This window comes from Anolis carolinensis, chromosome 3 (genome assembly GCF_035594765.1).
Source record: "Anolis carolinensis isolate JA03-04 chromosome 3, rAnoCar3.1.pri, whole genome shotgun sequence".
Lineage (NCBI taxonomy): Eukaryota > Metazoa > Chordata > Lepidosauria > Squamata > Dactyloidae > Anolis > Anolis carolinensis.
Genome location: NC_085843.1, coordinates 7,064,747 through 7,208,925, shown reverse-complemented (window position 1 = coordinate 7,208,925; position 144,179 = coordinate 7,064,747). Strand labels below are relative to the sequence as shown.

Below are 144,179 nucleotides of genomic sequence, written 5' to 3'. Positions count from 1 at the left end.
ATGGGTGGCACCTGGCATGGAAAATGTCACTGGGAAAGGGATCCAGGAATCTGAATCTACCACAAGCCAAACATGAGTCAACAGTGTGATGCGGCAGCTAAAAAGGCCAATGTCGCACCTCAGGTTAGCTTCACCTTGCTAAAGACACCAGGCTGCACACAGATCGTAGTCTTTTGTGGTTTATTAGGAAATAGGGAAAAAATAGTTCATAAAAGGTAAAAGTTCAGTTCCAAAAGATAGTTACAAAATCAAGGCTGTAGAGTAAATCCATGGAAACATTAGGCATGAAACAAGGTCCTTAAAATGAAACCAAAGTCCCAGAAACGAGAATACATCCAGAATGCAAGATAATACAGGAGAGCTGTTAGGTTTTACAATGTATTGAGTCATGCACTGCTAATGGGCTTCTATTGGGAAATCATTTGTGGAATGTGTTTGAGCTTACTCCAGGTGATTGTCAATGATGCAATCCTGAGTTTGGGTTGGGTCAATTAGTTGGTAACCAATCAAGGATTACTATGTGTAATTGTATTGTATATAAGGAACCATGTTCAGTGTATTTTAATAATAATAATAATAATAATAATAATAATAATAATAATAATAATAAACTTTATTTATAAATAAATAAATAAATTTATACCCCACCACCATCTCCCCAACGGGGACTCGGGGCGGCTTACATGGGGCCATGCCCAGAACCATACAATATAACAAAATATAAAACAACACATCATAACACAATACAAATATTGTATTGTTAAATAAATAATAACATACATTACAACCCAAAATTCAGAAAAAGCAATAAAAACCAGCAATAAATTCCCCCCCCCCGCCTTCCTCCTTTTTTGATGTTATGAAGTCTATATACAATTAAACCTGTCTACTAGGACAAGATACTACGTTCTGTGGTGAAACTGTAATATCATCAAGACTAGGGGAAAGACAGTAGTAAAAACTGACAATGGCCGGGCATGTGCTCAAGTGTCTACTATGGAAGCAGACTGGAAGACTGAAAGTACTGAGCAGGTGTAAGCTACTGGAAGGCGCTGAGACTCTGCAAGTATAAAGTTAAATCTTAACAAGAGCAGACTTGGTTCTTGATTCAAACAAGGAAATTGCTTTGACCAAGATTTCCCTCTCAGCAGACTTTTTTTAATAGCATAACATGAAGGCATTTCTTTGCTCTTTGACCTCTCTCTTATTTGCTATTCTGAGACTTCTGCGCAACCCCCAAAATTCCAAACAACTAGCCCGATCAAGAGAAGTGGCCTCATCGCTTTTGCTTTCAAAGCCACAGGGCTCGTTAGTGTTATCAAACTGAGGCTGGGAACCGCTCTCCATTCCTGCTTCTTGCACCTGAAAACCATCATCATTAACAACGTCATTTCTTCCCATGGGAAAGCCTCCCTGCTCCTCATCTCCCACCACAGGAACACTTGGCACCTGAATCTCATAATTCCCATCAGAGTCATCTTGAAATTCATCCTGAACCTGAATCCCATCATCCTGAAAATGCATCCCAGAATCCTCATCAGAGTCACACAAAGGCTGAGTCACAACAGCCAATGCGATTCTAGGAGACTAGTGTCTAGATCAAGGGAAGTAATAGCACTGTTTTTGCAGAATGAGTTTGGACTGGATGGCACTTGGGGTCTCTTCTGGCTCTGTGATTCCATGAAGGAACAATAAGGGGGGGAATTGCACAAACAGATAAGAAGCCATGTTGGAGCACCAAATAATTGTGATTTAGGACTGGTTTAGAGATGAAAGGCGCAAGAGTCCTCCATATGGAGGAGGTTGGGTGGACGCTGGGTGAGAGAAGACGTGGTGGGGAAAGAGGCCCCGCCAAGGTTGAGCGCCAAGTATTCTGCGATAACCCCAACCTGCCCAGATGGGTTTCAGCAAAACAGCGAAACAGAAGTTTAACATTATGAGCCATATTTCTATATTAAATCCCTCTCCCTCATCCCCGTACAATAGCTTGGTTCAGGGATAATTCAACCCATAAATCCTATCTCCGCTGACCTCCGTTTTCAGCTGGCTTTGGGGCTTTTCCTCTAAAGCCCTTCCACATCTGGTAGAAATCGACGCTTGGGCTCACAGCTGCCGGAGGGACGGCTCCAAAACTCAGAGAAGAAGCCAGAAAGTCTCGAGTTGAGCTGAGATGGAGCAAGACATAGTTGTGCAAACTCCATCTCTCTGGATGTGATGGGCTGATCAAACTGGAAGCGATCCCAAAGGACACCTAGTCCACCCCTCTGAGGCTGCTAAGTGTGTGTCTGCACTGTAGAAAGAGTCCAGTTTGACCCCACCTGAACTGCTGGGGTTCAGTGCTATGGAAACATGGGAGATTACAGGATCTTTAGCCTTCTTTGCCAAAGAGTGCTGGTGTTTAACCAAACTATCGCTCCCCTGCTTCTATTGTATGGAGCCATGGCAGTTCAAGTGGTTTCAAACTGAATTCATTCAACAGTGTAGATGCACCCTGAATTTTACTTGAGAGTCGGTAACTGTCGCATCTCAGGTTAGCTTCACCGTGCTAAAGACACCAGGCTTTAAGCTGTTTCAAACTCCTTAAGTAAACAGTGAGCTGGGCTTGATGGTTGAGTGCTCACCCCGACTGTCACACCTCAGGATAGCTTCACCTTACTAAAGACACCAGGCCGCACAAAGAACGTAGTATTTTGTAGTTTATTAGAAAATAGGGAAAAGATAGTTCATAAAAGGTAAAAGTTAAGTTCCAAAAGATCGTGACAAAAACAAGGCTGTAAGCAACGAATCCATAGGAACATTAGGCATGAAACATGGTCCTTTCCAAAGAAGCCAAAGTCCCAGCAACGAGAATACATCCAGGCTACAAGAAAATACAGGAAAGCAGACTTAGTACAGAAAAGCAGACTTGGTTCTTGATTCAAGCGAGGAAAATTGCTTTGACAAAGATTTCCCTCTCAGCAGACTTTTTTAATAGCATAACATGAAGGCATTTCTTTGCCCTTTGACCTCCCTCTTATTTGCTATTCTGAGACTTCTGCGCAACCCTTGAAATTCCAAACGACTAGCCCGATCAAGAGAAGCGGCCTCATCGCTTTCGCTTTCAAGGCCACAGGGCTCGTTAGTGTTATCTGGCTGAGGCTGGAAGCTACTGTCCCTTTCTGCTTCTTGCACCTGAAAACCATCATCAGTAACAACATCATTTCTTCCCATGGGAAAGACTCCCTGCTCCTCATCTCCCACAGCAGGAACACTCTGCACCTGAATCCCATAATTCCCATCAGAGTCATCCTGAAACTCATCCTGAACCTGAATCCCATCATCTTGAAACTGCATCCCAGAATCCTCATCAGAGTCTCACAAAGGCTGAGTCACAACACTAACAGATTTCCAACTTTGGCGTCTTCAATCAAAACGATTCCATTCCACTGTGGAACAGTTCTTGCTCTCAGGAGACATTCTTAACGTATAATCAGAATCTCCTTTCTCAATGTTTAAACCCATCTGTTCAAATCCTGTCCTCTGGAACAGCAGAAAGCATCTTCTCCATCTTCGACATACCATCTCTTTGGATATTTTAAGATGACTAAGTTATCCTCCTTTCATTGTACAAAGATTGGAAAAGCATTGGAACAACAGATTGGCAAGTGGCTGTGCTGGCTAGTGGAATTATTGATTGATTTATTTACAGTATTTATATTCCGCCCTTCTCACCGCAAAGGGGACTCAGAGAGGATCACAGAACACATATACGGCAAATATTCAATGCCAATTATAACAATGACAATACAGACAACAGATAGAGGTATATATAGGCTTTCCTATCTTTCGGCATCTTTGGAGACTGTGCTCGGTTCCGGACACCGGCGGGTGGTGTCGCTCCATCTTCCTGCTAAAACTTTCTTTGTTCGTAAACGTCCTCCTTTTTTTCTGATCAAAACACCAAGCCTAAATACCTCCCCACTTTAATGCGGTTCCTATTTATCTATTTACATTTGTTGTTGAACTGCTAGGTAGACAGAAGCTGGGCTAAAGGTCAGGAGCTCACCCTGACCCGGTGTCCTGATTAGTCTCTCAAGAACAGCCTTAAAACAATGTGATAAATAACTGAAAACTACTTTACTTCAGCAACATAAAGAACAGTACACTCAGTTGGATAATGCAAAGAAGCCTTAATGCAAACACAGTTCTTAAGTCTCTGATAAATTCCCCAAATCAGGCAGCAGTCTTACTTCAGACAAAGAAGCAGCAATAATTCCTTAGGAGCAGTTTTCCAAACACAGACTTGAAGCAGGCACAAGGGGAGTGAAGGCTTAGGCACTAGAGTCAGTTTGTTACCAGGAAAAGGTGACTCCACTTGCTTCTGATTTATAGCTCTGAGTTCCCCCACTCAGCAGCTGCTGGGCGGTGTCTCTGCTCTGTTTCCTTTTGCCTTTCCTGAAATGTGGGTACTTGCAAAACCTCCTCCTCTGATTCCAACTCCCCCTCTAATTCCTAAACACTTTCCTGCTCCTCTTGGGCTTCAAACTATCAATCTTCCAGTTAGGAAGAGCTGGACTTTAGCACAGCAGGTTGGTGATTAACATGCTGTGCTAAAGACCAGCTCCAAATTCTGGAAAGTTATGCAAAACTTTTTCAGTCTCTGCTCTCTGGCCATTTTGGCAATGGCTGCAATTTGGCAACCAGTGCAGATGGTTGCCATTGTCATTCCATTCATTTTTTACAAGAGTGTGATGTGACAACTAAAAAAGCCAATGTGATTTCAGACTGCATTAATTGGTGTCTAGTGTCTAGTGTCTAGATCAGGCATGGACAAACTTAGGCCCTCCAGGTGTTTTGGACTACCTAACAGCTGGTAAGATAGCTGGGATTTATGAGAGTTGAAATCCAAAACATCTGGAGGGCCAAAGTTTGCCCGTGCTTGGTCTAGATCAAGAGAAGTCATAGTCCCACTCTCTTCTGCTTTGGTCAGACCTCAGCTGGGATAGCCCTGTGTCCATTCTGGACACCACTGTTGTGGTTCAGTCTGATGATGATGAAAGGGGATTTGGGGAACAGCAGCTTGTTCTGGGAAATGTGGAGCCACAATTTGTCCCAGGGAATGTTGTTGACTCAGAAAGGCAGGTGGATTCGGGAGCTGAGGATGGCTTGGGAAAACAGATGGAAAACAGACGGAAGGGAATGTGGAAAGTTCTCAGTTGAGTAAAGATAAGGATGACCTTCTACAGGAGTCTGAGAATTGTCATAGAACTCAGATGGTAGTGAGGGGGATGAATGCTTGTTAAACAGAGATTCCAGATTAAAGTTGAGATCAGGCCTCCGTCGCTCTGTGAGAATTGCAGGCAGACGCGGAGAAACAAGAGTGCACAGGAATGTGTTTATGTCTTGCAAGGAGGGTTAAAAGAGATGTAATTTGTGAAAGATTCGAGTCAGAGCAACCTCGCCATTGGAGAATCATCTCTTGCCATGCTTTTGGTTCAAGCCTCGTCTCATGCCTAGAATCTGTGTTTGGATTACTTTTGAAGCTCGTGCATGCATGTTATCTTGGATCTATTGTGTTATTTTTGGGACTTTGGACTAATAACTACGAAATCATTGATCAGCATTTAAGGATTGCACTTGCAATTGGATTTTACTTTCTTTACTGCTTTTTATTACGTTTTGCTATCTTTCTTCAATAAACTAAAACCCCCAAGCCTGCTGTAGTAGAGTTTGTGTGTTCGAGCAAAGTGAACCAGTGCTGAGGTGCGACAACCACAATTCACAAAGGAGATGGATAAATGGGAAGATGTGTTGGATTATGGTTGTATGTGTATGAAATGTAAATCAAGTGTTTCTGCTGTTTTGCAACAGTGTGTGTTTCAGCAATGAAACAATTAACAGCAGGCTAGTTTGACTGACAGCCTGTTGTGACTGCTATGACCTATCAGGCATGATTTCCGGCCTTGGAGACCGGGAACTTCCTTCGGACTGAGGAATGTGTTTTCTTATCTCTCTGTGTGTTGAGCTGTGCTTGCCGAGGCGAGAGGCAATAGAGAAATGCCAGCTCAGAGCGATGGCTTTTGCTGTGCTTTGTAAATATGTATTATAGATATTGAATAAATGTTTGGACTTCAGACTACAGATGTGTTTGAGTCTGACATTGAACAGAGGAATTGGTGTGGCAGACGATTGCAACCAATTCATCAGGGTGCTGGAGAAGATGATTGACGGAGTTTGAAGAAACCCACCTGGCTGGCACCCTGACACCCACGATGACAAGATGTCCAAGAGAAAAGCAACCAAAAGGTTTGGAAACCGTGGATCAGTAGGAGAAGCAGCTTAGGGAGCCTGGGATGTTTAGTCTGAAAAAGAGAAGGTTAACAGAGGACATGAGTGCCAGGTTTTAATATTTGAGAGAATGTCGCAATGAGAAGGAGTAGTGTTCAGCTGCTCCAGAGACCAGGACATACAGGAGCAATGGATTCAAACTAAACTTTAGAAAGAGTTTCCTAACTGTACTTACTTAGGCGATCCCTCGTAGCTCGAGGACGATTGTCTTCCATCTTGGGTGTGTGTTCTTATGTGGCTGAAGAGACCTATTCTTGACCCACATATTCTCCCGCAGTGAGGACATCGGTTTCCAGGTGGAAGGCGGTCCCGGTCGGGGTTAGCTTGATGCTCCTTCCTCTTGGCACGTTTCTCCCTTAAGCCCTCCATTCGTGCCTCTTCGAACTCCGCAGCACTACTGGTCACAGCTGACCTCCAATTAGAGTGCTCAAGGGCCAGGGCTTCCCAGTTCTCAGTGTCTATGCCACAGTTTTTAAGGTTGGCTTTGAGCCCATCTTTAAATCTCTTTTCCTGCCCACCAACATTACGTTTCCCGTTCTTGAGTTCGGAGTAGAGTAACTGCTTTGGGAGACGGTGATCGGGCATTCGGACAACGTGGCCAGTCCAGCAGAGTTGATGGCGTAGGAGCATCGCTTCAATGCTGGTAGTCTTTGCTTCCTCAAGCACGCTGACATTTGTCCGCCTGTCTTCCCGAGAGATTTGCAGGATTTTCCTGAAGCAACACTGATGGAAATGCTCCAGGAGTTTGGTGTGACGTCTGTAGACAGTCCACGTTTCACAGGCGTAGAGCAGGGTTGGGAGGACAATGGCTTTATAAACAAGCACCTTGGTCTACGGATGTCCCGGTCATCAAACACTCTCTGCTTCATACGGAAAAATGCTGCACTCGCAGAGCTCAGGCGGTGTTGTATTTCAGTGTCGATGTTGACTTTTGTGGAGAGGTGGCTGCCAAGGTAGCAGAAATGGTCAACATTTTCTAATGTTACACCGTTAAGCTGTATTCCTGGCTTTGCAGAGGGATGAGCTGGTGCCTGTTGGAAGAGCACTTTGGTTTCCTCAATGTTCAATGAGAGGCTGAGCTTCTCATATGCTTCTGCGAAGGTGTTTAGAGTGGCTTCTAGGTCTTATTCTGAATGTGCACAGACTACGTTGTCATCAGCATATTGGAGTTCTATAACAGATGTTGTGGTGACCTTGGTTTTGGCTTTCAGTCTGCTGAGGTTAAACAGCTTGCCATCTGTCCGATAGATGATTTCCACTCCTAACTGTAAGAGCTGTTTGATGATAGAAGATGTTGCCTGGGAGTCCAGCAAGTCTCCTTCTCTGGAGCCTTTTCAACAGAGGCTGGATGGCCATCTGTTTGGGGTGCTTGGATTGTATCTTCCTGCCTGACAGAATGGGATTGGACTGGATGACCATTGTGGGTCTCTTCCAACTCTGTTATTCTATGTTTCAGCCTTTCCATCAATTGTATGAAGAAAATGTGCAAAGATAAGATGGAAAGATATTGCAAATTGGAGCTCGGTCCATTCCTGACATCCTAGGTTGTGCTGCTTGAACTTGGGCTTTCGTCCATGCACGTTCCTTGTCCCGAAAAGCAAATAAAAAATTAAATTAAAAGGCAGCCATGTGACTGACAGAGCAGGTAAAATTCCGGTGGGATATCTGTGTGTGCTCCGTCCTGCCTGAGTGCCTTTTGGCAAGGGAAGGGCCTCACACCCCATTAATTATTTCAGCACCTGACTCGACTTGCGGGCTTTTGAAAGAGGCGATAATAGGCCCCAATTAAAAGGCCATATATTGGTTTTTCCTCCGCCAGTTTTCCTCAGGTAGCCTTCCTCGGAGCGGCCGCAGCCCCACAGATCTCCGGCTCGGCGGATTGTTATTTCATGAAGAAATATCCCCCGGAAACCCCATGCTCGAGGCCAAACATATAAACCCAGAGGAAGGAAAACCTGTCTCCCTTTGCTCTTAAGAAGAGCAAACACACCCAGATGGTAGGATTCAAATACACCGTATTTCTTGGATTCTGACATGCACCTTTTCCGCATATTAACATCTCTAAAAAGTGGGATGTGCTTTAAAATAATAGCTGATATAGATATAGATATAATTTCGGCGCCCACAGAAACACAGAGGGCTAACTTGCTGAGCTGCTGGACTTCCTGACCAAATTCAAATTTTGGGAGCGGAGTGAGCTCCCGCTGTTAGCCCCAGCTTCTGCCAACATAGCAGTTCGAAAACATGCAAATGTGAGTAGTTCGATAGGTACCACTCCAGCAGGAATGTAACAGCACTCCATGCAGTCATACAAATGTGAGTAGATCAATAGGTACTGCTTCGGGGAGAAGGTAATGGCACTCCATGCAGTCATGACATTGGCCACATGACCTTGGAGATGTCTATGGACAATACCGGCTCTTTGGCTTAGAAATGGAAATGAGCACCAACCCGCAGAGCTGGACACGGGGAAAACCTTTAACCTTTATACATATTTCAGTTGGTAGTACTGAAATTTTTGTGCATCTTACAATCAGTGACATCTGTGAATAGAAGAAACACTGTAAGTTTGGGTTCATTCACCTGCACTTTGTCAGCTCAACCCCTTTCTTTGTGGTTTTATCCAGGGAAAAAACAAGGCTTGAATGAAATAAAAAAAAAAAAACACAGGTGAGAAACCTTCAGTTTCACGGGCTGGCCTCGAACTCATGACCTCTTGGTCAGAGTGATTTATTGCAGCTGGCTGCTAACCAGCCTGCGCCACAGCCCAGCCCAAAAACCAATAAATCAATATGAAAGGGTTCCTTCCAGAGTTCCATTGCATGAAGCTATGGCAGGTCAATTGGGGCCAAACTGTGTTCATTCTGCAGTGTGGGTCGTCATGAAAAGTAGAATATATTATTAACATTATTAATATCATCAAACTACATGAATTCTACAGCCAAAAGCAAGTGGAGGATTGGACATTCAACCCACTTGTTTTTGGCTGTAGACGAAACCCTCTATGGAGGCGGTCATGGTCTCCGTCCAACCATCCCCAGCATCCCCTTGAGCAAGGCAGATCAATCGTCTCCAAAATCAACATCCCAAGGAAACAGTGTGTTTTTCTGCCTTTTGATACAAGCAGCCTGGACCACCTCTCTCCTTTTAACACAAGCCCATATTCCCTCTCGCAGTCTTTCATCGCGGCAGGTTTCGCAGTTTTCTGGGCTTTGCATGACCCTGTCCCTAATCTCATTAAGCCCAAAGCCGTTTGGATTGAAGCCGAACCAAAAGCAACCGATTGGCTTCCGGCCAGGCATCTTTGGCTTTCTCCGGGCCAGGGACCAACCTGTCTGAGCCGGGGAAAGTCACAACCTCCTAAATCCCCCACTTCCCCTCTCTGCCCCAGCCACGAACGGCTGCCTGGGAAACCTCCAGGCAAGACCGGAACCGGAGAAAAACTCATAAATCATTTTCCAAGTGAAGAGTTATGTGTTTCCTCAGACAAACACAACTCATGGCTGGGTGTTCCCGGCATGGGCATGAGGCCACCGCACATTTTGGCACACCAGGATGCCGGGAAGGGGAGGCCAGAGCATTTCAACCATTCTGGAGATCAAGACCTCGTGATTTAGTCTCGATCAAAGAGCTTGAAAAGTTCGTAGAATTATAGAATCATAGAGCTGGAAGAGACACCAGTCCAACCCCTTTCCACTATGCAGGAACACAGAGATTTTCCTGCTTCTTATTATTTATTTATTTACAGCATTTATATTCCGCCCTTCTCACCCCGAAGGGGACTCAGGGCGGATCACATTATACACACATAGGGCAAACATTCAATGCCCATAAACACATCAAACAGAGACCAAGACAGACAGACGCAGAGGCAATTTAACCTTCTTTTTGAGGGGATGTTCGATTCTGGCCACAGGGGGGAGCAGCTGCTTTATCATCCACTCTGATGGCACTTCCTCATTCCAGGTCGTAAATTAGTTAAACTTGCCTCCCCACTTTTTATAAGTGGTATCTTATTTCCTACTTGATAGATGCAAGTATCTATCAGCAACGGTCAGCAACGATCAGGGGCTATTTTTTTGCTTCTTGCAGGGGGTTGGACTGGATGGCCCGTGAGGTCTCTTCCAACTCTATGATTCTATGAATCAAAGTACTCCCTGTTGTGGTAATCTCTGAGCAGTTAGACTCAATTTAACCCTCTCTGGGGGAGATTCCACCAAAATCAGCAGAGTAGCAAAAGCAAAGTTTTCAAATGCAGCAGTTACTTACACGCGGGCGAGCAAGAGAAGCCTTTGTCTATTTAGGATTGCAATGGACTGCAGAGTCTCAATAAAAGTTCAAAAAGTATTTATTCAGGTAAAAAGAACTCCATTGTAGATAGAAAGGCTTGGGAGCTGTCTAGTCTACTCTAGACTGGTTTCTAAGGAAAAATAAGAAAGGGAAAATAACAAACATCTAAATAGTTACATCTTGCCAGGAGAGATGGAAGGATGCTTCTTGTTAGCTTGAAGAACAAAGGGAGAAGAGCGAACCAAAATGGTTCCAACCTCATGGTCCAGTTTATTGGGGCCATAAAAGACATTCTGACCAATGGGAAGTCAGTGTCCCTAAAGATTCACATTTCTACTAACTTCAAAGTAAGGGATGTGACGTACACAGGATAGAGTGAAACACAGTAAAGCCTGTCTAGGCATGCTTTGGAAACAGGGAAAGGATTCCCTCAATCTAACTCTATGTGATGACTCATGGGCCTTGTAGTCCTGTTCCTAGTACTATTGTGGCAGACGAAGAGGAAAACATGGGATTTTCGCCGGTTCAGCCAGAGCCGGAGCCTCTCCACCTGGAGGATGTTTGCCCTCAAGAATTCAGCCAAACAGGCCTTGGGCAGAACTCCCCCCCGTTTTCCCGGAGGGACAATTATACTAGAGATAGAGGAGTCAGAGAGGCTAATCGCCGGAGCCTGAGAATCGCTGCCAAACAACTAGCTGATTAGGTCTGCTTCCCTTGGGAAATTCTAAGGAGTCACACATCTGGACAGAGTTGGGTTTCGCTTCTCGTTCTCTAGGGAAAGTGTTCTGTTGGCGGGAAAACGAGACCCAATATAGGTGTTTGTCGCAAGGGGAACTTTGCGGAGTCAATTGATCAGCTTGAGGAGAGAGATCGTGTGTGGACTTCGTAATCCCAGTTCCTTGCTTCCCGGATCAAGTTTCAAGCCTTGCCTTGTTTCACGTTTTGCCACGGACTTTGTTTCATGCTTCATGTTTGCCTCGTTTCAAGTCTTGGATCAAGTCAAGAATCAAGTTTAATTCCAGCCTTGTTGTCAAGCTTCATTGGACTATAAAGACTCTGTTATTTCCCCACACTATTGCTTGGCAAAGTGTGTGTTTCGGTCAAGTGGATTAAAACTTTGAACTCTAATATCTTATATTGGACAATACATTCCTGGACTATATTTGACCTCATCTGAAAGGTCTGCTTCTGAACTATATTCTTCACTTGTTTTTATTGTTTTTATATATTTCTTTAATAAAGATATTAGATAGAGTCTGGCCTCTGTGCATGGTTATTGGTGTTCTGCAGCCTGGGTCCTGACACTCTATCATCTATCTGACTACATCTAGACTTGAGTAGTCCAGGATGATTCCCAACACTCCCGACAGATGGCCATACAGTCTCTGCTTAAAAACCTCCAGAGAAGAAAACTCTGCCAAACTCCAATTTCTTACTTAGGCGATCCCTCGTTGTCCGAGTATGATGGCCTTGCAAGTTGAGTGTCTTGGTGGTGGGTATGTAGGTTACTGTAGATCCCTATTCTTGATCCTCATGTTTTCCACAATGAGGACATCGGTTTCCAGGTGGAAGGCGGTACAGGTCAAAAAATTGGATGCCTTGACAAATTTATGAACATCCTGCATCTCCTCCACGATGACATGATGGCAACAGTCTTGGGCAGCAATGGCTCTCACAATGACCCATTTAAGGTGAATTCAGGTGTCAAACAGGGATGCGTCATTGCCCCAACTTTATTTTCCATCTTCACCACTATCTTGTTGATGGAAATCATCTATCAGACACATGGCAAGCTATTTAACCTCAGCAGATTGAAAGCCAAAACCAAGGTCACAACAACATCTGTTACAGAACTCCAATATGCCGATGATAACGTAGTCTGTGCATATTCAGAAGAAGACCTACAAGCCACTCTAAACGCCTTTACAGAAGCATATGAGAAGCTTGGCCTCTCACTGAGAAAACCAAAGTGCTCTTCCAAAGTGCCAGAAACACAGCTTAAAGGTGTAACATTAGAAAATGTTGACCATTTCCGCTACCTTGGCAGCCACCTCTCCATAAAAGTCAACATCGACACTGAAATACGAGCTCTGCGAGTGCAGCATTCTTCCTAATGAAGCAGAGAGTGTTTGATGACCGGAACATCCGTAGGGACACCAAGGTGCTTGTTTATAAAGCTTCTGTCTTCCCAACCCTGCTCTACGCCTGCGAAAAGTGGACGGTCTATAGACATCACACTCAACTCCTGGAGTGATTCCATCAGCGTTGCCTCTAAAAGATCCTGCAAATCTCTTGGGAAGACAGGTGGACAAATGTCACCATGCTGGAAGAAGCAAAGACCTCCGGCACTGAAGCAATGCTCCTACGCCATCAACTCTGCTGGACTGGCCACGTTGTCCGAATGCCCAATCTTCATCTCCCAAAGTTACTATACTCCCAATTCAAGAATGGAAAAAGGAATGTTGGTGGGCAGGAAAAGAGATTTAAAGATGGGCTTAAAACTAACCTTAAAAACTGTGGCATAGACACCGAGAACTGGGAAGCCCTGGCCCTTGAGGGCTCTAGCTGGAGGTCAGCTGTGACCAACAGTACTGTGGAATTTGAAGAGGCACGAAGGGAGGGAGAAACACGCCAAGAGGAAATGCATTCCACTGTCAAACAGCTCTTATTGTCAGGACGTTCTTCCTAATGTTTTTCTTTTATAAATTTTTATTTTAATATAAAATAATTAAGTACAACGAAAGAGTGAGAACAATGTTTGGTAACAGAAAGTGAAGAAAAGAAAGAGAAAAAAGGAGAGAGCTGAAAAGACTATATTGAGAAAAAAATGAAAAAGAAAAAATGTGGGAATGGGGAAAAGAAATAAAAAGGAAAAATACCAAAAGGGGAGAAAGAAGAAGAATAAAAAAAAAAACAAAAAAAACCAACTATGAGTACATATAAAAATGACTTTCATCTTCGCCTTGGCGTTTCCCATTCTATATATAAAAAGAGGACAAGGAAAAAAAACAATAATAAATCTGCCTCTTTTTCTATAATAATAAGGACAAACACTAAAAAAAGAAGATATTGTTCTTTGTGTTGGCTAAATCACTGATTCTTTGCTTTTCATAAAACAATACGATGAGAGACACCAAAAGAACTGTCCTTCTATTCTTAGGACGTTCTTCCTAATGTTCAGGTGGAATCTCTTTTCCTGCAACATCCATTGCGCCATGTCTCTACAACAGCAGAAACAATGTTGCTTAATACGACATCCTTTTTAATATTTAAACATGGCCATCAGGTCCCTCTCAACCTTTTCTTCTGAAAGCTAGACATATCCATATTCATAAGCCACTCCTCATAGGGCATAGCTTGCAAACCTTGGATTATTTCAACTGTGAAATTACCTTCCCCATTTCGGCCCATTTCGGCACATGTTGCACTTTGCCTGGGTTCTATGAATTAGTCTCCAGTGTTAATATTGTATGTTTTATGTTGATTTTAACGATTGTTTTTACTGTAATTGATGTTTTTATTGGATAGCTGTTTTATTGCTGTGTTTTGATATTTGATTGTTTTATCGGGCAAGGCCCCATGTAAGCCACCCCGAGTCCCTTCGGGGAGATGGGGCGGGGTATAAAAATAAAGTTGTATGACACAGCAAACAAGATAGACATGCTGGATTTCGTTTCACAAAACCACAAGTCGAACACTTCCCAAGTGTCTAGGACTGTGTGATGTATTTTCGGATGATGCGTGCAGATCCCAGCAGGGTGGCCTTTTGCAGTTGGCAGATCGTAATTTTGTCAATGTCTATTGTTTCCAAATGTCGGCTGAGATCTTTTGGCACGGCACCCAATGTGCCCATCACCACCGGGACCACCTGCACTGGTTTCTGCCAGAGTCTTTGAAGTTCAATCTTGAGGTCCTGATAGCGGCTGAGTTTTTCCTGTTGTTTTTCATCAATGCGACTGTCACCTGGGATGGCGACATCAATTATCCAAACCTTGTTCTTTTCCACAACTGTGATATCTGGTGTGTTGTGTTCCAGAACTTTGTCAGTCTGGATTCGGAAGTCCCACAGTATCTTTGCGTGTTCATTTTCCACGACCTTTGCTGGTTTGTGATCCCACCAGTTCTTTGCTGCTGGGAGGTGGTGCTTGAGGCATAAGTTCCAATGGATCATTTGGGCCACACAGTTGTGCCTCTGTTTGTAGTCTGTCTGTGCAATTTTCTTACAGCAGCTGAGGAGATGATCAATGGTTTCGTCAGCTTCCTTGCACAGTCTGCATTTTGGGTCATCAGCTGATTTTTCAATCTTGGCCTTAATTGCATTTGTTCTGATGGCTTGCTCCTGGGCTGCAAGGATCAGGCCTTCTGTCTCCTTCTTCAGGGTCCCATTCGTGAGCCAGAGCCAGGTCTTCTCCTTGTCAGCTTTTCCTTCAATTTTGTCAAGGAACTTTCCATGCAATGTTTTGTTGTGCCAGCTGTCAGCTCTAGTTTGTAGTGTGGCTTTCTTGTACTGGTTTTTTGTCTGCTGTGCTTTGAGGAGTTTCTGATTTTTGACTTCAATCAAAGCAGGTTCTTCACTTTGCTTGACATATTCTGCCAGGGCATGTTCTTCTTCTTTGACTGCTTGTTTGATTTGTAAGAGTCCTCTGCCCCCTGATCTTCTAGGCAGATATAGCCGGTCAACATCACTGCGAGGGTGCAGTGAGTGATGAATGGTCATGAGTTTTCTTGTTTTTCTGTCCAAATTGTCCAGTTCCATCTGTGTCCAGTTTATAATGCCAGCAGTATATCTTATGACAGGCATGGCCCAGGTGTTTATGGCCTTGATGGTGTTGCCTCCATTGAGCTTGCTTTTGAGAATTTTTCTGACCCTTTGTGTGTATTCTTTACTGACCACAGTCTTCACATGTTCATGCTTGATGTTGTCCAGCTGTAATATGCCCAGATATTTATAGGCCTCTGGCTGGTGACACTTTATTGTTTGGCCATTAGGCATATTTATGCCCTCACTTTCAATGATTTTCCCCTTCTTCAATGCCATTGTCGAACATTTGTCCAAACCAAACTCCATGTTGATATCAGTGCTAAAAATTCGGACAGTGTTAGTCAGAGACTGGATTTCAGTTTTCGTTTTTCCATACAGCTTCAGGTCATCCATGTACATCAGATGCGAAATTTTGTGAGAATTCTTAGATGTTTGGTAGCCGAGATTTGTTTTTTGTAAGATTGTTGACAGAGGGATCATGGCAATAATGAAAAGCAGAGGGGACAATGAGTCTCCCTGGAAAATTCCTCTCCTGATGTTGACAAGTCCATAGCTTTCATTTCCAACAAACAGTTCAGTTTTCCAGTGCTCCATCATGTTTTCAATGAAGGTGCCAACGTTTTTACTAATCCCGATGGCGTCCAGGCACTTGATGATCCAGCTGTGTGGGAGTGAGTCAAAGGCCTTTTTGTAGTCAATCCACGTCATGTGAAGATTAGCTTTTCGGCTTTTACAGTTCTCCAGAATCATTTTGTCAATCAATAACTGGTCTTTTGTGCCCCTGCTTTTCCGTTTGTTGCCTTTCTGTTCATCTGGCAAGATGTTTTTTTCTTCAAGATAGTCTTGAATTCTGTCAGCTATCATGCCAGTCAGTAGTTTAAACATAGTGGGCAGACACGTTATTGGCCTGTAGTTTCCTGGTGCTGCTCCTTTTGCTGGATCCTTTTGTATCAAGTATGTTCTTCCAGTTGTTAGCCATTCATGATACTTCCTTTCTGCAGCATCTCATTGAATTGTTGGGCCATTTTTCCATGTAAACTAATCAGATGTTTGAGCCAAAATCCATGAAGTTGATCACTACCAGGCGATGTCCAGTTCTTGACTTTTTGCACTCGTTTGCTGATCATTTCAGTTGTTATTTCCATCTGTTCCATTTTGTTCTGTGAGAATTTTCCTTCAAACTCCTTTATCCACCCAGCGTTTTTGTTGTAGTTCTTATTATTTTCCCAAAGCTCTTTCCAGAACTTCGTTGTTGCAGTTTTCTCTGGCTTTATGGTTACTGTGTCTGTTGTTTGGTTCAGACTCTGGTAGAACCGTCTTTGTTCTGATTGAAACAGTTGATTTTGTCTGTACTGGATGATTCTGGCTTCATATCTTTCAATTTTTCTGGCTGTTGCTGTAATTTGTTCTTTCACAATTTCCAAAGCTTCTTCAATTTTTCTAGTGTTCAGCCAGTACTTTCGGATCAGGTATTGCTTGATTTTGTCATTCTTCAGTTTCTTCTCTTTCATATTTTTCAGGTTACTTGCATCTGATCTAAGCTTTTTGATTTTCAACTCTAGCCTGACCTTCCACTTTGGTTTTCCAGTCGATTTTCTTTGGGGCTGCCTTGGTTGTAGGAGCCCAAGTTCTTCTGTTACTATCACTGCTGCACTGTAGGCATACTGGTTTGTTTGTTCAATTGATGTTATTTGGACAGTGGAGAGTGCTGCATTCACATCTTTCATGAGAGGCGCCAGGTGTCTCTTGGGCACTGTTTTTAGAGTTGGGAGCCGCTGTCTTATTGCATTTGCTGCAGCATGAGCCATGATCTTATCCTTGAGCTCTTGTTGTCTTGCTGTCAAGGTTCCTGGTGGTTCAGCAGATGTTTCAAGTGTTGGTTCATCAAATTCTTGCAAAAGCTCCACACTTTCTTCTGATTCAATCTGTTCCACCATTCCAAGTGTTGCTGGAGTCTCTGCTGCTGTCTGTGCTGTGGTCTGATGGTAATTTGCTTTGCAGATTTTCTGGATTTCTTCGAGTTCAACTTCACTGAACACTTTGTTTCTGATTATGAATCTTCGTTGGTCAGCCAGTCGGGGTTCTGTTATCTGTGAGTCAGGGTACTCTTGTTTCCATAGCTGATGCATCCTTTTTTGGTAGCCGCGCTTTTCAGGTTCAGAGTTGTAATAGCATTTCATGACTGTGCGGTTTTCTGGCATTGTATATTTCTGCCGCTTCTGTGACTGTTCATTTGGGTTTTGATGATTCCGTAGCCCACTTGTCGATGGATGTCCAGAATCAGCAGCATCCACCGCGGTCCTTTTTATCCTGGGCGACGACCGAGCCAGTATAGACTTCGTTTTGGTTTGATTCTCCATATGCTAATGGGTTAGGTGCACTTGGTTGCATTCCTCTGCTGAGGCCTCTCTGGCTTGGTTGGACCTGCCGGTAGTTACACTACCGCCAGCACAGCCCTCAGCATCCTCGGAATGGCTAAGCCCCCCCACCAAAGTTGTTGTTATTATTATTATTATTATTATTATTATTATTATTATGGTTGCTTTTCTCTGGACACCTTCCGGCTTGTCCATATCCTCCTTGGATTGTGATGTCCAGAACTGGACACTGTCTTATTCCATGTGAGGTCTGACCAAAGCAGAAGAGAGTAGAACTATGACTTCTTTCAATCGAGAGACACTAGATTCCTATTGATGCAGCCTGGAATTGCATTGGCTTTTTTTAGTTGTGCATCACACTGTTGACTCATGTTCACCTTCTGATCTACTAAAACTCTTAAATCCCTTCCACATGTATTGTTTTCAAGGCAGTTGTCTCCCATCCCATATTTGTGCATTCAATTTTTCTGGCTAAGTGAAGTACCTTACATTTTTCCCTGTCGAAATTCATTGTGTTAGTTTTGGCCCAGCTCTCTGAGGCAGTATATTCCACTGTCTAATGGTCACAAATGGGTGTTTGCATAGTTGTTCATTTTAATTTATGGCTCCTTACGAATGAGAAACCTCCAAGTCTCCCAGTCAGCTCTGCTCAGGTATTGCAAACTCAAGGCAGCTGTGGCTTCCTTGATGGCATCTATCCACCCGTAATGTACCGTATATACTTGAGTATAAGCCGACCCGAATATAAGCCGAGGCACCTAATTTTACCACCAAAAACTGGGAAAACATTGATTCCAGTATAAGCCGAGGGTGGTAAATTTCAGAAATAAAAATAGATACCAATAAAATGACATTAATTGAGGCATCCGTAGGTTAAATGTTTTTGAATATTTACATCAAGCTCAAATTTAAGATAAGACTGTCCAACTCTGATCCAATCATTATTTTCATCTTCTTCACTGTAAATATGCTTCTGTATCCTTTTAATAATAATAGAGTAAAATAATGCATGTAATAATAATAATAATAATAATAATAATAATAATAATAATAATTAATACAGGAAAATAATACATGTAATAATAAATAGAGTAAAATAATACAGTAGAGTCTCACTTATCCAAGCCGGCAGAACGGGCCGGCAGAAGCTTGGATAAGCGAATATGCTGGATAATAAGGAGGGATTAAGGAAAAGCCTATTAAACATCAAATTAGGTTATGATTTTACAAATTAAGCACCAAAACATCATGTTTTACAACAAATTTGACAGAAAAAGTAGTTCAACATGCAGTAATGTTATGTTGTAATTACTGTATTTATGAATTTAGCACCAAAATATCACGATGTATTGAAAACATTGACTACAAAAATGGCTTGGATAATCCAGAAACTTGGATAAGCGAGGCTTGGATAAGTGAGACTCTACTGTAAATGCAATAATAATAATAATATCAGCGTTAAATCATAAATGTATTAATAATAATAAAAATAGAGTAAAATAAATGTAATAGTAGCAACAATAGTAGAGAAAAATAATAAATGTAGTAATACCAATAATAATAGAGAAAAATAATAAATGTACCATATATTCTCGAGTATAAGCTGACCCAAATATAAGCCCACCAGGACCCTCACCCGAGTATAAGCCGAGGGGGGCTTTTTTAGTCCTAAAAAAAAGGGCTGAAAAACTAGGCTTATACTCAAGTATATACCGTAGTTTTTAGCTCTTTTCCTCTTAACAAGCCTATTCAGTGGTCCCAAACATGGGTCATCTCTGTATTTTGGACTTCAATGCCCAGAAGCCCCAGCTAACAGCTTGGCCAAGAGTCAGGAATTCTAGAAGTTTACATCTCAAACATCTGATGGACTAAAATTTGGGAACCACTTGTGTGCTCTAATGAGTCATGACCTCTTGATATGGTCCAAAGCAGAGGTCCTCAAACTTTTAAAGTGGAGGGCCGGTTCATGGTCACTCAAACTGTTGAGGGGCCGAATTGTCATTTGAAATAAATATGAACAAATTCCTATGCACACTGCACATGTCTTATTTGTAGTGCAAAAAAACCCCAACAACATTTTATTTATTTATTTACTACATTTATCCCCCACCCTCTCTCACCCCAAAGGAGACTCAGAGCAACTTACAAGTTATATGTACATACAATATATTATATAATTAGCACAGCAAAAAATTAGCATTATATATTACTATATTGTACTATACCACTGTACTGTAATGTTATTAGTAATATTACATTTAATATATAATTAATATTATTATATTGTATTATTATTAGTATTATATTACATTATAATATTGTTATCAATATTATGTGTATACACAATATATTATACTAGCTGTGCCCGGCCACGTGTTGCTGTGGCTTATGGTAATCATTTGTTGGCCAGATGGAATAGCAGTGAATAGCCTTGCAGCCTCAAAGCCTAGCTGTTTTCTTCTTATGCAAATCCTTGTTTGGTGAGCTGGAATACAATGGAATAGGTTTGCTGCTTGGAAGGCTGGGTACTTGTGAGCCTAAGTCTAAAACTGATGTCAAGGGCCAGGTAAATGGCCTTGGAGGGCCGCATCCGGCCCCCGGGCCTTAGTTTGGGGATCCCTGGTCCAAAGTATAGCAGTCTTGGCTTAGTTATTCTGGCTTCTAGGAAGGGTTGAGGCTTTATTTATTCTCAGACCCCCTCAATTATCATGCATAGAACTCTTTTCCAGCATGACCCTTCAAACGAGTTCCCCTTCTTCCTTTGAGCTGTCTTCTCGATCCAGCTTTTACGCATAGAAGTCATAAGTGCTATGACCTCGAAGACTCTGACTTTGATATTCATTTTGGTGCCAAAATGGCATGAAATTGTACTTACCGTATATACTCGAGTATAAGCCGGCCCGAATATAAGCCGAGGCACCTAAGTTTGCCACCAAAAAACTGGGAAAACATTGACTCCAGTATAAGCCGATACCAATAAAATTACAGTAGAGTCTCACTTATCCAAGACTCACTTATCCAAGGTTCTGGATTATCCAAGGCATTTTTGTAGTCAATGTTTTCAATATATCGTGATATTTGGGTGCTAAATTCATAAATACAGTAATTACAACATAACATTACTGCGTATTGAACTACTTTTTCTGTCAAATTTGTTGTATAACATGATGTTTTGGTGCTGAACTTGTAAAATCATTACCTAATTTGATGCTTAATAGGCTTTTCATTAATGTCTCCTTATTATCCAACATATTCACTTATCCAACGTTCTGCCAGCCCATTTAGCTTGGATAAGTTAGACTTTACTGTACATTAATTGAGGCATCAGTAGTTTAAATGTTTTTGAATCTTTACATCAAACTGTAATTTAAGATATGACTGTTCAACTCTAATTAAATCATTATTTTCATCTTCTTCAATGCAAATGTGCTTATGTATCCTTTTAATAATAATAGAGTGAAATAATAAATGTAATAATAATAATAATAATAAATGCAGTAAAATAATAAATGTAATAATAAATAGAGTAAAATAATAAATGTATTAATACAGAAGAGTCTCGCTTATCCAACATAAACGGGCCGGCAGAACATTGGATAAGCGAATATGTTGGATAATAAGGAGGGATTAAGGAAAAGCCTATTAAACATCAAATTAGGTTATGATTTTACAAATTAAGCACCAAGACATCATGTTATACAACAAATTTGACAGAAAAAGTAGTTCAATACACAGTGATGCTATGTAGTAATTACTGTATTTACGAATTTAGCACCAAAATATCACAATATATTGAAAACATTGACTACAAAAATGTGTTGGATAATCCAGAATGTTGGATAAGTAAGTCTTGGATACTCTACTCTTGGAGACTCTACTGTAATAATAAAAATAGAGTAAAATAAATGTACAAGTAACAACAATAATAGAGTAAAATAATAAATGTAATAATAATAATTAATAGAGTAAAATAATAAATGTAACAATACCAATAATAATAGAGGAAAAATAATAAATATACCATATGTACTTGAGTATAAGCCAACCTGAATATAAGCCCACCAGGACCCTCACTCGAGTATAAGCCAAGGAGGGTTTTTTTTCAGTCCTAAAAAAGGGCTGAAAAACTAGGTTTATACTCGAGTATATACAGTAAATGTCACAGTCACATAAAAAAAACCTTAATTGATCACAAGCTGAACATAAGCCAACAGTATGATGCAGCAGCTCAAAAGGCCAATGTGATTCAGGCTGCACAAGTAGGAGTAGAGTGTCTAGATTGAGGGAAGTCATAGTCCAACTCTATTCTGCTTTGGTCAGACTTCACTTAAAATACAAGGACTGGGCTGTGGTGCAGCTGGTTAGTAGCCAGCTGCAATAAATCATTACTGACTGAGAGGTCATGAGTTCGAATCCAGCCCAGGTTGAAATGAGTTCCCAACCATTTAATAGTCTAGCTCGCTGTTTATTTATTTATTTACAGTATTGACCTATGCAGCCCGAATGGCAGTTTCATCTGTCGAGTAGGAAATTTAGGTACTGCTTTATGCAGGAAGGCTAAGTTAACTAATTTATGAAACCATAAAACCTTCCAGCAGTGTGTGGAAGAATGAGGAAGTCCTCCATCAAGGACTTGGTGTCACAAGTGGACGGTAAAGCAGCAGCTCCCCCTGTGGCCGGAAGCAAGCATATCCTCATGAAGTCGGAAGCTGGAATGTTAAATTGCCTCTGTGTCTGCCTATATATGTCATATTGTCTAATGGCATTGAATATTTGCCATGTATATGTGCATTGTGATTCTCGCCCTTTGGGGTAAGAAGGGCGGAATATAAATACTGTAAATAAATAAAATAAATAAATACAGTGTCCAGTTCTGAGCACAGCAATTCAAGATTGGTAAGGACAGCTGGAACATGACCAAAAAGCTCAAGCTATGTGTATAGAAAGTCTTTTTAACATTAAAAACAAGATGCATGGTCCCCCCAACCTGATGCATATGTATTTATGAATCAGCCTATCTATCTATCTATCTATCTATCTATCTATCTATCTATCTATTTCAGTTTGCAACAGTGGAATTAAGTTGAAGAATTCCAACCTGCTAACACTCTAGCCATTCATATAGAATAACTGAGGTTATTCTGCCACCTAATGGTCTGAGAAGTGAAAAACAACATTCATAAGTTCTGTTCAAATCGTTTTTGGTGTATCTACATTCCTTCGACTGTGTGGATCATAACAAACTATGGCGTGTACTTGGTGGTCTGGGGAGATCAAGCCACCTTGTCTGTCTCCTGAGAAATCTGTACAAAGACCAAGTAGCCACAGTCAGAACAGACCACGGAACAGGAGACTGGTTCCAGATTGGGAAAGGAGTGCGGACATCAGGGCTGCATCCTCTCACCCTCCCTATTCAACTTGTACGCAGAACACATCATGCGACATATGTGCGGGGCATGATGAATCCAAGGCTGGAGTTAAAATTTCTGGAAGAAACATGAACAACCTTAGATATGCAGATGATACCACTCTGATGGCTGAAAGTGAGGAGGAGCTGAGGAGCCTCATCACCAAGGGAAAGAAAGAAGAAAGGACAAAAGCTGGGTTGCAGTTAAACATCAAGAAAACCAAGATCATGGCAACTACACCTATTGATAACTGGCAAATAGGAGAAAACGTGGAGGCAGCGACAGACTTTATATTTCTAGGCGCGAAGATGACTGCAGATAGAGTTACGAGTTGGGTCGATACAGGGAATGCTGTGGATGTCGCGTACCTGGATTTGAGTAAGGCCTTCGACAAAGTCCCCCACGACCTTCTGGCAAATAAACTAGTAAAATGTGGGCTAGACAAAACTACGGTTAGGTGGATCTGTAATTGGCTAAGCAAACGAACCCAAAGGGTGCTCACCAATGCGTCGTCTTCATCATGGAAAGAAGTGACAAGTGGAGTGCCGCAGGGCTCCGTCCTGGGCCCGGTTCTGTTCAACATCTTTATTAACGACTTAGACGAAGGGTTAGAAGGCACGATCATCAAGTTTGCAGACGACACAAAACTGGGAGGGAGAGCCAACACTCCAGAAGACAGGAGCAGAATTCAAAACGATCTTGACAGACTAGAGAGATGGGCCAAAACTAACAAAATGAAGTTCAACAGGGACAAATGCAAGATACTTCACTTCGGCAGAAAAAATGGAAATCAAAGATACAGAATGGGGGACGCCTGGCTTGATAGCAGTGTGTGCGAAAAAGACCTTGGAGTCCTCGTGGGGAGGAAGGTGAACATGAGCCAACAATGTGATGCGGCTGCTAAAAAAGCCAACGGGATTCTGTCCTGCATCAATAGGGGAATAGCGTCTAGATCCAGGGAAGTCCTGCTCCCCCTTATTCTATTCTGCCTTGGTCAGACCACACCTGGAATCACACTGTGTCCAATTTTGGGCACCACAGTTGAAGGGAGATGTTGACAAGCTGGAAAGCGTCCAGAGGAGGGCGACTAAAATGATTAAGGGTCTGGAGAACAAGCCCTATGAGGAGCGGCTTAAAGAGCTGGGCATGTTTAGCCTGCAGAAGAGAAGGCTGAGAGGAGACATGATAGCCATGTACAAATATGTGAAGGGAAGTCATAGGGAAGAGGGAGCAAGCTTGTTTTCTGCTGCCCTGCAGACTAGGACACGGAACAATGGCTTCAAACTACAGGAAAGGAGATTCCACTTGAACATCAGGAAGAACTTCCTCACAGTGAGGGCTGTTCGACAGTGGAACTCTCTCCCCGGGGCCGTGGTGGAGGCTCCTTCCTTGGAGGCTTTTAAGCAGAGGCTGGATGGCCATCTGTCGGGGGTGCTTTGAATGCGATTTCCTGCTTCTTAGCAGGGGGTTGGACTGGATGGCCCATGAGGTCTCTTCCAACTCTACTATTCTATGATTCTATGATTCTATGATTCTAGATGCAGACTGCAGCCAGGAAATCAGAAGATGTTTCCTTCTTGGGAGGAGAGCAATGGCCAACCTGGACAAAATAGTGAAGAGCAGAGACATCACACTGGCAACGAAGGTCCACATAGTGAAAGCAATGGTATTCCCCAGAGTAACCTATGGATGCGAGAGATGGACCATAAGGAAGGCTGAGCGAAGGAAGAGAGAGGCTTTTGAACTCTGGTGCTGGAGGAAAATCCTGAGCGTGCCTTGGACCTTGGCAAGAAGATCCAACCAGTCCATCCTCCAGGAAATAATACCCAATGGCTGCTCACTGGAGGGAAGGATATTGGAGGCAAAGCTGAAATATTTTGGCCACATCATGAGGAGACAGGAAAGCTTGGAAAAGATCACGATGCTGGGGAAAATGAAAGGAATAAGGAAGAGGGGCCAAACAAGGGCGAGATGGATGGATGGTATCCTTGAAGTGACTGGGTTGACCTTGAAGGAATTGGTGGCGGTGGACAGGGAGCTCTGGAGTGGACTGGTCCATAAGGTCACGAAGAGTCAGAAACAACTGAATGAATAAACAACGAACACTGTAGAATGAATGCCCTTTAACTGCCCTTTTGATGCCCTTTAACTGCCATTGCTCAATGCTCAGCAATCCTGAGAGTTGTCGTTTCATTAGGTCTTTCGATGAAGGTGCCAATGCTTCACCAACTACAAATCCTAGGATTCTAAAGCATTGAGCCATGGCCATTCAAGAGCTATCAAACTACATATGTTCTACATTGTAGATTCACCCTCAGACATATTTTCTTTTCAATGTGATTTTTAACTGAATTTTTAAAATAATGATAATACTACCTCTGAGGATGCCTGCCATAGATGTGGGCGAAACATCAGGCGAGAATGCTTCTGGAACATGGCCATACAGCCCGGAAAACACACAACGACCCAATATTTATTCTGTTTTAATATTTATTTTTTCTAGGTTTCTAAATTGTACCTTTTTTTAAGGTTATGAAATGCTTTTGGTCTCAGTTCCTGAAATAAAAGCAGGGTATAAATATACTACAGTAGAGTCTCGCTTATCCAAGGTTCTGGATTATCCAAGGCATTTTTGTAGTCAATGTTTTCAATATATCATGATATTTTGGTGCTAAATTCATAAATACAGTAATTACAACATAACATTGCTGCGCATTGAACTACTTTTTCTGTCAAATTTGTTGTATAACAGGATGTTTTGGTGCTTAATTTGTAAAATCATAACCTAATTTGATGTTTAATAGGCTTTTGCTTAATCCCTCCTTATTATCTAACATATTTGCTTATCCAAGGTTCTGCCGGCCCATTTAGCTTGGATAAGTGAGAGTCTACTGTACTACTACTACTGCTACTACTTCTACTACTACTACTACTACTACTAATAATAATAATAATAATAATAATAATAATAATAATAATAATACTCTAATTTGCATTCCCTCTTCCTCGAGAACTTTGGGAATTGACCCCAATGGTAGGGACCTTCTAGATGCCCTCAAGGTTGGAATATTAAGTAATTTCCATCCTCAAATCACAGTCATTCACTTTATCCTCTGTTGCTACCACAGATACTGTGTCTGAGCCCATCTTGATATACACAGGAAAACCAAAATGCTCCAAAATGGAAAAAAAATGCCCACATGGGTGGCTGAGATAGTGACGCTTTTGCTTTCCAATGGTTCAATGTACACATACTTGAATTCATGTACCAAATATTATTAAAATGTTGTATAATATTACTTTCAGGCTATACGTGTAGGGTGCCTATGAAACATCAATGAACTTCGTCTTTGGTAGGGAAGGCTAAAGCGTTTGTAGGACTGGGTTGCTGTGTGTTTTCCGGGCTGTATGGCCATGTTCCATTTTATACTTTGCAATGTCTGAGGATGCCTGCCATAGAAGTGGGCGAAACGTCAGGAGAGAATGCTTCTGGAACATGGCCATACAGCAAAACTCACAGCAACCGCCATGAAAGCCTTCGACAACAGTTTGTAGAATTACAACTCCGATGGTCCCATAACACAGTGCCCTGGCAGTTAAAGGGGTGTCAAACTGCATTAATTCTACAGTGTAGATGCACCCATTGAGGATTTCCTACTGCTTTGCCTGGAAGCACCCTCAGATGATCCCTAGCGGTGTTGGTTCAATGAGGCCAGCAAGTATAAAAGTATAGCAAGTATAAATTTCACAGCCTACACCAACTGCAAGGAAAACAATGGTCAGCCATGAGACTTGAAGCCTGGAAACCTAAGCTGTGGGAAACTGCAAAAGCAGATTGCATGGCAGGTGATGGAGCATGTGACAGGTGAGTTTCCCTGTGTTTAGAAAGATGGAGGAGGTTTTATTATTGTACCCAATGCCAACGAAAGCCAGGTGTTGGAGGCTGTTATTTCAGAGGAACGAACTGGCAAAGCCACCTCTGAGGATTCCTTGCCTTAGAGAATCCTGTGAAATAATGGCCTCGCCATAAATTGACACGTAACTGAAAGGCATATAGACACGTGAAAATGTACCATATTTCGCTCAGCCATCCATCAACATGGAAATTGGAGATAAGAAACCAGAAGACAAGGGGTGCCTCTACACCAATGATGGGCAAGCTTTTGTGCTTGTGTGTAAAATTCACCAAAAAACCTAGCATGACTTGGGTGGTGTGTCACTTCGAGAGAAAAAACCATAATTTCACAATATGTATAGTTTAAATAACAAAAATGTATAATTGTAATAAATAACTGTATTTAATCAATCAAAAACTATTTACTACCCTATGTACAACAATCTATGGTACCTCTTGTAGTTTCCACGCTGATTTCTCTCTATTCTAGTTCCAATGTAATCATGAATAATGAATAATATAATAGTAATAATATGATAATATACTACAATAATAATAGAATAATAGAATAATAATAGAATGATGTGAGATATATATGTGTGTGTGTGTGTGTGTAATGTGCATAATTCCCATGGAGTAAACAACAAAACCACTGGACCAAATCACACCAAATTTGGCCACAAAAGATATAGTCATCCAATCAATCGACATGCAGCAGCGTGTCAGCAAAAATGGCTAGGCGTGTCAGTGATGACACATGTGTCATACGTTGGCCATCACTGCTCTACACTGTAGAATTACCACAGTTGGACAGCACTTTCATACTCAATACCAAGGAAACCTGGGAGTTGGGGTTTTACAAGATCTTTTGCCTTCTCAGTCTTCTCAGCCAAACTACAAATCCCAGGATGCCATAGCATTGAGCCATGGCAATCAAGGTGGCATCAAACTGCATTAAATCTTGGAGTTCTCTCATTCATAGGATTGGCATAAATTGAAGGCAGGTGAAAATAATAATTTAGATGATGATGATGATGATGATGATGATGATGATGATGATGATGATGATGCTTCAGTGAGTTAAGTATCTGCCTCTCTTTTCCACCCGCTCATATTATTCTTACAACAACCCTATAAGGTGGGCCAGGGAAGATGATAATATTACTAGCCTAATGCTGGTAATTAGAGGTGCAGCGGGTTAAACCGCTAAGCTGCTGAACTTGCGGACTGAAAGGTTGGCGGTTTGAATCAGGGGAGCAGAGTAAGCTCTCGCTATTAGCCCCAGCTTCTGCCAACCTAGCAGTTCGAAAACATGCAAATGTGAGTAGATCAATAGGTACTGCTCCGGTGGGAAGGTAACAGCGCTCCATGCAGTCATGCTGGCCACATGACCTTGGAGGTGTCTATGGACAACGCTGGCTCTTCAGCTTAGAAATGGAGATGAACACCAACCCCCAGAGTCAGACATGACTGTACTTAATGTCAGGGGAAATACTTTACCTTTACCTAATGCTGCCCAGCAACATTTGTTGCTCAATAAGGACTTGAATTTGCAGCATTTTAACCATCACACCACACTGTCCTTGGATATATCACTACAATTGCATGTCCTATACCTGTTCCAATTTGACAAGGACAATCCCATTTAATCATCTTATTTCTGTTGTAGCTCAGCAAGTGCCAGAGGATTTTTCTGACATTTCAGAGGACGAGGGATATGATGGATTTCAAAGTGAGGAGTCTGTCAGTCTTAGGAGAGAATTGCAGGTAGATGAGGCTGATGTTCTGAATTCCTGTGCTTATTCCCAGGCAATCGGGGAAAATGAAAATTCCAGTTCTTTTGAGAATGGCCTTCGGCTGATGGAGAGTTTCCCCAAGAAGCTAGATTAGGCCTGAGAATGGAGGGAGTGAAAAATAGACAAATTAGACATTCTCAGAGAATCCGTGATAAGACCTTGAAGTCCAGGTGCATTTGGCATGATCTCATGGCTACATGGACAGGCTTAAATTAAGTGTCTCCACCTTTCAGAGGAGACAGTGTTGCCATATGGGATGGCTCTCCTGTCTCTGGTCTCACGTTCATGATTCAAATATTCTCAAGTTTCCTGTTCTGGTCCATGCCTCTGTTTCCTTAAAGCATTTACCTTGAAGAAGTTCCTGTTTTCTTGTTTATGGATTTATGTTTGCAGTACTGCTGTGGATTTTGATTCTCTTGACTTTATGTACTTTTGCATTTTTGGATTACTGCTATTTTTATTTTCTATTCTTCTGATCCTTTTAAAATTGCCCTTTCCCCCCTTTTTAGCTGCTTTTTTCAATAAATATTTTTAGATAGAACTACTGGACTCTGGTGTGGTGCTGGATAAAAAGGTGTTTCATGCAACAATATCCCACTTTTTCAGCTGCTTTTAGATTGTTCCCGTTTCCTCTCGGCACCATGTCCATGTTCTACCTTTGTTCTCTGTATACTTTAAGTGCTGCAAACTGAGTCCAAAATTCAAAAATGATTTGTACCCAATTTGTTATCAAGAAATTAACACCCACCCAACCCCATAATTAAATACAAATGGTCAGAGATTAATTAAACATGAATTTATTTTATTTTTTCCTTGGAAAGATTTTGCAATGTTGAAATACCGCTCCTCCTGCACTCTGCGGAAAGTCTGGCCAGGTGTATCTTCCCTTGTTTATGAAATTGTCCTGACATCCTTTCTGGCTAGAAAGAATAAATCTCTGTTTGTTACCTTCAAACCCTGTTCATGTTTTGATTTGACCTTTTGGAAGTAGCGAAACATCCCAAACTCCTATCCTGCATTTAGCAATTAGCTGAAAACACTCAACAAATTGACTCAAAAAGGGAAGAACATAGGAAGGTGCCAATGTTGCACTTCTGGAAACATCTCTGACCACTGCACCACACAAAGGTCCAGGAATATAAGCAAACAGTTCATTGTAAAAGCACAAAAAAGCAGATGAAAAAGCAGAAAAAAGAAGATATATAATCCAAAAAGATTCAGCAACAAGTGATAATGAAACAATAATCCAGTTGTCTCATGCAGTTCCAGAGATGGCAAAATCCAGGAACAGTCAGAAATCACGGTTATAGCCTAAGTCCACAAGCAAAAAGGTATAACTAGTAAAAATTTGGACAGGAATATAGAAAACTTCCAGGATATTAAAATCCAAAACCAAGGCTTGACTTGAACCAAAAACAAGAGAACTCAGGCTTAGCTTCTCACTCTAATGCAGTGTTGCCTGAACTGCCCTTAAAGTGAACAACTTATTGTTTAATAGACACCCATGAAAGCATTACGTCTCCTGTGAAATTTCTCCCCAACTTTCCCGTGCAATCTATTTGTAAATGGAGACTTTTGTTGATTTCTGTAGCTACAAGTGGCTTCTCCTGGGAACCCTCCTTATCACTCAGCTCTTCACTCGAATCCTTATCTACTGTGGCTACTTCTCACTCCTCGGACTGGTCTTGAGGCCGTACACCTTCTGAGCCAGTTTTCTCACAGAAACATCATTTCCCAGACCTGTATTTTCCAGACTTGAGAGCCCATCACTTTGTGCCACAGGAAAGCCCACAATCCTCTCTAAATCCTCAGTAGATGGTTGTAGATCAGCCTCTGTCCTACAACAGCCAAGCCTTGCTCTTCCTAGGAGACTTAGGCAAAAGCAAATTTAGAATGCATCTATACTGTTGATTTAATACAGATTGATACCACTTGAACTACAATGACTCAATGCAATGGAATCGTTAAAGCGAGTCAAACTGGATTAATTCTACGGTGTAGTGCATCTACACCAGTTATGGGCAAACTTCAGTCGTTCGGGTGTTTTGGACTTCAACACCCACAATTCCTAACAGCCGATAGGCTGTTAGGAATTGTGGGAGTTGAAGTCCAAAACACCCGGACGGCCAAAGTTTGCCCATGCCTGATCTACACCATTAGTTTATGCCTTCCTCTTCATTAATAAGCTTTATTATCTTGACCACATTCTGATATCATTTGGCCCCATATGTTGAGCATGTGCACCTATATCTCAATTAACTCCATACATATATAAAGAAGAAATCGAATACTGTTGTTAGCCATTGTTGCCATAACTATTACATTGTGGGGGGTTTACCATGATTCTTTTTCCCATTTAGAGAGGTTTTGCACTAAATCCTTCATGTAGACAAGTCCTGCCTAAGGAGATACAGCCAGGCTTGGGTAACCGTTATGTATTTTCCAGACTTGCAATAATGAAACGGCCGTCCCGACCCAAAGCTGAGCTTCGGTTCAATCTGCCTCCGGAGACCATAAAAGATAATTCGGAGGTGTTCTGAAGCCTCTGCTGAAAAACCCAGGCAGTCTGTAATTGGCATTCATGGTAGAGCAATTTAACATTTGGCAAGGTCAACTCTGCTTCTTTAATAGAGTTTGGATAAAATATATTTACTGTCAGGCGACTCTGGGAGGTTTGCTGACCCAGATCCATTTCATCGTGAAGACATTCCTACAGCAATACCCAACCCTAAAAAAATATTAAAACAATTCCTTATTAAAATCATCCTGCAATACAGTTTCTAATGTGTTGCTGTTGTGTGCCTTCGTTTCCAATGTGTGGTTCTATTATGAGGTTTTCTTGGCAGGATTCGTTCCTTTTGCCACCATTACCTTCCTTTGAGAGAGTGCGATTTCTAAAGGTCTTCCATGGTCAAGCAGGGATTTTAATCCTCCAGAGTCAAAAGCTACATCTACACTGTAGTACAGATGCAGTTTGATACCATTTGAAATGCCATGGCACAATGCTATGGATTCCTGGGAGTTGTAGTTTTACAAGGTCCTTAGCCTTCTCTGCCAAAGTGTGCTAGTGCCTCACCAAACGACAACTCCGAATATATATAGATTGGTGTAATTTATATTATAATTATATTTCATAATTCTATCATTTTTATTATTTTAGTCATTTAAATCATGCCACTCTCCCTAAAACGAGGCTCAAGGCAGCTAGCAACATATTACAGAAAATGTGTTGCTAGATGCACCCCAAATCTGCACAGTCTTGTTGTACAAATCCTATTATTATTTGCCCATTTTTGCCCTAAACAAAGGAATGAGACCCAGATGGCACAGTGGGTTAAACCACTGAGCTGCTGAACTTGCTGAGCAAAAGGCTGGCAATTCGAATCCGGGGAGCGGAGTGAGCTCCTGCTGTTAGTCCCAGCTTCTGCCAACCTAGCAGCTTGAAAACATGCCAATGTGAGTAGATCAATAGGTACCGCTCAGGTGGGAAGGTAATGGTGCTCCATGCAGTCATGCCGGCCACATTACCTTGGAGGTGTCTATGGACAACGCCTGCACTTCGGCTTCGAAATGGAGATGAGCACCAACTCCCTGAGTCAGACACAACTGGACTTAATGTCAGGGGGAAACCTTTACGTTTACCTTTTATACATTACCAATTTTCACAAATTTATAGCATCTTTGAAGGAATTTTCTCAAGATGGCTACTGATAATAAAAACAATTAAGTCAACATAACCAAATATAACAGATGATGTATAGGATATCAATACTATAGTATTCCATGCTCTCATAAAATCAGTTAGGTTTGATCAATCAGGGCAGGAAATTTCACCGTTTTCCTGTTGTCTCTGGTATTGCTTATGACATAAATTGGAAACCACAGAGTTCATACTGGGAAGTCCCACTCAACTATCCAAATATTAATATTTTACCAGTACTGCCAGGGAAGCTGCATCACAACTGGACCACACAATTAAGAGACTTTGTATTTGTGTTGAAATGGGGAGCTGGATGGAATTAAGGAATGTGAGTTTTAAACATTATTTTGGATTCATTCTGAAAAAGCAATGAGACCTAATGGGTTAAATTTAACCAAATTCAAGCAGGCAAAGAAGCAGCACAGCCTGACTGACGAAATCACTTGCCTCCAGGACTTTCATCAAGGTGAGTTCATATCTGGGCAAACGTCCAAAATGTCACTGACAACTGGAGATACATCATGGAAGGAGGGAAATGATTTAAACAAACCTTTGCGCAGCAGTTCGAGAACGAGCACAAGATCTGAAAATGTATATACCCAAAGGGAACATGTACCATTCCTGCCATAAGCCTTCTTCTGTCCAGCAAAGAAACCTATAAAATGCAGGAGTTGTTGGATTATCACAGTTAATTATTTTATATGAGAGTGGCGCGGGAGCAGGAGGACTGAGATCAAACCGTTCTCTTTTTCTCTTGGCTGGGATCCTCCACCTTGGAGAGCAAGGCATAAAACGGAGATCTCTCTCTCTCTCTCTCTCTCTCTCTGGAGAGGCTTGGCTGAAGGCAACCCAGCAGGAGAACTCACAAATCTATAGGACGCTCCAAGGCAAGCCAGGAGGTCTCCGAATGCAGAAGCAACAAATGCAACTGGGGGATCCTAGAGATGGAAGAGACCCCCAAAACCATCCAGTCCAAACCCCTTCTACCTTGCAGGAAGATCTCTCTCTTCAGGGAAGAGCTCTCTCTCTTCGTCTTAGGCGATCCCTCGTAGGCTGAGGATGATGGTCCTCCATTTCTGATGTCTTAGGTGGCTGAAGAGACCTATTCCTGATCTGTATGTTCTCCCTTCCGCAGTGAGAACATTGGTTTCCAGGTGGAAGGTGGTCCTGGTCAGGGTTGGCTTGACACTCCTTCCTCTTGGCACGTTTCTCCCTTAAGCCCTCCATTCGTGCCTCTTCGAACTCCACAGCACTGCTGGTCACAGCTGACCTCCAATTAGAGCGCTCAAGGGCCAGGGCTTCCCAGTTCTCAGTGTCTATGCCACAGTTATTAAGGTTGGCTTTGAGCCCATTTTTAAATCTCTTTTCCTGCCCACCAACATTACATTTCCCATTCTTGAGTTGAGAGTAGAGCAACTGCTTTGGGAGACGATGATCAGGCATTCGGACAACGTGGCCAGTCCAGCGGAATTTATTTATTTATTATTTATTTATTTACAGTATTTATATTCCGCCCTTCTCACCCCGAAGGGGACTCAGGGCGGATCACATTACACATATAGGCAAACATTCAATGCCTTTTAACATAGAACAAAGACAAACAAACATAGGCTCCAAGCCCGGCCTCGAACTCATGACCTCCTGGTCAGAATGATTCATTGCAGTGATTGATTGCAGCTGCTCTCCAGCCTGCGCCACAGCCTGAGCTTGATGGCGTAGGAGCATCGCTTCAATGCTGTTGGTCTTTGCTTCTTCAAGAGTAATTTGTGCTCTCAAAGCCTGTCCTTAACTTATATATGATCTCAATTTATACACAAATATATAAGGCATTTGCATCCCTATCAGGGACTTTTTACAACTCCAACCCTCAGGAGGCTACAGTGGAGTGGAGTATATAAATGTTATGGCTTTCACATAATTGTAGGAGGATGTAATGAACCTTTTCTTCTTACAAGAGATCCATCAACGTTTGGATTCATGTAAGACTGAGGAGAGGTTTTCTAAAAAAAAACCTTGAGATTCCTAACTGGTGAAGTGACAAGATGTGCATTGAAGCTGGAATTTGGCAAAATGCTGTAGCAGGGAATCTGGGATGTCATAAGGGTTTGGATCAGGCTTCTATGGAACGGTGCCTTCTGGGTATTGTAATTCTAGCGTTTGCGTGTTCCTTTGGAATCCAGCCCAGCTTATCAAGCCCAGAGTTCTTTTGCTGTAGCATCTCCATCCAGGAGGAAACCTACCAACTCTTTGCTTCCTCAAGGACATCGACATTTGTCCGCCTGTCTTCCCAAGAGATTTGCAGGATTTTTCTGAGGCAACACTGATGGAAACACTCCAGGAGTTGAGTGTGACGTCTGTAGACTGTCCACATTTTGCAGGCGTATAGCAGGGTTGGGAGGACAATGGCTTTGTAAACAAGGACCTTGGTATCTCTACGGATGTCCCGGTCATCAAACACTCTCTGCTTCATTAGGAAGAATGCTGCACTCACAGAGCTCAGGCGGTGTTGTATTTCAGTGTCGATGTTGACTTTTGTGGAGAGGTGGCTGCCAAGCTAGCGGAAATTGTCAACGTTTTCTAATGTGACACCATTAAGCTGTATTCCTGGCATTGCAGAGGGATTAGCTGGTGCTTGTTGGAAGAGCACTTTGGTTTTCTCGATGTTCAATGAGAGGTGTTTAGGTGTGGCTTGTAGGTCTTCTTCTGAGTGCACACGGACTACATTGTCATCAGTGCAGGAAGATACACTCCTGGAAGTCTCCTCCAGAGAAAGAGATTCCACCAGACTCCCAAGTATCATATTCCACTGCTGAAAAGCGCTTCCTAATATTTTAGTGGAATCTTTTTTCCTGCAATTTGAATCCATTGTCGCATTGTGTATCTAGAAAAGCAGAAAACAAGTGTGCCCTCCTCCTCTATTGGTAATAGCAACTTTTTCAATCCTCCACTAGTTATATGTTTTGTATACAATTCTGATTGCTTACTGTATTGGTTTGCAATTTTACCTTAACTCTTTGTTGCGGGAGGGGCTACAGACCATGTGATCAGAACTGGGCTTGTTCAGGACACAGACTCCGTTTTAGAAACAGTTCAGTTTAGACTTCAGTAGCAAGATGCAAAGATAAAGTACTTTGGCCACATCATGAGAAGTCAGGAAAGCTTGGAAAAGATCATGATGCTGGGGAAAATTGAAGGAAAAAGGAAGAGAGGCCGACCAAGGATGAGATGGATGGACAGTATCCTTGAAGTGACTGGGTTGACCTTGAAGGAACTGGGGGAGGCGACGGCCGACAGGGAGCTCTGGCGTGGACTGGTCCATGAGGTCACGAAGAGTCAGAAGCGACTGAACAAATAAACAACAAAAAGCAACAGTAAGCTTGGAGACTTCATCGGACTTTCAGACTAGACAGAGACTCTATTAGACTCTCAAAACAGAGAGATGCTTTGGACTATGGGCTATTGATTCTGAGAATGATGTCCTGTGCTACCTACACAGAGAAACTACTTCAAATCTTACTTGCAACTGAATTGATAAGCAAAGTACCTGTATGCTGAATACATGAAGTTTGTGAGTAAACCAACTGTTACTTTTAAATTAAAACTTGTGCACTAGTTGTGCCCATACCTTTGGAAGTCTGATGGTCCACGCTCTTGTTACATCTCATATAGACTACTGAAACACACTCTATGTGGGGCTGCCTTTGAAGGCTGTTTAATGCTTCAAGAGGTTCAACAGGTGGCAGCCAGATTCCTCACTGGGGCAGCATACAGGAAGCACACAACCTCCCTGTTACGTCAGCTCCACTGGCTGCCAATTTGCTTCTGAGCACAATTCAAAGTGCTGGTTTTCTCCTATAATGCTCTGAATGGTTCCAGTCCAGCTTACCTGTCCAAACACATCTCATTCTATGAACCAGGATGGACGTTAAGATCTTCTGGGGAGGCCCTGCTATTGGTTCCACCTCCTTTGCAGGTGCAGCTGATGGGGACGAGACAGGGTCTTCTCAGTGGTGGCCCCTCGACTGTGGAACTCCCTTCCTGGCATTCAGAAAACAAGCAAAATCCTACAGTTCCAGGAAACGACTGTTATATCCCAGCCACCTTTGGGTTCTGAACCTGGTTCAGAAATGAACTTTGACCAGGATGAAGCTTATTCTGACTTTTCACCCAGTTCTCCTCCGAGCTCCTTCCAATTACAGACCCCAGCTGTGGATAGCTCCGAGGCTTCCTTAATTGGGAGAGATACTGAAAACATTACTCCCGTGGTAGAACCGGATGTCCCGAGTTCCCCAGGGAATGTATCCTTTAACAGAAGGGAGTTTTTGCATCAACAGAGATCACAGAAACAGGAACTTCGAAGGAGTAAACGTTTGGCATCTAGAGGGGATCCTGGATAGCAGATTGCCTTGGGAACCTTTGGGGAGTTGGTTTCCCTTTGCTGTGATTAGATCTAAGTTCTATAAAAGTGTCTTGCACTGTGAACAAGCTGTGGTGTCAACATAGCGACTTCTGAGAACACTTCACCGTTTCCAGTTCCCTGATTCCACCAAGCCAAGTCTCCTGTTCCTAGCGGCCAAGCCCGACTCCCGATTTAATCCGGAGTAAATTCACGTCCTTGCCTTGTACCTGAATCCAGATTGCTTTCAGCTTCGTCCTCTGCCTGCCTTGATATCCAAGTCTTCCTAGTGACTTTGGACCTTGTTATTCACTCCTGCTTTCTTGTTGTTTTCCCCGCTCAAGAACTTCTCAACAGTTTTGAGCGTGTTTCGGTTTCTGGACTTTGGACAATAATATTGGACATATCTATTCAACTCTTTGGACTAATTCATACCATTTATTAAAAGACTATTTATTAAAAGACTATTTCCACTTATTCTTTCCTGAATTTATTATTGTTTTAATAAAGGTATTATATGAATTTTGGTCTGTGTGGTTTCCAGTGCTTACGCTGCCTTGGGGTGCAACAACGACTTTGTTTCACAAACCATTTAGAAACACAAACAAAACTGTTGAGCAGCCACAGCTCACAGGTAATAATATTAAAAAAATTTAAGAAATTCACATTTTATTCTTCATGGAAATAAAACTATACAAAAACATTTCCTCAAAAATATCAGCAGAAAAAAAACTGTCCATATGACATCTACATACAAAACCAATAATAAACAAGACAAACAAAAAACACACCCTCTTATTTTCTGCCAGAGTTAAGTTCACGATTCCTGTTTAGAAGGCAAGAGGGAAGCTACTAAATACTTACACAGAGGTCTACGGCAGAGCAGAGTTCTGGAAGTTCCCTGCATATCACTTTTGTTTTTTATTCTTTTGTTAAACAATGACAAGATAGTTTAATTTCTGAAAGTAGTTCTCATTTGCTCATAAAAGCAGTTCAAAAATGGTCACCAGGCAGGGGATGCAATGGCCAAAGATCCTAGATCAAGTATGGAGCTGCCTCCAAACTGAAGAGCAAATCCCCTTGACAGAGCCAAGAAGAGCCTTTTGAAATGAGTAGGTTGTGCTTATGTGGACTGTGAGTTTTGTTGAAACTCTTCCAAGTTCTCTGTGGAACATGGACATGGAAAGGATGTCAAGACTTTGACAACAATCCAATCCAATATATAGATTAGGTCAACCTTCAAAATGGGGTGGACAACTATGGGAGGTATGAAGGAGCCCATTAGCCCTTACTGAGACTTTGGGGGGCTGTATCCTTTACCTCACTGCAAAATAAATTGGCACCAAAGACCCCTCGGGGCATTTTTACCATATTTTAAGGACCTCCCTCAAGCTATTTTAGGCTCAGGAGGGGCCATTTTTTTTCAAAATTGGAAGTTACTTCTGATTTATTTCTTGTTTTGCCTCCATGAAAGTCCTTTCCTAGGCCTAAAATGGTTGGAGAAGGCCAAAATGTGGTGAAGACCATCCTCACAATCCTTAGAAAACATCTAAGGACATTTGGGGGCTAAAGTAAAGAACCTGGGAGGCACAAAAAGAACTAGATTGAGTGCTACACTTGATTCACCAAAACTATCCCAATAGTTTGTTGGAATCCATACATTTACAATGGGTTCCTTGCTTAGCAGGGCAAAAAAAGAACAGGTAATCAAAATGCTGAAATATTTATTTCATTTTCTTTCAGAAACATGTCCTTACTTCAGTGAGAGAATCTGTAGCCATTGCAATGGGCATTTTCTTAAAGTGGCAACATAAAACTATTAGGCTAAGCAGGACAAGACGAAGTAGACATATCAATTGTTCCAATATGGCGATCATGTTTTTACAAATCCAGATACATTATTTTAAAAAATGGGAGCATGGTACATCTGAGCATATCAACACATTTTTCAAAAATGTTAAGCCGAGGGTCAGTACCTCATTGCTTGTTTGCAGAGATACACCGAAAACAAAAGTTTTGAAATGATTCCTTAGTTCTCTGAGTTTTGACCTCTCGCCCTCCTGATAAAGGCAAAACAAGTATCCAGAAACAGAAGCAAGGGTTCGAATCCCCTTCCCCTCCAATCCCGTTAAGTCTCTTCCACGCTTTCTGACAGTGGAATGAATTCTTCTGAATCCTTCACTTTGTCGGGATACAGCTTGATGTAGGTGTCCACCATTAAATCCAAGTCGTGCTTAATATCAAAGTTTATGTTAAGCAAGGCTAGGTTACTGGACCTCTGTTCAGTCAATGTGTTCTTCAAGTAGGCCTTCAGGCGCCTTCGGCCGATTTCGAACTTTTCGTTCTCCACCTTCATTACGGGCAGGATGCAGAGGACTTTGAGCAACGAATAGACATTGGGGAAGAATTTGATGTCGGGCAAATGAAGGGTTTCGTAAATGGTGGTGGGCAGCTCTATATCCTTCCCTCTGTGTTTCCACTTGATTCTCCAGCAGTGGAGTTCTGCAGACAACGTATCTGGGTTGGTGAGGTCGTTTTTGTACATGTCGGCGTGATGTTCCTCAGATGTGTTGAATTTGAGCTGCCCCATGACCGAAGGCACTAAAGACAAACACTTCAGCGCTCTAAGATGCTGCTCCGAAAAGATGTCCTTCAGTTCCTGGATGATGTGCTCTACAGTGGGGATGCTAAGTGCTTCTTTGTAGTAGTTTTCTGGCGTTATCTCAGAGTCCAAGTTCCCTTGTTGGGCTCGGCAATATTTCCCCGGGAGCTTAACGGGGATGTCCAGCTTCATGGCCAGGTTGGTGGCCTCCTCAAACCAGAATTCGTGGTACACCTCAATGTTCTCCATCACCTCGTTCAAGGAATGCAACACGGCCGTCAAACTGCTGGCGGCAAAGAAGACATCCGACGTTTGGCCCTGGAGGTTCTTCCCAAAGGCTCTTGTGAAGGAGAGGATGTTCTTGATGATCACCACCGTCACAATGAAGTCAAACTCTGCTAATGCGGTGGAAAGGATGTACGCTTGGCCAGAAACAGAACTGTTCCACCGGACAGCAGCATCATTTATGCCATCCAGGCACATCACAAAGGCCTGCAGGAGGTCCACCACGATCTCAAAGGTATCGTGTCTCCCTGTCCAATCGGAACGGACAATCTCCTTCAATTCATTCCCCTTCTCCTCGCTGTTCTGGAAGAGAAGAGAGACGACGTTGTCCAAATCCCCCATCAACTGCAGCGACTGGCGAAAGAACGAGCAAACCTCCTCTATTGTTCCAAGCGCCACAGAGACACCCGTCACTGGAATCGACTTGGCTAACCAGATGTTCAAGGCACACGAAGCAGACAAGGTATATACAGCTTGGGGGTATTTTTCTAAGATCCTTGTCGCCACGGTCTTCATTTTGGAAGCAATGCCACTGGAGACAATATAGGCCTGGCCCCGGCAATATTCCATGTTCAGGCCCCATTTTTCAGTAATCGCCGTATGGAACTTAACGGCTAAGATTTCAGGATCTGCCTCGTAAGGCAGGAAACCGATGAATTCCTCCCGCAGGTTGTGACAGTCATCGACGAACCTCACCAGTATCGGCAAGTGTTCCTCGCCGGCGAGATCCACCAGCTCATCTGTGACGACGGAGAAGAAGTGAGAATCCCTGACTTCCCGGAGGGTCTCCTCGCGCACGCAGTTTTCACAGATCTCCAGCATTTGCTTCTGATCCATCTTGGAGCAATAAGCCAGGTTCACAGCCATAGTCTCAAACCGCTTCCTCAGGACCTCGTCTCCAGAGTTGATCCTGAAGTCCAAGAGGGCCTGGAAGTTGTCCGGCGTGAAGATGCCTTTGGGGAGTGCGTCCGCATTGTGGCCATCCAAAGGAATGTTCTGTTTGCCCATCAGGATTAATATTTCAAATAAGGATTTCAGGTAGTCTTTATTTTCCCTCTCCTCTTGCGTTAAAGGGTTGTCATCTTCAACGGGCTCATCTCCTCCTTCCACAGAGGCTGGGTTTGGGATATCGTTGTCAACGGACTCTTGATTTGCTTTTTCCTGCTCAAAATGTTCATCAGCTAGAAGAAGAGGCATCAAAATATTCAGTAAGACATTTAATATAGGAATACCAAAACCACCAATACATAATCCTTAAATTTAACAAAGCCCAGGAAAAAAATTATAAATAATTAAGCTCATTCTTGTGTAACATTTTCCAGAAGTCGCATATAAACTTTCACACAAGTTAACGGGTTTTTTAGTTGCTAGTCTTTTCCCCCCTATTGTTTTAATTTCAATTTATTTCACTGATAATAGTAATATAATAATAATAATAATAATAATAATAATAATAATATGGAGCCTCCAGTGGCTCAGTGTGTCAAAGCGCTGAGCTGCTGAACTTGCAGACCGAAAGGTCCCAGGTTCAAATCTGGGGAGCGAAGTGAGCACCCACTGTTAGCTCCAGCTTCTGCCAACCTAGCAGTTCGAAAACATGCCAATGTGAGATCAATAGGTACCGCTCTGGCGGGAAGGTACCGGCGCTCCATGCAGTCATGCCAGCCACATGACCTTGGAGGTGTCTACGGGCAACGCCGGCTCTTTGGCTTAGAAATGGAGATGAGCACCAACCTCCAGAGTCAGACACGACTGGACTTAATGGACTTTACCTTTACCTAATAAGAATACTATTTTTTGTGTCAAGAGCAACATGAGAAACTGCAAGTTGCTTCTCTCTAGTGTGAGAGAATTGGCCATCTGCAAGGACGTTGCCCAGGGGACGCCCAGATGTTTGATGTTTTACCATACTATGGGAGGCTTTTCTCATGTCCCCGCATGGGAAGCTAGAGTTGACAGACAGGAGCTCACCCCACTCTCCAGATTCAAAACGCCGACCTTTTAGTCAGCAGTCCTGCCGGCACAAGGGTTTAACCCACTTGTGGGCTTAATAACAACAACAACAACAACAACAGTAATAATAATAAAATTATGCCGTGCGAAAAGATCTCATCCAGCATTTGGAAACAATAAACATTGACAAAATCATAATCTGTCAACTGCAAAAGGCCACCTTACTGGGATCTGCACGCATCACCCGAAAATACTTCACACAGTCCTAAACACTTGGGAAGTGTTCGACTTGTGATTTTGTGATATGAAATCCAGTTTGCTCGTTTGCTATGTCATACTATGTCTTTGTGTCAATAATAATAATAATAATAATTTATTTCCCACCTCTCCTTTCTGCTCTCTATTTCAACAAGTTATCTCCTTCATTCCCAAACCTATCTCGCTCCAATCCCTCCCCAATTCATAATACACTTCAAAAATAGAGTTCTGTCTAATCTTATATTTGCATTTTTCAATTATTCCCACTGCATGATATAATGATATTTATCTAGTCTTTAGTCCAAGATATGACTTGATCATTTGATGGTTTACGTTTGCCATTGTTTTGTCATATACAACAAATAGTTGCATGGAATAGAGGCTCTCAGAAACTTGAATAAGAAGCTAAACCTGCTGAAATTCCATTTTTCATACCACTTTTGAAGTTAATTTTGATCCTCAGTACCAAAAGCACAGTGCTACATTTTTCTGGAGGCAGAAAACAAGTGGCAAGATTTCCAGTTTTGGTCAGTTTAGGGAAACTAAAGAAGTCTCTGTGTTCTTTGGAGGAATCCAATCATCTTTAAAAAAAAAAATACAACCTGGAGGTGTCCTAAAGAATGTCCTTCACTTAAGCATATGGAATGCATACATGCTTGGAAATGTGTGTCCACGCAAGAATTGTGTGCTCTGAATCTGGGCAATGCTGTCTGATGCATATGACAGCAAAACTGATAGCAAAATGGCTGTTTTGTTCATGCTTTAAAGGAGTGGTTCCCAACCTGTGGCCCGTGGACCACCAGTGGTCCTCCAGAACTAAAATATGGCCCGCGGCCTCACAGTTACTACACTGTTGCCACGAGAGCAACTTGTCTCGCAAGACCCTCTTATCATGCCGAGTCAACGAGGATATTGGGAGGGGAGAGGTTGACAACCCACGAAAGACGCAACAACAAGCCTCCTGACTGCTACTTCTCCTCCTCCTCGCTCCCCGAGTGGAGCCGTTCCAGGCACACCTGTAAGAAGGAGCACCTTGGTGTCTTTGTATTTAGGCCTGTTCCTGGGGTTGTTTGTGGTGCTGATTCAGAAAATTGCATTGAATAGACCACATCAGCTCTAGATTATTAAATATGGTTTTTTGTAGGCAAGCAGATGGTGACTCCTGGATGGCACATGTTCTGTATCAGAAACTAGAGCTGATATGGTCTATCCAATACAATTTTCTGAATCAGCACCCCAAATAACCAAACCGATTCTAAAGTTGACCAAAAACAGATTAATAATCTTTTTGGTACTAATGTTGGAGAGTGGTCCCAGATCAAAGCGGTCCTTGGTAAAAAAAAAAAAAAAGGACAGGAACCATTGCTTTATAGCATGAACAAAATCAAAAGACTTCTTGTGAAAACAAACATGTCTTGTTTCTCTCTTTTTTTAAAGTTCTCTTTTCTAAGTTTCCAAACATTGCACTCCCCTAGCAAAATAACCATTTGGAAGAAAAGACAGAATGGAGTTTACCAACTCCTGTCTTAAAAAAATAGTTAATTCAAGGCTTTTTCACACCTTAGATCAGGGGTCCCCAAACTACGGCCCGCGGGCCACATGCGGCCCCCCGGGGCCATCAGTCCGGCCCGCGCTGCTTTACAGCCTTTCCTGTCTTGTCCACTCCTTGCACAAGCCTTGGAGCCTTGCGTTTCTGCCTTTCCCGCCACTTTTCTGCTATACGCAACTTCCCTGGCTTCCCACTCTCCCTGCACAAGCCTTGGAGCCTTGCCTTTCCCGCCACTTTTCTGCTGCAGGAGACTTTGAGCCTCTCCTGGCTTCCCCTGCTCCCCACACGAGTCTTGGAGGAGCCTTGCCTTTCCTCCATTCCCGCCACTTTGCTGCAGGAGTCTTTGAGCCTCTTCTGGCTTCTTCCTCTCCCTGTACAAATCTTGGAGGAGCCTTGCCTTTCTGCCTTTATGCCACTCAAAAGGTATTTTAATTATTATTCAATTAATTTTTAATTATTAAGGGGTTTTGCAATACGCTGTTTAGCCATATGCTCAGGATTTATCCCAGGACTGCAAGCCTTAGTGGAGAGAAAGTGTTTCTTCCCTTCGCTAAGGCCAGGAGACTTGGGATAAAATCCGGAGTATAGTGCTACTGCTGATTAGCCATATGCTCAGGATTTATCCCAGGACTGCAAGCCTTAGTGAAGGGAGAGCGTTTCTTCCCTTTGCTAAAGCCAGGAGTCCTGGCATATAATCCGGAGTATATTGCTACTGCTGATTAGCCATATGCTCAGGATTTATCCCAGGACTGCAAGCCTCAGTGAAGGGAGAGCGTTTCTTCCCTTTGCTAAAGCCAGGAGTCCTGGCATAAATATATCCATCTCCACTAAGAGATGATTAGAAATATGCTCCCGGTTTCTAAGCCATGCCATTGGCAATACACTCAGCAGTAGCAATATACTCCGGATTTTATGCCAGGAAGAGGGAGAGAAATGTCATTCTCCCTCTATTGAGCTCTCGCCGAGCTCCTTTCCACTGGCTGCCCCAGGAGGAGGTGCGGAGGAGAGGGAGGCAGAGGCTACAGATAACCGGAACTCTGTTGTTGTTGTTGTTGTTATTGTTATGGCAGAAGAGGGTTGGACTAAATGTCCCAAAGGGGTTTCTTCCAACCCTCTTCATTATTTTATTATTGTTATTATTAACATTGAGGCAGGGTGGCCATCTATCAGGGGTGCTTTGCTGTGCTTTTTACCTCAAAATAAGATATGTGCAGTGTGCATAGGTATTTGTTCATAGTTTTTTTTAAAAAAACAAACAAACTATAGTCCGGCCCTCCAAGTTCTGAGGGACAGTGAACTGGCCCCTTGTTTAAAAAGTTTGGGGACCCCTGCCTTAGATAGTAAGAACTCTCCTATCACAAAATGTTCGCTCCTTTGAGAAAGAAGAAACTGGATATAAATACAAGTAACAATATTAACTAACACTGGCTGCACTTTCTAGGGTTGTACTTATTTGAACAAACTTAGTAGTATTGTCCAATAAGTGCAATCCTAGAAGGTGCAGCCATTTTTGGCTTTCTGGTGGATATCTTCATGGGCTCCAAGGATTTATATTTACCGGTATGTTTCAAAGAAATATAATTGGTGGATGTATGAAGGCACTGCACACGAAAGCCTTTTCATTCATGACACAGTGGACATGATGTAGGCAAGATTCCACTGATTTCAACTGGAGAAATTAAAAACATGTGTTAACCTCTCCTGATGAACGACAGGATGTGGGGGATCGTCGTCATCATCCAAAAGTAATAAAATTCTCAGTACAAGTGATTTGCTTATATGCGTTTTGTCTATCCTTCCAAAAATAAGTCTGGCAGCAAGAAACAGAAGAAAAATACGCATGTGCGTAATGATAAGCAAACTGTTCCAAAGGTAATAGTGATCACTTACTCTTTCGTTGCTTTAATGTTCGTATTTCTTCTTCACTCTGGGGGGGAAAATAAGAGGATTATAATCCCTCTGAGATATCCAAAAAGCAAGGGCAATGCACAAATTTTACAAACGCATGTATTCTGTTTGAGACTTGAAGCATTCAAAGAACCAAAATTGCCTTTGACTGGGCAAAACTACAAACTACACATAAAAGACCAACAATTTCTTTTCACAGTAGAACACCAACTACTGTATATACCCAAGTATAAGCCTAGTTGTAGGCTGAAAAAGCTCCCTTCAGTTTATACTCGAGTGAGGGTCCTGGCCAGCTTCTATTCAGGTCGGCTTATACTTGAGTATAGAGGTATTCAGAGTTCGACAGTTTTATCTTACTAAAGTCTTATTATTATCTTAAATTAATGCAATTTTATTAATACAGTAGAGTCTCACTTATCCAACAGTCACTTATCCAATGTTCTGGATTATCCAACGCATTTTTGTAGTCAATGTTTTCAATACATCGTGATATTTTGGTGCTAAATTTGTAAATACAGTAATTACTACATAGCATTACTGCGTACTGAACTACTTTTTCTGTCAAATTTGTTGTATAACATGATGTTTTGGTTCTTCATTTGTAAAATCATAATCTAACTAGATGTTTAATAGGCTTTTCCTTAATGCCTCATTATCCAACATATTTGCTTATCCAACATTCTGCCAGCTTGTTTATGTTGGATAAGTGAGACTCTACTGTATTTATTTTTATTTTTGACATTGACCCGTAGCTTGGGGCAAACAAATGGTATAAGACGAGGGTGGGAAATGCAGCAGCTATGGGTCAAATTCAAAAATAAAAACAGATGTTAATAAAATTGCATTATTTGAGGCATCAGTAGGTTAAATGTTTTTGAATATTTATATGAAACTGTAATTTAAGATAATAATAAGACTTTAATAAGATAAGACTGTCCAACTCTGAATACCTTTATGTAATGAACCTTTTCTTCTTACAAGAGATCCATCAATGTTTGGATTCGTGTAAGACTGAGAAGAGGTTTTCTAAAAACCCTTGAGATTCCTAACTGGTGAAGTGACAAGATGTGCACTGAAGCTGGAATTTGGCAAAATGCTGTAGGAGGGAATCTGGGATGTCATAAGAGAAAGGGTTTGGATCAGGCTTCTATTGAACGGTGCCTTCTGGGTATCGTAATTCTAGCATTTGCGTGTTCCTTTGGAATTCAGCCCAGCTTATCAAGCCCAGAGTTCTTTCGCTGTAGCATCTCCATCCAGGAGGAAACTTACCAACTCTTTGATTCTTTTTCTGTGCCTGCTGCGCGGATTGTTCAGATGGCTCGTGAGGTCGAATATCGTTGGCACAGCGTTGTCTCGTAAAACTGTCCTGTAAGGGCTCTGCAAAAGAAAAGAGAGGAAAATCTGTCCTTTACGAGTCCTTTCTATCATCTGTCAGCGGATTTTCCTTATGGAGGGAAAACATATCCCCCGAGGGAAAGACAGCTGCTGCAGAAGGAGCTCTCAGATCCACTTCGTGTCCTCTCCACTTGCCCTCTGGCGACTGGCAAATCACCAAGGAGGAGTCTATCATCTGCTTTTACACCTTAACTTTTAATTTTGATGTAACTCTTATCCATCACTTCAAAGCACGCCACGTAAAATCTACATTATTCTAGCTCTAAACAGAACTCTCAAAACTGTCAAATTGAAAGCACTAAGACCAGAATGAAGCGAAGCACGGTGAGCTTAAAATAAACTGCAAGCGAGAGTAGTTTCCTGTGGATGTACATCTTGGATAATTCTGTGTAAATGAAGCAAGACATGTGGAATTTAAGTAAATCATTTATATGAACTTGTTTTCAGTCATTCAGTTGCAGGAGACGTAGCCAATTGATGGCAACAAGGGAACATGTGGCATACCAAGTAAGCCATTTCTATATACTGTTGAGTCTCACTTATCCAAGACTCGCTTATCCAAGGTTCTGGATTATCCAAAGCATTTTTGTAGTCAAGGTTTTCAATTTATCATGATATTTTGGTGCTAAATTCGTAAATACAGTAATTACAACATAACATTGCTGCGTATTGAACTACTTTTTATGTCAAATTTGTTGTATAACATGATGTTTTGGTGCTTAATTTGTAAAATCATAACCCAATTTTAAGTTTAATAGGCTTTTCCTTGATCCCTCCTTATTATCCAAGATATTCACTTATCCAAGGTTCTGCCGGCCCATTTAGCTTGGATAAGTGAGACTCTACTGTATATATCTATATCGATATATCTATATTTATATCTATATCCATAATAAAAGTGAAAACCTGTATGTATGTATACGGCACAGGTGTCTGCTCACACAGACAACCTCCAGCCTCCACAAACAGGCTCCCATTCCCAGTGCTGAGGAGTCAGCAAGTCACTCTTTTCCACTGACACTGCGGTTACAGCGAGCACCATGAACATGTATCCCAACCTCTGCCAATGTCCTCCCCAAACACTACGGCCCACCACCCAAGGAATGCTTTCATTTGGGGACCATTTCATCCTAGATTTTGCATTGTCCTCCACCACAGGCAGGCATCCCAGGGTTCTCCATTGCTGGGGAATTTGCATGACCCCGCCCACTGCCCTTCCCTTTCAAATCTGTCTGCAGAACAAACACAGCACAACTGAGCATCAACTACTTTTCCTGGAGGAGTTTGGGGGACTGACTCCACATGGTGGAAGTTGTAGTTCACCCTGCATCACGTCAGAGCATTGTGACTTCTACTGGGGAATGTAGAGGAGTTGTAGTTCACCTACACCCAGAGCGTTATGAACCCAAACAATGATGGCTCTGGACCAAACTTGGCATGCATCCCCGATATGCTCAGATTTCAATACTGGTGGATTTTGAGGGGAATTGGCCTGGACATTTGGGAGTAGTAGGTACTGGGATTTATAGTTTATCTCCAATGAATGAGCACTTTGAACCCCACCGATGATGGACAAGGACCAAACTTGGCACGAAGACCCCCCATGACCCACTCTACATCCTGGTGTGGTTTGGCGGGGGATGACCCATGGATGATGGGACTAGAAATCACTCACTTCCTGGGAGCACTGCAACCCCCACCAATGACTCATCAAGACCAAACTAGACACATAGAGCCCCCATGACCTACTTTACATCCTGCCAGTGTTCGGAGGAGGATGGACCATGGACGATGGGACTTGCTTATGGGAGTTGTAGTTCACCCGCACCCATTGACCCCAGCTGACATTGGATCTAGATTACACTTGGAACACAGGCAAACAATGCCTTTCTCAAATGACCCGGGCACCGCCGGGTCCCTAAGCTAGTATGTGTATGTGTATGTATATGTATGTATACACACACACACACACATACATACAAACAAAATCTATCTCAAGCCAGGCCTCAAATAGAGTGGAGAGAACCCATTTCTTCAAATGAAGTGAAAGATTAGCATGATAGGTCTAGTCTACAAACATATTGGCTTGGGTTGGCGAACTAGCCATTTGTTATTGCCCCAAACTCTTGCAGCCTCCAGTCCTCTGGCAACATCCAGAGATAGCACATGAGTCAAGCAAGGGCTCCTTTTATATATAGGCAAGCAAGAGTAGAAGACCCTCAGTGTATTTTTCCAAACCTCATCACCCAGGAGATGTAATATTTATTTATTTATTTATTTGCAGCATTTATATTCTGCCCTTCTCACCCCGAAGGGGACTCAGGGCGGATCACATTACACATATAGGCAAATATTCAATGCCTTTTTAACATAGAACAAAGACGAACAAACATAGGCTCCGAGCGGGGCTCGAACTCATGACCTCCTGGTCAGAGTGATTCATTGCAGTTAATTGCACTGGCTTGCTCTCTCGCCTGCGCCGCAGCCCGGGCCTCTTTCGGTGTCTCCAAACAGAGGCTGGACAGCAACTTGCTGGGGATGCTCTAGAAACCCCAAGTTTAACCCAATAATAACAACAACAACAAATTAAATAAAACAGCAGAATGTAAAACAGCAGCAAAAGCTCAATCAAAACAATACTCAACAAACCAATTGCCAGTAGTACAATGGGCAAGACCAGGCTATAAAAGGAGGCATGGGATAGTGCAAATAGCGTGTCATAGGACCAGGTATTAGATGAAGTGCAGAGTCAAATAATATTTGGGAACCTAGAGACTAGGCATTCTCAAATGCAAGTTGATACATCCAGACCCTATTCTGCCTTGCAGGAATACACAATTAAACCCCTCCCAATAGATGGCCATCCACCCTCTGCTCAAAAACATCAGGAGAAGGACGATTCCACTGGATTCCTAGGCAGCGTATTCCATTGATGGACAGCTCTTACTGTCAGGAAGTTCTCCCTAATGTTTAGGTGGAACCTCTTTTCCTGCAGTTTGAATCTATCACTCCGTAGGGTCTTAGCTTCCTCTCTCCTCGATGTGACATCCTTACAAACATTGAAACGTGGCTCTCATGTGGCCACTTCTCTTCTCCAAGCTAAACATACCCAACTCCCTAAGCCACTTCTCAAAGGGCTGGGCACTCAGCATGTCTTTTCTTGGTCTTGCCTTCTCTAAAACATGACTTAAAAGAGAGGGAACAGGCTGCTCAGCCCCCACCCCACCCTTCAGGAACACAGAGGTTTTACTATCCGAGGCCTTTCCTTGTCTCAGCTCTAGGGATGCAGCTACACTGTAGAGTTAATACAAACTGATAGCACTTTAACAGCCATGTGTCAATATTATGAAATCATGTGAGTTGGAGTTTTACAAGGTCTTTAGCTTTACCTGCCAAAAAGTGTTGATACTTCACCAAACTACAAATCCCAAGATTCCATAGCTCTGGGCCATGACAGTTAAAGTGGCATCACCAAACTGCATTAATTCTATAGTGTAGATGCACCCTTGGAAGAGTGATGCTGGTGCTCAAAAAAAATTGTTCAGTTTTCTGAGCCTTTTCAGCATGCAGTTATTGCACCAGTCATTTCTTGAAGTTAGGCAAAACTTTTCAGATACAGTAGGGTCTCACTTATCCAAGACTTGCTTATCCAAGGTTCTGGATTATCCAATGCATTTTTGTAGTCAATGTTTTCAATATATCGTGATATTTTGGTCCTAAATTCATAAATACAATAATTACAACATAACTGCGTATTGAACTACTTTTTCTGTCAAATTTGTTGCATAACATGATGTTTTGGTGCTTAATTTGTAAAATCATAACCTAATTTTAAGTTTAATAGGCTTTTCCTTAATCCCTCCTTATTATCCAAGATATTCGCTTATCCAAGGTTCTGCCAGCCCGTTTAGCTTAGATAAGTGAGACTCTACTGTACTTTCATAGACTCACAGAGTTGGAAGAGACTCAAGGGTCATCTAGTTCAACCCCATTCTGCCATGCCAGAACACATAATCAAAGCACAATCCTTTAGCACCTACTGATGTAGTTTTTCTGGCCCTGGAGACCTGGATCCGTTTAAATAATCCAGATATTCCTGCACCTACTCTGTGCTGCATTTCTCTTACTACATCCTCTGCTCCATCATCCCCAAGTTGAGCACTATTAACCTTTTGGGAGAAGACTGAGGCAAAGAAGGTGCTGAGTAACTCTGCCTTTTCTTTGTCCTCTGTTTCAAATGCTAGACAAATCCAGGAAAGGGAAATGGCAGCAGCCTCTATGGAGCCTGTATCCAAATTAATTCACCTGGCCATTTAAAATGTAATTTCAAAAACATTTGGGGGCCATAAAATGCCATTTAATTTCAGAGATGGAATTTCCCCCAGCAGAGTGTCAGACGAGGCTCTTCACCGAAAACTGGTATTTCCAGAGGGAGAGCCCCACCATCACTTTCCTCCAGCAGCACACGCTAGGCAACTCCCAGAACACCAATCTACCTCTATGTATTTTATTTCCAAGCAGTCCAGGGAGGCTTTAAAAGAGCTGAAACGAACAGGGTTAGGCACGCATGGAAGACGGCAGAGTTTGCTACAAAACGCGAGGGCTTAAATGTCTTCCGATTTGCAGGGAAAGTCAAGCCAATTAGCTTCAGATGATAAATCACAGAAAATCGCTTTCGTTTGATATGACATTCCAGTTAAAGAAGTCCATTTGTAACATGAGTAAGACTCAAAAACTATAACCATATTGCCCTTTATAGAGCACAGCTGAACCACTTTAACAGAGTCAAGGGCCAGGTTCACGAACATACAGCAATTCTCGCACGGGCTTGTACGCTTCCAAAATGCCTTTTTAAAAAAGCACTAAAGCAAGAAATTGAGGGAGACACACATTTTGCTTTAGAAAAGGACGGTGCCTCTCAGAGTTGAAATTTCTAAATAAAAGCACATCTATACACGTAATAAAATGAACATCTGCATGTGGATGAGATGTCCACTTCCACAGACAGGCTCCTGCCTCCACAAACAACTATATCTCCCACTACTCAGGAGACACCAATGGCCCTCCTCCAATGACATTGCAGGTTATAGAAAGTGATGTAAACATGTCCAAGAGCCCTGCCAATCTCCTCCACAAACACCATCCTGCCCACCACACAAGTCAAGGCTTTCATACAGCGACAATTTCATCCTAGATTTTATGTATTTCCTCCACCACAGGCATCCCAGTGTTCCTTTCTCTCTCCATTAGTGTAGAATTTGCATGACCCCACCCACTGCCTCTCCCTTAACCCTTCCCTACTCTTTTCTATGGCACATAGCAAACAGGAATTCATCAGCAATTGAACATACTAGAGATCTTTGGGGAGAATTCACCATGATTTATAAGAGCTGTAGGTACTGGGATGTATAGTTCACCTGCAATCTAAGAGCACTCTGAACTCCACCAATAATGGACTTGGAACTAACTTGGCACACAGAACCCACATAACCTACAAAAATACTGGAGGTCTTTGGAGGGATTTATAGGAGTTGTAGTTCACCTACATCCAGAGCGCACTATGAACCCAAACAATGATGGATCTGGACCAAACCTGACATGCAAACCTGATGTGCCCAAATTTGAATACTGGGCAGGTTTTGAGGGGAATTGGCCTGGACATTTTGGAATTTTAGGTACTGGGATTTATAGTTCACCTGCAATTTAAGAGCACTCTGAACTCCACCAAAGATGGAATTGGACCAAACTTGGCACACAGAGGCCCCATGACCAGCAAAAAATACTGGAGGTCCTTGGGGAAAATTCATTTTGATTTGGGGAATTGTAGTTCACCTACATCCAGAGAGCACTGTGAACCCAAACACCAATGGATCTGGACCAAACTTGGCACACAGACCTGATATGCTGAAATTGGATTACTGGAGGGGTTTGGGGGGAACTGACCTTCCTTTCTGGGAGTTGTAGTTCACCCACAACCAGGGAAACTGTGACCTCCACCAATAATGGACCTGGACTAAACTTGGTACACAGAACCTCCTTGACTAACTCAACTTACTGGAGAGGTTTGAGTGGAGCGACTCACCATAGTGGGAGTTGTAGTTTACCCTACATCCAGAGAACACAATGAACCCCACTGATGATGGATCCAGAGCAAACTTGCCCAACATAACAAATTTTAAGTACTGATGGAGTTTCTCAGGGTTAACCTGGCATGATGTAAATTGAAGTTAATCTACAACCCTTTGCATTTTGTACAATTAAATATTGACTTTTTCAAATAAGCCAGGCATTGCCGGGTACCCAAGTTGGTAAGTAATAAAAATACATTTCTCTATTACGCAACCAATATTCAGCAACACAGGAATATAAAGATATTTAACCTCAGACAATTTCTCTTTTATTTCTCCTCTCCAATTTTACTTTGGATATTAATTTTCCAGATAAAGCAGTGTTCCATGTTCTGTTTATTCAATTTTGTATCCATTTTTCCCCATTTTCTTTTTTGGGAGATTCTTGTTTGTGTCTTCAAATAAGGAGTGATGCCCTTCTAAAGTGGACATTTTTCTCCCAAATTATTCAACTTATCCAGGTTAAGACTCCTTCCCAAAACGTTTAATATCTTTCGACATGACAACCACATATGGTTCTAATCGTGTAATGCTCTCCTCTCCGGCATAATTTTGGTACTCCGGAGTACTCAATTCTGAGTAACTTGAGTGGATTCTGCTCCAGAAGACAGGAGCAGAATTCAAAACGATCTTGACAGACTAGAGAGATGGGACGAAACTAACAAAATGAAGTTCAACAGGGACAAATGCAAGATACTTCACTTCGGCAGAAAAAATGGAAATCAAAGATACAGAATGGGGGACGCCTGGCTTGACAGCAGTGTGTGCGAAAAAGACCTTGGAGTCCTCGTGGGGAACAAGTTAAACATGAGCCAACAATGTGATGCGGCTGCTAAAAAAGCCAATGGGATTTTGGCCTGCATCAATAGAGGAATAGCGTCTAGATCCAGGGAAGTCATGCTCCCCCTCTATTCTGCCTTGGTCAGACCACACCTGGAATACTGTGTCCAATTTTGGGCACCGCAGATGAAGGGAGATGTTGACAAGCTGGAAAGCGTCCAGAGGAGGGCAACTAAAATGATTAAGGGTCTGGAGAACAAGCCCTATGAGGAGCGGCTTAAAGAGCTGGGCATGTTTAGCCTGCAGAAGAGAAGGCTGAGAGGAGACATGATAGCCATGTACAAATACGTGAAGGGAAGTCATAGGGAGGAGGGAGCAAGCTTGTTTTCTGCTGCCCTGCAGACTAGGACGCGGAACAATGGCTTCAAACTACAGGAAAGGAGATTCCACCTGAACATCAGGAAGAACTTCCTCACTGTGAGGGCTGTACGGCAGTGGAACTCTCTCCCCGGGGCCGTGGTGGAGGCTCCTTCCTTGGAGGCTTTTAAGCAGAGGCTGGATGGCCATCTGTCGGGGGTGCTTTGAATGCGATTTCCTGCTTCTTAGCGGGGGGTTGGACTAGATGGCCCATGAGGTCTCTTCCAACTCTACTATTCTATGATTCTATGATAGTATAACCATCCGTGGATAGTTTTCAATCTGCTCCCTCTAATTTGAGCCGAGCCTAATAAATAAAGGAAGGCTTTTCCAAATTGAATTCCATTTGTTTTCATTTGTTACGGCATCATCCTCAAATATGATTGCCTGGCAAGTCTCATTTCTTTAGCGTCTTGCGTTATTCAATATAATTCATGGGTTGCTGTGAGTTCTCCGCGCTGTATGGCCATGTTCCAGTAGCATTCTCTCCTGACTTTTCACTTGCATCTATGGCAGGCATCCTCATAGATTGTGAGGTCTGTTGGAAACTAGGCAAGTGGCGTTTATATATCTGTGGAATGTCCAGGGTGGGAGAAAGAACTTCACCACTTTAACAACCACCATGTCGAAACATGGCCATACAGCCCAGAAAACTCACAGCAACCCAGTGATTCCGGTCAGGAAAGCCTCCGACAACATATTACATGTATTTTCATATATAGTTAGAGATCTAGATAGGCCCTCTTTCCTAAATAATTACAGCCATGATGGTTTTGCTGGTCAGACTGTATAGGACACTTACACTTCTACATATCATTGATGTTTCAAAGTGATTGGCGCAGAGTCTGTAATGCTTGTTGAGTTGGTCGGGCGTCTTATCTTCCAGGTCAGCCCTCCGGCAGTTTTCCACCCACCGCTGACATCTGCAAGAGAGAGTTTTCGCTCATTAAAATGGGTAAATCGAGGCAGAAAAAGACCCAAGGGTCACACATTTGTCCACCTCCATTTTAGCACCTCAAAAGTATTTGAATGTCAAGATAACTATATTTCCCTTTGAACTCTGTAACTAGAATTACATATTCACAGTCAGTTTTATTTATTTATTTATTGCAATATTTATATCCCACCCTTCTCACCCAATAGGGTTTTAATCACTGGGGTCAAAGGGAAAGAGGAATGAAGTACAAACAGACCATCAATGTACATATTACCTTATCAAGTAATTATTCTTTGCATTGATGAATATGTTTGCTGCCTGTCAGAATGGACAAAGAACAGGTACATACTGCAGCGAACAAGAGCACTGACGTGAATTTTTCAATTATTTCAATGCCACTGAATAGTGCCATTAGGGTAAATTGGTATATTCTGAGGAGCAAACTGGATAAAAGATCAATATGGTTTTCTCCTGGAAATAACTTAGAAGATCCTGTAAAGAAGTGTGATGTTTTGATTTATGGATGACATGTTTATTTGATTTTGTTTAAACAGTCAGGTTTGGCTAAGTTTAAAATGGTATGTATTGGAGTTGATAATACAGGAAGGTAACCATCTTAGCATTCTAAGGCAGGTTACCCTAGCAACGGGGGCGGAGCCAACCGCTGTTTGAAGGAAAAAAGGAGGGAACATTTTAAAACCCAGTCAGTCAGTGAGAGTCTGTAATGGTGAAATTACAGTGAGGACTGATTCCCAAGTGGAGGATCAGGGTGGCTCAAATGAGGGAATTTGAGTCAATTCTACAATAAGGTGACTTATTTTAGGGAGTCTGTGATTTTTAGTCACAGGAGAAAAACTGGTTCCAAGGTTAAGGAAACCAGGGAGGCAGACCTCTAGTAGTGTCACGACCCAGGCTGCAGAGCACCAATAACCATGCACAGAGACCAGAATCTATCTAATATCTTTATTAAAGGAATATATAAAGTCAATAAAAACAAGTGAAGAATATAGTTCAGAAGTAGACCTTTCAGGAAAGGTCAAATATAGTCCAGGAAATCAATGTCCAATATGAGATATTAGAGTCTAAAGTTATAATCCAATAACCGAAACACACACTTTGCCTTGCAAAGTGTGGGGAAATGACAAGGTCCTTTAGTCCATAGAACTTGACAACAAGGCTGGAAACAAACTAGATTCTTGGCAAAACAAGGCTTGATACGAAGCAACAAGAAGCAATAAGCAAGAACAGGGTCCGTGGCGAGGTCCGTGGCGAGGTCCGGGGCGCAAGGCAGGCTTGGAAATAGAACAAGGTCCGTGGCAAGGTCCTGGAAACAAGGAACTGGAGTAGCGTAGTCCACACACGATCTCACTCCTGAAGCTGACGAATTGACTCCGCAAGGATCTCCTTGCGGGTAAACACCTATATAGGATCTTGTTTTCCCGCCAAGGAACACTTTCCCTGGGGAACAAGAAGTGAAACCCATACTGTGTCCAGATGCATGACTCCTTAAGATTTCCCAAGGGAAACAGGCTTAATCAGCTAATTGTCTGGCAGCGATTCTGGCGCTTCAGCGATTCGCCTCCCTAGCGCCTCTATCTCGATTATAATTATCCTTACGAGAGAACGGGGGAGAATTCTGCCCAAGGCTTGTTTGGCTGACTTCTGGAGGGCAAACATCCTGCAGGTGCAAGGGCTCCAATTCTGGCTGAAACGGTGGGAAACCAAAGTTTTCATCTTTGTCTGCCACAATAGTACTAGGAAGGGGACTACATGGCCCATGAGACATCACAAGTAGAGCCAGACTAAGCAAGTTGGGTTACTTGTTTAGGGCTAGTTGTGGAGGCTGTGGAGAAGGGAAATTAATCCCAGTGGATCTAAGAGATCAGTGTTTAGTTTAGTCCTGAGAGAAGGAAATATTTTGAAAGTTGTAACACCTCAAATCCAATTGTAACCGTTAATCTAAGTGCCTTTAAAAAGTTATAGAAACCATTAAGCTCTGTACATGCAATAAACTTGTTTTGATTTTTATTCCATCTAAGTCTCTGTCACAATCATATACTAAGTTAAGCAACATCACCATCTGAAGTAAAATAAACAAAGAAAGCATAAAAAGAATAAGTGCCATCTGCCTGACATCTCCTCCATTGGTGGCAGCGAAGATAGTTAAAACATAGAATAATATAATTAAAATCATCATCAAGACATTTTTATAATTGGTGGTAACTGTGTGTGGTGGGATCAAAAGGGATTCCTCTCTGCCATTTCATTCAGTACAGATCCACATGGAATAAGTCTTTTAAATCCTAGCAGAATACCAAGAAGTCTCACTGGCTGCCTGGTTTTGTTTTTCTTAAAGGATACATTAATAGCACACGCATGATTTTAAGGGGAAAAAATCAATAGAAATTCATTTAATGCTTCCCTAGTCTCTCAAAGGTTCAAGAGAAACAAAGTCTATAGAAAATACTTAGGTAAAGGTGAAGATTTCCCCTGACATTAAGTCCAGTCGTGTCTGACTCTGGGGGTTGGTGCTCATCTCCATTTCTAAGCCAAAGAGCCAGTGTTGTCCATAGACACCTCCAAATTCATGTGGCCAGCATGACTGCATGGAGCGCCGTTACCTTCCCGCCAGAGAGGTACCTATTGATCTACTCACATTTCCATGTTTTCGAACATAATAATAATATAATAATAATAATTATAATAATAATAATACAGTTTATTTATAATCTGATTTATCTCCTCTGAGAGACTCAGAACGGACTACAGTATACACATATAAGGGAAACATTCAATGCCTTTTACACAGTGAACAACAACAACATAAAATACACAGACAAAGGTAAAGGCCTTCCTCTTTCATCTCCAGTGCCTGGAGGCGATGCTCAACTCTGGCCATGGAGAGGTGCTCTTGCTCCATTTTTCTATGCCAAGGAGCCTGTTGTCTGTAGACATCTTCAGTATCTTCACTCCATGTATTGATGGAATCTACCTTGCAGGATCTTGAACATCACACTAGCAACAAAGGTCCACATAGTGAAAGCAATGGTATTCCCCATAGTAACCTATGGAAGTGAGAGCTGGACCATAAGGAAGGCTGAGCGAATGAAGATAGATGCTTCTGAACTGTGGTGTTGGAGGAAAATTCTGAGAGTGCCTTGGACTGCAAGAAGATCCAACCAGTCCATCCTCCAGGAAATACAGCAAGACTGCTCGCTAGAGGGAAGGACATTAAAAGCAAATACTTTGACCACATAATGAGAAGACTGGACAACTTGGAAAAGAGAATGATGCTAGGGAAAAAGGAGGAAAAAAAGAAGAGGGGCCAACCAAGGACAAGATGGATGGATGTTATCCTTGGAGTAACTGGTTTGACCTTGAAAGAGCTAGGGATACCAATGGCCAATAGGGAGCTCTGGCGTGAACTGGTCCATGAGGTCACAAAGAGTTGGAAACAACTGAACAAATAAACAACAACAAGCTCCAGAATTCCAGGGATCAATATATTCTTTTCCATTGGTTTCTGTTTTTCTTTCTTTCTTGAAATAAACCAGGAACTGGCAGCCAATAACTCAGGGACCACTGCAGAGAACCACTCTGAAAAACTGTGTTATAGTGCATCTGTGAAAGGACCTTTTGGTGCCAAATTTCTTTGAAAATTTCAGAGAAGAAATCGGCAATCTATAGCCCTGGTTATTTCTTTTTAAGAATTTTGAAGAGACTGAACAAGAAATTGCTATCAACAGTTTCCAAAAAACCAACAGAAATAAGAAATGACAACTGGCACAACTCATGGAGCCATCTGGCGGTAACTCACACTTCCACAGACAATCTAACAGCTTTGCATATTTGAAAATATCCTCAAGCATATAGCAGTCTGAGATAGAAAATGAGAATTTATTCCTTAGCTAACCCTCTTTGGCTAAACTAACACTGCCATATAATGCAGTTTGTATTGCATTATATATTCACTGTAATGCAGTTCGAACTGCATTATATGGGTCTACACTAACCATAAAAGAGCAGTTCAAATTCCATTATATGGCTGTGTAGATCCAGTTTTAGTTGCATTCTTTGTAAAGGTTTATTTTTCCCATTCTAAAAGGTGGAAATGAATACACCACTATACCTACATTTGAACTTACAAGCCACCTTATGCCACTGGCTTGGTTAAAAACAACAGTTTAAATGTGCGAGCCTCTATTCATGAGCTACAAGGAGAGGAAAGTAAGAAATAAAATTATTATTATTGTTATTATTCCCACAAACAAATGTTAAGTTGCATGCATTCTGGAGTGCATGCATTCAGCAGTAAAATCCTAGGGTTCTCCAAAAGCTATCAAGTCCAACCATGCTCTGAGCCAGGAAACCTGTATCTGCAGCCACACAACATGTGAATGGGAAGATCTAGAAAGCCAACTTGAGTAGTAAATCGTGTATGAACTGGCGATCTTGTTAATATGGGATTTGTGTATTGGTAGTGTTTAAATGAAATTTGTGTCTTGCCTGTATTGCATACTGATTGCATCATCCAGAGTGTACTATAGTCTGGAAAGAGTTAATTACTAGGCTTGATCGATCCACGAAAAATTTGATTCTAAACTCGTTGCAAAAGTAGAGGGGGGCAGCGTTTCGTTTTTGAAGGTATTTCCGAATTTTGCCCCCAAAAAAATTCTAAATTAACGAAAATTCATTATTTTCTAAATTAATTCGTTAATGGCGGACGCGCATGCGCAATTCCCAAAAACAGCACAGAGGGAGAGGACTTTACAGGACTCTCCCACCCTCATTTTTTGAGTGATCTTCTTCAAACTTGGTACAGTGGAAGAACACATTTAACACTGATAGCTCACCAAAATTTGGAACGTTTCCCTTATCCTCTGATTTTTGGCGAATTTTCATAGCTTTTATAATAAACCATTTTTTAATAATTGCAGAAATCTGTTCCTGGTTTGAAAGTCTTATTTCCTGTTAAATTGGGTTGTCTTTACTGTGAAAGTCATTGTTCTACTTCAGAAACTTTGTTTTTGTGGCTGAAACTTTGTTAAATTGGTGTGTGTGTGATATATACTGTGTATATATATATATATAGTCCCTGCATATGTGTGTGTGTGTTTGTGTGTGTGTGTGTATAGGTAAAGGTAAAGGTATCCCTTGACGTTAAGTTCAGTCATGTCTGACTCTGGGGGTTGGTGCTCATCTCCATTTCTAAGCCCAAGAGCCAGTGTTGTCCATAGACACCTCCAAGGTCATGTGGCCGGCATGACTACATGGAGTGCCATTACCTTCCCGCCAGAGCGGTACCTATTGATCTACTCACATTGGCATGTTTTCAAGCTGCTAGGTTGGCAGAAGCTGGAGCTAACAGCGGGCACTCACTCTGCTCCCGGGATTTGAACCTGGGACCTTTCGGTCTGCAAGTTCAGCAGCTCAGTGCTTTAACACACTTCGCCATCGGGTGTTATGATTGAGCCTCGTGGCTCTGTTACTGACAGGCGTGGGCGTAAGACTCCTCGAGAGTCAGATAATAATAATAAACTCTGTTACTTTGAATCTCGTGGCGTTCTGTCCTTGACATCGGGGCTCATGTATATATAATATACATACACATACACACAATGTGGAGAATATGTGGAAAGGTAGATAGATAGATAAGTTGGGAGCCACAGCGAAGGCACCTTCCTGGGAGCAAGGTCTAATAATAATAATAATAATAATAATAATAATAATAATAATAATAAATCCCTTACAATATCCAAGATGGGTACCATTATTGGCAGAGAAAGCCAAGCTGTAGGAGTTGAAATTCAATCATTTATCCTCCCTATAGAATCAATTTTATATGCATTTTTAGCTACAGAAAAGCTAAAATCAGGACAGTAAAAGAACAACACCCAGAAAATGGGAATTCCAGACAGGAAACAATCAGCTGGTACCTCCCAACAAAGGATTCCCCCAGGTAGGAAGCAGCCAGGCTTTGAAGCTGCAAGGCTATTCAATGCTAATCAAGGTGACCAATTGCAACATTCACACTTGCCTCCCACAGACAAGAGTTCTTTCTCCCACCCTGGACCTTCCACAGATATATAAACCCCACTTGCCTAGCTTCGCACAGACGTCAAAACCTCACCGCCGGGCCCCTCTCTCTCTCTCTTGGTCTCTCCATTCCCGGCTCCATCCGCCGCCTTCCCGCCTCACAGAGAGACACCAGGCCTGAGCTGAGGCGAGGCGGCGGCGGCGGCAGCCATTTCCTCCCTCCGTCTTCCTCCTCCTCCTCGGCCTCCTTCCCCCTCGCCCCCTCCCATTGGCTGAGCCCGTGAGGCCCCTTTTGCTGAGGGGCAAAAGGAAAGGGCCTGAATGGTGGGAGTTTGGGTGATTTGCAAAAGCTGTTTTTTCCTAACGAAAAAAACGACGACATAACGAAAAACGGCCTCTCGCGATTCGAAACCGCAATATCCAGACGTGTGGACATTCAAGGTCGTATATTGCTTCAAAACAAACGAAAATAACGAATTAATAACGGGTAACGGGGAAATCGAATTATTTGAGCAAGCCTATTAATTACTGAGAAGCTGTGATGTCCTTGATGTGTGGCTGGAACTGGGGAGTGTCCAGACACAAGTGTGTATGCATTACTGATTACATCAGTTCTGTTCTGTTCTGAGTTGAGGGCTGTCTGCTCAAGTCCTGTGTCCATTGTCTGCAAGTCTGTTTGTCTTTATTACTGCTTTCAGTAAAACTTTGTATATAGTTTTACCAAGGTCTCTGATGTCTCTTCGTTCTGTGTTACACTGATTCCATCCAACTACTGCTGCTCTGCAAATTACTCTGACAATTCTCTCCCTCCTTTCTGCTCTAATGTAAACATGCATGTTTCAATGTGTTATCGAAGGCTTTCATGGCCAGAATCACTGGGTTGCTGTGAGATTTCTGGGCTGTACGGCCATGTCCCAGAAACATTATTTCATGACACCTTCACCATTTGGAGAAGAAGAACTCAACAAGTTCTTCGACCACCTCAACACCATCCACCCAAACATCCAGTTCACCATGGAAAAAGAAAATGAAGTAAAACTGTAATTTCTAGACATCCTAGTCAGCCACAAACCCAATCTGCAATTGGATCACACAGTTTATGGAAAACCCACACACAGAGAGATAGATAGATACCGTCATAAAAACTCCAACCATCACCCAAGTCAAAAAAGAAGAACAATCCAAGCCCTGGCAGACCATGCATAAAGAATCTGCGAACTCCACCTCCTCCAAGGGGAATTGAACTACCTAAACTTGGCTCCACAGGCTAGGGGTCCCCAAACTTTTTAAACTGGGGGCCAGTTCACGGTCCCTCAGACCGTTGGAGAGCCGGACTATAGTTTTAAAAAAACTATGAACAAATTCCTATGCACACTGCACATATCCTATTTTGAAGTAAAAAAACAAAACGGGAACAAATACAGTGTCAATGTTAATCATCATCATCATCATCATAAAAATAATAAAGAGGGTTGGAAGAAAACCCTTGTGCCATTTAGTCCAACCTCTTCTGCCTTTGTGCACCAAAAGCACAACAAAGAAGCCCTGACAGATGGTCACCCAGCCTCAGCGTTGTTAATAGTAATAACAACAACAACAACACATCACAGTCCTAAACGCTTGAGAAGTGTTTGACTTGTGATTTTGTGATACGAAATCCAGCATATACTGTACATCTCGTTTGCTGTGTTATACTGTGTCTTTGTGTCAATAATAATAATAATACAGTATTATCATTATTAACATCAGCAGCATCTTTATTATCAGCATCTTTATAATCATTACTACTATCATCATTATTATCAATAATAGTATTATTATCATTATTAGTATTATCTTTATTATCATTATTATTAACATCATTGTCAGCATCTTTATAATCATTATTACTACTATCATCATCATCATTATCAATACCATTATTATCCTAATAATTACTATTATCAACATTATCGTAATTATTAGTAACATTATTATCATTATTACTATTACTACTACAGTAGAGTCTCACTTATCCAAGCCTCGCTTATCCAAGCTTCTGGATTATCCAAGCCATTTTTGTAGTCAATGTTTTCAATATATCGTGATATTTTGGTGCTAAATTCATAAATACAGTAATTACTACATAGCATTACTGCGTATTGAACTACTTTTTCTGTCTAATTTGTTGTATAACATGATGTTTTGGTGCTTAATTTGTAAAATCATAACCTAATTTGATGTTTAATAGGCTTTTCCTTAATCCCTCCTTATTATCCAAGATATTTGCTTATCCAAGCTTCTGCTGGCCCGTTCAGCTAGGTTAAGTGAGACTCTACTGTATTATCATAATCATTATCAATATTATTATTATCAGTATTACTATCATTATCAATATTATCACCATCATAGATATTATTATTATTATTATTATTATTTTCCGTATCAGGAGCAACTTGAGTCGCTTCTGGTGTGAGAGAATTGGCCGTCTGCAAGGACGTTGCCCAGGGCACGCCCGGATGTTTTGATTTTTTTACCATCCTTGTGAGAGGCTTCTCTCATGTCCCCGCATGGAGCTGGAGCTGATAGAGGGAGCTCATCCGCACTCTCCCCGGGTGGGATTCGAACCTGGCAGCTTTCAGGTCAGCAACCCAACCTTCAAGTCACTTAGTCCACTATGCCATCTGGGGGCTGCACTATTATTGTAATTACTATTATTATCAATATTATCATTATTGTTATTATCATTATTACTATTAATATTAGCATCATTATAGTTACATCAGAGTCTCACTTATCCAAGACACGAATCAAAGAACATGACTAACTCAACCAGAGAAGTCAGCCATAACAGAGCCCTTGATGAACCAACCTGGACACAGGATATTATTTGAGAACACAAAAGTGCTAGACCACTCCAACAACTATCATGTCAGACTACACAGAGAAGCCATTGAAATACAAGTCAATAGGGAAGGGACCTGAACCTGGATCAGGCACTGCGTGACATCTGAACAGGCCTCTTCTCTTTCTGACTCGAATGTTTTCCTATCAAACTCTAGTTTCCTGCCACGTAATGTGTGAATGGGGAGATGTGAACCCAGGTCAGGAATTGGGGAGCATCTGCAACTCTTTCCTTTTTTTCCTCCCTGGAGATTTGAAGCTACTCTTTTCCCCTAACTCACGTGTTTCTCTTGCAAACACGCATCTGCATCCTCGTCACGTGTGAATGGTATATATCTGAATCAAGGTCGGGGGCTGAATAACGGTTATTAACAAGTCTTTTCATTCTCCCCAACTTCACATTGCGTGTTTCCCTAGCGAACACGCGTCTTCTGACACGTAACGTGTGGTTATGGGATCCGAAGCCAGGTCAAGGCCGAAGCAATAGCTTTTCCGCATTCCCTCCCCGTTGGGATAATTCCCCACTGAGTTTATTCCCCCTGTCACGCGTGTTTCCTGTCAAACACGCATCGTAACGTGTGAATGCGGGATGAGGGACTGGGAAATGACATTTTCCTCAGTTTTCCTGCATTAACTGACCGGACGGGGTCCCTGGGGAAGCGGAAGAAGGCCAGGTCGGCGGAGGTGCTCTTGCGGGTGCAGTTCGGGGCGGCGCAGAAGTTCGGCATCCTCGGCGCGGGAAGAAGCAGGCCTACAAACTCCCGGTGGTGACGTCACCGCGGAAAGCGCGCATGCGCCCCGGAAAAAAACCACACCGCCCCGCCCTCCTCGGTAGAGTTTAAAGAGAAAAAGGAAAAAGCGCCCCGCGCGTAACTTCCGGGATCCGTGCGAAAGCTGTTTTCACAGCAAAACTCTCACCGTGTTGCATTAATGCAGTTTGACCCCACTTCTGTTTTTCTATCATACAGTAGAGTCTCACTTATCCATCACTCGCTTATCCAACGTTCTGGATTATCCAACGCATTTTTGTAGTCAATGTTTTCAATATATCGTGATATTTTGGTGCTAAATTCGTAAATACAGTAATTACTACATAGCATTACTGCGTATTGAACTACTTTTTCTGCCAAATTTGTTGTATAACATGATGTTTTGGTGCTTAATTTGTAAAATCATAACCTAATTTGATGTTTAATAGGCTTCTTCTTAATCTCTCCTTATTATCCAACATATTCGCTTATCCAACGTTCTGCTGACCCGTTTATGTTGGATAAGTGAGACTCTACTGTATTTATATTGCACTTATATATATTTCTATTGTATTATATTATTGTATATATAAAATATAATTTACAATAATATATAATAATTATAACATTGTACAGTAGAGTCTCATTTATCCAAGCTAAACAGGCTTGGATTATCCAGAGGCTTGGATAAGCGAGGCTTGGATAAGTGAGACTCTACTGTAATTATATATTCATATATTTAGACATATTATATATAATGAATATATCTAATACATATATTTACTATATAATATATTGCATTATATATTATATTTTTCTATGACATTTGCACCCAAAGTGGAAATGCCATTGCACCACAGAGTATTGTTATTGTTGTTTTTGATTTTATTATTATAAAATATAATATATCAAACTGCATTTATTCTGCAGTGTAGATGCACTCAAAGCCTAGCCCAGCTGATAATTGAGTTTTTAGCTAGTTGTGCCTTTGCAAATTAATTCAGATCAGCTTTTAATGAGGCTAATTCCAAATGTATTTGAATTAGATTGGGGCAATAGGTCTGCATTGCATTTGCAATGTAAACATGGACAAATAGAGGCCCTTCAGCAAAGGCTAGCTTGCAAATCACATCAACCCTTACGAGCAAAAGCTGGTTCTAGACTGCTGTACAATGCAGTTTGAATCTGCATTATATGGCCCGTGTAGATCAGGCATGGGCCGGTAGGCTATTAGGAATGGTGGGAGTTGAAGTCCAAAACACCTGGAGGGCCCAAGTTTGCCCATGCGTGGTGTAGATCCATATAATGCAGCTCAATGCAGTTAAATGAGTCCACACTGACCATATACAGTAGAGTCTCACTTATCCAACATAAATGGGCCGGCAGAACGTTGGATAAGCGAATATGTTGGATAATAAGGAGGGATTAAGGAAAAGCCTATTAAAAATCAAATTAGGTTATGATTTTACAAATTAAGCACCAAAACGTCATGTTATACAACAAATTTGACAGAAAAAGTAGTTCAATACGCAGGAATGCTATGTAGTAATTACTGTATTTATGAATTTAGCACCAAAATATCACAATGTATTGAAAACATTGACTTCAAAAATGCGTTGGATAATCCAAAACGTTGGATAAGCGAGTGTTGGATAAGCGAGACTCTACTGTACTGCCAATTTTAACTGCCTTATATAACAGTGTTGATCCAGCCATAGCCAACAGTGATGGAGGATGAGAATTACAGTCTAATATTATGCTATACTAATAATATAATATATTGTATATGCATATAATATTGATAATAATATTATAATTTAATACAATATAATAATACACTATTACAATTGTATACTATATATTATGTGTAATATTACTAATATTGCAGCATAGTGGTATAGTACAATATAGTAATATGTAATGCTTATATTGTGCTATACCAATAATATAATATATTGTACTAGCTGTGCCCGGCCACGCGTTGCTGTGGCGAAGTATGGTGGTATGGGAAATAAAGTATTGAGGAATTGGTGGTAGTTATGGTAAAGGTTTTCCCCTGACGTTAAGTCCAGTCATGTCTGATTCTGGGGGTTGGTGCTCATCTCCATTTCTAAGCCAAAGAGCCGGCGTTGTCCGTAGACTCCTCCAAGGTCATGTGGGATGACTGCATGGAGCGGCGTTACCTTCCCGCCAGAGCAGTACCTATTGATGCATTCACATTTACATGTTTTTGAACTTCTGGGTTGGCAGAAGCTGGGGCTAACAGTGGGGGCTCTCTCCGCTCCCCCAATTCAAACCTGCGGCCTTTCGGTCCAGAAGTTCAGCAGCTCAGCGCTTTAACATGCTGTGCCATCAGGGGATATTATTTCCTAAAGGTTGTGAATATACAATATTTTTGATTGTTTTTTTTTTTTGTTTTTGTTTTTTTGTCTGTTGGAGGCAAGTATGAATGCTGCAATTAGGAAAAATGATTAGGATGTAATGGCCTTGCAGATTTAAAGCCTAGCTGTTTCCTCCCTGAGTGATTTTTTTGTTGGGAGGTGTTAGCTGGCCCTGATTCTTTCCTGTCTGGAATTGCCTTGTTTTCAGAGTGGTGTTGTTTGCAATATTTTATGTGCTTCTACTGTCTGTGGCCCTGAGAAAACAGAGGATTGGCCAGACTTTGATGATGAGAATACTTTGTTGGGAGGTGTTAGCTGGCCCTGATTGTTTCCTGTGTGGAATTCCCGTTTTCAGAGTGTTGTTCTTTATTTAGTGATCTGATTTTAGAGATTGTATTGTTCTGATTTATTATACCACATAAATTTTTATATATTCTGATTTTAGTGTTTTTGAATACTTGGAGCCAGATTGTATTCATTTTCACGGTTGACCGCAACACAATAATAATAATAATAATAATAATAATAATAATAGTAATGATAGTAATGATAGTAATAATAATGACTTTGGTAATACATAGTGCTTCACTGCCTTCTCAGCTTCCTTTCTGGAAGAATCCTTTCTTGGGAGGTGTTAGCTGGCCCTGATTGTTTCCTTTGTGGAATTTCCAATTTCCTTGCTTTATTTACTTTCTTTATTTCTTTATTACTGTCCTGGTTTTAGAGATTATATTGTTCTGCATTATTCTATCCTAGAAATTATTTCATATCAAAGTAGAATCTCACTTATCCAACATTCGCTTATACAATGTTCTGGATTATCCAACGCAGTCTGCCTTTTCATAATCAATGTTTTTGTAGTCAGTGTTTTAAATTCATTGTGATATTTTACTGGTAAATTTGTAAATACAGTACAGTAAAGTCTTACTTATCCAACATAAGTGGGCTGGCAAAATGTTGGATAAGCGAATATATTTGGATAATAAGGAGGCGTTAAGGAAAAGCCTATTAAATATCAAATTAGGTTATGATTTTACAAATGAAACACCAAAACATCATGTTAGACAACAAATTTGGCAGAAAAAGTAGTTCAATACGCAGTAATGCTATGTAGTAATTACTGTATTTATTAATTTAGCACCAAAATATCACGATATATTGAAAACATTGACTACAAAAATCCGTTGGATAATCCAGAACGTTGGATAAGCGAGTGTTGGATAAGTGAGACTCTACTGTAATTACTACATAGCATTACTGCGCGTGGAACTACCTTTTCTGTCAAATTTGTTGTATAATATGATGTTTTGGTGCTTAATTTGTATAATGATTACCTAATTTGATGTTTAATCAGCTTTTCCTGAATCCCTTCTTATTATCCAATATATTTACTTATCCTGCTGGCCTGTTTACGTTGGATAAGTGAGACTCTACTGTATATTGATAATCTTATATTATCTGCTCAGAACTGGATTATATGAGGCCCCTTCTTCACAGCTGTATAAAATGCCCACTGAAGTGGATTATATGGTAGTGTGGAGTCAAGATAATCCAGTGCAAAGCAGATAATATAAGATTCTAAATGGGTTATATAGCTGTGTGGAAGGGCCTTGAGTCTACACTGCCATATAATCCAGTGCAAATTAGATAATCTGTGGAAGAAGCCTAAGTGAGGCCTAAATTTGCCTGTCCCCTAACTGAAACCTGGCTGTCCCTTGGTTGCTAGGCAACGAAGTGGGCAGAGATTAGCCCTCTAAACTGGCAGCAATTGGATAAAAACAATTATTGCTCTCCCTCTAATTAGGACTTTATTTTTCTTTTCTTTTTGTTGTATCAACCCTGAGGCATGGGTGATGGGTTGTGTTGTCAAATTTCAAGGTTGGGGGGCCTGTAGTTTTGTTGCTTTGTCCACTGCCCTGATGCCATCACTCTTTTATATATATAGATGTACATATCCTTGTAAGCCGCGGGGTGAGAAGGGTGGGATATAAATGTCGCTAATAAATAAATAATAATAAATGAATATCATATAGAGTTCCACAGATTCTGTGCCCTTAGAATCAATGCACTGAACATTACATTATTATTATTATTATTTTATTATGACACAGCAAACAAGATAGATATGCTGGATTTCATATTATTATTATTATTATTATTGAAAATCTTGAATTCATTGCTGGGAAAGTGGTGCAACCCTCTTTTAGAAGTCTGCACTGCAATGTTTTATTGTTTGACTTATTTTCTTTTACTTTTCCCCCATTACATTTTTGAATTGTATCTCCAATTTTCTTCCATTTCGCCTGCTAGCCGTTGTTTTAGCAACGAACCAAGGGAAAAGCCGTATCTTGCAAAAAGTGTGTATTCCTTTTGTGATAGAAACGGGTATAATAGAATATCCAGATCCAAGCCATTGAATCATTGAATTGGTTTCTCCTGTTGAGTAATGAGTTTTTAAGTAAAACATATGCTTCATATGAACTGCGAGAAAGCATTTCTAAACCCCTCTACATGGTATTATGATTAGTCCTCCTTCAATATGAGGCAATCAGGATTTAAATATGCACTTGCTATTGCATTTTTTCCCCTTAAAGCTATTTCCAGATGTGTACACACATTACTTTTATGTTTTTAGTCTGTTGGGAGAGGTGTTCTGTAACAGAGCAGAAAGAACATTTATTAACCTTTTATTTGGTGAGTACTGTTGATGTGGACGAGCTGCTGGGCCAAGTAAGGAGAACAACCTGCCTTCTTGATCCCTGTCCATCTTAGCTGGTCATCCAGGGAGGTGATGCAATTTGATCTCAAATGCAACAAATACGAGGGTTGAATGAAAAGTAATGCCTCCACCTTCGTTGCTTGGGTTTGGATGGGAATATTTTAATAAATCAAACGCAGAAATAATCCTTTGGATGTGCTCTTTAACTACCACTATTCACTTTTCCACATAATCACCAGACAATTGGATACATTTCTGCCAACGATGAACAAGTGTTCTGAAGCGGTCACGGAAGAAGTTGACACTCTGTTTCCGAAACCAGCATCTCACAGTTCTCTCAATGTCTTCATCAGAAGCATAATGATGCCCCCGCAGATCTTCTTTCATTATTGGGAACAGATGGATTTTCTGATGAATCTCCTTTGGGGTGACACCTTCTGCTGACAAGAATTCATCATCATCATCATCATCATCATCATTTAATTACTTATTAATTGCCCTCCATCCAAGATGCTCTAGGCGATTTACAAGATAAAATTGTAAAGGATAAAAATACATACATACAAATATTGATAAAATTAACATAGATTAAAAGCTCTAGTAAAGAGCCAGGTCTTAAGTGACTGCACGTTGCTTAAGTCGCATTGACCGACCATCTGTGCAGGCTTCCATACTTCGCACTTTAACAACACAACTGTTCAATGCTAAGACTTCCAACCAAATGGAACTGTAGAGGAGAGTCTACTGAACAAGCCAGGACCTACCGCATACCAGTACTGCCATCTGTTGAGCAGTTACGAAGGTGGAGGCATTACTTTTCATTCAACCCTCATATTAATGCATCTCTCAGGGAGGGAAACTTTCCATCCTGTTTAAAAGAAGCAGTAGTTTGACCGCTGCTGAAAATCCCTTCCTGGATCCCCTGGACATTAACAACTACAGTTCCGGTGTCTCTAACCTTCCTTTTCTGGGCAAGGTGATTGAGAAAGCAGTTGTCCTCAAACTCCAGACAGTCTTGGATGACATACACTTCCTTGATCTATTTCAAAGCAGCTTCAGAACAGGATATGGAGTTGAGATTGTGATAGTCACCTGAGTGGATGATTTCCATATCAATACTGAGAAGAGTTTTGTGTTCCTGTTGGTGCTTCTAGACCTCTCAGTGGCCTTCAGTACCATCAACCATGGTCTCTTTCTGGAACGCCTGGCTGGGCTGGGAATGGGAGGCACTGTGTTACAGTGGTTCCAGTCATACGTCTTAGGCAGGTTCCAGATGGTGCTTGGGGATAGCTGCTCTTCCAAAAAGCAGGTTATGTGGTGTCCCATGAGGTGCTATTCTATCCCCTGTGCAATGTTTGCATGAAGATGCTGGGAGAGATCATCTGTAGGCATGGGGAAGGGTGTTATCAGTATGCTGATGACTTCCAAATATATTCTTCCATGCCGGTGGCACAGCAGATTAAAACACTGAGCTGCTGAACTTGCTGACTGAAAGGTCAGTGGTTCGAATCCGGCAAGCGGGGTGAGCTCGCACTGTTAGCCCCAGCTTCTGCCAAGCTAGCAGTTCGAAAACATGCAAATGTGAGTAGATCAATAGGTACCGCTCCAGCGGGAATGTAACAATGCTCCATGCAGCCATGCCAACCACATGACCTTGGAGGTGTCTACGGACAACGCCGGTTCTTTGGCTTAGAAATGGAGATGAGCACCAACCCCCAGAATCGGACACAACTAGACTTAACATCAGGGGGGAAATCTTGACCTTTACCTTTATGCCTTCCAAAATAGCTTCAGCTAAGGATAGCGTGTCTATTAATAATAAAAATATAAAATTGATAGGAGACACATGTGAGACTCACAGTGAGGGAGAAACACGAGATCCAGCATCCCCATGTGTTGGGAGACAAACACATGTTTTTATCCATGGGGCTTTCAGGGGGCTCCGATCTCCCCTGTGTTTCACATGTGGGACAAAGAAAAAGGGATCCCAGCAGCCCATCAGGCAAAAGGGCTTTTAGGGGTTCTTTCTCCTAGAACTGGGAGATGGTGCAAGGGATACAAGGGGTTAATGCAGGGAAAGGGGAATGGGGGTCCCTGATACCTTGGGAGTTCATAGAAAGGACATTTCAGATTGCGTTGCCCATGCTCAGTCATAAAAAGGCAACTAATTCATGAAAGGGAGCCAATTCATCTGTCAGGAGGGGAATCAGGGCCATTGCGGCAAAAGCGAGATAGCAGTTTAGTTTTAAAGTATTCTGGAGTGAAATGGAATTTGGTCCGGAGTGAATCCGTTGAGTCGCGGATACGGGGGCCCAGTGGGTTTCCGCATCCATGGTTGGCCAAGTCAGCAGAGATCCGCAGCTCAGGAAGGGGTTTATTGCTAATTTTTGGGTGGTGGGAAGAGTCTACAAAAGGAGCTTGGAAGTGAAAGCAGAAATGGATACAATATATTACTCACGGTTAATATGTAGCAAAGGACAATGGAGCCTTAATTAAGGAGAGATTAAGGAAAAGCCTATTAAACATCAAATTAGGTTATGATTTTACAAATTAAGCACCAAAACATCATGTTATACAACAAATTTGACAGAAAAAGCAGTTCAATATGCAGTAATGTTATGTTCTAATTACTGTATTTACGAATTTAGCACCAAATATTATGATATATTGAAAACATTGACTACAAAAATGCATTGGATAATCCAGAATGTTGGATAAGCGAGTGTTGGATAAGTGAGACTTTACTGTATAACTATTATTATCCATATTATTATCAGCATAATTATCATTATTTTGATTATCATCATCATATCAATATTATTATTATTATTATTAGCATCATTATTATCATTATTACTATTATTATTATCATCAATATTATTATTCTCATCATTATTATCAATATCATTATCATTATTATTAGCATCATTATTATAATTATTACTATTATTATCAATATTATTCTCATCATTATTATCAATATCATTATTATTAGCATCATTATCATTCTTACTATTATTGTCATCAATATTATTATTCTCATTATTATTATATCAGTATTATTAGCATCATTATTATAATTATTACCATTATTACCAATATTATTCTTATCATTATTATAAGCATCATTATTATAATTATTACTATTATTATCAATATTATTATTCTCATCATTATTATCAATATCATTATCATTATTATTAGCATCATTATTATAATTATTACTATTATTATAAATATTATTATTCTCATCATTATTATCAATATCATTATCATTATTATTAGCATCACTGTTATCATTCTTATATGTGCAGCTCCCAATGACATCGACTGCGAACCCGAAGTATGCGGTAGTAGCCCTCCCTCTTTAGCCTCATTCTGCCCACAGATTCCTTGACGTCACCACTCCCTTGTCCGTCCACAGTGGCAGGAGCGCAGGGAGAGAAGGGCGCATGCGTGTTAGAGCGAACGAGGGACTACATCCCCCAGTGTGCTGCGGGGGCTGCGTTGCGCCTGCGCAGAGCGCGCCTCCGGGGCGGCCATCTTGGTTGCCGTCAGCGGGCTCCATCAAACAAACGCGAAGGCTGCCGGTGAAGCGATGTTGTCTCCCCGGGAGGAGTGGAAGGTGAGTCCCGAGGCGAGCAGGCAGGAAGGCGGGTGGGAAGGCCCTTGACGGCTTCGGAGGGGAGTCTGGCTGCCCTCTCTTTCTGGGGCGTCTTTGGGGATTGGAGCGGAGGTTTCCCCTCAGGATCCGCCGCCTGAGCAGAAAGGCAAGGCCGAGGCCTCCAAAGCACATCTGCAGACCAGGCCTCTTAAAGCAACCACTGCCTCATTAGAAAAGAAAGCTGTTTCAGATATAACACACACTATTTTTCAATTTAAAAGGATCGTAGAATAAGACTAGTAATATATAATAATAATATAACAATATTCAAATAATTGTAAAATAAGACGGATAATATATAATATAATAAGAAGATAATATGTAGTAGACATAATAATGATAAAATGATCCAGGAGTAAGACTAATAGTATATAATAAATAATAAAATAATTGTAAAATAATAATGAAAATATATAATAATATTAAAGTGCTATAATATATAATAATAATAATAATTTATACCCCGCCTCCATCTCCCCGGGGGGACTCGGGGCGGCTTACAAGGGACAACCCGGATAAAACAGTAACAATATAAAATATATCAAATGTGCAAAGACATGTGCAAATTATAAAAACAAACATTAACATAGACAGGTAAAATAGCAAACTTAATAACATGATTAAAACACAAAAATTTAAAAACAGACTGAATAAAGTGCACCATATAAAATATATAATAATATATATAATAATATTATTGTAGTAAAATGATGGCGCAGTGGGTTAAACCCTGGTGCCGGCTGAACTGCTGACCTGAAGGTTGGTGGTTGCTGACTTGAAGGTTGGCAGTTCGAATCTGCAAGATGATGTGAGCTCTCATCTGTCAGCCCTAGCTTCCCCTGGAGGAACATGAGAGAAGCCTCCCAGCAGAATGGTAACACAACCAGGCATTCCCTGGGCAACATCTCTGTAGATTGCCAATTTTCTCACACCAGAAGCGATTTGAAGTATGTTCTCAAGTCACTTCTAACACAATAAAAATGGTAAAATAAGACTAATAATAAATAATATAATCCTAAAAATAAGACCTTTTTATCGTGTCAGAAGCGACTTGAGAACATACTGCAAGTCGCTTCTGGTGTAAGAGAATTGGCCGTTCACAGAGACATTGCTCAGGAGATGACTGGTTGTGTTACCATCCTGCTGGAAGGCTTCTCTTATATCCCTGAAGGCTAGAGCTGACAGACGGGAGCTCACCCCATCTTGCGGATTCAAAAAGCCCACCTTCAGGTCAGGAGTTCAGCTGGTACAAGGGTTTAACCCATTGCGCCACTGCAGCCCTTAAAATAATACTGATTGTATATAATACACAATATTATAAATGATATTAAAATGATCATAAAATAAGATGAATGATATATAATAGCACTAATATATAATGAATGATATTTTAATACTGATAATATATGATACACTATTATAATAAAATTATTATTATTATTATTTACGTCATTTCTATCTATACTAATAATATACCGAATAACAAACATTATAAAATGATGATTAGGTAATATATAATAAACAATGTAATAATATTGTTGTAAGATAACATTGATAATATATTTTAGTAATGTAATAATAAAATAATAGTAAAATAACACTAAGAATATATAATAGTAAAATAATATTAATATATTATAAATAATATAATGATAAAATAATATTAAAACAATACAAATAGTATATAAAATCAAGATTATTTTAATCAAATAATGATAAAATAATATTAATATATTATAAATAATATAATGATAAAATAATATTAAAACAATACAAATAGTATATAAAATCAAGATTATTTTAATCAACTAATGATAAAATAATATTAATATATAATAAACAATAATAGTAAAGTAATATTTATATATTAAATGTGTACTATGTAAAATTTTATAATAAAATTTAATGGTAAAAAGGAATACCAATAATATTAAACATATAACTTATAATAATTTTATAATAATAATAAATGTTAATAATTTATTATAAATATGTACTGCATAATAATTTAACAGTAAAAAATCTGTAAAAAATAGTAAAAAATCAAATAATAGTTTATTTGTAATAGTAATATAACTGTAAAGTAATGTTAATAGTATATAGCAAACATATGCTATATAATGTTACTGTTATAATATATAATAGTAGGCCAAAAGCCACAAAAGTATATGCTATGGTATTGTAAATTAAAAACAAGATTCTAAAAGAGTTTACTGTAATTCCTAAATTCTAAGACATACTTTTTCCTATATACGCATCTGTAAAAATGGGGTGTGTCTTAGAATCACAGGTGTATCGTGTTTTTTTTTGTTGGTGGTGGTATTGAAATTAGGTTGCGTCTTCCAATCGATGGCATCTTATAATTGAAGAAATGGGATAAACATTGAAACCCCTTGGTGATATAATAGAATATAAAAATATTCATAAAATATCAATTAAATTAGTAATAATAACCCTGAAATCATAGTTTATAAATATAAATGCTTAAAATAATGACTATGTAATAATAAATACTGTTCTGTACTTGCCTCTCCTCAAGGCTCTATGTAGTTAAAATACCTAAAAAAAAACAGGACCATCAAAATACATATCTTAAAAAGGAGAGAACAAGCATTAAAAAATACTAATAACATGTAAATTAACTGAAATAATAACATTGACTCTCAGTTTTGCATGCCTGTGTTCATTTCACTTCCCTTCCCCTCCTGGCACAAGAAAAAGCAAATCCTCATCTTTTTGGCCTTTGCTGTGAGAAATAGGAAAGCAGAGAGAGATGAAAACATGTCTGCAGAATTGAAGATAATCAATATTTTCATTTATAAATGAAGACAGTCAAATTAGAAATTATGAGTTGTTTCAATATGTCTGGATTAAATAAGAGGTTTTGAACGGATGTTTTAACTACATTAACTGTTTTAATTGCTTGTTTGTGTTGTGTTTTCATGTTGGTTTTCCCTACCTCTACCCCTGAGGAGAGATAATTAAGAAATAATAATAATAATAATAATAATAATGACAATGATAGTATTATCATCATCCAGTCTTTCCACTGATAATGGGGGGTCAAGGCAGCTAACATTTTTAAAACTCTACAAGTTTCAATAATACATGTACATGTACAAATATACAATAAAGGCCATTATGGACTTTGTAAATTAGAACAGCAACATCAACACTTTTTTAATTTAAAAAAAGGCATCCTGGAATTTAGCAATACAAATCCAAATGAATTTCTCTCCTTGCTGCAATATGCTTTGATGTATTTTTTATTGTAAATGGTGACCGAATGAGGTTAATATCAGAACTAGTAGCAACATCATGGTATGAATTTTTATTATGCTTTATTATTTTTTCTTAAAGGGTGGTTTTCCCCACCCTTCTTGGTTTTGTGAAAAGGGGAAAATCTTCCTTCCTTGTTTCTTTAAGTCATTGGATGGTAATGTTGTTCCCCTCCCCTTATTTTTTTTTAGAGAAGGGGAAACCAACCAGCTTCCCTCCCTTCTTCCTTCCTTCCTTCCTTACTTCAGCCATTAGATTTTAACATAGTCCTTCCCTATTTCTTTCCCACCCTTCTTTGTTGACTAATAACAGCCACTCTTTCCAGCCAAGCAATATGTCTTTCTCTTTTCAATTCCTTGTTTTTCTTTTTGGTGAACAGGGAGGTGAAGAGAAAAATTGATATTGTCTCTAACCCCAGATTGGTGGCTGCTACTTCATTATGTATGTGGTTTTATGCTTTTTCAGATTTTACACTTATCTTTATATGTCTGAATTTACAATTTTCCCCTCCTTTCTCCCTCTTCTTCCTCATTTTTTGAGGGGAAGGGAGACAATGGTCGTTTCTTTCCTCCTTTCCCTTCATGATTGGCTAACTATCTCATATTTATGTCTCTGTCTTCACATCTTCCTTGATTTGTTTGAGGAGGGAGGAAGTGGAATGGTGGCAAGATGGAGAAAAATACAGTTTTCTTCATCCTGCCCCAGTTGTTGCCCCCTTATTTCTGCATTTTTCCTCTACTCTCTTTAGATCACTTCCCATCTTGCCCCTTCTTCACATTACCATTTATGTGCACTGCTGGCTGGAAGCCATACTTTTTTTCCATACTCCCAAGATTCCTACCTTTGATTCCCCCCTCTCCTTTTCCGGCCTTCTTTTCTTTTCCGCTCTGCTTTTGTTGGCAGTAGCATTGCATTTCCTTGCTTTTTGGCTATTCCCTCTCTCCTTCACGTCAATCATCTGTCTTCACATCAACTATAATTGTTGCTGTCCTTACCATAAATGACAAAAGGGGAAGCTAAGCTGGTATTCCAAGGGAAGTGAGACTGAAAAATCTTTCTTTTTTTCTCTCTTTTCATAAGCAGTTGAAAGAGTTTCGGTGTTTCATTTATGTAAGGCAGCCAGCATTCAATGTTTCAATCCCTCACAGAGCCAGAGGATTTCATCCAGCACTCGCTTACTTGAATTTCTTGTAAAATAGTCTCTCCCCAAAGTAATAATCCATGAACTGATACCAGTCTACAAGCCACTGGCTAAGGGTCCACATAGGATTTACAGGAATGAAAACAATCACTTGCAGACAGTGGGCACAAATACAGCGCTGGTCACTCACACATTAAGGGGATGGGGAATTGCCAGTGACAGAATTGGAAGAGACCACAAGGGTCTACCAGTCCAACCCCTTCTGCCAGGCAGGAATAGACGGTCAGAGCACTCCCAGCAAATGTCCATCCACCTCTGCTTAAAAACCTCCAGAGAAGGAAACTCTACCACATTACCAGGCAGTATATTTCACTATTAAACAGTTCTTCTAGCAATATTGTTTTCCTTATATGTAAGTGGAATCTATTTTCCCATTCTTCGTTGCTTTGTGTTTTCTTCCCTGGAGCAGCAGAAAAGAAGTTTACTCCCTCCTCAATATGACATTCTTTCATATATTTTGAACATAGTTATCACATTCTCTTCTAACTTTCTCTTCTCCAGGCTAAACATACCCAGCTCCCTAATTTTCCACACCAATGGCACTGGTGAAAAAAAATCATACAGTTAATCTGCCCAAGATTTGGGGCTGTCTGTAACCTGGAGTCAAGTTTTGTATGCACCCAGATTATAATATGTTCCTTTCATTCGTCCCGCCACAGCGTTATTGGCTTACTAAATAGAGATCTACCTAAAATGGAAAGGGGTTGGGGGGGGGGTTCTGGTTTTCAGATGTTATTCAACAAGAGTCCCCATAATGTGTGATTGTTGCCTGCTGGATCCATTCTGAGCAGAATGAAATTAAATTTGGAATGAACCCTGTGAACAGATCAAGTAAGACATATACACAATTGTACAGTTAGGCCCCTTCCACACAGCTGAATAAAATCCCACATTATCTGCTTTAAATTTTGAACTCGGATAACCCATTTCAAAGTGGATATTGTGGGATTTTCTGCCGTGATATTCTGGGTTATGTGACTGTGTGGAAGGGCCCTCTGTTACTTAATTGGTATATGGAGGATGCAGACTAAAATCTATGACTCTCATAATGAAGGGTGCAGTTATTTAATTTTAGATTGTTTTTATCTCCATTTTGGTACTGTTTTGTTTTTACTTTGAAAGTTAACTTTAAAGAGACATACTGTATACTAAAAGGTCCTTACTTTTTCTGCATGAATGGTCTTTTGACTTTCTTTTCATGTGTTAAAAGGATGGTTTTGGTAATGAGAAAGTTTATATTAAGTGCTATTGTTTAATTAGTTAAAATAAAACTGTCTATTTGAAAGAAAACCCTTAACTGGTTGATAAGCAAATTTGCTGCTTAGCATTTCCCAGTCCTTTGATTTTCTGCAGTTAACTGTTTTGCAGAGCCAAATCTAGAATCTTTATCCATGCCCTGCAGGCCTCACAACTGCACTTCCACATTGCACAACGTTTTAAGAGTGTGCCCTTGCCCAAGTCAAATCACGCTATGGCTGCTATAATGTATGGCTGTGGGCGTGTGTGTGTATTCTGGCAACAAGACATTTAAGATGGAAATGTCAGTAGTCTTTCAACTGGGTTGTTGTATGTCTTTCGGGCTGTGTGGCCATGTTCCAGAAGCATTCTCTCCTGACGTTTCGCCCACATCTATGGCAGGCATCCTCAGAGGTTGTGAGGTATGGAGAAAACTAAGCAAAGAGGTTAATATATATCTGTGGAAAGTCTAGGGTGAGAGAGGTCAGTGTGAATGTGTAGTTAATCACTTAAATTAGCATTGAAAAGCTTATCTGCTGTCTTCTTCCTGCCTCTGGGGCATCCTTTGTTTAGAGTCGTTAACTGCCCTTGGTTGATTCATGTCTGGAAACCCTCTGTTTTCAGAGTATTGCTTTTTATTTACTGTTCTGATTTTTGAGTTTTGTAATACTGGTAGCCAGATTTTGTTCATTTTCATGGTTTCTTCCTTTCTGTTGAAGTTGTCCACATGCTTGTGGATTTCAATGGCTTCTCTGTGTAGTCTGACATGATAGTTGTTAGAATGGTCCAGCATTTTTGTGTTCTCAAATAGTATTCTGTGTCCAGGCTGGTTCATCAAATGCTCTGCTATGGCTGATTTCTCTGGTTGAATTAGTCTGCAGTGCCTTTCATGTTCTTTGACTCTTGTTTGGGCGCTGCGTCAGGAGAGAATGCTTCTGGAACATGGCCACACAGCCCGAAAGACATACAACAACCCTGTGATCCCGGCCATGAAAGCCTTCGACAACACAGTCTTTCAACTGTTTTAATGGTGATATAGTTGGGCAGGTTGGAGCTTGAATCTTGCAGTAAATGGAACATCGTGATTCAAGCTTTGACTTATAAAACAAGATGTTGTGGATGTGCATTTACAATTTATATTGCTACGGGGCTGCTGGATGCAGGGCTGGTAATGATGCAATCTGCATACATTATGCATTGGCCATATTTGCATTTTTGCTTGCAACTGGAAGAGGTAAAAAATAGTTGAGGGCACCTGCTCCCTCAATATCCTGTTTATCAACACACACATTTGACATTGCCCTCATACCTGAAGTCACTGCATCAAATGTGCTGTTGCTGTGTCTCTTCAAGTTGTGTCTGATCATAAGATAAACCCTAACAGGGATTTTTAGAAAGAGTTACTAGAACAAGCTTGCCATTGCCTTCCTCTGAATCTGAAAGAGTCTGACCTGCTCAGGTCACCCAATGAGTTTCCATGGTTGACTGAAGATTTGAACCCTAGTTTCCCAGAAACCTAGTCCAAACTCAAACACATTCACTCTAATATCATCTGTAGATTTATATGTTTCCCCCTCCTGATCTAGAGTCAGCCCTAAGGCACCTCTTCAGGTCCTGTTGAAACACTGGATGGTCAGGCAGCAATTTCTATCCCAAGCTCATTCTTTCCTAGAGAGATGTGTGCTTGCATTCAGTTATCATCATAAGATTTATATTCTCTAGAATGAACAAAAGAAGGAGCACGTTCCATGCACCATAACCATAATGCCATTTAAAAACTGCCTCTCCTCTCTCCTAGTTGCTGTGTGAGCTTTATGTTTTTTAATTTCCCTTTTGAGAAGCTTTTATAGCTACTCAGCCTTCTCTCCCAGGGAATCCTGAGCTAAAAGATCTCTTAAATATTGCTTGGACTGGTTTTTATATTTGGTTAATGTTGCTGGCTGTAAAGTATGGATGGCTTGGAATTTCATTTCTTAATTGGTTCAGAATTGAGTTCTGTTTGAGAGCAACTCCTGTTTCAATTCCAATAAATGAATGCATTGACTATTGGGCCTTTTTTCTTTACCAACCAAATGGCCACTTCTGTATTTTCCCCTTAAGTACAAGGAGGAAGATGATACACAAACTTTTAACTATTCAGACCAGAAATTAAATTTTATGTGGTATAATAAATCTAATGAAGTTTAGTGCCTAAAGTCGCCACATTGAATGTGATATTGAAAGATAAGTAGGGTTAAGCCATGGTTAGTGCTTGAATTTGAGGCTGCTATGGAAACCCAGGTGCTATAGACTATATTTCAGAAGAAGAAGCTGGTAAAACCATTTGTAGGTATTCCTTGTTTAGGAAAGACCTATAACATTCATACGTTGACAGACAACTTGAAGCACTTATATGCGTTCACAGTAAAGAGTTGCATGTCTCCTTTTCCTTATGCAAAAACACAAGGGAAGAAAAGATGTACTCTGCACAAATAATTTTTTGTGCCAAAGTGTTGGGCTATTTTCTCGCACCTCATGTATGTTCCTGACCTGTTGGAATCTGTCTCATGCAAAACATGTTTGTTTGTTTGTTTGTTTTTGCAAAGGGTTTTTTTTTGGGGGGGGGGGCAAAAAGCCTAACATGTGAAAGGTAATTGTAAAAAAAAATGTGCAAAAAGCTATTGTAATCTTGCCTTTGGAAGAGAAACATCTGAAATGATTTATTCTTTCATGCAAGAATAAAATGAGTAAAGAGTTCAATCATCATCTAAGGGGCTAAAATGAAACTCTATCCATTTTCTGCACACTATATCTACATGTTACCTTTTCCCTCTATATTTGCCTTTTCCCTAAGCTTAAAAAAGCCCTATACCTCCTTTGGATCATTTGTGTTCTTCTTTTTTCTGTTTTTCCTGGGCATGCAATATCATTTTACATTTTTTAAAGGTGTGACCAATTCAAAGCTGATCAGTTTATATGTCAAGATAGAATATTTTTACTTCAGTATGTATCACTTTATACTTACATCGCACTGCATTAGATCTTAAAAATATTGTCTTTAAAAAAACATGAAAACGGTGGGTGTGCCATCACAAATTCCTTGAGTAAAGGGTAGTATATATGTCATCATTATCTTGATAGCAACAATCTAATTTTGGAGGGCCAGTGCAAGCCATAGTTGGCTAATTGCTTGGCTGTATTGTTAAACCATGGTTTGATGAAACCAGTTTCATTGGAGGGAAGAGACAATGTGGAATCATAAAATCATAGAATAGTAGAGTTGGAAGAGACCTCATGGGCCATCCAGTCTGCCAAGAAGCAGGAAATCGCATTCAAAGCCTGAGGTTTGCTTACATGGATTAACTAATCTATATACTGGAATATATAAATGTAATGTTTGTTTTACTATGGAGTAAACAACAAACCACTGAACCAAATCACATCAAATTTGGCCACAAAAGACATAGTCATCCAAAATATGTCTTTCAATAAAAAACCGTAGAAAAATAGTCCAAATTACAGAGGAGGAGAAAGAGCCTTTCTTGCCCTAACTGCCAGTTAGAAAGGTAGGCTCCACTGCCTTTACCCCCCCCCCCCCCCGCTGCCTTTAAGTCCCGCCCCCTTAATATGCTAGCAACTCCCTCAGCCAAAATGGCACCCAGGGCACAGGCAGAGTGCACTTAGGCCTGATCCACACTGCCTATAAAATACAGATTATCCAATTTGAACTGGATTATATGGCAGTGTAAACTCAAGGTCTTTCCATGCAGCTATATTACTCATTTATAATCTTATTTTCCACATATGAGAAGTTGAAATGTGCAGTGTTGATGGCTAGTCTTCAATATTGATGCAATTGAAAGATGCATGGCATAGTAGAATCCTTCTAGTCTCAATCATTCCCCAAAACAATTCCTAATTCCAGATTTTAACATTGCAGAGCCACAATAGGACATTTGGTATCCTCCAGAAGTTTTGAACTGCAACTCAGATCAGACCTACTCAGTGATGGTGGCATTTACAATCTGACAACATCTGACAAGTCACAGATTGCCTGTCTCTGACAAAATTATCTTTCTTGATAACAGTCTCTGTCTTGGGTGTGCTCCGTTTGTCCATAGTCCTCTTCCTTCCTTCCGTTCACAGCATAACATCATGCATCGGGGCTTTAATAACGAATGGTTTTGAAAAAGCTCACAGCTATGGTTTAGTTATATGAGCAGTGCATGTGGTTGTTACTGCTCCAATGCTTAAGTGTTCAAAAGAGTCTACAATGGAAATCTTCCCTCACACTCTCTGCTTGTGTATTGTGTTTGCAGGGAGCCTGAGCTCTGTGGGAGCACATCAGTGGAGGAAGGATGCCTGTCGTGTGGCCGACCCTTCTGGATCTCAGCAGGGATGAATGCAAAAGGGTCCTTCGTAAACTGGGTATGTTTACCCAGGGGAACCTGCTGGGCAAGAGTCTTTGCTCTTTGGAATCTGCTTGAGACCATTGGCCCATGAATGCTCTGATTCTGCTGACTGACTGGCAGTAATGTTGGGCCATGGTTTCAGGCAGAATTCTTTCCTTACCTTTCAAGTACAGTAAAACCTCCATATCCACATATTATTATCTATGGTTTCATTTCCCCACTATGAGAAGTGGTCCAGCCCCCCCCCCCCAATGCCCAATCAGTATTTAATTAAAATAAAGTTGACATGGAAGTAATACAAGCAAAGAAATAACTTATGGGCACTAGCAAAATAAAAATTCTGTGCTGTTCAAATTGATATTCATTAGAAAATAATGAAAAATGAGGAAATTGAATGCTGTGCTTTTTTTGTCTTCTGTTCTTAGAGGTTTTTTTTTTTTTGCAATGTATTTAGGTTGGGAGTTACTGTATAGTGTGCTGTATATGCTGTTAATAGTCTCTCTAGCCCTGATCTCAAAGTTCTTGTTTTTGTATACTGTACAGAGAGAAATGATTGGGTTCATCTGTTCAGTATTTAAAGGAGCAAGATTTAGTTTGACATTTGCTGATTGCAATAAAATATTGTAAATGCTATGATACCATGCAGTATGGTATATCTGAACATTGTGTTTGTTCATAAAATGATATTCCAAACTTTTTATTTGGACTGTCTACATGCATTTTTGACCACAGGCTATTGTTAAAGGTGTTATCAGCTATACTAACTTTGGATTGCAAATAAAGGACTTCCATTGTGCATGTGGCAGGGCTCAGATTGTATTGTAATAGGTTGTCTGTGGTTTGTTCTTCTCCACACTTGCATGTCATGGACTCCACTTTGTAGCCCCATTTCTTAAGGTTGGCTCTGCATCTCATGGTGCCAGAGCACAGTCTATTCAATACCTTCCAAGTCACCTAGTCTTTTGTGTGCCCAGGAGGGAGACTCTCATTCAGTATCAGCCATGGGTTGACATTCCGGTTTTAGCCTGCCACTTTTGGACTCTTGCTTGCTCAGGTGTTCCTATAAGTATCTCTGCAGATCTTATAAAACTATTTCTTGTTTTAAGGGATTGGCGTGCTGACTGATATCCAAACAGGGGATGGTTCGGAGATTTCACTGCCTTGGTCCTTTCGTTGCTGGTTGCTACTTCCCAGCGGATGTCAGGTGGTGCAATGGTGGCTAGACAGTATATTTTCTCCAGTGGTGTGGGGCGTAGACATCCTGTGGTAATGCGGCATGTTCAGGGTGATAACAGTGATCTTTACGCAAACTGCCTCTGGGCATGTGTATAAAAGATCTGTGTCTTGAAGATTAATTTGGAGTGTTTTTTGACCTGTCATTGTAACAAGAATAATTTCGATTAACAGTTGTGCCAAATCCTGGAACCCCAGTTGCCAGGTACCTTTTAAAGTGCTGGTTGCTGAGCATTCTCTATTCCTCATGTGTTGGGTTAGAGAAGACCTTTATAACCCAGAAGTCTCAAGGGATGATGGAATAAATCTCCCAAGAGGACTGGCTGGAGAAGTGCCGAAATCTATGGCAGCATTGAGTAAGCCACTGGCAACTTCCCGTAAGGGTTAGTAATCCTACTGCTTTGGGATGACCATTACAGTTGCATTTAGTACAGCACTGTGTCTGGTTGATCACTTCCAGATGTGGCTGACTTGAAAGGGAAGATGCCAAGCCAATGACTCTAACAGAGGAAAAATAAGCTGCCTCCTCTGGACTTGTACTAGGAAAGCATTATCACTGTGTGATGACAAAGCACATGCTTTGCAAGCAGAAGGTCCCAGATTCTAATCTCTATTGAAAAGATTCCAGTAGCAGATCACAGAAGTATAGAGTTGGAAGAGTCGCCCAAGGCCATCCTTCCCTCTTCTTCACAAAGGAAGACATGGTCAAAGCACTCCCAACCAATGGCCATTCAGCTCTTTTTAAAAGCCTCCAAAGAAGCATATCCCATCATGCTCTGAGGTAGCAGATTCCACCATCACTTAGATTTTTTTTTCTTCCCCAGTGATATTCTTAGTTTCAACCTTTTCTTTATTTTTCCTCTCTTTTTATAGAATTGGAGGCCTATGCTGGGGTTATCAGTGCCTTGCGAGCACAGGGGGATCTTACAAAGGAGAAGAAAGACCTCCTTGGAGAACTCTCCAAAGTACTTAGGTAAATCAGTCTTCTTGTACTGGTCAACAGCACACCCCATTCCTTCTGCAATGAAGCAAAATTAGGAATGCCTAAAATCTAATCTGGTTAAATGTCAGTGTAAGGGGGTTGTTTGTAGCTGCAGTGAGTCATGTTCTGAATTGCTTTCTTAGCGTTAAAAGAGCTATAATAATAGCTTAAAATTAAAAACATAGATCTCAATGAGAAAAAAAAAGTTGGTTGATTACACTTGCTGTTTTTCATTGGAAGTTCAGTGGTTGTCTTCCAGTAGTAATTAGTGAGAGAGATTTCACCACAACAGCCATGAGCCTCTTCCTTTGTTATAGCTACCTTGAATCCCCATGGGGAGAAAGGAGGGGTATAAATAAAGATAAATAATAATAATGCATTTTGTCTGCGACAAAAAACTGGTGGGATCACAAGCCTTAAAAAGTTACACAAAATGAACACATCAAGCTACTCTGGGACTTCTGAATTCAGACTGACAGAACTTTGGAGCACAATACTTCTGACCTCATGATTGTGGGGAAAAAAAACAAAGTATGGATTGTCGATGTTGCAATCTCAGATGACTGCAGAATTGAGGCGAAGCAACTGGAAAAGCTCACACGAAATGAGCATATGAAGATAGAACTGCAAAGATTCTGACACAAGCCAGTAAAAGGTGGTCCCAGTGGTAATCGGCACATTGGGTGTAGTGCCTAAAGACCATAGTTTCCACTTAAAAACAATAGGCGCTGACAGAATTACCATCTGTTAGCTGCAAAAGGCCACCCTACTCGGATCTGCACGCATTATTTGCTGATAAATCACACAGTCCTAGACACTTGCGAAGTGTCTGACATGTGATTGAATACAAAAGCCAGCATATTGATCTTGTTTGCTGTGTAACTAACCTTGTTGTGTATCAATAATAATAATAGTAATAGTAATAGATGCAGTTGCAAACTTTGATAGGTCAAAAAATTGCATTATTTTTGTTATATCCTACCTTTAAGGTAAAATACTTAGAGGGACAGCTTACCCAACATCTCCATATTAATAACATGAAATCCCTTAAATGGAAACAAAGCTGCAAAAAATGCAGCATCAAACAAATACACATGGATCTTGACCAGGAGTGTAATCCCACCTTCCAATTGTTCTTGTACTATATATAAGTCAGAACATCTCTATCCAGTGTTGCCAGTAATGTCTTTGCTTCTGGTAGATTTATTTTGAAGTTTGGATCTCAAAAAAAAGTTTTACTATAGAAGCTCATATTTCTTTGTCTGATGGGTTGGCATTATTCAACAGTATTTCAACTGAAAGGCATCGAGCTGAAGTTCGGAGGGCAGTCAACGATGAACGACTCACGACAATTGCACATAAGTAAGTCAGAGGTCTTATTAAAGCCTTTAAAGCTGTGTCATACTTTCATCACAGCATGGTCATTTTTAATGTTTCAGGCTTATAGCTTATACACATATAACACAGAGGGTGAAGTATTTGATCTTATACTCATGAAATTCAGATGCAAGTGATGAAGATCACCAGGTCACTTCGGCACAGTCAATGTCTTTTAGCTGCCAGAGTTGTAAAGAAACAAAGAGAATAAGTGGAGAGAACCATGGGTGTGACCCATTGAAATTCTTGAAGGAATAATAGAAGAACAACAAAGAAGCAAAAACTAGGCACTAAAAGGATGTATCTTTCTCTCTCCTTAGTATGTCTGGTCCGAACAGCTCTTCTGAATGGTCTATCGAAGGACGTCGGCTGGTCCCTCTGATGCCACGGCTGGTTCCCCAGACAGCTTTCACGGTTACGGCAAATGCGGTTGCCAATGCAGCTCTCCAACACAATGCCTCTCTCCCTTCCCCTGCTGAAACTGCAAGCAAGGAAGGTGAGGGTATGTTGGCCTCTTTTTGGATATTTGGGGATTGGCGAGTGCTGGTTAAAATATGCAAAAGGGACACTGATTAAGCCTTCAGCGAAGAATGGCAATATTGCAACATTCCAGGTATTATAATAGAATCTAAAGTTGTAAGGAAATGTAGGGGCATGCAGTTCATCTCTGTGTTGTTTTCTCACAGTGATTCCTGTGTGGGATAGAATGGGAAATCCCTGGACCCATCTCCACTGACCATTTGTTTGCAGTGGCTACACATAAACTCTCACAAAACTGAAAGAAAGCCCATAGTGTGTATCTGTTCTCTATAGTTTATGTAATCTCCATGCAGGTCTCAAACAGGTTCCAGGATTTCCTGTATAATCTTCTCCACAGAGAAAGCATTTTCTTCCATTCTGGTTTGAAATGGCATTCGGTGATCAATGTAGATGGGGCCCCAGGCACTTTCTTAAAGTGGGGAGATAACAAGGTGAGCCTCAGCAGTGGGGCATGAGCTATGGTAGAGTCTTGGTTTGCTTCAAATGAAAATGAGGTTTGACTTCTCTGAAAAGATTGTAAACAATAGTAAGGTGTGTGTGAGAGTAATCTATATTAGACCTGCATCCTAAGTTTCTCTTTCATTGTCTCTCTGGTGTTGAATGAATGCAAAGAAATATGTACACACAGTGTTGGATTTCAAATCAAGTTGTTAAAGAGGAGACCCATGACTTTTAAGTTGTTCGAAGTGTGAAACCTATGAGACAAAGGTGAGCCTTCCCAGGTGTTGTTGGACTGCAGCTCTTGTCAGCCCTAACCAACATAGCTATTACATCCAAACCCTTTCATTCTCAGTTAATGCAGCAGGTTCTGTATTCTCTTTCTCTGCAGTGGTGGTTTGCTATTCCTACACAAGTACCACTTCGACCCCGACGTCCACCCCAGTCCCAAGCGGTAGTGTTGCCACAGTGAAGTCCCCCAGACCCGCCAGTCCAGCATCTAATGTTGTTGTCCTGCCAAGTGGAAGTGCCGTTTATGTCAAAAGTAAGTATCATGGGGAAAATTGTGTTTGGAGACCAGGCTCTGAAGGACCAGAACATTGCAGTCAGTGGTGTTGTTAGTTTGGAATAACTTTATAACTTATGTTCTCATTTTGAAAGGTTCCTTGCATTAACTCTTGCACAAAAGTGAAGGAACACTGTAAATAGAATGATGTATTCAAAAGAGACGCTGCATTTGAGCAATGAGTAAAAGGAACTCTGGAAACAAAATAAGTGTTTTTTCCCCCTTTTCAGAAGAATTGAGTTACATAGTAAAGGTAAGGAACCATCTCCTTCTCTTAGTAGAGTGGTGAAAAGTGAGAGCGTATTCTGCCCCAGGAGAATCTGCTGTTGTGTTAATTCAGGCCTTTTTGAATGCATGAGTGGGAAAATATCGGTGGCTCCTTGAGTCTTCCCTTGAAAGGAACACCAGGAGAGTAAAGAGGATCAGTCCTTTTTTTAATTTCTCCCAGGACAGATTAATCTCTTGCCTTTCCCTACTCAGAGAAGGAAATGGGCTCTTTTTTATATATAAGAGTTAAGATATAGTACCTACACTGACCATAGGTAAGTCAGCATAGGGTTTTTTGTGCCAATTTTAAACTGTTTTTAGACATATATTTCAATCTTGTGTGGTTTCCACCTGCAAATGGAACTAACTGCTACCTGGTTCATTCTGCATTGAATAATTAACGGAAGGCATTCACGCAAGGAACCGTAGTGTCCTCATTTCAGTTTTGGACTAGGAGTTATGGAGACGGGGATTCAAATCTCTACTTGGGTCTGAAACCCTCAGTTGAGTAGTAATTTCTCAGCTTGGGAGGAAGATAATGGAAAACATTTTTAAAATGGATCTTGCAGTGGGTTTCAAGGTCAATGTATTTGAAAAAAAGCAGCACAGAAGAACTGCATTAGGGCAGCACAGCAGTGACTTTTTCCAAAGGTGATGCATTTGTGTGGCAACACTAACCTCTGTGTCCCATCGCAGGCGTGAGCTGCTCAGATGACGATGAGAAGCCCCGCAAGAGGCGCCGCACCAACTCCTCAAGCTCCTCTCCTGTCCTCCTGAAAGAGGTCCCGAAGGCTGCTACACCTGTCACCAAGACCATCACAGTGCCTGTCAGTGGCAGCCCCAAGATGAGCAGCATCATGCAGAGCATTGCCAATTCCTTGCCGCCCCACATGTCCCCTGTGAAGATCACTTTCACAAAACCATCGACACAGACAACCAACACAACCACCCAGAAGGTTGGTTTATGTGAGGATTGCTTCCATTGTACTCTCTTGTACAGCTGAGCTCTTCCGCTTTCTGTAAATTGTTAAGATAAAAGGTTGTGTGTCTTGATATTGAGGAGACTGGCAGTGGTGATATTTGAGGGATTTTGACTATGGGTGGCCATAGGTTTCTCCCTGCTACTCTGGGAATTTGTTTATTTATGCTTATGTCATGTTGTCTCCCGGTTTGGGGTCCGAGGGGGCTCACAACACATTACTTTTGTGGTGTGGTCTTCTATTGGCAATTGAATGTTTTGCTAATATTGGAAACTGCCCCGAGTCCTCTGGGGGAGATAGGGCAGGTTATAAATAAAGTATTATTATTATTATTATTATTATTATTATTATTATTATTATTATTAATAAAACAAAATGCAGCTGAAAGAGCGGCATCATATGGGACTAGCTATGTGATTGTGCTGCAGCAAAACAACTTGGAAATAAGAGCAGTGCTTCATGAGTCAGCATTGTCCTCATTCGGGTTGTGTGAATAGTTGTGGTCCATTTTGGAGCTGGTCCTTGGAAACAGGGACAAGGCTGGTGTGGTATTGAGCACTACTGCAATCCCCAAGTGTGATGAACAAATGCTTTTATTATTCATTTTTCAGGTAATCATTGTAACCACCTCTCCCAGTTCAACCTTTGTCCCCAACATCCTCTCCAAGTCCCACAACTATGCTGCTGTCACCAAACTTGTCCCCACATCTGTCATCACTTCAACCACCCAGAAGCAGCCCGTGGTCATAACGGCTTCCCAGTCATCTCTGGTTAGCAGCAGCACCAATACCACTACCAGCGCCGCCACTGGGACCTGCTCTACCCCTTCCTCCACTCCCAGCACAGTGGCCGTGACCACTGTAGTATCTGCAACGCCATCGGTGGTTATGTCCACAGTAGCACAGGGTGAGTTGTCAGCTGTTCATTCCTGCATGGCAGAATGGGGTTGAACTGAATGACCTTTGCGGTCTTCCAGCTGAAAGGCCACATATTTACATCATCACCTCTGGAAGGCCTTTAATTTTATAGAGTATGGCTCTTTGTGATCATAAGAGCCATACTCTGTTAAATCAAAGGTCTTCCATAGATGATGATGTAAATATGTGTCCTTTCAATATAATTGAACTGATTATCCATCATTTCATAATTTTAATGCATTTTTGTTGATTAGATTTTTATGTTAGTGGGATTGACTTAGATATGTTGTGTCTATTTACTTCGTTAACTTTTGGATTAGCTATCATATGTTCATATTGACGCATTTTGTTTATTGTTTGATTCTGATTTGTTTATTTATATTATTTTATGGCATTGAATGTTTGCCACCTTTTGTTTGTAAACCGCTCTGAATCCCCTCAGGGTGATAGGGCGGGTTATAAATAAAGTTTATTTATTTATTATTTACTTATCCCAAACCATTGGCAAAGGCAACAAATTCTCCATCCCTACTTTTGACAGGAGATGCTAGATTTCGGTGTTGTTATAGCTTGCACTGTCCCTCTTTCTGGGCATTCCTTCAGATTCGGTAACACAGATGGTAAACTGTTGGTACTGTTTGTTGTTGGATAAGAAACCCCCCTTCTCAATATGTTAACCTACAGCTTCCACAATTCTTCACTATTGACCTTGATGGATAGGCATTGATGGGAATTGTAGTAGGTGACCTAGAAGTTCTCCATCATCTATACAGGAGAACATTGTATGCAGAATTTCTAGGCTTTGTGTGATGTACTTCATACTGACTGCTGATCCAGTAGTTAACAGGAGTCTGTTGGGAAGATGTAATGGGCAGCAACATGTTTGATGAGTGTTGAAGCAAACTGATTTGCGGACAGCACTAAGTCTCCTCCTGGTTTCTCCCTTTCAGGTGTCTGCACATCGGCTATCAAAGTGGCATCGGCTCGGCTTCCTTCCCCCAAGAGCCTGGTGGCCACACCAACCCAGATATTAGCACAGTTTCCCAGGCAACAGCAGCAGCAAGCACAGCCGCAGCCGTCCCCTAAACAACAGCTACAGCAGCAGGCTCAGCAGCAGCTACCTCCAGCCTCACCTGCCGCACAGCCGCAGCCCCCGACCCCTCTGCAGCAGCAGCCACAGCCCTCAACCCCACAGCAGTCTCCCCTCCCGCCAGGCATTAAGCCCACCATCCAGATCAAGCAAGAATCAGGTAGTTCTAAATTAATAGTTGAAAAGGCTGAGCTCAATGGTGGGGAAGTGCAGGGCACGATAGCCGTCAATAGGACGAACAGATCGGTAATAGATTTAGGATGGACTGACAAGATTGTTACTGTATGTCATATATCATTTAGAAATCCTCCTGTCAGAAGTTGTGATTGTGGCCCCTTGCTTAAATGGCCTGGCAAAAAGGTTATGTCTCATTTTCTCATGGGAAAATAAAACCTTTAGTTGATTGGTGACAGAGAAGAAGGTTTGCTTTTTTTCATTTCCATGATTGTAGGATTTCAGAACTAGGGGCCAGAGAGATCTTCTTGATGACATGGGTGCACAGTTTCATCCATTTTGAGAAGCACATGTTGTTGCATTATGATTCCTGGAAAAAGATTGTGTTTTTTATAGGTGGAAGAATGTGAGTTTGGATTATAGGTAAAAACCGTTATGGTCCTTTTACTACATAGACCTGGGAGTAGAGGAGACTTTCTCCTACTACTTTAAAACATGGATCTCTGTTGGAACTTTCTTTCCTAGGTGTCAAAATAATAACCCAGCAAGTTCAGCCCAGCAAAATCCTGCCCAAGCCCGTCACGGCGACCTTGCCCAGCAGTAGCAATTCACCTATTATGGTGGTGAGCAGTAATGGGACCATCATGACAACCAAACTGGTTACAGCCCCTGCTGGTAAGTGCCTTTTCCCTGTTGCTGTAAGATATTAGAGGTCATGAAACATAGGAACTCCCCCCTTGATCTGCTTGAATTCCTTACTAGATTTTTTAATGGATAACCTCAGAGTATGTGCCCACCCCTGAACTGCAATCCAAATTCTGCTGAGTTAGCAAGATGAAGAGGAGGTTCATATCTTTTCTTCTAGAGTGCAGGGATTTTATGTGTTACTTGCTTGTTACCACTTGACATTTGCAGCTACTGGCTGTAGAAATTGAGTTTGCCAAAACACTGTGCTTTGTGCATTCTCTCTGACATATATACTGCCTGAATTGCTGTTTAATGATACATTTTGCTGATGTTCCACTGATGATTTGTTCCACAGGTGTTCTGTTATTTGTTCCACTGAGGTCTGTTCTCTTTTCCTCTCCTCCACCAGGGACCCAGGCGACCTACACTCGTCCAACTGTCAGCCCATCCATCGGGACGCGCATGACAGGCACTCCAGGGGCTGCCACTTATGTGAAAACCACCAGCGGCAGCATTATCACAGTCGTCCCCAAGTCCCTGGCCACACTGGGAGGCAAAATCATCAGTAGCAACATAGTTTCTGGTAGGTAGACACTTCATTTTGTCTCAAAAACAACTAGTACAGTAAAAGGTGGTTGAATGCATGGCTCTTGTTCTGCTGTCCACTGCTGCTCCCATTCCATTACTCTAGGGATGCTAGTTAACTAGTTCTTCAGATATTAAACCATAAGTCTTAGCAATTGTAGATTGCTAGCAGGTCCAACAGTAAGAGTGCATGGAGTTGCAATTCAACATGGCTAATAATAATAACAATAACAACAACTTTATTCTTGTATCCCACCACCATCTCCCTGAAGGGACTCAGGGTGGCTTACACAAGGCGCAGGTGCCTAAAAAGCAGAATATGAAATAAAACACAATATAAACACAATTGAATAAAACATATAAGCATGTAAGCAACAACATAAAACTCAGAATAAAACAGCACTCGTCCGTCAATGGTGGTAGCTAATGTAAACATGACCAGGCTGTGAACAATGGGGCAAGGGAATGAGAATAAGTGCAGAGCCGTAACCATGGGACAAGGGCATTGGATACCCTCCTTTTCAATTTGTTGACAGTTTGAAACAGGAATCTACAGCCAGCCCTCTGCATTTGTGGGTTTAACCTTTATGGTTCTGATTATTCGTGAATTTTATTAATACATTCTCTTAAATTTTCCAGCATGATTCTATAGTCATCTTCTGGTGGACATTGGGCATATCTGGAGGACTTAAATATGCCTAGAGATAATACTTGTCTAAGAATTTCTAGAACCTCTAGTATGTTTCTGTGGCCAACTTTTAACAGGTTGACCATAGAGTCACTTCCTAGAGAAGTGTTCTCTCAAGTAAAACTAACACCTTTTCTAAAATTTGCAGTTTTCCCATTTTTGCAATGGACCTTGCACTCCTAACTCCTGCAGAAGTGGAGTGCATACTGTATATATAAATGTTCCAACCTGGTATGGGAGGATTACAAAAGCAGTAGAGAAAGATAGTTGGTTTAGATGGATAAGAGACTAAGCTATGAACTGGAATGTCCTTGGTTCAAACCCCCTTTTTGTCTTAGTGCCTGATCTCCCTTTGCAGCCTGATGGATGATCATACTTGCCTACTTTATAAGACTGCCATAAATGATAGGCAGATAAAGTAGCCCTAAGACCACGGGCAACCCAAGGCTGCTTTTGTGGATCCAGCCTCTTCAGACACATTTTTTTCAAGCAAAGAAGGAGGATGAATTTGCTCTTCTGGAATTCTCCAGGAGGAACAGATCAACTCTGTTCTGCTTTTTGGACTGTTTGGGGGTCTGCAAAGCATTTTTTTGTTGTTAGTGTACTCCCTGGAGAGTATCATGGCCAGAAAATTTATTCTGGCTTCCACATCAGTTATCTACCCCAGTTCAGAGAAAAGAGAGACAGGGTCTACAAGCCTGAGGTCTCTGGTTGTTTGTTCCAGTAACAACAAACCATTATGTGCCACACGGATTTACTCATTGCGGGCATTTTAGTGGTCACAGTGAGATCAAGAAGAGATTTGATTAATATAGTATTTCTAGAAATTTCTATGTCCTCCAGTATAACTCTATGGCCAACTTTCACCAGGCATTGACCATAGAATCACCTTCAAGGACCTAGATTACTGGTTCCCAACCTTTGGGCCTCCGGGTATTTTGGACTTCAACTCCCAGAAATCCCAGCCAGCTTATCATCTGTTAGGAACTGTGGGAGCTGAAGTCCAAAATACCTGGAGGCCCAAAGGTTGGGAACCACTGACCTAGAGATTCATGGAGAGGTGCTTTCTCATGTAAAGAACAAATTTATTTTATTTATCTGTGGTTTTTACACTTTCTGGGGTGTCCTGTGCCCCTATAAAATGAGACTCCAAGAATTTCCAATGGGCACTAAATGATGCACAATGGCCTGATACATGGACTCACTCCTCTTTTCTTGCACTTGTGGCTATGACAGCCCCCCCTCCCCCAATGCTTATGCTGCAATAGTCCATGATAACGCATGCCTGCTAAGTCATTTGGCTGTGTGATGGCAAGGGGTAATGGTTTGAAAGTATGGATAAAATCTGGGACTATATTGCAGGAGTGTGGGATTGCAACCATGGACTCCATACAATGGGAATGGCCAAGTTGAGGATGTAGAGATACTAGTGAATGTCTTTGTAGTGATAAAATGCACAGAGGGGATATGAAATCCATTTTTATAGTTGAAAGAAAGTGAATGCTGATGGTGTATCCTATTTTTGTGCCCAAAAAGCCCCTTTCCCTCCCAAAACAAAAGCTGGCAGCTTGCCAAGCGTGTTCCAATGTTTGTAAGACCAAGTGGTTTTATTTTTGCTTTCTTTTTTTTAAAGGTAACTCCTTGATGAAGACATATTTTCAACAAAAAGGTATCCAAAACTTGCAATCCTCTCTAACCCCCTTTATATGACTTCTCCCCACAAGTGTTGCAGGATCTACTCACCCTCCCTCCCTCCCTTCCACACAATTATGCTTTTGCTGATGTCGTTTTTCTCTGAAGGCTAATTTGTCCCAGACAGATGCCTTGAGCCCATATGGGGAGAAAGGCAGGATAAAAACAAATAAATGACCACATGACCTATAAGTTGAATCTCAGCTTGGCTAAGGAGAAAGGGGCCACCTTGTATTGAAATTCAGTAGTCCCCTTTTCCTCCTGGTTACAGATTAATTTGTTTTATTCTATGTCCAGAGGCCTAACAATCTCCCCTGATCCCAAGGTCTTTATGCTCTTTTGCTGTTCCCCTTTAAATGTAAGGCACTAGTAATCTTCAAGGAATTGGCTGCTATCCTTGTGCAAAGAAGTTCTTGTGAAGCTTGCTTGCCTCCCTATGTCTTGAAGAACACTTGCGCATCACTTCTTGTGCATGGAGAATTTTATTGGTGTCCAGTGTTCTCCTGTGCCCCTAAATTGTGCCCGGATGGGTGGTATTTGAGAATAGGATGGCAAAGTGGGATCTACAAATGGAGTGCAACCTTGCTTTTCTTTCTGATCACATCTCCTTTCCTTCTCTTTCCTTCCCTTTCTCTAAACAAGGAACCACAACCAAAATTACAACAATCCCCGTGACGTCCAAACCCAATGTGATAGTCGTGCAGAAGACGACCGGAAAAGGCACCACCATTCAAGGACTTCCGGGAAAAAACGTGGTCACAACATTGCTAAATGCAGGGGTAAGCGATGAGAGAATCAAGATGATTTTGTGGGTCTTGGGGACATGGCATGTGATTGGCTGAAACATTAGATTGAGTCCTGCTCTGGGAGAAAATTAGCATTTAGCTTAAACAAAGTAAATAGATAAATAAATAAATTTGGGCAGCAAAATGGGCAGAGGTATTAAAAGCAAACACTTAAGGACTGAGATTGAGTTTTCCGCTTTGCATGCAGGAATTTCCTGGCTCAGTTTTTTACTTTCTCTACTTCCATCACCTTGAAGAGTAGGACTACTATATGATCCCCCTTTCTCCCCAACATGTCCTTTTCTTGGAGCAGGATTTCTGTTGTCATTTTGCCTGCTGTCCACTGTTGCTGCCCTCCTCCTCACCTTCCTGCCAACTATATTGGAAATTCCACTAAGGCAGCGGTTCCCAATCTTTGGTTCTCCAGGTGTTTGGGACTTCAGAAGGCTTGGTCTATTGTTAGAAATCCAAAATACCTGTAGGATTTAAAATTACCCTAGGAAGAGTTTTTTGAGGAGTAAGAAAGAGACACGCAGGCGTGTTATGTCAGAGATGGGGCAGAAACCTGGAGGGGGGACGAAAAGCTAGCTGAGTTAGGCAGCTAAGTGAGCCTCTGGCTGCACAGGAGCAATGGAACAGGGCAGCTGTTGGAAGAAACAGGGAAGGAAAAAGGGGGAAAGAAATGTTTTTTTTTAAAATACAGTGAAGAATGGGATTATTTTGGATCTCATATAGTATCGGTATGTAAAGGGTCATCCTAGTGGTCAGTGGTTTGAAGTACTCATTCTCTAAATATGTCATCTTTTTGGCTTTTCAAAATATGGTAGCCCAGTAGGGGCAGACACTGATTAGAATCTGGATGGGACAGATTATTTTAAATTGAGATAACAGATATCTTCACATGTTTCTAAATTAAGCCATTTAAAATTACATCAGTGGGGAAAAGTATTGGCGCATTGCTTCCCTATGGCACATGGTATGCTGAGCCTGAAATTCAGGGCAAAACTGTGTTGAGGCTCTTTTGTTGAGCCTCTGCCCCATGGCTTCCAAGCAGAGCAGCCACATCTCAGTGTCTGTGCTTTCATCCCAGCACCAGTTCCTATGAAGTCAAGCCATTCTAACGTATAACTGCCTGCATCTCTGCAGTGTTGTATCATTTCCTTCCTGATCCCTTTTAACTGGAGATACCAGAGATTAAACCTGGGGCTTCATAGTATATGGAGCATTTACACTATCTTTGCACTGTGTTCCCTTTGCATGTGGCAAAGATGGAAAATCTAGTCGTAGGACAGTCTTGGAAGAAGATCCCACAAATATTAGCCAAAAAAAATGTAGTAATCCATACATCCATTTGTTCTTGTAAGTACAAATTGAGTATCCCTTATCTAAAATGTCTGGGATCAGTGTTGTTTTGGATTTTGGACTTTCTCCGATTTTGAATGTCAGTATGTACATAATGATATATTTTGGAGGTGGGACACAAAATCCAATGATGTTTCATATGCACCTTATACACTGAAGATGATTTTACACATGGTGTTTTAATAATGTTCTCTAAATGGATGTCAGAAAGATATCTATAAAGCAGTGTGGGTTACAGTTACCTCAAGAAAGTAAAGCTAACCACATAAAGCCTTAAATGGGAACTTATTTGTGTCTGTGGATTCGTTTAAAAGCGAATCTCCACACTTTGTTCTCAGGGAGAGAAAACTATCCAAGCCGTGCCTGCGGGAGCAAAACCAGCCATCATCACTGCCAGCAGACCCATCACCAAAATGATCGTCACGCAACCCAAAGGACTTGGGTCTGCCGTCCAGCCGGCCACCAAAATCATCCCCACCAAAATTGTGTATGGGCAACAAGGAAAAACACAGGTATATGCTTTATGAACTTTGGTTACTGAAATATTAAAAGACAAGCTCATATACACAAGATAGTTGAGAAGGAAAGATGGAGGCAGAAGCTGCCCACTGATTTGCTGCTGGAGTAGATTTGGGGCATTGACACTGTTACTTGGGTGCTTCAAACCATTTCTGTCATGGTGGCTCTTAAGGATAACATATCATGGGATTTTCCTGGCAAATTTTGTCCAAAGAAGCTTCGCCTTCTGAAGTTGAGGGAGTACGATCTGCCCAAAGCTACCCAGTGAGTTTCAAACCCTGACCTCCAGATTTGTTGTCCAGCACTCAAACTGCTACACCGTGCTGGTTCTACTATGTTGCTATCTACCTTTCAATAATTAAAACTGGATTTTCCTTACAGAGTCAAAAAGGTGACTGAGGAATCATGGGATTATTTCTCTTCTCTCCCTCATTCACCTTTTGTATCAGCCATTAAACTGAAAGCATATTTGGCTTGTCAGGGATGCCCCTCTGTTTTCAATCTCTATTGTACTGGGGGAGGGGGGATAACTCCTCCTCTCAGCTGCATCTCATCCTAGTTTGAGAAGTTGAATTCTATCACAGACATAATGGTAGAGCAGTACTGGACAAAATGAATAAACCATATGGCTCAGTTGAGACCAAAACCTGGATCTTCCAAATTCTAGTCCAGTGCTTCTTGTTATTGTATGCCTTCACGTCATTTCCAAGCTGTGGTGACTACAAAGCAATTCTGTTGTGAGTTTTGTTTGAAAATTCATTCAGGTAGGGGTTGTCATTGCTTTCTTCAAGGCTGAGAAAGTGTGACTTGTTCAGTGGGTTTCCATGGCCCAAGAGTGAATTCAGACCCTGTTTTCCTACTCAAACCACTTTACTATGCTGACCCTCATGTCCAGCATTGTAACACTAAATCACTGGTTCCCAACCTTTGGTTGTCGAGGTGTTTGGATTTCTGGAAGTTGGGATTTCTGGAAGTTGAAGGCCAAAACAACTGGAGGACCAAAGGTTGGGAACCACTGCACTAAATTAAGCTTTACTTCTAGATCAGTGGTTCTCAACCTGTGGGTCCCCAGGTGTTCTGGTCTACAACTCCCAGAAATCCCAGCCAGTATACCAGCAGTTAGGATTTCTGGGAGTTGAAGGCCAAAATGTCTTGGGGACCCACAGGTTGAGAACCACTGCTCTAGATGATATTTTCTTTAGGATTTCAGGCAGGCAAAATGGATTTTCTAATAAAAAGAAAGAGCAAAATCAGTGCCCTCCACCCTGATATTGTGGAAGGAATAATGTGCATAAAGCTCTAAAGGAGATTTGCTGTGCTGACACATTTTGCTCCCCTGACCTTCTTTAGGTCCTCATCAAACCAAAACCAGTGACCTTCCAGGCGACGGTGGTAAGTGAGCAGACGAGGCAGCTGGTCACGGAGACTTTGCAGCAGGCCTCCCGAGTGGTGGAGGCTGGGAACGCCTTGTTGCCGGAGGTGAAAGAAGAACCCCAGGTGTACACCGACAGCAGCTCTTCCTCGACAGAATCCTCGCAAGGCTCCCAAGGTTAAATTGGTATAGCTTTCCCTTAGCGCTGGGGTGGCTTATCATTTTCCTTAGATTTGTGGTGGGTTTGAGGAATCAGCTGATACAGAGCAGGACTCTGGTTCTCTGGGAAAACATTGAGATGATCTAAATGTGTTTCACTTAGAGCCCTTGAACTGCACTGCTCATGATAGTGTATTTTGAGTATTCCGTTAGAGCAGGCATGGGCAAACTTCAGCCCTCCAGGTGTTTTGGGCTTCAAATCCCACAATTCCTAACAGCCTATTGCAGTGGTTCTCAACCTGTGGGTCCCTAGATGTTTTGGCCTTCAACTCTCAGAAATCCTGACAGTTGGTAAACTGGCTAGGATTTCTGGCAGTTGTAGGCCAAGATGCCTGGGGACCCACAGGTTGAGAACCACTGGCCTGTTGGCTTTTGGGAATTGTGGGAGTTGAAGTCCAAAACACCTGGAGAGCTGAAGTTTGCCCATGTCTGCATTAGAGCTTAGAAACATCATTTCATTGGACTTTTTATTGTTGTTGTTGTGTGCCTTCAAGTTATTTTTAACTTATGAGAACCTAATGCAAACATATTACGGGTTTTTGGCAAATTTTGTTCAGAAGGGGGGTTTGCCTTTCACTTCTTCTGCGTCTGAGACAGTGTGACTTATTTAGTTATTTATTTATTTACAGTATTTATATTCCGCCCTTCTCACCCCAAAGGGGACTCAGGGCGGATCACATTACACATATAAGGCAAACATTCAATGCCTTAACATAGAACAAAGACAAGACAAACACGGGGCTCCGAGCTGGCCTCGAACTCATGACCTGAGTGATGGTCATGGTCACTCATGGTCAGAGTGATTCATTGCAGCTGGCTGCAGCTGGTTGCTCAACAGCCTGCGCCATAGCCGGGCTCCGACTTGCTCAGGGTTCAGCCAGTGAGTTTACATAGCTAAAATGAGATTCAAGCTCTGGTCTCCAGTCATAGTCCAGTGCTCCAACTACTACTTCTTGCCGGCTCCTTTGGATTTCAAATAAGTCTTCCAGCAGGCTTAAGCATTAATATCCATTTTCCTGCAGTTTAAAGGATGTCCCCTCTTTTCCGTTTTCCTTTTATTTTTTATCCCTTGAGTTGCCAATGATGCTAGTATAGGCATTTCTGTTCTGTTGCATGCATGTCTATGCTTCAGTGTAACTAAAGCCTTAACCTGAGATTTCTCTATAACCACCAGCCTCAAATATAATATTTTCTTAATACATAGATATTGCTTTGGTCATGAAATCTGTGCATTGCAACATAAAGTATGACACCCCCTCCCCTCACATCTGCATTCCTAGATTTACTGTAGAAACATGAAACTGTTGAAAATAACAAACTATTGGAATATAGAAGTATATCATAGATTTGCACTGGAAAAACTAGGAAATGCCTAGAAAGGACACCTCTTGTAGGCATTTTCTAGGTCCTCCAGCTTGACTCTGGTGAAAACATAACAATAGGTTTACACCAGGGGACCTAAGGATGTGTTGTGAGTGCATAATTTTTGGATATGTGTACGTGAAATTTTGAGTTGTTCTTCTTTGGATCTGGGGCTGTACTGCATTTGACATTGTTTGTACATGGACTTCTGTGATGGCATAAACTCCCTTCCACCAAGTGATGGTTAATGTTGCCTAGAGTGCTGTTAGCAGCTAGAAAGTGGCAGTAGGATAGGAGGACAACCTGGAAGAATAGGGACTAATAGATATAGCATTCGCTCTGCAATTTTGGCTTGTGGCTTATCAAAGAAATTAGCATAGATTGACTGGAGGTTGCCACCTTCTTTCTCAGATTCTCAGCCTGTGGTTCATGTCATTGCATCCCGGAGCCAGGACTGGTCTGAACACGAGATCGCCGTGGATTCCAGCCCTACCATAATTTACCAGGATGTCTCTGGTGAATCTCAATCTGCCACTTCCACAATCAAAGCATTGTTGGAACTCCAACAGACAACTGGTGAGCAGTCTGTCCTCTTGCAACCATGTTTCTGTTGTATATTTCTGCTTTTAAAAGGGGGGAAGATTGGAAGAAATGGGGGAGGGGACTCCAGGTGACACAGAAGTGTCATTAAGGCCAAAGTGGGTCTACCCTGACCAACATTAAGAAGTAGTTCAACCCAGTCCTGCAAACAAAAAGTAAACCAAAATACACTATCATCTCTCCTCTTTTCATTTGCTGGAGCAGTGAAGGAGAAATTGGAGTCGAAGCCCAGGCAGCCAACGATAGACCTGAGCCAGATGGCAGTCCCCATCCAGATGACCCAGGAGAAGCGCCATTCTCCAGAGAGCCCATCCATTGCTGTGGTGGAGTCAGAACTTGTCGCAGAATATATCACCACTGGTAAGATGCAGGGGACATTTGTACGGGCTTGACCGAGAAGGCTGTCTTGGAATTGGCCCACACAAATGCAAAGGCTTGGAGACATGGAGACAAGTAGAGCTGGATTGGCTTAGACTCCTGTTCCATCCTATCCACAATACAGGGTGCAACTTCTTTTAAAATATGAAAGAGCTTTAAATCTAACACTTGGTAGGAGAAGCAAGCCATGTTTGTCTCTAGCCATGAGATAGGTTCCCATGGTAGCAAATGCAATGGTGACCTCAAGGCTGGACTTCTGTCATGCACTGGACATTGGGCTACCTCTGCACCAAGTTTGGAAAGAGCGCAAAAATGGCAGCAATCTTGATTCTTGGTGTATCTAGGAGTGATTGCATAACACCTTTATTAAAATCACCCCATTGGCTGCCAGTTAGTTTCTGGGCAAGATACAAAGTTTTGGATGTTTGTCCAACATGTTAGCTTTGATGTCCAGGTTATCAGCTGGATCACCTCTCTTATTATCTGCCCCCTTCTCTTCAGTCAGTCAAAACTATTATTGACAACTTAGTTAAAACACTTTTCTATCAGCTGCCCCCAAATTGTGGAATGACTTTTCAAAGGAGATTTTTTTTTTTTGAAATTTGGATACACTGTCTTGAGTTTAAAACCATATTAAAGACCAATCTTTTCTGGCAGGCCTATCCAGATTGCTTTTTAAATTATGCATTTCTAAACTATGTTTTGATTTTTAACATGTGCACTTTTTAAAACTGAGAGTGGGTTCTTTTAACTGATTGTGCACTTTGATTTGCATTTGTGTTCTTAACTGCTATTGTATTGTCAAAGACTTTTTGTTTATTTGTTGGTATGTCTTAATCTGTTTTTCTCTGTCCCAATACATAGACAGAAAGGTGTAACAAATAGTAACTATTACTAACTATGGCTTATGGAGAATAAGCGATGCACTGCTGTATGTGCATTCTTTACCTTGTTGCTTTTTGAGTTTTCTTGAACGTGGGTATAGCTGCTACTCTGGCTATTTTGCCTCTCTTTTTCCAACAAGCCAGACATTAAAACCAAAGATTTTAAATAGGATCCTTTGTCTGGCTTGTTTCTCAAGAGTGTGGGGTGAGGGAATCAGATTATCAACGGCACTAACATTCAAGCGACTGGATAAACAGATGATTGAACAGCTTGGAGCAAGCTGCTTTGATTGCTTTTAGAAGATAGTGGGAAAAATAGGAGTGAGAACAGGAAATAATTTGTCAAGCTATTCAAAATAGGATGAAGAGAGAAAAGAGGGTTTTACTCAGTATATGTAAGCAGGTTACAAAATTCGCCACCATGGAATATAGTAATGGCCCTTGGTTTAAGCAGCTTTGAAGGGGATTGGATAGATTCACAGAGAAGAGACTTCTCAATTCATGGAGACTTTCTTCTCAGAGACGGTATATCATTTGAATACCAATTACTGGGAAATAGCAGTAGGAGCAGGGATATTGTCCCCATATCCTGTTTGTGGGCTCACCGGAGGCATCTGCCATTGCTCAATGCTCAGCAAACTACAAATCCCAGGGTTTCAGAACGCTGAACCAAGGCAGTTAAAATGGTAAAGTGGTGCTGAGATTACATTAATTCTATGCCATAGATGCACCCCACGACTCAATACTATGGAATCCTCAGAGTTGTAGCTTTACAAGATCTTTAGCTATCTCTCTCAAAGAGTGCAAGTGCTCTCCCAAACTACAAATCCCAGGATTCCATAACATTGAGCCATGACAGCTGAAGTGGTGTCAAAGTGCATTAATTCTACAGTGTAGAATCATTCTAGAAATGCTGGAAACTGAACTTTTCTTCTACTTGAAAGCTTTGTCTTCTGCCATTGAGTTGCAATGACCAGATTAAGGTCCCTCCATGCCCCCCCTGCATATTTGAATGTTGATCAAGACTTACTATGTATACGTCAAAATGTGTGTATGTGTGTGTTGGGGGTGGGTGTTTCAAACCTATACGCCTTTCTCCTCACCTTTCCACTGAACTCTCTGAACTTTTTGTCTGTATGTCATATTCTTGTGTTGTTCTGAGTCTGGCTTCAGCGTCGAGGCCCTGGCTTCCCGCCTTAAGAGATGTCGTAACAGTTTTGTAGGCTGCCATTCCTTTGTTTTGTGGTTGACTGGGCTTGTTTGCTTTCTTGTATGTTTGCATATTGTGGTTTTTCTGTCTCTAGGGAAACCACGCAATCGTCAGTGGCCCTGGAAAGTGGTAATCCACAGCTTTTGCATATGGCATGTATCAAGAGAATATTGCTTTTGTGCAATATCTACACTTCTGTATAGAGCTAGACATCCTATTATGAACAATCAGGAAATAGTCAGTGGAAGTTTTTACTCTCTTTCTCGCAAAACATCCAATCTTTGAGAAGTTAAGGGCAGAGAAAAGAAAATACCTCCATAGCTCAAGATATAGCTGATTTGCAAGAAATGGCAATGCCATTTGCTTTTGTTAGAAATTGGTAAATCTTAGAGGTGAAATAATACAGGTCCGAACTCACCTTTTCAATTTATTCCCCTTTATAAGAACTGCTTCCTGCAAGTGTAGACTCACACCGTATTATCTTAGCTGAGATCACTTCCTTTTGTGCACCAGTTTTGCATTTTGCCTAGAAAAGTTTAAGGTCAAGCCAAGTGTTTTGCTTGACAGGAAATTATTTATGCAAAGGAAAGCAAATGCAAAAAAGTTTTGCTTAATCATGGTTTACGTACTTCACAAATAACTGTAAAAACATCATTTCCCAATCTGAAGTAGTATAGTCCATTCCACCTTAATGAGACATGGCTTTCCCATTCTCTTGTGTGAAGACAAGGGAAGACCAGATACATTCTAGGTGAGGTAGGCCTTTCAGTGGACTACTAGCTATGCTAGCCGAGACTGAAATCAGATTTGAGAATGAAAAGAGCTGAAAACAAATGGAACTCAATTTGGGAAAGCTATCTTACAAATCAGTATCAGCTCAAATTAGAAAATGACCCATAAATGGTATTACTATACACTCCTATGGAGTCTATGTTGTTTTTGTAAAGGCTAGGATATATCTCCTCTGAGATTTGCCATCTTCCTGAATTGCAGGGTGCCATACTGTTATGTCAGTTTGCTCCCTCCTAGAGTTAATGGCTTAGTGATTGAGGAGCTGAACCACATTAGAACTTGAAAAATTACTTTTCTGGACTATTGATTGCCACAGTCTGTAACCCTGTCTTGGTCATACTGGCTGGGTGAGTTGTAGTCAATGAAAGTATCTCCAAGAAAACAGATATATAAAGCTATTTACGTTAATCTCAGGCAGGAGGTTTGAGTCCTGTACCTTTTTCCCCTTCTCTGAATTTTTGCACAAATATATGGAACAGGAGAGTTCAAGGGAGGTGTTGGTTTCACTTTAGACGAGGTAACACCAGTTGGGAATGAGCAGAGCAATATGCCTCTTCTCTTAGCTCTAACATTTTTGTTTATCTGCAGACTCAGAAGGACAGCGCTGGGTTTCTTCACATTCAGAAGAATATCTTCAAAATCACATAGGTCAGATGTTTTATTTCTAAAAGGCATTTTAAAAAAGACTTGCAGAAAATACCAGAAATAACCAGGATGACCTGAAGGGAGCTTTCTCCCCAGGAGTCCTGGTCAACTCTGTCATTGATTAGCTGCAATCAGTTCACTGTTGCCATCTTCACATTAGAAGGGTCTACTCATGAGCTGTCAGGCAAACATCTCAAAGGTGCGAAGGCTCTGACTGACTGGGTAATGGTTCTGTCAGATGCTGCTGTCACCCATGTGGGCTTCATTGCAGCTTTTTTGTGAGAACAAAGTGAGCTAGAAAGTTGCTGTGACCACTTGTTCTTATGGGCTTTTGCAAAACAACCACTTCCAAGTACTGCCAGAAAGTGCAAGCGTTCAGTAGCATTAGGATGGGTCTGGAAGGAGGACTTCTACAATTGAGTGTAGCAGCTGTTCAAAATGATACCTGCAATAGTCACTTTTGTAAGCCACTCCAATTCTCTTTTGGGAGATGATGGCGGGATAGAAGGTTTTATTATTGTTATTATTGAAGACTTTTGAGCACATGGTTGAGAAGCTCCCATGATATCCATTATTTAATCTTGGCGTGTTTTTTGGAGCTTGGAGAAAAAAAAATCTTCTACATATTCAGGAATCTGTTGAATTTAAGGTTTAAGTGAACCTGAAGCGTTCCTTGGGAATATATCAACAGAATTATTAGAAAGCATGACATCAGTGTTCTTTTCTGTTTATTGATGCCCAGAACGTCACTTTAAGAAGCATTCCTTGGTTCTTCACTCCATAATAAATCTGTCTACTTTCTATTGAAAGATGAATATGTTGATTTCAATTTTATCCATATGTATTTTGCTTCGTGAGCATTGCCTTGAGAAGGTGGCTTTGTGATGCCTCCCTTGAGAAGTCGTCTTTGAGTCTCCTTGTTAAGAGAAAAAGTGGAGTATAAATAAACATAATAATAATAAGCCCCCATTGACAATATCTGTCATATTTTTCTCTCTTCCCTTCTTTCAGTGAGCCACCGTGCCCAACCCCACCAGCAATCTTCCCAGCCCCAGCGGACTCTACTGCAGCATGTGGCCCAATCTCAGACGGCAACACAGACATCTGTCGTGGTAAAGTCCATTCCTGCATCCTCAACGGGTGCCATCACCCACATCATGCAACAGGTTGGTCCCATAAAATTGGAGGAGACTACAAGGGCCATCCAGTCCAGCCCCATTCTGCCATGCAGGAATACACAGTCAAAGAATTCCCGACAAATGGCCACCCAGCCTTTTCTCAAAAGCCTTCAGAGGTGGAGATTCCACCCATGCTCCAAAGCAGCATATTCCACTGTGGAATAACTCTTACCATCAGGAAATTCTTCCTAATATTTTGATGGAATTTCTTTTCCTGCTATTTGAATCCATTATTATCATCATTATTTATTTATTTACTTCGTTTATACCCTGCCTATCTCGCCCTATCTCCCCCCAGTGGCACAGTGTGTTAAAGTGCAGAGCTGCTGAACTTGCGGACCGAACAACACCTGAGTGTCAGCTCACCACAGCCGCTCCTGAATGAACACACGAGACTCTCTGTGGTATCACCAGGAACTTTTACTGTAGGAAACATGAACATCAGAAAAGCCAAGAATGGGAGGCTCCGGCCAACCCTCCTTTATATACCCTCCCCCTCATTTGAACAGTCTCTTCCCGCTCAGTAAAACCCCGCGCAAATTCCCCGCCAAGTCCATCAGCCGTTTCTCCTCCGAGTCCTGGGACGCAGGTGTCTTATCAATGTCAGTGACCCTGAAACTCAGAGCCACATCCAGGCTCTAGTAGCAGGGTTCTGACATGGCGTCCTCCTCCCCTTCGTCCTGGAAGGAAAAGATTAAACACAACTATTGTTCTCCGCTGTCCAGAGTTCCTTTATACTTTTTTAACAGGCTGCAATGGAATACCGGGTGTACCTTTCCTAGGTCCTTTGGTAGCCTCAGCTCATAGGTCACTTCGTTTATTCTTTTTGCTACCCTGAATGGCCCTATATAGCGTGGAGCCAATTTCTTGGATGGGAACCCCAATTTCAGGTTTTTTGTGCTCAGCCAAACCAGATCTCCTTCGCCCAATTTGTCCCCCTCTCGGCGCCTACGATCCGCAAAGAGCTTGTACTTCTTTTGTGTTTCCCGCAATGCCTCTACCACGGTTTGCCACCCTTGCTTGATTTTGGCCGGCCATTCCTCGTCGGTCTGGCCCTCCCCTTCCTTCCACTCGGGTAGCCTGGGGAAAGGTGCCACCTCCTGTCCGTATACTATTTCGAATGGGGCACGACCTGTGGCCGAATGTACGGCCCCGTTAAAAGCCATCTCAGCAAACGGAAGAAGGTCCGCCCAATCATCCTGTCTATAATTGGTGTACATCCTTAAGAATTGGCACAGTGTCTGTTGGGTACGTTCGACCCCCCCGTTGGTCGCGGGATGAAAGGCCGAGCTCAGGTTCCTTTCTGCTCCTAACAGCTGTAAGAATTTTCCCCAAAATTTTGCAGTAAATTGGACTCCCCGGTCACTAATTATCTTGTCGGGACACCCATGTAGGCGATATACATGCTTCACATACAAATCAGCAAGTTTTTCAGCTGAAGGGAGTTTTGGCAGAGCCACAAAGTGTGCCTGTTTTGAGAATAGGTCCAATATTGTCCAAATGTATCTGTGGCCTCTGCTGGGGGGTAGTTCGCCTACAAAATCCATGGCTACGCATTCCCATGGCCTCATGGGCTCCACCACCTTCTGCAATAGCCCCTGGGGCTTCCCCGGTGGTGTTTTTCCGTCTGCACATAATTCACACTGCGTGACGTATCCCCTGGCGTCTTTCCTCATTCCGGGCCACCAACATTGTTTGGCCAACAGTTTAATAGTCCTGGTGGGGCCTAGATGACCCGCACCCTTGTTATCATGGTACTTCCTTAACATTTCTCGTCTTAAACATTCAGGAATATACAATTTCTTATTTACAAACACCAAATCCCCACACAATTCTCCCTTTTCTTTGTTTGTTTGTAACCATTTGTCCATTCCATACGCTCGCTTCAACTCTTCCTCCCATATTTCTCCTCCCCCCGTGGAAATGGCAGTACGTTTGTTTTCTTTGGCCGCTTGTGCTCGAGTTAGTACTGCCAGGCCCCATTGCTTATCAAGAAAAATACTCCCTTCAGATTCCTGAATTCCTCCCCCGTGCTGAGGCATCCGAGAGAGAGCGTCAGCGAGTATATTATGTTTCCCCTGGAAGAATCTGAGTCTGAAATCAAAACGGCTGAAATATTGGGCCCATCTAATTTGCTTCGCTGATAGTTTACGAGGGGATCTTAGATACTGTAAATTTCTATGGTCAGTCCACACCTCAAACGGTGTTCCACTTCCTTCCAGAAAGTGTCTCCAGCACTCTAGTGCTTTTAGAATCGCTAAGGCTTCTCTCTCCCAAATCGGCCAGTTTTTTTCTGTATCGCTAAACTTTTTTGACAGATAGCCACATGGCTTCAGGTTCCCCCCCTCGTCTTTCTGTAGCAGAACTGCCCCATATGCCCGGTCTGACGCATCGCAATGTAATACAAAGGCTTTAGACATATCAGGGTGCTGTAGGACAGGCTCCTCAGTAAAACGCTTTTTAAGGGCTTCGAAAGCTTCCTGGCATTCTATTGTCCAGGCCAGTTTGGCCCCTGGGGCCTTCACTTTGGCTGTTTCTCCCCTACCTTTAGTCTTTAACAAATCCGTTAATGGCAAAGTGAGGCGCGCAAAGTCCTTGATAAATGTTCTATAGAAGTTTGCGAACCCTAGGAAGGATTGCAGCTGCTTCCGTGTTTTGGGGGCTTCCCACCCCCTCACGTCTTCTACCTTCGCAGGGTCCATCGCCACTCCCTGGGAGGAAATCCTATACCCCAGAAAGTCTATCTGGTCTTTATTGAACTCGCACTTGGCAAGCTTCGCATACAGTTTTGCTTCTCTCAACTTTTGCAGGACTTCCCTGACTAGTTCTATGTGTTGCTCCTTAGTCCGAGATACTAACAATATGTCATCTAAAAAAACAAAGACTCCCTTGTACAACAATGGATGCAACACTTCGTTGATTAATTGCATGAACGCGGCGCCTCCGCCGCACAAACCGAAAGGGAGCACACGATAATTGAATAATCCGAATGCACAGGAGAAGGCCGTCTTCCACCTGTCCTCTGGTTTAATCTGCAATTTATGGTACGCTTCAATTAAGTCCAATTTAGTGAATATCTGTCCCTCCGATAACTGGGCGATCAAGTCCTTCACTAAAGGTAGGGGGTATTTATTTCCAGAACTGATTGCATTCAGGCCCCTGTAGTCAATGCAGAGCCTCAGCGTTTGGTCCTTTTTGCGCCTGAACAACACAGGCGCCCCTAGAGGGGAATTTGAAGGCTCTATGAAACCCCTCGCTAGGTTTTTATCAATGTATTTTCTCAGTTCCTCCTTTTCCCTAGCCGACATTGGGTATATTTTTGCCTTAGGAAGCTCTGCTCCTGGGACTAGCTCTATCTTCACTTCAACTCTCCGCTTCGGTGGGAAACTGTCTGCTTCCTTCTCATCAAATACGTCCACAAAATCCCGATACTCTGGGGGTAATTTATCTGCCAGTTCTGCTATCCTGATAGAGTCTTCCTCCCCCCTTTTCCCCGGCTCCCTTTCCACTTCCTGGCTCCCTCCTTCCAACTTCATCCTGAAGATCATGCTCTTATCCTCCCAGTTGATTTGCGGGTTGGCCTGCCCCAGCCATGGCATGCCTAGTATAACATTATAGCTGGCTATTTGTGATATCACAAATGACACCTTTCCTTCCCAACTCCCTATCTTACACTTTACATCTTCGGCACTGTACTTAGCTAATGATCCCGATGCTGTGGATCCGTCCAACTGCGAAAAAGCTATTGGGGATTCTAGGTTCGTTCTTTCGCATCCCAATCCCTCGGCTAATTCAGGGGAGATGATGTTCCTGGAACATCCACAATCCACAAATGCTTTGCAGGTTGCTTGTTTGCTGCCACTTTCCAGCTGAATGGGGACCACTATCATGGCTTTGTCCTGACTTACCAACCCCCCCGAGTGGTGCCTCATCGGTGGTTCTTCCTCGGCGCGTTTCCCTGCCACGGCTCTTGGTTTGGGCGGGCCTCCGCCTTCCCCTTTTCTCTGCCAGCACTCGGCAGCCCTGTGGCCCAAACGGCCGCACACGAAGCAGCCCCTCCTGCTGGTGCTCACGTTCCCTGTCGGCTCCGTTCTCCTCCCGGCTGGGGTTGATCCCTCCTTCCGGCTCCCCTCTTTCATCTGCGGCCGCTGCTGTAGCCCTCCTCGGTGCCTCCTCGCCTGGGCCAGCGATGTCTCGATGCGCCCCGCCAGCTGAATCCATCCGCGCAGTGTGTCAGGCTCATCACGATGCACCGCCCAGGAGAGGATCTCCCGCCTGAGCCCCTCTTTGAAGAGTTCTATCTTTGTCACTGCAGACCATTCCGGCACCTTTTCAGCGAGGCATTGGAACTCCTCCGCATACTCAGATACCGACCTCTGCCCCTGGGAGACGGTCTTCAACTCCTCCCTCGCCCGGATCTGCTCCAGTGGATCTCGGAAACGGGTCTCCAGGGCCCCCATAAAGCGTCGGAGTGACCCCAGACATGGGTCGCGCCGCGCGTGTAGTTGAACGTACCAGCTGGCCGCTCCCCTCTTCAACACTGCACCAATGGCCCGTACCCGGCTGGATTCCGTTCTAAAAGTGTGGGCATTGTCCTCCATATAGCCCCTCACCGTGGTCAGGAAAAAATCCAGTTCAGAGGACTCTCCCCCAAACTCGATCCTTAGTTCCTCTCGTCTCGGTAGGGGTCCCTGTGGTGGCAATCCCCAATTCTCCGCCCGTCGCAAGCCCCCTTGCGGGCCAGTGGGCCCCGCTGCTGCTTCCCTTTGTCCTGTGCCACGCCCGGCATTCGCCAGGGGCACCAGGGTCTCAGTTGGGAGCGTAGCCGGGATTCTCGGAGGCTTTTCCCCTTCGTCGTCACTCTCCTCCACCCGCGTCAGGCTCGTTTGGATCTTGGGCCGGGCACCGGGCTCCTTTCGCATTTCCCTTCCCTTCGGTGCTGGGAGGTCTGCAAAGCCCTGGCTGCTTCCCATGCTCACGTCCCACATTGAGCTAGCCCGGAGTTCCCTTCCTCGCTCCGGCTCCGCCAAAACCGCCAGGCGCTCCATCGCCCTCGACATCACTGCCAGGGTGGTCTCCATCGCCGACATCCTCTCCTCCAGAAACACCATCTTTTGCGGGCCTGGGGAAGGTGAACCTTCCTCTCCTCCGGTGCTATCTCCCCGCACCACTCCGCGCCTCTGGGTTACCCCATTTGGCTGGGCATAAGCGGTGGATGACGCCAGGGCCGCCAGCTGGTGGAACTCAGCGTCCGTCTCGGGAGTGGCCCTTTCCGACCTTCCTCCTCCGGCGCCCAAGAGCTCTTCATCCTCCACTTGCATGTTACACCTCACCGCTACAGCGGGATGGTGTCCGTATTCTTGGCTTAGTGTCAGCTCACCACAGCCGCTCCTGAATGAACACACGAGACTCTCTGTGGTATCACCAGGAACTTTTACTGTAGGAAACATGAACATCAGAAAAGCCAAGAATGGGAGGCTCCGGCCAACCCTCCTTTATATACCCTCCCCCTCATTTGAACAGTCTCTTCCCGCTCAGTAAAACCCCGCGCAAATTCCCCGCCAAGTCCATCAGCCGTTTCTCCTCCGAGTCCTGGGACGCAGGTGTCTTATCAATGTCAGTGACCCTGAAACTCAGAGCCACATCCAGGCTCTAGTAGCAGGGTTCTGACACCTGAGTATGACCTTCCAAGAAGGACCGAAGCCACTGCAAAATAGTGCCCCTAAGTCCCATTCCCACAAGGCATCTCGGAAGAATACTGTGCCCCCTCCTCCATGGGACATCCTTTCAGATTTTTAAATATGGTTATCAGGTCCCCACTTTGCACCTGTGACAAAGACCACTTGTCTTCTGGTATATTGGGCTATGATTTCTATAATCACTCGGTAACTTGGGATGATGGGAATTGAAGTCCCTCCATACCTGAAAGCCACCACATTTTCCATCCATGTTCTGTGCAGATTCTTGTGTTTGCCCTTGTGTCTGCTCTTGTGTCTCCTGACTCATCTCTCCTCTATACCTAGGCGCTGAGCAGCCACACGGCCTTCACCAAGCATAGCGAGCAGCTTGGCACGGAAGAAGGCGAGGTGGAAGAAATGGACACCCTGGACCCTCAGACGGGCCTCTTCTACCGCTCCGCCTTGACACAGGTGCAGAAGCAGCAGAAGCTGAGCCAGCCTCAGCTGGAGCAGACACAGCTCCAGGTCAAGACCCTGCAGTGCTTCCAGGCCAAGCAGAAGCAGACCATCCACCTCCAGGCTGACCAGCTCCCTCACAAACTGCCCCAGATGCCCCAGCTCTCCATCCGGCACCAGAAGCTGGCCCCAGTGCAGCAAGATGCCATGCAGCCCAAGATGGACCCTCAACAGGCCACCCACCACTCGATCGTCCGGGAGAGGCAGTTGCCCACCTTGGTGGCCCAGCCCCAGCAGACTGTGGTCCAGGTGCTGGCTGTCAAGACCACCCAGCAGCTGCCCAAGCTCCAGCAGGCGCCCACGGCACAAAAAATTTACGTCCAGCCCCAGAGCCAAATGCAGCTCCCTGCCGCTCCTGAGAAGCAGCCGGCCAGCCAGGTAATGGAGCTTTAGATCAAATGAGGCATCCATCACTGCAGTTGGGAAGAAGAAAGGCTGATGTTCTAGCTGGACTAGGCTGAGGTGCTCTCACAACTTGACATTGTGCCCATAGGTTTTGTGCAATTACACTTTAGTATGAGCAGAGTTAAGGAAGCATATCAACTGCCCAGCTTCAGAGCTTGTTTACTGTCCTCTGTTTTGGCTGTTGTGTAATTCAAGTTGTTTCCAACTTAGGACAAATCTGTCGAGGGGGTTACTTGGAAAGATTTGTTGAGGGGGGTTTGCCTTTGCCTTCCTCTGAGGCTGACTTGCCCAAGTTCACCCAGTGGGTTTCCATAGCTGAGCAGGGATTAAAAGCCTGGTCTTTAGAGTCATAGTCCAATGGCTCAGACCACTATACCATGCTAGCTAAGTTAGTTCCTTTTCTGCAAAGCCCTCTGTTCTGCTGGGAGGCTTTTCAGATACTTTTCCATGACTAGAAATGCTAGGAAAGAGCTCTCTGCGCAGAGGAGGATTTTATCCTCTGCTTTAACTGTTTTCTTTTACTTACCAGTCAAGCACTAGAAATAATGTGTTTAACTGAGACAATTTTAACACTACACTGTTATAGCTTTTTCATCCCATTTTTTCTGCCTTTGTTCCCTCCTAATGGTCTCCCAGATTTGTAATCTGATGGAGTATTCAGAACTCTCTGACAGAGGCCTCTTGTGACGGCCTGAATTACAAATCCCAATATTCCATGGGCTGGAGCTGTGTATAGGAATCACATAGTATTCAAGACTTGTGGAACTGTAGCTCCCATATTCATTGCTATTGACTTATTAAGGTTCACTGGGAACTGCTGTTCTGCAATATATAGAAAACAACAATGTCCTCATCTCACATTAAATGTGTGTAGTTGAGCTGGCTCCTTCTCTTTTGAAGAATCAGCAGGATGCCAATTAAACTGCTCAGAGGAGGCAGTTAAAGAAATTCTTTTGTAGAAGAGATTCAGTCTGTAGTGCTAATCTTAGAGGCCCTTCTGTCCTTGCTCATTTCATTCATATAAAGGCTGTGAGCAGCTTATATGTGTGTGTGTATCTTCCTCGATGTTTGAAGGGTATATATCTGAACTAAACTACAACTCCCAGGCTCTTCTAGCTAGAAAACTTCATGTGAATTCTAAGAAGCACAATTCTTGTTGAATCCTCCCATTCTTCCCAAGACACTGACCTTCCTCCATCCCTCTTCCATCTCCAGCAGAACTCTTTGACCAACTTCACACACATCTTCTCTCTGAGAATCTCTCGGTCCTCAAGCACAACTCCGTGGTTAATTTATGCTAGGAGTTGACCATAGAATCTCACTGTAGGACCTAGAGATTCCTAGACATACCATGTGTCACCGAAAATAAGACATCCCCTGAAAATAAGACCAAGTAGAGGTTTTGGTGACTTGCCAAATATAAGACATTCCCCTACATAAGACCTAGGAGAAGGGAGCCACCGCCACCGAGGAAGGCGCACTGAGGCTGTTAGGAATTGTGGGAGTAAAAGTCGACTCCTACAATTCCTAACAGCCTCAGCGCAATTCCTCGGTGGAGGAGGAGGGAGCAAATTAAGACATCCCTGAAAATAAGACCTTTGGGAACGAAAATTAATATAAACATACCATGTTTCGGGGAAACATGGTATGTTACTGCTAGAAATCTCTATGTCCCCTTGCATGACTCTGTGACCTGCTTCTGGCAAAAGGTGTTGCACTGGTAAAAGGTGTTGCACTGGAGGATCAAGGGAATCCCAGAGAACATTTTCGTCAAATTGTGAATAACGCAAGCCAGCAAAATCAAACATTTTGTAATGATCAGAAACGAGAGTAGCACAATTTAAATCAATTTTTATGCTGATTTTAAATATGTCTTTATTTTTTCCCCACCACATCAACTTTTTAAAATATGACAAATGGTACAGTACAGCAAACTACTGTAAAGTCTGCCCATTTCACACCATATTTGTGTACCACAAGCCAACAAGTATTTTTCATCAGATATAATTTTAGGTAATTCTTATAGAGTTTTTTTTTTTTGCTTCATTCAGATCTGTGTTTGTTTTTTCCTCTGTCGCATGTAGTTTTTGGGATAAGGCTAATCAAATAATTAATCCATTTACGCACTGATGGCAGTAGAATCAAATTGAAATCAGTGTGTAAAATGCATTATTTTATTTATTATTTATTTATTTACAATATTTATATTCCACCCTTCTCACCCCGAAGGGGACTCGGGGCAGATCACAATGTACATACACATGGCAAACATTCAATGCCATTAGACATACGACACACACAGAGACACAGACACAGAGGCTATTTAACATTTTCCAGCTTCCGGCTTTCATGAGGGGGAGCTGCTGCTTCATCATCCACTGTGATGCTGAGTTCTTGATGGAGTACTTCCTCATCTTCCAGCATGCACGCTGCTGGACATTTTTATGGTGATGTAAATTAGTTAAATTAGCCTCCCCGCTAATTTTACTTGACAGATGCAACTGTCTTTTGAGTTGCTTAGGTAAACAACAAGCTGGGGCTATTTAATGGTCGGGCACTCAATCCGACCCAGGATTTGAACTCATGACCTCTTGGTCAGTAGTGATTTATTGCAGATGGCTACTAATCAGCTGTGCCACAGCCCGATTTGTCCCATTGCAAAAACGACACATGATAGATAAAAAAATAAACACAGATCTGAATTCAGTGCAAAAAAAATGCTATAAGAATGACCTAAAATTATATCTGATGAAAAATATTTGTTGTCTTGTGTAATCAAACTTGCAGATGTGGAGGACTCTATATATTTATTTCAGGGGTTCTTCACACGGAGCAACCTCTAATCTTTACAAGGGAACTCAATATTAACAGCTCTCCTCTGATACTGCAGAAAGCAGGAGAGTAGGTTGCTTCTGGCCACATGGTGAGTTCATGGCCAAGCTGAAGTCCAAACTTGCTGATTTGTAACCAATATTTCTTAGACATCAAACTGCAACAGCTGCATTTTAGTGATAGAATTATCACTGAAAACAGAGAGATGCTGACTGTTACAGAGAGAGATACAGAGAGATGCTGACTGTGCCAAATTTGCAGCTCTTTTAGTGGGACCCTTTCCTAAATACAAGTCATTATGACTGCCATTGATTGCATGGATCCACTCCTAATTTTGTTCCCTTTCTTTGTTTTCTTTTTTGTTCTTTTTTTTTTAGGTATAAAGTTATTGATTTCGTCCCCGTAAATACCCTTTTTTAATTTCTATGGAAAATAAAGACGAACGCCCGGCGGCAGTCTAAGGATCTCCATTGTACGTCTTCCTTTGTAGTTTACATCACCCTCGGCTTAGTAACTCTTTGTCCTAGAAGAGCAATCTCAGTTTCCTTGGAAGGGCCAAAACCAAATGGGAATGAAGGAAAAGGAAATAGTCCATCATTCACTGTCCTACAAAGCTGTTGTCCTTAGGCACCTTGCATAGGGGTAAAGACCAGGACCTTGCTTTGTGGGGTGTAAATCCCAAAGGAAAACGGGACTATTTTGGCATAATGACCAAAACGGACATCTAGCAGTTAAAGATTCTACCTTGGCATCCTAGTCTTAGTTGCCCCTTTCCCCCTTTTTGACATAATTTGTGTTTTAAAATCCCGAGTTTCCCATTCTCTTTCCTGTAAAAAGTATTGCTGGTGTGTTTCTATTATTATTCTATGATTATTGATATTCTTCTTCTTCTTCTTCTTCTTCTTCTTCTTATTATTATTATTATTATTGCTATTATTATTATTATTTAGTTCAGAACAAACCGAAGCAGAGCAAACCAATTTCCCACCTGTAACATGCACAACCCAAATTTGATTTTCAGGTGCACCAGCCTTTAATAACTCAAGGATCCTCTGTTACAAAGATAACTTTTGAAGGGCATCAGCCACCTACTGTGTCCAAAGTGGCCAGTGTCAGTTCAGTGCCCAAGTTGGCGCCACCGCTCCCAAACCTATTTCCCGCCCAGGTGCCCGCGAAGACAGCGATGGCGGACATATTGAAAATGTCCATGATGGAGGCACAGATTGACCCGGGTGTGGAGCGTGTGATCGTGGAACCTGCCAGCAGCAAGGCCTCTCCGTGCGGGACCCTATCGAGTGAAGTCGAACCGTCAACCACCTCAGTGCTGAGGGTGGCCACTATAGGGACGGGCTCAGCCATGGCAGCATCCGTCCTCCAGCAGGTGAAACGCTTGGACTCGGCCTCGAGTCCTCCAGGCGTGGGGCCCACTCTGCAGGAGAGGAAGCAGATCATCCCGCCTCCAACCAGTCAGTTCATTCGCATCCAGAACATTGCCCCAAAGAAAGCAGAGGAGATGCCCGCTGAGATCCTAATCCAGGTAAGTTGTGCACAGACCCGCTGGGCTGGCAAATACAATCAGCAGGTCCACCAATTTGATTTTATGGCCAGTCCAGTGAAGAATTGTGCAGGAGCCAATTTTCCACCTATGCTCAGACTGTTTTCCCATTCCCAGAGTGCACCTAAATAATACTAATAATAATTGAACCGTGCACAACAATTTAAGGAAGATATAGACAAGCTGGAACATGTCCAGAGAATGTCGACTAAAATTATCAAAAATGTGGAAGCCAAGTCCTCTGAGGAGCAGCTTAGAGAGCTGGATATGTCTAGCTTAGAGAAAAGAAGGCTGAGAGAAAAGACCTTGAGGGCCGGGCTGTGGCACAGCTGGCTAGTAACCAGCTGCAATAAATCACTACTGACTGAGAGGTCATGAGTTCGAAGCCCGGGTCGGGTTAAGCCCCCGACCATTAAATAGCCCCGGCTTGCTGTTGACCTATGCAGCCCCGAAAGACAGTTGCATCTGTCAAGTAGGGAAATTTAGGTACACTTTATGCGGGAGGCTAATTTAACTAATTTACAACACCATAAAACTGCCAGCAAAACATGAGGAAAGGAATGAGGAAGTACAACCACTAGTGGACGGTGAAGCAACAGCTCCCCCTGTGGCCGGAATCGTGAAGCTGGAAAAATGTTAAATGCCTCTGTGTCTGTCTATACTTTAATGTTGTTTGTCTGTTGGCATTGAATGTTTGCTATATATGTGTTCATTGTAATCCGCCCTGAGTCCCCTTCGGGGTGAGAAGGGTGGAATATAAATACTATAAATAAATAAATAAATGTTTAAGTGTCTGTAAAGATGTCACATTGATGAGGGGGCAGGCTTCTTTTCTGCTGTTCTGGGCACAATGGAGCAATGGATTCAAATAGCAGGTAAATAGATTTCACCTAAACAATAGAAATACCTTCCTTACAGCTGTTCAGCAGTGGGATACGCTGCCTTAGTGTAATGGGTTCTCTTTCTCTGAAGGTTTTTAAGCAGAGGCTGGATGGCCATCTGTTGAGAGTACTTGGATTGTTGGAAATAGCAACCTCCCAAACCTTTCACTATTTATTTGTCAATGTATATATTGACAAATAAATACATAGAATATATGTATTCTATGTGTGGAGCCCCGGTGGCGAAGTGTGTTAAAGCACTGAGCTGCTGAACTTGCAGACCAACAGGTCCTAGGTTCAAACTCCGGGAGCAGCGTGAGCAGCCGCTGTTAGCTCTAGCTTCTGCCAACCTAGCAGTTTGAAAACATGCCAATGTGAGTAGATCAATAGGTACCACTCTAGTGGGAAGGTAACGGCACTCCATGCAGTCATGCCGGCCACATGACCTTGGAGGTATCTATGGACAACGCCGGCTCTTCGGCTTAGAAATGGAGATGAGCACCAACCCCCAGAGTCAGACATGACTGGACTTAACGTCAGGGGAAAACCTTTACCTTTACCTATTCTATGTGTATGTTGATTTGCCAGTTAACTGTACCTCTTCGGTGTGGGAGGGGTTATAGACATGTGATTGTACTGAGTATGTTCAGACTCGGGACTCCATTTTGTAGTCAGTCTGCTCTACGCCTCAGTTGAGGTGGAAGTCTGCTTGAGACCTCGGACACCGTATTCCAGGTGAGGTCTGACCAAAGCAGAGCAGAAAGGGACTAGGATTTACCTCAATCTCGACAATGGGCGTTAAATCATTCAGCATAGAATTGCATTAGCTTTCCCCCCTATTGTTTGTTAGTCTCTGCTCTTTTCTCTCTTCCAGACAATCCCCCAGTACTCCGTGGCATGCCATTCCACCTCCAACGTGGTGGTGGAACCCAGTGGTCTCCTGGAACTCAACAACTTCACCAGCCAACGCCTCGATGACGAGGAGACAGTGATGGAACAGGACATTGACAGCGGCAATGAGGATGGGATGGAGCCCAGCCCAACGCAGAATTTGGAGCCATCGTAGCACATACCCGGAGTGCCAGGGCGCACTTTACAGACACATGCACACAGCAGTAGCAACGTTTTGGCCCTTTGCACCCAAGACACAACCTTGTATTATTCTTCAAAAGCACTTTGCGGATCAGAGGTGTTTGGACACACCAGGTGCCAACGCGTCGGCAAGACAGGGATCACAAAACGGTTTGTTTCCAAGCAAGGCAACCTTGCCGTTGTAGAGTACGCTTATGACAGGAGAATGTATATTTCTAAGCCGAGAAGACAAAGAACGTGCTTTTCTTTCCCTTAAAGGTATATTGAAGTTTTTTCATGTCGTTCTGAACCAGTTACGGAAGTTTTCTTGGTATATCCCATCCCTGTTCCAAAAGAAAAAAAACACATTAAATATAATTCTTTGCCGTGGAAGAAATCTTCCCAGAGAGACTTTTTGTCAGGTCTCTTTGGTGGAAAGCCCCCCACAGTACCTGCATTTCTTTGCTGCCTATGTACCTTAAAGGAGAGTGTTCCTGCTTTTCTGTACTGTTCACTTGTTTCAAAAGCTTAGCCTTTTTGAAAAAAAGGAATGATCTTGCCTCCAGGATGAGGGGGAAGTACATTGTGAAATCTGATTCAGACTTCAAAGATATTTTTCTCATTCTCACAGACATACTTTTGGTCATCAACCTCTGAAAATGTCTACCTACTCCTATGCTGACAAAGTTTTATTTATTGAAATGTTAAGGGAGGGTTCCAGCTCCTGTGAAAGAAAACCCAGTAACCTTAAAGACTTGTATGTAAAGCAAACGGTTTTGTCTTTAAGCTGCGAAATGAAAGCAACGGATCTTGACCGAAAACAGTTGTTCCAAATGAGGGCATTGAAAATCCAAGAGGCGAAACTCGGAGGCGGTTCAAGACACTGAGAGATGTGTTTTGTTCTTAACGTGTGTTGGTTTGGTTTTTAAAGAAACTTTACTTAATGACTGTTTAGAGGACTTTTAAAAGATGTAGAAGCTGCCCTTTTTATAGATAGTTTTCTTCTGTTTTTGAAGTGATCCTTCTCAGCCTTATTGTTTTGGTTTGCACAAGTAAAATGGTGGGATTTTTTGCGATGGCTAGAAAGCAGCCAGATGAGACAAAACCCTCTTGGTAACAAAAGACTTGGAGGTTCTTTTTATAAAAGAAAAAAGAAAATTGTACATAGGAACCAAGTTTTTAAACTTTTTTGTATAGATTTCATTATACATAAACATTTTAAGATTTTTGATGTATCCTGTATATACACTTCCCTGTTGAACTGGCTGCGTTTGTTTTTGGATTTTATGTTGAGAGGGGGGTTGTTTTGCGGAAATACTCCTCTGAAGTAGAACTTCTCTGAAGGCTCTAATACCATTTGTGTCAATATTTTTTAAATTGTGATTTTAGAGTTTTGTAATTAAACAGCCTCTAGAGAACATGCCGGGAGCTGAAATGCAACACCAAAAATACTTTGTCGTCCTTTAAATATTATATGTGTAGCATTTGGCTGTCCTGTAGATGGCAGTGTCAGCCATTCTTTAACATCTGTTGGTTGTTCAATTTCTTTATAAAAAAGCCTTACAGACTTTGCTTCTTGCTGTTCCCCCCTTGCTGTTGTGTTAGTCCTACTAATTTTTGTCTGATCCCAACAAGATGGTTCAGTGGTCTTTGTTGTTTATTCTGTGTATGGTGTGCAGTAGGAAGATTTTGGGGGACAAATTTGGCACACAAGAATTAAGCAAAGACTTAAATCCCTGTTTCACTAAACTTTGTCTTCTATAGCATGGATCTATGGCATTTACTGTGATATCAAATTGCTGTGATTCTGTAGTGGATATACAGGCAGTCACCAAGTTACAGACATCCAACTTACAAATGGCTCATAGTTAATGGGGGTGAGACAACAGGAAGTGAGAGAAGTCTGCCCCTCAGAAGGGACATTCACTCCTGAAAGACTTATCATCGGGGGAAAAAGTGTCTCCATTGAAGCTTTAACACCAGTCCTTATTTCCACCACAAGCCAAATTCTTCAAAATCCAATTGTCATAGGGACACAAAGTGAGGCGAAATCTTCTGAACAGAGGCATAGAGAACAAAAGAAACATTACAGGGATGTTAACTCTTCCCTGTGCTATCCAAACCTTTAAACAAATGGCTGGAGTTTCATTTAAAAATGTATCTGTTCCAACTTATATACTAATTCAACTTAAGAACAAACCTATAGAACCTGTATTATCCATAACCGAGGGACTGCCTGTACTCAAGTCTAGCTCTACTAAAAGTCATAGAATTCACTGGATACCTATATGGATGGAGCTTTTGTCTTGGACCCATTCCAAGTATCCTCAGCCTACTCAGAAGGATTTGAAATTTGCCCATTCACCATTAGCACCTAGTTGGCGAATAGCGTGCCTCATCACAGTCCTGGTCTTCCAACTCAGGCCTGCACAACCTTTGGCCCTCCAGGTGTTTTGGACTTCAGCTCCCAGAATTCTTGACCATTAGACAATCTGGCTAGGGCTTCTGGGAGTAGGAGGCCCAAATACGCGGAGGGTCAAAGCTTGTGCAGGGTTGAGCTAAACTTGGTTGGAATATGTGTTGTCTCTTGACAGTTTGGCACTTGGTGTTATGTTCCCCTAGGCTTTGCCTTTGTTGTTACCATGGGGGTCCCATTTTCTCAGGGAATCATAGTTTTAGGGAAATATAGTCAGCTCCACATTTGTGGGTTTCATTTTTGCAGATGTGATTATTTCAGATCTGATTAACATTCTTTCTAGGAATCTCCAGGTCAAGTTTATGGTCAACATCTGCCAGAAGCCATGCTGGAAAATCTTGAGATATCTAGAGTAGGCATGGGCAAACTTCAGCCCTCCTCGAGGTGTTTTGGACTTCAACTCCCACAATTCCTAACAGCTGATGTGAGGTCCAAAACACCTGTAGGACCCAAATTTGTCCATTCCTGATCTAGAGAATCTGGAGAGAAGATCTCTAGGAATCTTGTCAGATCCTGGCAGAAGTTGACCATATAATCGTGTTGAATGGCCTAGAGATTTCTAGGGAGATGTTCATAGTTCATTATTGTTATTATTTGCATATTTTTCTGGGGATCCTGCAGTCCCTACCATGATCAAATGTGTCACAAAAGGTATTGCAAATCATAGAATCATAGAATCATAGAATCATAGAATAGTAGAGTTGGAAGAGACCTCAAGGGCCATCTAGTCCAACCCCCCGCTAAGAAGCAGGAAATCGCATTCAAAGCACCCCCGACAGATGGCCATCCAGCCTCTGCTTAAAAGCCTCCAAAGAAGGAGCCTCCACCACGGCCCGGGGGAGAGAGTTCCACTGCCGAACAGCCCTCACAGTGAGGAAGTTCTTCCTGATGTTCAGGTGGAATCTCCTTTCCTGTAGTTTGAAGCCATTGTTCCGTGTCCTAGTCTGCAGGGCAGCAGAAAATAAGCTTGCTCCCTCCTCCCTATGACTTCCCCTCACATATTTGTACATGGCTATCATGTCTCCTCTCAGCCTTCTCTTCTGCAGGCTAAACATGCCCAGCTCTTTAAGCCTCTCCTCATAGGGCTTGTTCTCCAGACCCTTAATCATTTTAGTTGCCCTCCTCTGGACGCTTTCCAGCTTGTCAGCATCTCCCTTCATCTGCGGTGCCCAAAACTGGACACAGTATTCCAGGTGTGGTCTGACCAAGGCAGAATAGAGGGGGAGCATGACTTCCCTGGATCTAGACGTTATTCCCCTATTGATGCAGGCCAAAATCCCATTGGCTTTTTTAGCTGCCGCATCACATTGTAGGCTCATGTTTAACTTGTTGTCCACGAGGACTCCAAGATCTTTTTCGCACACACTGCTGTCAAGCCAGGCGTCCCCCATTCTGTATCTTTGATTTCCATTTTTTCTGCCGAAGTGAAGTATCTTGCATTTGTCCCTGTTGAACTTCATTTTGTTAGTTTCGGCCCATCTCTCTAGTCTGTCAAGATCGTTTTGAATTCTGCTCCTGTCTTCTGGAGTGTTAGCTATCCCTCCGAGTTTGGTGTCATCTGCAAACTTGATGATCGTGCCTTCTAACCCTTCGTCTAAGTCGTTAATAAAGATGTTGAACAGAACCGGGCCCAGGACGGAGCCCTGCGGCACTCCACTTGTCACTTCTTTCCATGATGAAGACGACGCATTGGTGAGCACCCTTTGGGTTCGTTCGCTTAGTCAATTACAGATCCACCTAACCGTAGTTTTGTCTAGCCCACATTTTACTAGTTTGTTTGCCAGAAGGTCGTGGGGGACTTTGTCGAAGGCCTTACTGAAATCTAGATATGCTACATCCACGGCATTCCCTGTATCGACCCAACTCGTAACTCTATCGAAAAAAGAGATCAGATTAGTCTGGCATGACTTGTTTTTGGTAAATCCGTGTTGACTATTAGCAATGACCGCATTTGTTTCTAAGTGTTTGCAGACCACTTCCTTAATGATCTTTTCCAGAATCTTGCCTGGTATTGATGTGAGGCTGACCGGACGGTAATTGTTTGGGTCGTTCTTTTTTCCCTTCTTGAAGATAGGGACCACATTCGCCCTCCTCCAATCTGCTGGGACTTCTCCTGTTCTCCAAGAACTCTCGAAGATGATTGCCAGTGGTTCTGAAATAACTTCCGCTAGTTCCTTCAATACTCTTGGATGTAGCTGATCTGGCCCTGGGGACTTGAATTCGTTTAGAGTGGCCAGGTGTTCCTGGACAACTTGTTTCCCTATTTGGGGTTGGATTTCCCCCAATCCTTCGTCCATTCCATGTTGCTGAGGTTGAAGATGGCTTTCTTTTTGTGAGAAGACCGAGGCAAAGAAGGCATTAAGCAGTTCTGCCTTTTCCCTATCCCCTGTCACCATCACCCCATCTACTCCTTGCAGTGGCCCTATCGCCTCCTTTTTCTTCCTTTTTCTACCAACATAAGCAAAAAAACCTTTTTTGTTGTTTTTTATGTCCCTGGCAAGTCTGAGCTCATTTTGCGCTTTAGCCTTGCGAACCTTTTCCCTACAGGAGTTGGCTATACGTTTGAATTCTTCTTTGGTGATTTCTCCCCTTTTCCACTTCTTGTGCATGTCACTTTTGAGCTTTAGCTCAGTTAGAAGTTCTTTGGACATCCATTCTGGCTTCTTTGCACTTGTCTTATTTTTCTTCTTTGTTGGCACTGTTTGCATTTGCGCCTTGAGTATTTCGCTTTTGAAAAACTCCCATCCATCCTTAACTCCCTTGTTTTTTAATATCGGCGTCCATGGAATGCCGCTCAGTAATTCCTTCATTTTTTGGAAGTCAGCTCTCTTAAAGTCCAGAATGCGTGTTTGACTTGTCTTAGTTTCAGCATTCCTTTGTATTGCAAACTGCAGGAGCACATGGTCACTTGCCCCTAAGGATCCAACCACTTCAACTGTATTGATCAGGTCTTCCACATTTGTTAAGATTAGATCAAGAGTTGCTGATCCCCTTGTTGCCTCTTCTACCTTCTGGACCATAAAATTATCTGCAAGGCAAGTGAGGAATTTGTTGGACTTTGTACTCTTGGCTGAGTTTGTTTTCCAGCAGATATCGGGATAATTGAAATCGCCCATGACTACTATATCTCTTCTTTGTGCCTGTTTGGTCAGCTGTTGACAGAAGGCTTCATCAAGTCCTTCATCCTGACTCGGAGGTCTGTAGTAGACACCCACGACAAGATCTTTTTGAGTCCCGGTTCCCTTGATTCTTATCCAGATGCTTTCAAGCTGGTTTCCCGGATTACAGTCTTCCATATCCCTTAAAGGATGGCCATAAATCTTTGTTACTTTGCTTTTTCGTAGCAGTCTTAGAACAGAGGAGGAGAGAACTGAGATGGAGCAAGAAATTGAGTTTTATGTCATGCTGACATGCTTTTGTGAGGAGCTGTGTTTTGTGTTTACGGGTGATCACCTCATTGACTGCAGGCTTCACATTACAAAAACACTAAACACGTAGGAAATACAAATGAAATGCACAGGTATAGATAGGATGGGTGATGCCTGGCTTGAAAACAGAACAAGTGAAAAGGGCCTCGGAGTCTTAGTAGACCCCAAGCTGAACATTTGTCAGCAGCTGTGATGCAGCAGCTTAAAAAGCCAATGTAATTTTCAACTGCAATCATAAGAGCTTAATGTCAAGGGAAGTTATAATCCCACTCTATTTTGCTTTGGTGAGACCTCACCTAGAGTAACACTGTTCAGTTCTGGGCAACACAATTCAAGAAGGAGATGGACAAGATAGAAGGTGTCCAGAAAAGGGTTTGGAAGCCAAGCCCTTTGAGAAGCATGTTTTTAGCCTTGAGAAGAGACAGTCAAGAGGGGACATGAGAGCCATATTTAAATATTTGAAAGGATGCCACATTGAGGAGGAGGCAAGCTTGTTATCTGCTGCTCTAGAGACTGGGACACAATGGAGCAATGAATTCAAATTACAGGAAAAAAGAGATTTCACTTCAACATTAGAAAGAACTTCCTGAGAGTAATAGCAGTTGACAGTGGGGTATGCGGTCTATGAGGAGTCTAGTGGAGTTCCTCGAGAGGTTTTTAAGCAGAGGCTGGATGGTTATCTTGTCAGGAGTGCTTGGATTGTGTCTTTCTGCCTGGCAGAATGGACTTGGACCAACTCTAGGAGTCTATGAGTCTATCAACCCATTCGGATATGGCGAAATGGGTGAAAGATGTCTAACCGAGGTGTCTCACCACAAATCTTGAGTGGTGATAAAAACCCACAATAAAATGTCACAACGTAAGGCCCAGCATGGAAATGAGAGTCGGGTGAACTTACCAATGACCTCGATGTGGATGAGGTGGTTTAGGGAAAACCACGGGGGAAGTGGAACCAACCCACACGGTGAGCCAAGATGTGCCACCACGGTGCAGCCGCGTCACAGAGGAAATCACAGGGGCGGCTGCACTTAGACTTTGCGGAGGGGATGAACTTCTAAAATTAGCAACACCCCACTGAAAGTAAGAGCGGATTCTTTCCCCACAAAGGGTTACATTGAATCATAGGACAAACTGAAAAAGAAATATCAGGTAATGAGGGCATCCCTTCCACCAGCATTTCAAGAATGAATGCAGTTTGACACCAATTTAACTCTCATGGGTCAAAATACTAGCATATCTGCATTAACCATGGGACTGATTGCCAAGAATGCATCTCCACTGTAGAAGGAAGGCAGTTTGATACCATTTGAACTGTCATGCCTCAGTGTTATGTAATCCTGAGAGTTGTAGTTTGCTGAGGCACTAGCACTCTTTGGCAGAGAAGGCAAAAATACCTCCATAGCATTGAGGCACTGCAGTTAAGGTGATGCCAGGTTGCATTAATTATATGGTGTAGATGCACCCATAGACTTCTATGCCTCAATCCAATGGAATCCAGAGTTTCGTAATTTTGCAAGGCCTTGATTCTTCTCTGCTAAAGACGACTGGTGCCTCACCAAACTATAGCTCCCAGGATTTCATAGTGTTGAACCATGGCAGTTAACGTGGCTTAAAACTGCATTAATTTTATAGTATAGATGCACCTGGCACTGTTCAAGAAGAACATGGAAAACTTGCATAATAATAATAATAATAATACTTTTTTTTGTGTTCCACCCTATCTCCCCAAGGGAGATTTTAACTCATTTTTCAGCAACTGGAATACACTGAGGACAAAGATAAAGCGGGAAAAGGAGAAGGAAGCAGAGACGTTTTCAAAGCGGCTGGAAATGTAGGACTGTGGGGGAATAAATCGGGACTGTTTCTGCCAAATCAGGAACCTTTCAGAACATGTGGTTGTGCCACTTGCAGTTGTGCCAAAGAAATACAGTAGAGTCTCACTTATCCAACACTCGCTTATCCAACGTTCGGGATTATCCAATGCATTTTTATAGTCAATGTTTTCAATATATCATGATATTTTGGTGCGAAATTCGTAAATACAGTAATTACTACGTAGCATTTCTTCGTATTGAACTACTTTTTCTTCCAGATTTGTTGTGTAACGTGATGTTTTGGTGCTTAATTTGTAAAATCATAACCTAATTTGATGTTTAATAGGCTTCTCCTTAACCTCTCCTTATTATCCAACATATTTGCTTATCCAACATTCTGCCGGCCCGTTTATGTTGGATAAGTGAGACTCTACTGTAGTTAAACAATTCACAAGTGAACTTTTTAAAGTTCACAAGTATACACAAGTTGCTAAGCAAGTGCAGAGACAGAAGCACACTATCCTCAAACTTCTGTTTGGCTTTTCTTTTCTGACCCACTCTCCTTTCCCTTCCAATCTAATCCCTTTCCAATCAAATCCCTTTCTGTTCCCATTCAATCCCTTTCCGTTTCCTTCCCTTCCCTATCCAACCCCTTTCTTTTCTTTCCCTTCCCTTTGTTTCCATTTTCTATCCATCCCCTTTCCTTTTTCTTCCCCTTTCTTTCCTATCTTTCCTATATGAAATGCAAAGATACAGAATGGGGGATACCTGGCTCAACAGCAATATGTATGAAAATGATCTTGGAGTCCTCGTGGGGAGGAAGGTGAATATGAGCCAATGCGATGCAGTGGCAAAAAAGCCAGTGGGATTTTGGCCTGCATCAATAGGAGTAGTGTCTAGATCCAGGGAAATCATACTATGGTAGTATTACTACCCCGCTTTTCTGCCTTGGTCAGACCACACCTGGAATCACACTGTGTCCCATTCTGGGCACCACAATTGAGGGGAGATGTTGACAAGCTGGAAAGCGTCCAGAGGAGGGTGACTCAAAGGATCAAGAGTCTGGAGAACAAGCCCCATGAGGAGCGGCTTAAAGAGCTGGATATGTTTAGCCTGCAGAAGAGAAGGCTGAGAAGAGACATGATAGCCATGTACAAATACATGAAGGGAAGTCATAGGGAGGAAGGAAAAAGCTTGTTTTCTGTTGTTCTGGAGACTAGGATGCGGAATAATGGCTTCAGACTACAGGAAAGGAGATTCCACCTGAACATCAGGAAGAATTTCCTCACTGTGAGAGCCGTTCAGCAGTGGAACTCTCTGCCACAGAGTATGGCAAAGGTTCCTTCTTTGGAGGCTTTGAAACAGAGGCTGGATGGCCTTTTGTCAGGGGTGCTTTGAATACTATTTTCCCGTTTCTTGGCAGAACCGGGTTGGACTGGATGGCCCATGAGGTCTCTTCCAACTCTAGAATTTTATGATTCTATCTTACTCCTTCCCTTCTTTTCCCTTTCCTATCCAACTCCTTCTCTTCTTTTCCTTTTTCTTGCTAAGCCCTTTCCTTTCTTTTCCCTCACTTCCTTTCTTTTCCTTTTTCTTGCCAAAACATTTCTGCTTTTTTCGTTCCTTCTTTTCCTTTTTCTTTCCATACCCTCTTTCTTTTTCTATCCAATCTCTTTCCTTTCCCTTCTCTCTTTCCTTTCTCAGTCTTTCCCCCTCTCTTTCCACAACCCAGGTTTAGCCCTTTGCAATCACAAATGGGGATTTTTGGCTGCCCTTATTCCTGTTTTCTGAGAAAAGATTGCAACTAGGGGACAGAGGAAACACAATCGTCTACCCACCCACACTCATTGTGAGAGCTCTGCTATGAATGCTGTGGGTGGTCAAGAGAATTCACCATTTATAGTTATATATTCAAAAGTTGATGGAGAACAGGGTTTTCTTTGGCTTGTTGTAGGGCAGAGTCGACAGGTGTGACAGGTTCAGATGCCAAATTTTTGGCCCCAAAAACCTTTTTTGGGGAAGGGCACATACATTTTCAAAAATACCTCGCTGCTCCCACCTCCCTAAAAGTACAGTAGAGTCTCGCTTATCCAACACTCACTTAGCCAACATTCTGGATTATCCAACGCATTTTTGTAGTCAATGTTTTCAATATATCATGATATTTTGGTGCTAAATTCATAAATACAGTAATTACTACATAGCATTACTGCATATTGAACTACTTTTTCTGTCAAATTTGTTGTATAACATGATGTTTTGGTGCATAATTTGTAAAATCATAACCTAATTTGATGTGTAATAGGCTTTTCCTTAATCTCTCCTTATTATCCAACATATTCGCTTATCCAACGTTCTGCTGGCCCGTTTATGTTGGATAAGTGAGACTCTACTGTAGTGTCAAACTATTTAATTTTACAGTGTAGATGCACCCAGAGAGACAGAGGAATTATTATGTTTTATGTGCATCTCCCACATTTCCAAATAACAGATGATATGTATCATTTTGCTGCTTGGAAGCTATAAAAAGAAATATAAACAGATATGACATTGTCTACGCAAACACTGCAGTCACAAACTTCCTCAATGTATTCCCTTGGGGTTTTTTTTCTTTTAAAAGGCTATGTCTTCTACATCCTTTGCTTCCTTTGTAGTTTATTTAAAAGTGTGGATCCTAAGGAAGAATGTTTTGTGATTCAAAAGACTACTGTCCTTCTGACGTTTTTTTCACACCGAAGAGTGGAATTTCCCCTTTCCTGATCTTTCATAATAGAACATCGGCCTCCAGTACACAGTAATCCTATTTCTTCTTGGAGGGTAGACTGCAATTTCAATGTTCAAAACAAGAAATGCTTCCTTCCATTGTTACAGCCACAGAACCATTCAGTCGGATTCCAATGCAGGAACCTTCCAATTTTTTTAAAAAGCCTATTTCAAATGGAGAATCTTTTATCCAGAATTCTAAAATCCCAAATACTCAAAAATCTTAAATTGTCTGCATGAGTGGCTGAGATAGTGATACCTTTGCATTGTTCAATATATGCAAATGCCGCTTCATGCACAAAATTATTTTAAATATTTTATAAAATTCCCTTCTGGTTATGTGTGCAATATATGAATGAAACATAAGTGCTTTTCATGTTTAGACTTGGGTCCCATCTCCAAAATATCTTCCTCTTCTTCACTTTATTTTTATGCTGCCTTTCTCCCTATACAGTAAACATGATGCAATATAGTGTATTTATCGTGTCAGAAGTGAATTGGGAATACAGTTATAATGCATATAACCACAAACCACAAACAAAGATAAAAGCTTGACATTATACTAAATGTTCTTTGACCAGTAGCTGGCCACTTGGAGTGCCTCTGGTGTTGCTATAAGAAGATCCTCCATGGTGCACGTGGCAGGGCTCAGATTGCATTGTAGTAAGTGGTCTGTGGTTTGCTCTTCTCAGCACTCACATGTTGTGGACTTCATTTTGTAGTCCCATTTCTTAAGATTGGCTCTGCACCTCGTGGTGCCGGTCTTCCAAGTTCAGTCTGTTCAGCGTCTTCCAAGTTGCCCAGTCTTCTGTGTGCCCAGGGGGAATCTCTATTCGGTATCAGCCATAGCTTGAGGTTCCGGGTTTTAGCCTGCCACTTTTGGACCCTTGCTTGCTGAGGTGTTCCTGCAAGTATCTCTGTAGATCTTAGAAAGCTGTTTCTTGTTTTAAGGCGTTGGTATGCTGACTGATATCTGAACAGAGGATGGGCTGGAGATGTCGCTGCCTTGGTCCTTTCATTTTTGGTTGCTACCTCCCGATGGAGGAGGTGCAATATTGGCTAAACAATATAATTTCTCCAATGGCGTAGGGCATAGACATCCTGTGATAATGTGACAAGTCTCATTAAGAGCCACATCCACTGTTTTAACGTGGTGAGATATATTCCACACTGGGCATGCATATTCAGCAGCAGAGTAGCCAAGCGCAAGGGCAGATGTCTTCACTGTGTCTGGTTGTGATTCCCAGTCATGCCAGTCAGCATGATATTATTTCTTTGTTTGATAGTCAGGCAATGCTTCTTGTAATTCGGAGCACTGTCCACGGTAACTCCCAAGTATTTTGGTGTGCTGCAATGCTCCAGTGGGATTCCTTCCCAGGTAATCCGCAGAGCTCGGGATGCTTGTTTGTTCTTAAGGTGAAAAGCACACGTCTGTGTTTTAGAGGAATTAGGAGTCACATGGTTTTCCCTGTCATAGGCAGTAAGAGCACCTAGAACTTTGGAGAGCTTCTGTTCAACCCTTTCAAAGCTCCCTGCTTGAGTGGTGATGGTACGATCGTCAGCATAGATGAAATTCTCTGTCCCTTCTGGCAATGGCTGGTTATTTGTGTAAATGTTGAACATTGAAGGAGCAAGCTCGCTCCCCGTTCTTCTGTTTTCTCCATCTGCTTCTTTGGCCCTGGAACTCAACAAAAAGGCTCCTGTTTTGTAGCAGATTTCCTATGAAGCAAGTGAAGCTGGTAATCCTTAGTGATATTAAGGAAGTGGTTTGCAAACACTTAGAAACAAATGCAGTCATTGCTAATAGTCAACACGGATTTACCAAAAACAAGTCATGCCAGACTAATCTGATCTCTTTTTTCGACAGAGTTACTAGTTGGGTCGATACAGGGAATGCCGTGGATGTAGCGTACCTGGATTTCAGTAAGGCCTTCGACAAAGTCCTCCACAACCTTCTGGCAAACAAACTAGTAAAATGTGGGCTAGACAAAACTACGGTTAGGTGGATCTGTAATTGGCTAAGCGAACGAACCCAAAGGGCGCTCACCAATGCGTCGTCTTCATCATGGAAAGAAGTGACAAGTGGAGTGCCGCAGGGCTCCGTCCTGGGCCCGGTTCTGTTCAACATCTTTATTAACGACTTAGACGAAGGGTTAGAAGGCACGATCATCAAGTTTGCAGATGACACCAAACTGGGAGGGAAAGCCAACACTCCAGAAGACAGGAGCAGAATTCAAAACGATCTTGACAGACTAGAGAGATGGGCCGAAACTAACAAAATGAAGTTCAACAGGGATAAATGCAAGATACTTCACTTCGGCAGAAAAAATGGAAATCAAAGATACAGAATGGGGGACGCCTGGCTAGACAGCAGTACATGTGAAAAAGATCTTGGAGTCCTTGTGGACAACAAGTTAAACATGAGCCAGCAATGTGATGCGGCTGCTAAGAAAGCCAATGGGATTCTGGCCTGCATCAATAGGGGAATAGCGTCTAGATCCAGGGAAGTCATGCTCCCCCTCTATTCTGCCTTGGTCAGACCACACCTGGAATCACACTGTGTCCCATTCTGGGCACCACAGTTGAAGGGAGATGTTGACAAGCTGGAAAGCGTCCAGAGGAGGGCAACTAAAATGATCAAAGGTCTGGAGAACAAGCCCTATGAGGAGCGGCTTAAAGAGCTGGGCATGTTTAGCCTGCAGAAGAGAAGGCTGAGAGCAGACATGATAGCCATGTACAAATACGTGAAGGGAAGTCATAGGGAGGAGGGAGCAAGCTTGTTTTCTGCTGCCCTGCAGACTAGGACGCGGAACAATGGCTTCAAACTACAGGAAAGGAGATTCCACCTGAACATCAGGAAGAACTTCCTCACTGTGAGAGCTGTTCGACAGTGGAACTCTCTCCCCTGGGCCATGGTAGAGGCTCCTTCTTTGGAGGCTTTTAAACAGAGGCTGGATGGCCATCTGTCGGGGGTGCTTTGAATGTGATTTCCTGCTTCTTGGCAGGGGGTTGGACTGGATGGCCCATGAGGCCTCTTCCAACTCTACTATTCTATGATTCTATGATTCTATTAGACGTTTTTCTCAGGAGAAGGCAATGATTGCGTGATTGCTAGAGACATGTTCTCTTTTGATCTTTTTGAGTCCTCCAGCATGACTAGAGGAAGTTGATCATAGCATCACAATGGAAAACCTAGAAATTCCTAGAAATTCTGCAAATACCAGTAATCTAATCTGCCAAAGTCAAAGATTGCAAATAGGACAACTATATAGGAATAGTGCTATGTCTTTTCTTGTTTTTTTTCAAGGGAGTGGGTGATATTTACACTTGGAAAGAAGCATGGAAGAAACATAAAATCTTCATTTGTAGCCTTGCATCCCCATCTTCAAAGTGATTCCATCTGGCTCTTAAACTGGTCAAACGAAATGCAAACCCACACTAGATTGCAATCTTAAGTTTTCCGATGTCACTCCCTTCACATTGGCCCCTCGTCTTGAATAAACGTGTAGCCTTGCTCTCTTTGTGTCGGAAAGGAAAGGAGTCGATGCCTGTATCTTGTTTCTTGCCTTTTGGGAAAGTTTAATTTCTCCAAGCTGATTATTTATCCTCATTTTGAGCTCTTGCCCAAAACAGCATTTCACTGCTTATTTGTAAAGCATTTGCATCTGGGAGACTTTAAATGTTTTTTCTCCCCCAGTAGGCTGATTTGTTTGGAAAAAGTGATGCAAGACATGCTTTCTTTTCAAAGTAAAACAAATAAAACCCTTACAAATAGGCGTGAGTGCTGGGTTGAAGGCAAAGGGACAGGTCTGATCCAGATAATGGGAAACTCCTGGAGAAACTGGAGAAATGAGTATATCTCACCCTGCCCTAAACTGGCACCATATGGAGCTGGCAAGGCAAGGCGTTGATGGAAGAGGCTGGATCATGAAACAAACATGTGAATGAAACAAATGGTTTGCATCTAGAAAGAGTTTAAACAATCATGGCTTATTTGGATATTGTTTTCTAGGTTTGCAGACTGCATGTTTCAGAGAGGATTTGAAGAGGACACTCCCTTATGGAATCCAAGTGTTGGAAGGGACCCAAAGGGCCATCTGGTCCAACCCCAGGAATAAAATTCCAAGCACTCCTGACAGATGGTCATCCAGCCTTTCCTTAAAAATCACCAAATCTCCACTGCCAGATTTCCAGGAAACATACTCCATTGCTAAACAGCTCTTACCATCAGGATCTTCTTCCCAATGTTTTAAGTAGAATCTCTTTTCTTGGAATTTGGATCCGTTCTCCTATTATGTCCTATGGTCCGGAGAAGCAGAAAACAAGTTTGCCCTTTTAATACGATATATTAAACATGACTATCATATCTCCCTTCAACTTTCTCCAATTTAAGCTAAACATACCCAGCTGCCTCATAGGGCTTGGCTTCCAGACTTCTGGCCATTTTGATCACCCTTCTCTGGACACATCCCAGCGTGTCCGTACCCTTGAATTGTGGTACACAGAACTGGATATTTCAGGTGAGAGCTATCTAACCAAAGCTATAACTTCTGAGGCCAATTTTTCCCAAGGAAGCTCAGAGGCGAGGAGATGAGATACACAGACTTTGTGTTGTCGAAAGCTTTCATGGCCGGAAACACTTATTTTGCAAATTAGAGACCTGTGGGTAGCAGCGTGAAAGGAAGTGCCACACAGAGACACAGCTCAGTAAGATTTCTAAGGACATTTCATACCTTCCAACAACATCCTTGTTCCCATGCCCCTTTCCCTTTCATCTTGTTTCATCCTGCACATGATGTATTGATCAGCTGTTCATCAAAATAGCAATTTCCCCACAATTTCCCAATTAAAATCATTCAATATATCAAATACCATCTGGACATTTTCCCTTTGAGGCAGTACTTCAAAATACCATTTCTAATTCCTATATCTAAGACTGCCCTGCTTGTGGTTTGACATTCCCAGACCTTCAATTGATTCCTTTTTTGCATACCTAAGGAACTGATGGGCCGTTTTATTGTTTTGCTTCTCTCCTTTCAACTGCCATTTGTTAGTGTTTGTGGCATTTATTGACATTTATCGCCCTGTGTGTTTTCCCATAGCAGAGTCCTTCTAACACTAAGGAGACTATCTTCAGTTGATTTCTAAGGCTAAGGCTATTTATTCAATCAAAACTATTCTTCATACTATTGCTATTTATTAATCAAATTAAATCAGGTCATTGTCCCTTGTCCCCTTCAGTGGGACTGTGACATCCTTGAAGAGATCTATACACTAAGCTCCTATGGATGCAGTCCAAAATGTTTATTTGTTCAGTCTCTTCTGATTCTTCTAGCCCTCATGGACCAGACCACGCCAGAGCTCCCTGTCGGCTGTCATCACCCCCAGCTCCTTCATGGTCAAACCAGTCACTTCAAGGATACCATCCATCCATCTTGCCCTTGGGCAATCCCTCTTCCTCTTTCCTTCAATTTTCTCCAGCATTGTTCTCTTCTCCAAGCTTTCTTTTCTTCTCATTATGTGGCCAAATTACTTCATCTTTGCCTCTAATATCCTTCGCTCCAGTATGGATTGGTTGGATCTTCTTGTGGTCCAAGGAACTCTCTGAATTTTTCTCCAACACCACAGTCCAAAAGCGTCTCTCTTCCTTTGCTCAGCCTTCCTTATGGTCCAGCTCTCACATCCATAGGTTACTGTGGGGAATACCATTGCTTTGACTATGCAGACCTTCGTTGCCAGTGTGATGTCTCTACTCTTCACTATTTTATCGAGATTGGTCCTTGCTCTCCTCCCAAGAAGGAAACTTCTTCTGATTTCCTGATTTCTGTCTGCGTCTGCAGTGATCTTCATGCCTAGAAATATAAAGTCTGTGACTGCCTCCATGTTTTCTCCCTCTATTTGCCAGTTATCAATCAGTCTGGTTGCCATCATCTTGGTTTTCTTGATGTTTAACTGCAACCCAGCTTTTGAATTTTCTTCTTTCACCTTGGTGATAAGGCTCTTCATCTCCTCCTCATTTTCAGCCATCAGAGTGGTATCATCTGCATACCTAAGGTTGTTAATATTTCTTCCAGCAATTTTAACTCCAGCCTTGGATTCATCAAGCCCTGCACATCGCATGGTATGTTCTGCATACAAGTTGAATGGGGAGGATGAAGGTATGCAGCCCTGCCGCACTCCTTTCCCAATCTTGAACCAGTCTGTTGTACCATGGTCTATTCTTACTGTTGCTACTTGGTCGTAATAATAATAATAATAATAATAATAATAATAATAATAATAATAATAATAAAACTTTATTTATATACCGCCCGATCTCCCGGATGGGACTCAGGGCGGTTTACAGTCATAAAAGCAACACAAACATTACATAACAACATAATACACATTATTAAACAAAGTAAAATAATACAATTATAACAATAAATCACACTTACATGACCAGATCAAGTTGACGGGAACCATAAAACCAATATATTGAAATGTATCATTTTAGGCTAGGGAAATCTTGTGCAATGTATTCAGGCTCAGAAATCGGCGGTATTCCAATATAATTACTCAAAAACCTGCCGACAGCACCAGGTCTTCAGTTCCTTACGGAAATTGGATAATGTAGGGGATGGCCTGATCTCTTTTGGCAGTGCATTCCAGAGCCGGGGGGGCCACTGCCGAGAAGGCCCGTTCCCTCGTCCCCACCAGCCGCACATGAGACGGTGGTGGGAGCGCGAGAAGAGCCTCCCCGGAAGATCTCAAGGTCCGCACTGGCTCATAGGGGGAGATGCGATCACGGAGATAGGTAGGGCCCGGGCCGTGTAGGGCTTTATAGGTCAAGACCTGCACCTTGAATTGGGCCCGGCAGTTTATCGGCAGCCAGTGGAGCTGCTTTAATAGGGGCATTGTGTGCTCCCTATAGCCGGCTCCCGTTAGAAATCTGGCTGCCGATCTTTGAACCAGTTGGAGTTTCCGGGCCGTCTTCAGGGGCAGCCCCACGTAGAGAGCATTGCAGTAATCCAGTCTGGATGTAACTAAGGCATGGACCACCGTGGCCAAGTCAGACTTCTCGAGGTATGGTCGCAGCTGGCGCACAAGTTTTAAATGTGCAAAGGCCCTCCCGGCCACCGCCGACACCTGGGCATCAAGCGCCAGAGATGAATCCAAGAGGACCCCCAGACTGCAATGGACCTGCGCCTTCAGGGGGAGTGCAACCCCGTCGAGCACAGGTTGCCACCCAATACCCCGATCAGACTTGCGACTGACCTGGAGGGCCTCTGTCTTGTCTGGATTAAGCTTCAACTTGTTAGCCCTCATCCAGTTCGACACAGCTGCCAGGCACCGGTTTAGGGTCTGAGCGGCTTCCTTGGAGTTTGGTGGAAAAGAGTAGTAGAGTTGGGTGTCATCTGCATAAAGATGGCACCGAACTCCAAAACCCCAGGAGACAGACAAGGTGGCTTGGTATCCCCATACCAACAAGAACATGCCACGATCTATTATGATCCACACAGTCAAAGGCTTTAGAATAATCAATAAAGCAGAAATAGATGTTTTTCTGAAACTCCTGCCCTCCTCCATTATCCAGCAGATATTGGCAAATTGGTCTCTCATTCCTGGCCTTTTTAGCTGCACAACACTGTTGACTTCTGTTCAGCTTGTGGTCTCCTAAGACTCCTAGATCCCTTTCACAGAGACTGTTTCCAAGCCTGGTACCAGATGATGAACTGCGGTCTATAACCATTGACTTCACTGTCTAGGTTAGATAGGATTTAAGTCTATCTCTGGAGGACCATAGGTTGCCCAGTCCATGTGTCCTACTTTGGAGAAGAAAGTTCTCTGTCTGAAGGCATCTTCCATTGGATGGGACTTGTCCTTTGCCTTGAAGAACACGTTGTATAAATAGCCTCAGGAACTCAGCCAGGGCCATCAATCTCGGCCCAAGAATAAACGTGACTTCATGGCTTCAAAGCAGATGACAAACATCACCCTAGGAAGCCGAATTCCTGTTCGGATGTCTTGTTTCCCAGGCTTGTTGTGTTTATTTTGAGAAATGTTTGCTTTGCTTAGATCTTGACTCTCCAAATGGGAAGATTTCCTCCTGCTTTTCCATACTCAGTGCAGTCCATGTTGTTTTTTCTAAACAGAAATCGCTCAACCTTTCTGAGAAGAGTTGCCATATTTGTACCATCCCAGGCTCTGAGATACCAGGACCAATGCCTGAGACCAAAGGACAACCCTTGGGGATTAAAGCTCCCAGACCTCAAGGTCTCAGGGTTAATCGGAGGAATCTCAGGGTGAAAGCATTACCTTGAAAATTGGGAATGATTCAACATTTTCTTACTTGTTTAAAGATTTACTGTTATTTCATGGAATATGAGTCTGATTATATGGGTTGGAAGAGACCACCAAGGGACATCCAGTCCAAATGCACAGGAACACACCATCAAAACATTCCCAACAGATGGCCGTCCAGTCTGTTTAGAAACCTCCAGAGAAGCATAAGCATATCATCTGATGATCTTACCATCAGGAATCACTTTCTAATGTTTAGATTAAGTACCGTATAAGCCGACCCGAATATAAGCCGAGGCATCTAATTTTATCACAAAAAAAACTCTGAAAACATTGACTGCAGTATAAACCGAGGGTGGTAAATTTCAGAAATAAAAATAGATACCTATAAAATTACATTAATTGAGGCATCAGTAGGTTAAATGTTTTTGAATATTTACATCAAGCTCAAATTTAAGATAAGACTGTCCAACTCTGATAAAATCATGATTCTCATCTTCTTCAATGTAAATGTGCTTATGAATCCTTTTAATAATAATAGAGTAAAATAATACATGTAATAATAATAATAATAATAAATACAGGAAAATAATACAAGTAATAATAAATAGAGTAAAATAATAAATGCAATAATAATAATAGTAAGATCAGAGTGAAATAATAAATGTATTAATAATAATAAAAATAGAGTAAAATAAATGTAATAGTAGCAACAATAATAGAGAAAAATAATAAATGTAATAATACCAATAATAATAGAGAAAAAATAATAAATGTAATAATACCAATAATAATAGAAAATAATAATAAATGTACCATATATTCTCGAGTATTAGCTGACCCAAATATAAGCCAACCAGGACCCTCACCCGAGTATAAGCCGAGGGGGGCTTTTTCAATCTTAAAAAAGGGCTGAAAAACTAGGCTTATACTCGAGTATATACAGTATGTTGTTGAAGGTTTTCATGGTCGAAATCACAAGGTTGTTGTGTGTTTTTCGGGGCTGTATGGCCATGTTCCAGAAGCATTCTCTCCTGATGTTTCACCCACATCTATGGCAGGCATCCTCAGAGGTTGTGAGGTCACAACAACCCTTTAGATTAAGTATCTTTTCCTGCAGTTTCAATGCATTGCAGGAATACTTACTCCTTCCTTAATACGACATTCTTTCCAATGTTTAAACATAACTTAACTTTCTCTTCTCCAAACTAAACATTGCTGGATGGCCATCTGTTGGGAGTGCTTTCATTGTGTCTTCCTGCATGGCAGAATGGAGTTGGACTGGATGACCCTTGGGGTCTCTTCAAACTCTAGGATTGGTATTGGTACTTGCTTTTTTTCATGCATATGCATTTCATGGAGTTTATACATCAAGTCCATGGAGACGACTCATGGTATTTATATTACCCGCACCGTTTTTGCAAAATGCCTCACCACCAGCTTTCTCCCTGGTCGTCTGGTGAAACACATCATGAAATCATTGGCATGATATAGGCTGAGTCAACTTGTACATGCGTGCAATTGCTGGGAAAAATTGACACAGCTAGAATTTTGTGCAGGATTTTGCAGACCTGACTCAGGGATCGCACTGACATCATTACAACTTCTAAATTGTGGGTTGAAACACCAGAAAAGACTGGGGCACTCCCAAAGCCCTTTATTACACTGGTATCTTTTTTTCTTTCCTTGAGTTTTAAGAAGATATAGGCAAAGAAAAAGTGAAGAAGAAGAAAAGAAGTGGGTGAGGAAAAAGGAAAAGAAAGGAATAATAATAATAAGAAGAAGAATAAGAATAATTTAAAAAAAACAAACTAGAGCTGACAGCTGGCACAACAAAACATTGCATGGAAAGTTCCTTGACAAAATTGAAGGAAAAGCTGATCAGGAAAATACCTGGCTCTGGCTCACGAATGGGACCCTGAAGAAGGAGACAGAAGGCCTGATCCTTGCAGCCCAGGAGCAAGCCATCAGAACAAAGGCCATTCAGGCCAAGATTGAAAAATCAGCTGATGACACAAAATGCATACTGTGCAAGGAGACCGACAAACCATTGATCATATCCTCAGCTGCTGTAAGAAAATCGCACAGACAGACTACAAACAGAGGCACAACTATGTGGCCCAAATGATCCATTGGAACTTATGCCTCAAGTACCACCTCCCAGCAGCAAAGAACTGGTGGGATCACAAACCTGCAAAAGTATTGGAAAATGAGCACGCAAAGAGACTGTGGGACTTCCGAATCCAGACTGACAAAGGTCTGGAACACAACACACCAGACATCACAGTTGTGGAAAAGAAAAAGGTTTGGATCATTGATGTTGCCATCCCAGGTGACAGTCGCATTGACGAAAAACAACAGGAAAAACTCAGCCGCTATCAGGACCTCAAGATTGAACTTTAAAGACTCTGGCAGAAACCAGTGCAGGTGGTCCCGGTGGTGATGGGCACACTGGGTGCCGTGCCAAAAGATCTCAGCCGGCATTTGGAAACAATAGACATTGACAAAATTATGATCTGCCAACTGCAAAAGGCCACCCTACTGGGATCTGCACGCATCATCCGCTCCCTGGATTCGAACTATCAACCTTTCGGTCAGCAAGTTCAGCAGCTCAGCGGTTTAACTCACTGCATCATTGGTGGCTCCAATTAGTATTTAATTTTGTGTTTTTAAATACTTGTACATTATAACTGTACCCTTTGTTCGCTTCTGACATGATAAATAGCCTTAGAGGAAGGCAAAAGCATTCCTCTGAAGAAATCTTGCCAAGAAAATCCATTGACTTCTAAAGAAAGGCCATGTTAAACCCCTTCTAAATGCATCACGAGAGCCAGGATGTCACAACTGCTTGAGTCTTGGACTAGGACTTTGTCAGGGCGGGATGCTGGGCTAGGGAGTTAAATCGATCATCCGTTGCCCTGACTGATTTGATGAGTCAGGTCTCTCCATCTGCTCACCCGAAGGACCACTTGATGCAGCAGCAAAAGTGGCACCAACAAAACGACAGCTTAGTCGTTCTACTGCTGATCCCAGAAGGTCTAATTACTTTATTTTACAAATATTTACAATTACTGAAAGCCATAACTTTCCGGACACATGGCGCTGCTTCTCCGCTTGATTCGACTGTTATCTGTACAAGCTTGGCACCTCCTGCATTCCTCAGTTCATGATGAAAGTTCGGGCCAGACAGTTCAAACGGAAGCCCTGACCTATTGGTCCTGTGGGCAATCAATCAAGCTGGCTTGTGCTTAACCCTTGCGCTGCTGGAATGCTTTTCCGGAAACACACAGTTGCAAACATCCAACTTGATATAACATTTCATTCTAACAACAGAACACACTAACTGACTTTGGGAGACCAGGATTCACATCCCCATTTGGCCATGGAGACTTTAGGCGAGTCATGCTCTCTCTGAAGAAACATCTCCAAACAGTGCATCCGGAAAGCCTCGAATGGACCAGGCCTGCTCTTCAGGATCCCGAACATCCAGCTTTCCTTGGCCAGCCACCCTGACCCAGATCCTCAGCTTTCCAAGCCAGGAGCAGCCTTGTTCTGCCTTTGGCGCACTAATGCGCTGCTGATTCATGGGTCATGCTCCTGGGTAGCGCCGCTTTCCATGACTAGATCCAGATGTGCCCCCACAGGATGTGAGCCCCGTCTCACCCCGGCTCCCCTTTGCTTCGTTGATGCAGATAAGGGACCTCGGCCCACTCCAAAGTCGCTGGAAGGAAAAGGATCATGTTGCCGGGTTGTTTGCTTTCACAACACGTCCCCAAGGAATGGAAGAACGCATCTCAGAAAGGGAGGGGACTCACCAGTCTCAAGGCTTAGCCCACATTTCCAACAGACTCATGTGCAGTGCACCCCTTGGGGAAAAGCATGAACAAGTTGAGAAGAATTAGACATTTCTTTTTCTATTTAAAACACTGCAAAGGCAGGGCTGGGAAGCCTTGATTTGGCAGCCGTTTCCCATATTTCTTGACCCAGAGCTTTGAAGACGGATGGGAGAACAAGCCATGTGAATATTGTCAGAGTGCAGACTGCTAGAGCTGGAAAGAAGAGTTACCAGCAATTCAACTTTCAATGGAAACTAACAATTTCAGTGTCTCTGAATGCATCTACACTGTAGAATGAATCCAGTTTGACACCACTTGAACAGCCGTGGCTTAATGCTATTGAATCATGGGAAGTATAGTTTACAACAGTGGCTCTCAACCTTCCTAATTCCGCAACCCTTTAATACAGATCCTCATGTTGTGGTGACTTCCAACCATAAAATTATTTTTGTTGCTACTTCATAACTTTAATTTTGCTACTGTTAATAATCGTAATGTAAATACCTGATAGGCAGGATATATTTAAATAATAATAATAATAATACTCTTACAAGTAAAACAAGCAGTCAAAGAAGAAGAACATGCCCTGGCCGAATATGTAAAGCAAAGTGAAGAACCTGTTTTGATTGAAGTCAAAAATCAGAAACTCCTCAAAGCACAGCAGACAAAAAAACAGTACAAGAAAACCGCACTACAAACTAGAGCTGACAGCTGGCACAACAAAACATTGCACGGAAAGTTTTTTGACAAAATTGAAGGAAAAGCTGATAAGGAGAAGACCTGGCTATGGCTCACGAATGGGACCCTGAAGAAGGAGACAGAAGGCCTGATCCTTGCAGCCCAAGAGCAAGACATCAGGACAAAGGCCATTCAGGCCATGATCGAAAAATCAGCTGATGACCCAAAATACAGACTGTGCAAGGAAACCGACAAAACCATTGATCATATCCTCAGCTGCTGTAAGAAAATCGCACAGACAGACTACAAACAGAGGCACAACTATGTGCACAAACCTGCAAAAGTATTGGAAAATGAGCATGCAAAGATACTGTGGAACTTCCGAATCCAGACTGACAAAGTTCTGGAACACAACACACCAGACATCACAGTTGTGGAAAAGAAAAAGGTTTGGATCATTGATGTCACCATCCCAGGTGACAGTCGCATTGACGAAAAACAACAGGAAAAACTCAGCCGCTATCAGGATCTCAAGATTGAACTTCAAAGACTCTGGCAGAAACCAGTGCAGGTGGTCCCGGTGGTGATGGGCACACTGGGTGCTGTGCCAAAAGATCTCAGCCGGCATTTGGAAACAATAGACATTGACAAAATTACGATCTGCCAACTGCAAAAGGCCACCCTGCTGGGATCTGCGCGCATCATCCGAAAATACATCACACAGTCCTAGACACTTGGG

General features: G+C 42.1%; 3 protein-coding genes across 11 annotated transcripts; 1 reads left to right on the top strand and 2 right to left on the bottom strand.

The window, feature by feature from the left end:
* Nucleotides 1-37,604: 37,604 nt before the first annotated feature.
* thap12 (THAP domain containing 12) lies at nucleotides 37,605-64,882 on the bottom strand. The gene is made up of 5 exons (XM_003227529.4): nucleotides 64,723-64,882; nucleotides 55,030-55,150; nucleotides 46,777-46,884; nucleotides 45,490-45,526; nucleotides 37,605-41,020 (listed from the first exon to the last, which is right to left on the bottom strand). The coding sequence occupies exons 1-5, from the start codon at nucleotides 64,809-64,811 to the stop codon at nucleotides 39,081-39,083; spliced, it is 2,295 nt and encodes a 764-aa protein (XP_003227577.2). The 5' UTR covers nucleotides 64,812-64,882; the 3' UTR covers nucleotides 37,605-39,080.
* An 8,538-nt stretch (nucleotides 64,883-73,420) lies between these two features.
* Nucleotides 73,421-121,732, top strand: emsy (EMSY transcriptional repressor, BRCA2 interacting). Of its 9 annotated transcripts, none has more exons than XM_008120751.3 (22): nucleotides 73,421-73,557; nucleotides 83,611-83,719; nucleotides 85,810-85,909; nucleotides 87,206-87,280; nucleotides 87,616-87,791; nucleotides 88,665-88,817; nucleotides 89,802-90,061; nucleotides 90,697-90,991; nucleotides 91,953-92,252; nucleotides 92,792-92,941; nucleotides 93,363-93,536; nucleotides 95,860-95,895; nucleotides 96,561-96,697; nucleotides 98,404-98,577; nucleotides 99,935-100,133; nucleotides 101,949-102,113; nucleotides 102,342-102,497; nucleotides 105,990-106,049; nucleotides 107,058-107,212; nucleotides 113,248-113,796; nucleotides 117,677-118,192; nucleotides 119,966-121,732. In XM_008120751.3, the coding sequence occupies exons 2-22, from the start codon at nucleotides 83,650-83,652 to the stop codon at nucleotides 120,155-120,157; spliced, it is 4,092 nt and encodes a 1,363-aa protein (XP_008118958.1). In that variant the 5' UTR covers nucleotides 73,421-73,557; nucleotides 83,611-83,649; the 3' UTR covers nucleotides 120,158-121,732. The 9 variants fall into 9 exon arrangements, with proteins under 9 accessions (XP_008118958.1, XP_008118953.1, XP_008118954.1 ...); XM_008120746.3 differs by having other exon boundaries at nucleotides 98,380-98,577; XM_008120747.3 differs by having other exon boundaries at nucleotides 87,616-87,797.
* On the bottom strand, nucleotides 107,627-112,900 carry LOC134297317 (uncharacterized). The gene is made up of 2 exons (XM_062974463.1): nucleotides 111,133-112,900; nucleotides 107,627-107,904 (listed from the first exon to the last, which is right to left on the bottom strand). Exons 1-2 carry the CDS (start codon nucleotides 112,678-112,680, stop codon nucleotides 107,863-107,865), a joined length of 1,590 nt encoding a protein of 529 aa, XP_062830533.1. The 5' UTR covers nucleotides 112,681-112,900; the 3' UTR covers nucleotides 107,627-107,862.
* Nucleotides 121,733-144,179: the final 22,447 nt, after the last annotated feature.

Bases quoted from the DNA above. Each gene is read 5' to 3' on its own strand.
- thap12 (XM_003227529.4), bottom strand. From the start codon at position 64,811: ATGCCGAACTTCTGCGCCGCCCCGAACTGCACCCGCAAGAGCACCTCC. The intron at 55,151-64,722 runs GTCAGTTAATGC...TCTCTCTTGCAG, and splicing joins TTCCCCAGGGACCCCGTCCG to ATGTCAGCGGTGGGTGGAAA. The intron at 46,885-55,029 runs GTAAGTGTCCTA...TTTCTTTTGCAG, and splicing joins CATCAATGATATGTAGAAGT to AGCCCTTACAGGACAGTTTT.
- emsy (XM_008120745.3), top strand. From the start codon at position 83,650: ATGCCTGTCGTGTGGCCGACCCTTCTGGATCTCAGCAGGGATGAATGC. The intron at 83,720-85,809 runs GTATGTTTACCC...CTCTTTTTATAG, and splicing joins AAGGGTCCTTCGTAAACTGG to AATTGGAGGCCTATGCTGGG. The intron at 95,896-96,560 runs GTATCCAAAACT...TCTCTAAACAAG, and splicing joins GACATATTTTCAACAAAAAG to GAACCACAACCAAAATTACA.
- LOC134297317 (XM_062974463.1), bottom strand. From the start codon at position 112,680: ATGTTCATGTTTCCTACAGTAAAAGTTCCTGGTGATACCACAGAGAGT. The intron at 107,905-111,132 runs GTAAGTCAGGAC...TTTTCCTTCCAG, and splicing joins GGCACCACTCGGGGGGGTTG to GACGAAGGGGAGGAGGACGC.